The 144,179-nt window shown below is 44.4% G+C and overlaps 2 protein-coding genes and 2 long non-coding RNA genes across 13 annotated transcripts; 3 read left to right on the top strand and 1 right to left on the bottom strand.

Moving 5' to 3' along the window:
• Window positions 1-7,411: 7,411 nt before the first annotated feature.
• On the top strand, window positions 7,412-14,813 carry MRPL44 (mitochondrial ribosomal protein L44). Its single transcript, NM_001243405.1, is given in 4 exon segments — window positions 7,412-7,608; window positions 9,115-9,583; window positions 12,996-13,174; window positions 14,287-14,813. Coding segments are annotated over 4 exon segments (999 nt in total). The 5' UTR covers window positions 7,412-7,429; the 3' UTR covers window positions 14,459-14,813.
• A 4,655-nt stretch (window positions 14,814-19,468) lies between these two features.
• LOC146396163 (uncharacterized) lies at window positions 19,469-21,423 on the top strand. The gene is made up of 2 exons (XR_014829306.1): window positions 19,469-19,589; window positions 19,715-21,423. It is a non-coding gene; the product is annotated as an uncharacterized LOC146396163 (long non-coding RNA).
• A 1,760-nt stretch (window positions 21,424-23,183) lies between these two features.
• Window positions 23,184-92,633, bottom strand: SERPINE2 (serpin family E member 2). 9 transcript variants are annotated; one of them, XM_084998331.1, is made up of 10 exons: window positions 81,579-83,254; window positions 79,410-79,496; window positions 52,071-52,351; window positions 48,475-48,702; window positions 41,962-42,159; window positions 32,975-33,173; window positions 29,809-29,909; window positions 27,547-27,633; window positions 25,581-25,664; window positions 23,184-23,949 (listed from the first exon to the last, which is right to left on the bottom strand). In XM_084998331.1, coding segments are annotated over exons 2-10 (1,218 nt in total). In that variant the 5' UTR covers window positions 79,412-79,496; window positions 81,579-83,254; the 3' UTR covers window positions 23,184-23,911.
• Window positions 89,997-95,755, top strand: LOC146396164 (uncharacterized). 2 transcript variants are annotated; one of them, XR_014829308.1, is made up of 3 exons: window positions 89,997-90,191; window positions 91,195-93,001; window positions 93,938-95,755. It is a non-coding gene; the product is annotated as an uncharacterized LOC146396164 (long non-coding RNA). The 2 variants fall into 2 exon arrangements; XR_014829307.1 differs by having other exon boundaries at window positions 89,997-90,143.
• Window positions 95,756-144,179: the final 48,424 nt, after the last annotated feature.

Here is a 144,179-nt window from a genome sequence, read left to right on the forward strand (position 1 = left end):
AGGCAACTTACATGAGAAAATTAAAAGTTGAGTTCACCTTCATGTCACATTTTGTAAAATCAGTGTTTAGACACAAAATGACTCTTTAAAAAAGATCAAAAGCAAGAGTTCCTGTTGTGGCACAGGGGAAACAAATCTGACTAGTATCCACGAGGATGTGGATTCGATCCCCGGCCTTGCTTCGTGGGTCAGGGATCCAGCATTGCCATGAGCTGTAGTGTAGGTTGTAGGCTTGACTCAGATCCCTCATTGCTGTGGCTGTGGTGTAGGCTGATACAGTTCTGATTTGACCCCTGGCCTAGGAACTTCCATATGCCTCGGGTGTGGTCCTGAAAAGCAAACAAACAAACAAACAAACAAAAACAGATCAAAAGCATATAGACAGCAATTAAATACTGTAAATAAATGACAGTATTTAATGACGAGGGACAAAGACTGAGTCCTTGGAAACATCAACATTGAGAGGCATGCAAGAGAGGGAGGAGCCAGAAAGGAGACTGAGAAGGAGCTATTGGGAAAAGGCGGACCCCTCCAGATTGGTAGATGGCAGTTTTAATAAGCAAGGGATCTTACACATCAGCCTTGTCTTGGATGACCGCAGGAAGAGCAGATCTCTTCACCTGCCCCCTGTACTGTCTAGATGCTCTCAACAATGCATTTCTCAATGCGGAGTCGCTGAAATGGCTCTTAGTGTGGCAGCAGTGGGTAGCACATACATTCCAAGGATAGGGAAGGGGGCCAGTAGCTTCAGGTTACCTGGGTCCACAGTAGTCCTGCCCTCTTGATACCCTTTTCCAACCCGAGCCACTATAAGCCAGGAAGAAATGGAATCAGTGTGTGCTGTCACGAGGCCAAAGAAGAAAGGTGTTTTCTAAGGCCGAAGGAGGGGGTCCTTTAGATTAGTCAATCAAATAACTGGAAGTTTCCATAGAACTGCAGGGGCAAATCCTGATGGGAGTGGGTTCAAGTGGTAATAATAAAAGATCTCTTGTGGAGCAAGGGGTTAAGGATCCGGTGTTTTCACTTCAGTGGCTTGACTGGCTGCTCTGATAGGGGTTCGATCCCTGCCAGGGAACGTTCCCACACCGCAGGCATGGCCAGAAAAAAAAAAAAAATTATTAACACTGTTCCTCAGAACTGATGGACTCTAGGTCCACAGAGAATTGATTTCTGAGCTGTCCTGCCTAGTCAGAAGGCAGGGTCTATTGATACTAATACTGTTCTGCTGTTGACAGCTACAAGCCACATAACCCTAACAATGAACGAATGTGGCCTTTAGAGTCAGAGAACTTCATTGTTTACCAGCAGACAGATCTTTGACAAGCTAGTTAGCGTTTTTACCAATTTTGCATCTCCAAAGTCCGAAACATAATTCCTTTTATTGGTGATGTATAGAAAGCAGAGATTATATATGTACCTATTATTGCTAACTCAGTTTCTTATTTCTTTTTTGTCTTTTTGTCTTTTGAGGGCCGCACCCGCGGTACATGAAGGTTCCCAGGTTAGGGGTGTAATTGGAGCTGTTGCTGCCGGCCTACAGGGCCAGAGCCACAGCAACACCAGATCCGAACCGCATCTGCAACCTATGCCACAGCTTATGGCAACACCAGATCCTTAACCCTCTGGGCGAGGCCAGGGATCGAATCTGCAACCTCATGGTTCCTAGTCAGATTCGTTTCCACTACGCCTTGACGGTAACTCCTTTAACTCGGGTTCTTTACCTTGGACCTGGTAATCTCTTTTTTTTTTTTTTTTTTTCTTTTTAGGGCTGCGCCCGAGGCATATGGAGGTTCCCAGGCTAGGGGTCGAATTGGAGCTACAGTTGCCGGCCTACAACCACAGTCACAGCAAACGCCAGATTGCCAGATCCAAGACAAGTCTTTGACCTACACCACAACTCACTGCAACACTGGATCCTTAACTCACTGAACTAGGCCAGGGATCAAACCCGCAACTGCATTGTTCCTAGTCGGATTCGTTTCCACTCTGCCACAAAGGGAACTCTGACCTGGTCATCTTTAAATGTCTGTCCTGCCATCACCTTCTATTACTATCAGTACCTATATCTTATGCTAAACTTCCTTGACAGGATACCTTATAATTTTATTACAATAATAATAAATAAATATGTATTTCTTTTAACAAAAAGTTTTTACCTTTTCATCAACTAAAGTATGTGTGCTAGAGTTCCCATCATGCCTCAGTGGAAACGAATCTGACCTGTATCCATGAGGACACAGCTTCAATCCCTGGCCTCGCTCAGTGGGTTAAGGATCTGGCATTGCTGTGAGCTGCAGTGTAGGTCGCAGACTTGCAGACTCGGCTTGGATGCCCCCACAGCTACAGCTCCGATTTAACTCCTAGTCTGGGAACTTCCACATGCCAAGGGTGTGGCCCTAAAAAGCCAAAAAAAAAAAAAAAAAGGAACAGTAACCCATTGAGCAAATACACTTTATTTATTTATTTTTGTCTTTATAGGGTTGCACCCAAGGCATGTGGTGGTTCCCAGGCTAGGAGTCAAATCAGACCTGTATCTGCCAACCTATGCACAGTCATAGCAATGCCAGATCCAAGCAGCATCTTCAACGTACACCACAGTTCACTGCAATGCTGGGTCCTTAACCCTCTGAACAAAAACAGGGATCAAACTAGCATCCTTATGGATCCTAGTTGGGTTCATTACCACTGAGCCACTGTGGGAACTCCATGGACTAGTGTTCTAATTTGTCCTTGACTTTTACACTCTTCACGCTCTTGATACTTTAAGTGTAATAACCATGCTAGTCCTTTGCCTGTTTGCTCTTAGATCCACGAGCCCTCTGCCCTGCCACACTCACTCTTTATTGCAGGAAGCTGACTTCTGCAAACTACATTTCCCAGACTCCTTTGCCAACTTGCTACCCCCAAAGCTTGCATGTACTCCTGAGCCAATGGTGGGAGATTAACAAGCAGGAAGAAAGCAGAAAACAGGCTATGTATTTCTCCCTCGATCTCTCTGCTTAGGAGTTGAGTCTCTTCTGTGGTTTCCGTTCCCAGGGATGTAACTTCTCTCTCCTGTCTCAGCTGTCTGCAGGGCAGTCTCTGCGGGGGTTCCAGCCCCATGCTGTGCTCTGGTACCACCTCTTCCTTGTGTCCTGAGGTTGCTAACTCTCCTTTACCCCATGGTCCCTCTTTGGCCTTTTGTTTTTTCTGACATCTTTGTAACTAGTTCTTTGTATTACATTCCCTCCGCTGAACTATCAGGTGTGAGTTCTGTTTTCTTGATTGGACCTTGACTAATACAATTGCTGCAATGCTGATGCTTAATGAATAGCATCGTGAGGAGCATATAGCAGAACTCAACAGAAATATAACATTTTATAAGCAAATTATAAGGAATATTTAGCTAATTAAGTATTACAAATAGATATCAACAGTATGACCAATGTAAGTGATATCGCACAAAGAATAACTTATTCATGTGAAGTAACCAGATTCTTTAATATGCAATTTTTTTTTTTTTTTGTCTTTTTGCCATTTTTTGGGTCGCTCTCGCGGCATATGGGAGGTTCCCAGGCTAGGGGTCTAATTGGAGCTGTAGCCACCGGCCTACGCCAGAGCCACAGCAACGTGGGAATCCGAGCCGCTTCTGCAACCTACACCACAGCTCATGGCAACGCCGGATCATTAACCCACTGAGCAAGGGCAGGGATCGAACCCGCAACCTCATGGTTCCTAGTTGGATTCGTTAACCACTGCGCCACGACGGGAACTCCCTAATATGCAATTTTAATGACCACAATCTAGTTAACTCTAATCAAAAGGAAATACTTTAAGAAATTATCAGCATCTTTCAACAGATGTTATAGGTAACTAATCAGCATTTATCTGTTCAAAACATACCAAATCTGAGGAGTAGACTAAAAAATAGAGTCTACAGTGATTTCTTGTTTGGGGACAAGTTCTATCTCCTTGGGCTTTGCCAAAAAACACTGGAGACATGGTTACATCCCAGAGAGATTTGATGATCCTGTCTAGCAGTTTTTCTCGGGATTCTTTTAAACAGTTCTCTGAGTTTTACCCAAGCTGACAGTGTGGTAAGCTTAATAACCTGATTACAAAAAGTTCAAACCACTTCTATAATACTTGATTTATTTTTTTTAAAGGGGGGGTTTTGAAGTTTAAGGATTCTAACTATAAAGGTTGTATATCTTTTTCTTTCTTTCTCTTTCTTTCTTTCTTTCTTTCTTTCTTTCTTTCTTTCTTTCTTTCTTTCTCTCTTTCTCCCCCCCCCCCTTTTTTAGGGCCACACCTGCGGCATATGGAGATTCCCAGACTAGGGGTTCAATTTGAGCTACAGCTGCTAGCCTACCCACAGCTATAGCCATGCCAGATCCAAGCTGCATCTGTGACCTACACCACCGCTCATGGCAATGCTGGATCCTTGACTCACTGAGTGAGACCAGGGATCGAACGTGCATCCTCCTGGATCCTAGTTGGGTTCATTAATTGCTGAGCCACCATGGGAACTCCCAGAGGTCATATCTTTAAAGGGTTATTTTTTAATATCACCATTCAAAATATTCCCCTTCTTATTATAGGTCTCCTCTCCCACTCAAAGTTCTTTTCCCTCCTTAAAGTTTTCTGGGGCTGAGTCTTGGAGCCAAGTAATCCTTTTAGTATGTGTTTATTGAATAAATGAACAAATGCATGCATGAATAAAAATACTGGTTAATTCCTGAGCTCAGTGGGTTAAAACATTAGTAGAAGAAATTTCTTGAGACTCTGCATTTTTGGTCTAAAGATGATATTCCCATTGTTGTATTGTTGAGAAACTTTCAATACAGAGACACTTCATTTACCATTATTGTGCTCCAACTAGTTTATCGAATTATTTATCTCAATAAATATTGCAGATATAACAGTTCCTTGTGCTTTCTTCCATTCATTTGATTGATATCGCATGAATTTTCAGTACTTCACATGCAGTGTTATACAAAGGCCAATCACAGTCCCATCTCTCCTCTTCTTAGAGCACTTGCTTCACCCAGAAATTTCATCAGCTTGTTTGTGATATGAACCAAATTCCCCTTTTCCTCTCTCCCTTCCCACAGGGAACCCTTTTCCAAGCTGGAATGAACTGTTCAGATTCTTCCCCTTGAAAAGTTAAGCTAAGAGATCTAAACAGAGTTGAATGACCTGTCAAGGAAAAACCACAGTTGGACAGTAGTTAACAACACATTTTATTCAGGAACTATTGCAATGGGGGAAAGAGACCCCAGCATAGAACTGGGCTCAATCCTTCATAAAGCATGGGCAAGCAGGGATCTATAGTCAAGAAGGAGGCTGGGTGGGGGGTGTCAGTGGGTGGAAAAGTACCAAGAGGAAGCATCAGGGGTAATAGGGCATTCTTGCAAGAATAGTTGACAGAATTCTTGCTGAAGGCAGGCTGGGGTGATCAGACATCACTGGGGGATAGTGAGTAGTAATGAATTTGATTAGATATTGGGCTGGGGGATTCTCTCTAAACTGACCTAACAAGATTCTTGCTGACACTGGGTGATGCAGACATGACAAAGACAGACAGACTGAAGCCTAAGGTCAAAGCCTCCTTGAGAAGAGGGCTTGGAGGAGCCTGACAGAAGTTTGATCAGCTGCTAACATTGGAAATTCTTCCTCTTTTTTTTTTTTGCCTTTTTTTAGGGCCATACCCTTGGCATATGGAAGTTCCCAGGCTAGGGGTCAAATCCGAGCTGTGGCTGCCAGCCTACACCACAGTCACAGCAATCCTGGATCTGAGCTGCATCTGCAACCTATGCCATAGCTCATGGCAATGCCAGATCCTTGACCCACTGAGCTAGACCAGGGATTGAACCTGTGTCCTCATGGATACTAGTCTGGTTTATTTCCACTGAGCCACAATGGGAACTCCCAACATTGAAAATCCTTGACCTAAGTAGTAACATGCTTGGGTCTGTGTTTCATCTGGGATATGAATGTAGGTGAGATGTGTCCGAGAAAGAAAGTATGAGACACATTACTTTGGAAGCTAATTACAACAACCTGGGAGGGAGGGAGGCTAGCCATCAGGTAGCTGCTTTGGAAATAAACTGAAAAAGAACTTGACAACTGGACAAAAGATTGGAAATAGGAACCACTGAAGACATAAGAACCCAATCTGGGTGTCTATATCGGGGCAAAGAAAACACAGAAGAGTGTCCTTTTGAATGTCCAGATGTTCAGTAGGCAACTCAAGACTAGGAATTCAGACAAGTCTTCCTTTGTGCATTAACGTTAGGTATTTTTTAAAAATCACAGTATTAGGTTAGTAGGAAAGCAATATAATCATATTGCTATAGAATGAAAGAAAAAAGACCTATAAGTCCACTGTTATTTATTTATTTATTTAATTTATTTATTTATTGGTCTTTTGTCTTTTTAGGGCTACACCCGCAGATATGGAGGTTTCCAGGCTAGGGGTCTAATTGGAATTACAGCCGCCAGCCTACACCACAGCCACAGCAATACTGGGTGCAAGCCTCATCTGTGACCTAAACCACAGCTCACAGCAAGCCAGATCCTTAACCCACTGGGCGAGGCCAGGAATCAAACCCAGAACCTCATGGTTCCTAGTCTGATTCATTTCCGCTGTGCCATGATGGGAACTTCTTTTTTTTTTTTTTAATCCAATGATTTTTTCCCCTCATGATAGCTGGTTTACAGTGTTCTGTCAATTTTCTACTGTACAGCGAGGTGACCCAGTCACACATACACATTCCTTTTTCTCACATTATCATGCTCTATCATAAGTGACTAGATATAGTTCTCAGGGCTATACAGCAGGATCTCATTGCTTATCCATTCCAGAGGCAATAGTTTGCATCTATTAACCCCAAATTTCCAGTCCATCCCACTTCCTTTCTTTGATTAATAAAAACTGGTACTGTTAGATTTTTTTTTTTAAGTAACAATTTTAATTTGGGTAAGTCAGTATCTCTTATTCTAGGTCTCTTGAAAGAAAGGCTTTTGGAGATATGCCAGGTAAATATTTGCACATAAACAGTGTTTAGCTTGATAGTCTGGAACTCTAAATAATATGCTGCTAAGAAGTGTTTCCTCCCTTTTGAGATGTGTTTTCTTTAAACGTGAATCTGTTCTGTTTTACATTAATGAAAGGAAGGAACGAGAGCAACCAACAAAACGAAGCAACTTCGAGAAATTTCTGGATCCAAACGGACCTCAAACCAAGTTCACCAGAGTAAAAACCAGGTGAGCAAACAAACCAACCCCACAGAGTGTGCATGCGCAGTAAAACAGCCTCGGCTGTCTGCTGCCCCGCTCTGGCTCCGCTCCACCTTCGCTTTCCACCACCAGTTCCGGGGGGGACGGTGTTACCGGGGACACTGATCCGGCTCTTTTCCTTCCGCCCTCCATTGCTCTCTCCCCTGCAATGGCATCCGGGCTGGTGAGGCTGCTGCAGTGGGGACCTCGCCGCCTCCTGGCACCGGCCGCCCCGACTCTCGCCCCGCCAGTTCGGGGAGCAAAGAAGGGCTTCCGCGCCGCCTACCGCTTCCAGAAGGAGTTGGAGCGGTGGCGCCTCCTCAGGTGCCCTCCGCCGCCCGTGCGCCGGTAGGAGTCGTCTAGGGAAGGGGTCAGGGTGGCTGTCGAGGACCCGGCGAGGTCTCCTCTGCGGCCTCGGCCGGGCGGCGGCGCGGGTTGCTCGTCGTTAGTGCTCCCCTGGCTGGCGACGAGGAGTTTGTGCGGTGGAGGCACCCGCGGGACGGGCATGTGTGGCCCGAGGCAAGGGAATGGATTTCTGCCGAGGGGTTCCGACACTTCGGAGCTCCCACTTAGAATCCTGTCAAGTGAGAGTTACGAGAAATAAGGCCGGCTGGGTCACCTTCATCTGGGCTTGGGTGCTGTGGCCCCTGTTTTGTCTTGCCTGAGACTTCTTCGGGATTTGGGGCAAGGAAAAAGATTAAGTGTACAGTCACAAGTCCACTGTCCAGAGTAAAAGGAAAACGGTTTGACGTCTGGTTTTTGCCTTGATTAACCTTGCTCCAGTAGTAGAAGTTCTCGTAGAAAGAGATGCAGATCTTTATAGCTACCCCCCCCCGCCCCCCCAAAAGATCCTATTAGACATGAGGTTTTGCATCTTTTTCTCTTTAATAATGTATCTCTGACACGTAGTTGTGGTCGTATAGGTAAATGAACCTCACTCTTTTATGGCTCCATTTATGGGTGTTCGAATTCCATGTTACTGCTGTCACCACTGATGTAACAGTGAATAGCTTTGAAGTTATTACTCCTTTGGAAATTTAGTATGAAATTTTGATAGGTACTTTAATATTGCCCTCCCCTCTAAAAAAAGTTGATCTGGTTTACATACCTAATTTAGGAATATATGTGATCATAGTTCTGTACTCTTTAAAAGTTCTTTCAAAAACAAAATACTAAGTTCTTTTCCTAAAAAGAATAACAAAATAGTGTTTCTTAGTTCGCATTTCTTTGATTATTGTTGAGATTAGGCTTTTGGAGTTGGAAGAAACTTTACAGATTATATACATTTTGATTTATAATCCAGATCTTTATAGTTTGTTGCCATTTTTTACTTAAAAGAGTTTTCTTTAAGACCTTTTAGTCACTCTTGAGAATGATTATGAACTTTTAACATACTTATAATATTGATACTAGTTTATTTAATTGCTCATTTAAATGGATGCTATCAAAACTTAAATCAGTAAAATACTTGGTAAATAAAATGTGCTTACTGTTTATGGCTTGAACCTATGAAATTATACTTTGTATTTCATGTCTAAGTATAAAGTAGGTCTGTGGTTAGAGCAGAAATAAAGAACCCAAAAGTTAGGATAATGTTTTAGTCTTTGATACTGAAAAACCGTTTCGATGTGGCGGTTGATTTAGGGAAAATTAATCCGGCAAAGAACCACAAATAATCTTCGGACTTGAGTTTTAATTTTCAGAAAATCAGAGTCTGGAATTAAAATGAAAGTCAGTCTTTTAAAATTTCCTTTATATAATGAATAAAATTGCATCACAGTGAAAAATGTTTGCGTCATAATAGCATCTTGTTCTCTTTACTTACTTTTTCTGTCTTCTGTTTTACATTTTCAGTTCAGAGAAGCCCAACTGGGATTACCATGCTGAAATACAAGCATTTGGCCATCGGTTACAGGAAACCTTTTCCCTAGATCTTCTCAAAACTGCATTTGTTAATAGCTGCTATATTAAAAGTGAGGAGGCCAAACGCCAAAAACTTGGAATAGACAAAGAAGCTGCTCTTCTGAACCTTAAAGATAATCAAGAACTATCTGAACAAGGGATATCTTTTTCACAAACTTGCCTCACACAATTTTTTGAGGACGCCTTCCCAGACTTGCCCACTGAAGGCGTTACAAGTCTAGTTGACTTTCTCACCAGTGAGGAAGTTGTGTGTCATGTGGCTAGAAACCTGGCTGTGGAGCAGTTAGCGCTGAGTGCAGAGTTTCCTGTTCCCCCGCCTGTGTTAAGGCAGACTTTCTTTGCAGTGATTGGAGCCCTGTTACAGAGCAGTGGACCAGAGAGGACTGCACTTTTCATCAGGGTAAGTGATTGGTGCTGGGACCTCCTAATTGCAGGTGCTGGGATGTGCTTGAGGTGGACAGAAAGAAAAGTTGTCTTTTATCCTGAATTTCTTGGCAGGTTACCTGCGAAATGTTCTCCCTACCCAAACTGAGAAAGACCTAAAGCTTTTTTATTATGGTAGTGTCTTAATTTTTCCAGTTGTCTCTTACTGAGGACAGCATCAGAGGTGAATATTGAATTTTGGGTTGTGAGTTATAAGGACTGCAAGCCATGTCTTTAGTTTTATATCCATGAGTACAAGGGTAGTGCCTACCCGTAGATGCTCAGTAGAAGTCTGATGAATGAGTGAAGGACACTATTGGAGGGCCAAGTGTGGTTAGGGAGCACCATGCTTAAATACTGGCTCTTGTTCTGCTCTTTTAAGTGATAAAATCTTGGATTTCTGATGCCTGTGACATATACCTAGCTTGTTGTTAGCCAGTAGTTTAGCTAATTAAAATATTTAAATAATTAGTATGGCTTAATTCCACTGTTGTTTTAGAATTTGTTAGCTGGAAGATGTTTTATCCTTTGCTTTTGGATGAAAACATGAGTTTTTGAATTCTTACATAATGGATAGTCAGGCAGTCACTTCAGGTCACAAAAACAGTCTTTTTTTTTTTTTTTTGGTTTTTATGGGCCACACCCATGGCATATGGAGGTTCTCAGGCTAGGGGTCCAGTTGGAGCTACAGCTGCCACCCTACACCACAGCAACTCGGGATCCAAGCCACATCTGCAGCCTACACCACAGCTCATGGCAAAGCTGGATCCTTAACCCGTTGAGCGAGGCCAGGACTGGAACCTGCAACCTCATGGTTCCTAGTCTGATTTGTTTCTGCTGCTCCACAACAGGAAATCTACAAAAACAGTCTTGATTCAGACCTTGGAACTCAGGTGTTTTGAACCAACATACCTTACTATCGAAATCTATTTATTTAGTTTTGAAACTGAGTTTGATCATTTTGATTAGGAATACCTGTCTTAACCAGCATTTGGACATCATTCCTAGATAAGTCCTGTCTTCCTCCTTCCCCAGCCAGGGCTGATCATAGGTGAACTACCCGTCTGCCTTTGGAGAGCAGGTATGTTAACTGACCCCTCTGGGGTAGGAGCTCAGGGAAACAGAAGGGGAAAGGAAAGCAGAAGATATTGACTTGATGGCTATAAGTTGGTGTAGGGCTTTCTGAGCCTGGTCAGTATTTAAAACAGACTCTCGTGAGCATTTTGTTCCCTGCTGGAACTTTCTAACCATGTTCCTTGACGTGGGTGTTGGCTCTAAACTTCTGCTTTCTTGGATAGGATTCCTTTCAAAATCGCATCCTTTCAGTGAGTTCCACATCAGGTCTTAAGGGTTTTTATACCTTTGACATCAGGTGCAGACTTCTGTCCTACTGCTGCAGGCAGCTCCTGTCAGCCTGTGGCTTTTAAACAAGGACTGTGTCTTGGCTGCCAGTTAACAGAGCGTCCTTTGCCTCAGATTCAGAGGCTAATGGACCCTTTGAAGCTCTCTAGGCTGAGGTGAGAAGGAAGGCCTTCCCTGTCCCCTCCTCCCCCTGCAGTTAAATAGCAGTTTCTAAAGAAATTCTGACAAAATCCCCTCTTGGTTCTCTTCATCACAGTAGCTTAGAACAGTCTAAATAATTTTGGGGCACTTTTTTTTTTGCTGTTGCTTTTTTAGGTCCCCACTCGAGGCATATGGAGGTTCCCAGGCTTTGTCTGCATCCCATACCACTTCTCACGGCAACACTGGATCTCTGGCCCACTGAGTGAGGCCAGGGATTGAACCCACATCCTCATGGATGCTAGTCAGTTTTGTTTCCCCTGAGCCATGACGGGAAGCCCTGGTCACCTTTTTGCATTTTTCACAGGTAGTCATGAGACTGTTTTAGTGCTTCTGTTGACAGTTCCCTTTGTAAATCCCAGTAGAGATAGATAAGTCAAATATCTTTTTTTTTTTTTTTCTTTTTTTTGGCTGGACCCACATCATGGGGAAGTTCCCCAGTGAAGGATCGACCTCGAGCTACAGCTGTAACTAGAGTCACAGCAGTGACAATACTGGATCCTTAACCTGCTGAGCCACAAGGGAACTCCATAAGTATCTATTTCTAAGTTAAGAGCTTTGGTATCTCCCAGAGAAGAACTGACAGGTTGGAATTTTCTTATTTCATTCATTTGTCCACCTAATATTTATTGTCTGCTGTGTGGCAGGCACTGTGCTGAGCACTGGAGCTTAATAGGATGTGATCCTCGTCTTCAGGGTCCTACTCACAGCTCATTAGGCAAACAGAGTGGAATGTGGCAGGTGCTCTCAGGGGTTACAAAGGTGTGGAGGCCACACTTAACTCTAGCAGGTTAGGGAAGTTTTACAGAAGTGACACTTGCCCCAGGAAGGTCGTTCCAGGAAGAAACCTTGAGGATGAGCTTCTGCTTTGGAAACTGCAAATAACTTTGTGGTCAGATCATTTTGAATCTAGGGAAGTGATGGGAGGTGGGTCTGGACCTGTAAGTGCCAGTATGGGGAAGATCTTTTGAACCCGTGCAGCAGTATTAGCATCACTGCGAAATCAGACTCTCAGTCACCACCTCCCACTGCTGATGAGAAGCCCTGAGAGTGGGACTGGGGATCTGGTTTAACTAGGTCTCCACTTCATATTTAAATACGCCCAAATTTGAGCAGCGCTATTCTTAGCCATGCTAGGGAGTCTGTGTATGATGGTCTGGTAAAGGCTAATGTAGTGACGGCTGGAGGGGCTCTAAGTGGGAGATCTCCATGATGAGCTGCGCATTCATTTACTTACTTCCTTATTGAAGGATGGGTGAGTTATGGTGTTATATTAGTTTCAGGTGGACACTATGGTGAGTCAGTGTTTTTATAGACTATATTCCATTTAAAGCTACTATAAAATATTGGCTACATTCTCTGTGCTGTATAGCATATCCTTATAGCTTATTTATTTTATACATAGTAGTTATACATAGTAATGCCTCTTAATCCCATTAAATTTTTAATTTTTGTTAAAACTGTACTTTTGTGTGTGTGTGTCTTTTCTATAGCTGAACCCAATGCATGTGGAGGTTCCCTGGCTAGCGGTGTAATTGGAACTGTAGCCACCACACCTACGCCAGAGCCACAGCAGCGTGGAATCCAAGCTGTGTCTGACCTACACCACAGCTCTCAGCAACGCCGGATCCTTAACCCACTGAGCAAGGCCAGGGATCGAACCCACAACCTCATGGTTCCTAGTCGGATTCGTTAACCACTGAGCCACGACGGGAACTCCCCTACTTGGATTCTTAACCATGATGGGAACTCCTACAAGTGTACTTTGAATTATGATCCTTATTTTCCTTTTACTAATTTAAATGTATAAATTGTATTTTTATATGCAGGACTTCTTAATTACGCAAATGACTGGAAAAGAACTCTTTGAGATGTGGACGATAACAAATCCCATGGGGTTACTGGTAGAAGAACTGAAGAAAAGGAAGATTTCAGCTCCCGAATCTAGACTTACTAGGCAGTCTGGAAGCACCACAGCTCTCCCTGTATATTTTGTTGGCTTATACTGGTTAGTAAAATTTTAATCTTCATAATATTGATCAGAAACCTTAAAGACAGATTTCTCATGATTCCTTAATATAACCTCTAATTGCATTAAAAGATTTTTTTTTTAAATGTTATATTCCCATTATCATCTAGGCACTACTTCCTTTCCTGCTGGTCATCCTTAGAGGAAGGTAGATAGTCTGTGGTTTGCTAATAGAAGCTTTTGTTAACCAGCTACTCACTGTAGAATTTCAGAGTATCTGCTAATCTAAATATTTTTGTAAAAAATCTTTGACTAGTAAGTATTGCAGATTTAACCCTCATCCACACTTGTAACACCTTCGATTGAGCCTAGAAGTGGAAAAGAAAGGGTTTATTGTCCATCAAAATGTGTAAGCACTTTGACAGAACCTAAAATGCGCACATGGATTTTTTAGGTTTCTTAGTAACAGTTGACTTGCCTCAAACTGATTTCAGGTGGATTGAAGTGTTAATAGTAAACTGAACGTCTAAGATAACTAGAATAAAATTTAGGTAAATATTTTTTCTTTTTTGTCTTTTTAGGGCTGCACTTGCATCATATGGAAGTTCCCAAACTAGGGGTTGAATGGGAGCTGCAGCTTCTGGCCTACACCACAGCCACAGCAACACGGGATCTGAGCCATGTCTGCAACCCACACCACAGCTAACAGCAACGCTGGATCCTTACACCACTGAGCAAGGCCAGGGATCAAACCCACATCCTCATGGATACTAGTCGGATTCGTTTCTGCTGCGCCACAATGGGAACTCCCCCGGTAAACATTTTTCTAATCTTTATATAATGTAAGACTTCATAGGTATAAAAGCAATGGAAGACATCACAAAGGGGAAAATTTATAGTGTTCTAAGAAGTTTCACCTTTAGTTTTAATTGATGTACAAAGCAAAACGAGGTATTCTTGCTCATCAGATTGGCAAGCCTTAAACATCCTTTGTCAGCAGTTCATACACTCTGGTAGAAAGATAAAAATGGCACAATATGTCAGGTACTTCTGGTGAATATTATTGCCAAAATAAGATCATGCATACCAGTCTGTAACTGTGTTTTACGATGTACCATGTAATTTCAGACTATTGTTGGTTTTTTCCCTAGTGATAGAAAGTTGATTGCGGAAGGTCCTGGGGAGACAGTGCTGGTTGCGGAAGAAGAAGCTGCCCGAGTGGCCCTTAGGAAACTCTTTGGGTTCACCGAGAATCGCCGGCCCTGGGACTATTCCAAGCCCAAAGAGCATGTCAGAGCAGAAAAGACCATCACTGCCAGCTAGCCAGCCAAAGAGATGGCAGCCTGAAATTATGAGCAAAACGGTGAGACAGACGTCAGAGATGTTCAAAGTTGGACATTTTTCAAATTGTAAAGAAATGTGTCTCATTCCTCATACTGAGTTCCTAAAATTAAGTATTTATCAGGTCACTTCTTTTTCTTTTTCATTTTTTGTTTTGTCAAAAGTCTTTTTTTGATAGTTTTCAATAAATTTTAACTAAAGTCCTTGATTTTATTATTGAATTTAACTTGTACAGTTAGGTGTATTTTATTCCCTTCTAGCTTTGAGGTATCATAACTTGAATATACGTTTTACGTGAACTTTGCTATATTACCAATAAAAAGTTATTCTTTAAGTATTTCGTTGTAACTTAACTGGATATACCAGATTAGTGACTTCTGCCTCTTTAGTATGGTTTTAGCTAAAATAGTAATGTCAGAACTTTTAACCTTTGGAAATGTAAGGTGCTGATTATAACAATCAGGTGTTTACATGACCTGTAGATTCTTTCTAGGTTTAAAGTTCTGTATACTGATTAATTTCATAGTTATTCAATTTATATAAAACAAATAAATGGCAGGGAATGTACATTTTATGCTTTTAAAATAAAACATGAAAATCAAAAGCAGCTTAAAATGTTGATGCTAATGGAAAAATAAGTGTGTATTTAGCAATTTGTACTCCATAATCGTAATCCTAGTTACCATGTACCAAGTACTATTCTATTTTACCTCAACACATTTAATTCAGTAGAGGACAAGTCTTTTTTTGTAAATTTTTTTATTTTTTGCTTTTTAGGGCCACGCCCACAGCATATGGAGGTTCCCAAGCTAGGGGTTGAATCAGAGCTACCAGCTGCTGGCCTACACCACAGCCACAGCAACGCAGGATCCAAGCTGCGTCTTCGACCTATACCACAGCTCACGGCAATGCCGGATCCTTAAGCCACTGAATGAGGCCAGGGATTGAACCCACATCGTCATGGATACTAGTCAGGTTCAAAACCCGCTGAGCCACAAAGGGGACTCTGAGGACAAGTCTTAAGTGTGTCCTTCTAGCTCTTTAGTCTTTTGTTTTCAATTCAGTAATTTTCCTACTGCAAATTCCCTTTGGTTTATTTCTTTTCAACTTTTTGGCCACCATAACAATTTTTAATTTTAATCTGCTGGTAATCACTCCTGGAGGTTAATCAGAAAAGTGGGACTTGGGAATTGAGAATTAAAAAGTGGTAAAATGTGGAGTTCCCGTCGTGGCTCAGTGGTTAACAAATCTGACTAGGAACCATGAGGTTGCAGGTTTGATCCCTGCCCTTGCTCAGTGGGTTAAGGATCCAGCGTTGCCTGAGCTGTGGTGTAGGTTGCAGATGCGGCTCAGATCCCATGATGCTGTGGCTCTGGCTTAGGCCAGTGGCTACAGCTCCAATTCAACCCCTAGCCTGGGAACCGCCATATGCCGTGGGAGCAGCCCAAGCAATGGCAAAAAGACCAAAAAAAAAAAAAAAAAAAAAAAAAAAAAAGTGGTAAAATGTTTAAACTGACAGCACTTTTGCCATGGAATCTTTTTTTTTTTTTTTTTTTTTTTTTTTTAGCCATGAAATCTTTTTGTAAAGGAAGATGAAGGACCTTTGAGACTTGGATTAGTTAGGAAAGTGGACTTAATGTTATATGTAAGAGGATATGACAGCTAATGCAAAGACTGCTTTCAGAGGGGAAATTGAGAATGACCTAGTTGGCTGAATTGGTAGGTTAAATGTAAACTGTTTCACTTTTCTTTTGAGAGTAACTTCAACTCCTAATAATCAACAGGGAGGCAGAAAACCAGACGCAGTAGTAAAATGCTGCTCTTGTGCAAATCTCCCACAACAAGTCCAACATGATGTGATGAGCATCTCATTGACACCATAGGAGGGAAGATTATAGAAAGTTTCTGAGAAGCAAAAAATGGTACATGTCCTCTCAATACTTTATCAGCATTTGCAAAGTGTCAGATTCTACTTAGAGCACTATTCTAATTTTACGGTAGGAGAATATTTTTTTCAGGTCTCTAGAGAACTTGGTTGCAAACTCAGTAATCCTTTTTTTTACCCCCATGAGCCATGCTGATATTTCTCCTGTTCAGAGCAGTTTACAGGACATTAATCTACAAGGTTGGAGAGGAACTAGCCTCACTCTTAGGTTTTCAAGCTTTTAGATTTATAAAAGGAACCAATCTAACTCGAATTCATAAAAATTACTTTTGCAAGCAAAGAGATCCAAATCTTAGAGTGTGATTTCAACACGTTTCTAAATAAAGTCCTAAATTAAGTTGTACCTCTTAAAAGCATCCATGAAAATTGATAGGCTAGAGTGCAGAAAATATTATACTTTTGCAGTTCCATGTGAAAAAACCTGAAACTTGGAACTATCTTGAACAACTATTTCATTTGCCATCTGAGAATAACTACTGTATAAGTTTGATATGTGGGCAAAAGAAACGTGGGTATGAGGGTGTTGATGAAAAGGGGTGAAAAAAAAAAAAAAGGGGGGTGTATACCCAGGGTCATCTGGTGACCATTTGGAGGACTCCTCCACACAGTGGTCATGACTGTAGGAAGTTGAGATAAAAGCACTGATACTTGACCTTGGCACCAGAGAAGGACATTAAAGTCATATAGTTCCAAATTCCAACACCCTTTCCCACCCTCTGGTTTCCTAAGCCCAAATTATAGCACCAGTGTGCCTTGGTGGTATAGTGGTGAGCATAGCTGCCTTCCAAACTATAGCACCAAAAAAAGTTGGCTTAGACAAAAAAGATTGTTACATAAGCCTTATTCTTTTTAGTTCACACTATGTTTTCATTATATGCATATATAAAATAGGGCATTTTCTCAGTGTTTTATGTGGTCATGAGAGAAAGTAAACTGTTCCTGGAAACTATTAAACTGTCATCCCAAGTAATAGAACAAATGAGGCTCTCTTGTGTCAATATGTTACAGATTTTGGCTACAAGATGGTGCCCTAACCCTACTTGGCAGTGAAATAGCCCGCAAAATGCCTTTATGGGGAGCACTCTTTTCTCCGTCTGCAGGAAAGATTGGTTATATATGATTACAGTGAAACTTGTCTAGCTCCCCCCCCCCATAGCTCTAATCTAGTAGCTCACCTTTTCTTCCTTCAGGATGTTAAGAATTTCTTGTCTGAACACCTTTGATGCCAAAGTATGGATGTTTCCGTTTTTTCCCTTTGGCCCCTTCTCAAGCTATTCTCTTCTCCTACGTTTCTTTTTATGATGGGAGAAAACGCACTGCAGAGGCCAGGGAGTCGCAGTGTCCAGCTTGACACTTCATAAAACCAGACGTGGATGTTCTTCTCACCAGCGGGGGTTCAGCTCACGACCTTCCCCAGCTGAGGGTGGCTGGTTAAAGGATGTCCAGCTGGCAGCATCTGCATCTTTAAGCCTGCTTTTTCTCCACCTTTGTTCCCTAGGCCCTAGAGCTGTGACTTTAGTTGGTTGGCTGTCAGAGCACTTGAAAGCCATGGTTCTCTCTGTAAGAGACCAAGAACAATTGCTAGATGGAAATGCATCTTGCAAATGGAGAACAGTTTTTTCCTTGAGAAAATTCATGAAGTTAAACATCATAATCTCAGGCACACATGGTCCTGAGTAAAAGCAAACTGTTGTGGCGTTAGTAGCTCAGAAGAGATGAGTAACAAGGTCACTGGCAGCTAGAGGACTTTTTTTGCCAAAGGAGGAAGGGTTTACCTGATTTTCTTTTCTTTTTCTTTTTTTTTCTTTTTAGGGCTGCATCCATGGCATATGGAGGTTCCCGGCTAGGGGTCGAATCAGAACTACAGCCACCAACCTATGCCACAGCCACAGCAACACCAGATCCAACCCTCGTTTGTGACCTAAACCACAGCTCACGGCAGTGCCGGATCCTTAACCCACTGAACGAGGCCAGGGATTGAACCTGTGTCTTCAGGGATGCTAGTCAGATTTGTTTCTGCTGAGCCACGATGGGAACTCCTACCTGACTTTCCCATAACGCTTCCTCTGCATAAATGATTGATACCATGTCAGTGTCTCCACAGCAAGACAACATGTCACTAAGGGCAAGAGATATTTATCAGCAGACAACACAGTTAACAAGTCAAATACAGTCAAATATGAGCTGACCATCCTCAGATCAACTTGACAGTGGTGACCGGTCCTGACAACCGGCCACTAGGACTCAGGTTTTGGTCTTGGAATTGATTTTGTCTAGAAAGGACAAGCAAAGTCTTGCTCCCCTTCTCTTTACCTTTGGTGGCTGGGATTATAAACTTCAGATGAAGGAGATACAGTGTAAGAAATTAAAAACATTTCCATTTTGCTACCTCATTCACAATCATTTAATCTGCCAACAATAATGTACCTGGTATCCTGTGGAGCAGTGGTTTCTCATTTAGTAAATTTCTCCTTTAACTCACAGTATCTGGGAGTTCTCTAGTGCCTCAATAGATTAAGGATCCAGGATTGTCACTGGTGTGGCGAGGGTTCGATCCCTGGCCCAGGAAATTCCCCACTCTATGGGCACAGCCAAAAAAAGAAAAGAAAAGAGACACTAAGTCACAACACAACATCTGCTTCTTTTTTTCTTCAAGGTTTGGGAGAGTCAAAGGGGAAGCTTGGGGAAGCTTGTAGGAAATGGGGTTCTAGAGCCAGTGGTTTCTCCCACTCTTTGGCCGCCTGAAATGGACACTTGGTAGGACACAGTGTCTTTCAGCATTCACGGAGGTCAAAGCCAGAGTTGCTCACCAGCTCACCTAAACCTCCTCTCCCGGGCAGTCACCATCACTCTGTTCTTGCTGCGAGCAAATCCCTGTCCTTCCTCCTTCAGTTTCTTACATCCTTAATGTGGAGCTTGTGTGTCATTCAGGTCTTTATTTTCAGAAAAACAGCTGCTGGTACAAAAGTCACTCTTTTGCGTCTTTCTGTAAAGTTTTCTTATGACTGGCGTTTTTTTTTCAGTTGCCTGTCTTCACTTCCTTTTCAGGATAAAGACTCAAAGGCCAACAAGACATAGAGCTTTCAACTTATTTGGGTCAGCGCCTCCCCTTTTTCCACTGTATCTCAGGCAGCACTGAAAGTCCCTCTCTCATCAAGTGTCAAAAGAGTGAGTTTACTGGTTGTTGTCCTCAGTTTCTCCGTAAGTTTAGCATTTTGTTACTTTAGGGAAATTGCAGCCTGTCTCAGTCCAAACTCTGTGACATCTAATCTCGGTGGAAATTGTTTCTTCAGATATCTACAGAGCAAATGAAGATTCAGACACCCAATTCCAGAGTGTGGGTTTTTTCCCCCACACCAGCTGGGTGTCCTGCAGTTCAACTCAATTCGGACATCGTTAACCTGGAGAAAGCATCAGATTCCAAGGGGAAGGGCTCAGGCCCACAAGACTGCCCCCCACTTCGGATGGCACCTGCAAGCCCAGGTTACTCCCCAGGCTTCTTACTGACTTACTGGCTGTAAATCAGAGGTTCCCACAGTCCCCTCCGCAGGTTTGATGACTTTGCTAAAGCGGTTCACAGGATGCAGAAAAACATCTTTTTGTGTGTGTGTGTTGTCTTTTTTGTGTGTCTTTTAGGGCCGCACCCACAGATGTGGAATTCCCAGGCTAGGGGTCCAATTGGAGCTATAGCCGTTGGCCGGGCCAGATCTGGGCCGAGTTTGCAACCTACACCACAGCTCATAGAAACGCTGGATCCTTAACCCACTGAGCGAGGCCAGGGATTGAACCCACGTCCTCATGGATGCTTAGTTGGGTTCGTTAACCGCTGAGTCACAATGGGAATTCCAGAAAAACATCTTATTGACTAGATTCCTGGTTTCTTATAAAAGGGTGTAGCTCGGGAACGGCCAGATGGAAGAGACAATAGGGCAAGGTCTGGGGAAGAGCGAGGGTGAGGGGTCCTTAAGGAGCAGGCCATTTTCCCTGCATCACTGCATGGTCAGCCAGGTCCCCAAGGCAGAAGCTCTGCAAACAGCCGTTTTGTGTTTTCATAAGCATGACTGATTAAATCATTGGCCGTTGGTGACTGACTGGACCTCTGGCCCCCCTCCCCTCCTCAGGAGCAGCAACAGTTACTTCATTAACCTAACAAATGACACTTCTGTGGCTCTCCTCTCTTAGGAGATTCCGTGGGTCTTGGGAGTTCTTTGCCGGAAGTGAGAATGAAGACTATATATATATATATTTATTATATATATTATATATATTTATTATATATATTATATATATTTATTATATATATTTATTATATATTTATTATATATATATTTATTATATATATTATATATATTTATTATATATATTATATATATTATAATATATATATTATATATATATAAAAATTATATATATATAATTTTTAAAAATTATACATCACAGCAGCCCGGCAAACACGATCTTTTACCCCAGGGTCTGTAATTTTTGTGGCAGTCTCCTTATCTTAAATTTATTCCAGTTTCTCTCAATTTTTCATTTTATCATTTTGAAGTACGACGAGGACTTACAGTAGACTCATTAAGTAAATGAAAAGATAGAAGTTGCATTTTAGAAAAAAGATAAGTTGAGAGAAACTTTCCCAAGTCCAGAGATTATAAACAGGGTCTCAGAGTCAGCCAGGGTCAGAATTTGGGTTGTTGACTGAGGAGCAAAAAGAATAAACAAGAACCTCAATTAAATAAAGTCTGGTGACCAGAAGGGGGCGCTCTCACTCCCTGTGAAGACAGCTGAGTCCAACAAGGAAGAGACTTCTTTCCTGGCAAGGACCCAGCCAATGGGAAGCCGCGAACTTGTTTATCAGAGCCTTCCCAACTTCTTTTTCTCCTCTATACAAGCAACTGCCTTCCCTCGCCATGAGGGCGTATTGTAGGTGGTTCCTCATGGCTGTAGACTCTGAACTGTAATTCTCTGCTGATTCCAAATAAACTCATCTTTGCTGGAGAAATCTTGCATTCTACATGTTTTAGGTCAACATGAGGAAGGTCTAAAGAGGAGTTAAGTTGGGAGGATCGAATGAAAAGCAGAATATATAGTCAGAGAACCTTGATATAATGAAGCTTCCACGAGATGTTCCCATTTATATATCAGAAATTTGAAATGTTACAACCTGAAGAGACATTCAGAAATGGGACCAGATGCTTCTCAATTTAATGTGCCCAGTAAAATTTGACTATGTTTACTGGGGAGCAGACTCTGTGCCATGTAAACAGGGCCACTATATTGAAAGGCAAACTCTTCCTGTCCTTTCTGGAATGAGCAGTACTGTCAAGAGCTCAGTCTTCTAGTCATGGCCCTACAGCCACTTTTATAGCCTCTCTCCTGAACTAATGACCACTTGGTCATATTTCTCTATCTTGCAAATATACCTGCAATAGTTAGATAATTTGCTGGGCTAGAATTCTCTCCCTTACTGCCACCATCAAATCACTTAGGGAAAGAACATCTTTATCTTTGTACACTGGTACTTGGTACCCAGGAGGTGTACAGATGAATGAATGAATCAATCAATGAAATGTATAATTCGAGAATAACTACTAACACTATTCTTTTTAAAAACTAGTCAAAATCATATAACTGAATGGGATCAGAAAACTGGAAAACCAGTAAAACTACTTGAAAAAGGATTAGTGACTATTCTAGCATGTTTGCTAGAATACAAGTGGCCAGAGGTAACTCTTCAAAATAATTTTTTGGCATTTACTCATAAGTCAGGAAAACATTTGTCCCCTTTCTCCCTTCTCTCTTGGTTAGCAACCAAGGTATCCATACCTAAACAGCTGGAAACAGCAAGATTCAGCCCATCTGACAAATAAGAATTACCAATGGTAATTTTAAGAGACTTGAACGTGAGGTTTTAATGTATAGAGAGATGGACAGAACTCACAGCTTGCCAAAAAAAAAAAAAAAAAATTAAAATTTTGGTAAGTATTTTAAACTATTTTGATTTTTTTTTTTTTCTGTCTTTTTAGGGCTGCACCTATGTCATATGGAAGTTCCCAGGCTAGGGGGTCGAATCAGATCTGCAGCTGCCGGTCTACACAGCCACAGCGATGATGGATCCTTAACCTATTGAGCCCCACTGAGAAAGGCCAGGGATCGAACCCTCAGCCTCATGGATACCAGTCGGGTTCGTTGCCACTGAGCCACAATAGGGACTCCACAAACTATACTGATTTAGATAAGACTAAATCTTTATGAAATTAGTAAAAAAAAAAAAAAAAGGTAAATCAAAAAATGGTAACTAGAATTGTGATGCGTAAAAACCCCCAAAAAACAAAAACTCACAAAGACTTGTCATTTTGAAAAACAAACACTTCAGCCGATCACCGAAAATGAAACAGCCATTGTTCATCAGGTAACTTCTTTGTGCTCTCGCTACGAAACCCCTACCTTTGCTGAGAAGCTCAAGCCCACACCTGAGGACCTGCAGCTGAGATCAGAGACAGGCTTTTACCTTGATCATGGTTCCCCTGAGTGATCTGTAAACCGAGAAGGGCTGGGGCAGGGAATCCTGTAGAGAGCCAGGTTTGGAGGAGAGAGCAGGGGGGAGGAGGGGAGGGGTGGGGATGGGGCTGCAGGCAAAGGAAGGGACGGCCTGGGGTTTCCTGCTCTTTGCCTAAGTGCAAAGGTTTATTAGATGAGGTGGATGTATTTTTAAAAGGCTCTGTTTCTTTTGTTGTGTTTTCAAAGAGCAGAGAAATGGCCTTTTTTTTTAAACTACTCATAACACTTTATTTTTACTTTGTACAAAATAACAAAAATGCAAATCCAGAGAGTACAGACCAGTAGTGACAGGCACACTGCACAACAGCAAACCTTGTCTAGCAAGACATTAGTTTTTTAAACTTTATTTTAGTGAATACATGCATTATATAAAACAACAACAACAAAAAACACACAAAGAGGCTAGAGATTTTGCTATTTCTACCCCCAAAATAAGGCTTACTATCAAGACTTTGGATGAGACCAAAAAAAAAAAAAAAATTTAAAAGGCCAATAATACCTTTTTCATAAAAAAGTAAACGCTACCATAAAATGTCCTTATTTTTTTCCCCAAATCACACTGATTAAAATTTTTTTTCCTGAAAAGCCACACATAGAAACAAAACAAAACAGAACTCCTGAACTGGACAGGAAATACTCAAGAGGGCTGTTAACCTAGGAAACCACTCAGTAGTTTAAAGAATCTCTTAGACATTTTGAAGCCTTTCTATTCATTCTTCAGTACAGTGTTCTGGCCATCCTGCCCCTTTTCCCCCTTAATACCTCCCAGAATAGAAATGCTGCATCACTCATCTCTGTTCCTAAGACCTAGTTTTGAAAAAGAAAGTAACGTACAAAAATATTGAACAGAACTATGAAAGACGTGGGAAAGAGTCTTTTCTTCTGAGCAAAGGAGTCTTTTCTTTGCATGGTTCCTTTTGCTTTACTCTTCAGGGTTTGTTTATCTGCCCCATGAATAAAACAGCACCTAGGGAATTAAAAGGAAACAATGTATAACTCCATAAAAAATAATTCTTAAAATAAGAGGAAAGGTATATTTAAGGGGAGGGTTCTGGGCTCTGTTTAACCCATTGCTCTTAAGCAGTGCTGCCCAACAGAACTTTCCTCAGTGATAGGAATGGTCTGTATTTTCACTGTCCAATATGGTAGCCATTGGTCACACGTGGCTATTGAGCCCTTGAAATGTGGCTAGTGTGATTAAGAAACTGGATTTTCTTCTTCTTTTTTTTCTTTTCAGGGCCACACCTGCAGCATACAGAAGTTTCCGGGCTAGGGGTCGAACTGGAGCTACAGCTCCCAGCCCATACGACAGCCACAGCGATGCAGGAGCCAAGCCATCTACAACCTATGCTGCAGGTTGCGGCAATGCCAGATCCTTAACCCAGTGAATAAGGCCAGGGATTGAACCCAAATCCTCATGGATACTAGCTAGGTTCTTAACCCACTGAACCCACAATGGGGACTCCAAGAAACTGGATTTTTAATTACATTTTAATTAATTAAAGTTAAAAAGCTTAGTATCCACAGTGGCTGGAAGCTCCTGTACTGGACTGTTTGTCTCTGGAGCAAGCTAATTACAACAATGAAGATGCAATGAGATAGAAGGATAAGGAACTAGCTTATGTTATTGATTAAAAGAAGAGTAAAAGCGGAGTTCGCATTGTGGCTCAGCGATAACGAGCCCGACTAGTATCCATGAAGATCCCTGGCCTTGATCACTGGGTTAAGGATCTACCGTTGCCACGAGCTGTGGTGTAGATCGCAGACACGGCTCAGATCTCACGTAGTTGTGGTGTACACCAGCAGCTGTAGCTCCAATTGGACCCAGGGTCTGAGAACCTCCATATGCCACAGGGGCCACCCTAAAAAGAAAAAAAAGGAGTTCCCATCATGGCTCAGCGGTTAACGAACCCAACTAGCATCCATGAGGACTCAGGTTTTAACCTTGCTCAGTGGGTTAAGGATCTGGCATTGCTGTGGCTGTGGCTGGCGGCTACAGCTCTGAATGGACCCCTAGCCTGGGAACCTCCATATGTCTCTGGTGTGGCCCTAAAAGACTAAAAAAAAAAAGAAAGAAGAACATGCTGGAACCATGTTAATTTCTACTTTGTACCAACACAAAGACAACCTCTCCACAGAGACAATCTTAATTATTTTTCACTGCTGCCCTGGGAGGCAGGAACTACTGTTATCCTAATTTTAAAGATGAAGCCAAAGGATAAAGCCAACTCTGAACCCATGACTCATGAGCAAAGACTGACTGAATTAAAAATTCTCAGGTCCTACCAGCAGGGTGGTCTTGCAAAGGTGGAAGACTTGTAGCTCCTGGCAAAATTTACCTACTGAATTTATTTAAAAAAACCCCAATATCAAAATGCCCCCAAGAGCTGCAGAGCTCTCTAGATGTTAAACAAACCAAACCTAAAATCCTGTCTTTAAAAGATGCCATCACACTATAAAAACAGCCTGATTTTTCTTTCTCTGTGAGTGGTTACATGATTCAAAGTGTTGGCACTTGATGCATGGGGCAAGCGTTCGAAGCAGCACTGCTGGAGTTAACTAAGAGCTGGTGAACAAGGCAGCAGGAGGACCACTTACCTGTAGGATTATGTCGGATGAAAAATAGAAAAGGTCTGTCTACTATAAACCAGGGAGGCGACGACCTTGCAATCAGAATCGCAGCTGCGGGAGGAGAAGGAAGACGCACTGTACACCCAGCCTGCACAAGGCAGCATGTAATTCCAGGCAGGACAGAATTCCTGTCCCACAGGCTGGCCGTGTCATCACAGTTCCAGCGGTGACCACTGACCTCACACCAGCCATGGACCAGGCCTTTTCCATCCTGCCCCCTTTAGTTCGCACAAGCAGCATTTCCTTTAATAAACGTACTTACTCCTTGTAGGGTTTTTATAAGGATTAAATGAAACGTTACAGGTCTTAGAACAGGGTCTGCCACTTAATAAACACCCAATGAATATTCACTGTTTTATGAGCTGTTTTTCATTCCTGCCATCCGGCTAGTGGATAAAAGGGAACCTGGTCTTTTTAGCCTATCCTTTCTCTGGATCAAGGACTGGCTCACGTCTCACCCGTTTTGTCTGTGCCTTCTTTGGGCACGTCATCTAGATCTCTTCACACTGGCAGTGGAGACTGTTCATCTGGGACTTTCCATCTTAAACTGCTGTTCAACTCATCTGGTGCAGACACTGGACTTAGAAAAGCAAACCTATTTAGGCTTATGGTCTTAGGTATGTTTACCTGCCCCACTTACCAACGGGAGCTTTGATTTAATAAGCCTGCGACAAAGTCTCGCGGGAGGGCAGGTGCCCCCATAGGCACCCCACACTTGCGGCCATGACCCAGTCTTCTTCCTCAAACCCCTAGGAAGCATGGATGACCTGAGCTTGATGTAATAAGGGAAACACCTGCAGCTATGCTGGGGTAAATCACTCAACCCAGGGCTCTAAGTTTAACTGAGGTCATGGAGGTAGGGCTCTAATCCAGCAGGACTGGTGTCCTTATAAGAAGATAGGGAGACAATACCAGGTATGTGAGCTCATAGAAGAAAGGCCATGCCAGGACACACTGAGAGGGTGGCCATCTGCAAGCCAAGGAGAGAGGCCTCAGGAGAGACCAACCCTGCCAACACCTTCATCTGGGACGTCTAGCCTCTAGAATGGTGAGAAACTTCTGTGGCTGAAACCTCCTAGTCTGTGGTACCTTGCAGCCTTGCAGACTAATACAGCAGGGCTGGCTTCCAGGACATGTGACCTTGGCTGTCACCGAGAACCCCACATTCACAACAACCTTGCACTTGTATTAGTGCTCTGCTGTTGCCACCTTGAAATTCTTAGTTAACAAGGGGCTTTATATTTTCATTTCTCACAGGGCCCTGCAAATTATGTAGCTGGTCCTGATAGTTACATTAATTGGCAAAACTGGTCAATAACTTTGGCACAATTTAGATGTCACTTTCTGTGTTTTTAAGCATTATTTTAAAAGAGTAAGAATTAAATGTTTATTGGCAAAAGGCACTAAAATGTCTCTTTTGAGTATAAATGGAACCTTTTATGATAAGAAATAGTTGACCCAGTTATAAGTATAGCTAAGATACTCCTTGTATGAGTTCACAGTTTGGCCAACCCATTCATCCCCTCACATGTGGATAATTAGGGGGGTATAAAAACCAACCTAAGAGTGTTCTATTTTCTCCTTCATTATATAAGCCATTGAGGAGAAAGCAAATGTGGACCGTCTAATTATTACAGAAGGCCGAGCAGCAATCCTGCTGTCATTTAACAGTGGGTTGCTCATTCTTCGCTTCATCCTGGACAGACCTGATTGGCTATTTTCCATTAGGAGATGCTATCATTTCAGGTGTCAATATAAAAGGCTCTGAGCTTTGTGGACGCGTAACCTCCTAAATCTATCACGGTCTCCTGAGGGTCAACCCACAGCCCCTGGCTAGAAAGAGGGCTCAGGACATAACACCTATTTGATGAGGGAACCGGGAGCACTGGCCCCCTCACTAGGGCCAAGCGCTGCCTGGTGACCCAGGGCTTACTTGTTGCTGCGGAAGCTTTCGTTCCGTCTTCGCTGACTTCAATTTTCGCTTTTTGCAAGATGTGAGAAACATGAAGGTTTTCTGATCCTGTTTTCAGAAAATACAAAGAAAACCAGCATTTGTTTGATTTGCAGGCTGTTGGGTTGGTGGGGGGGGGGGGAAATAACCTCAAGGCCATGGCCAATTCCAATTCTTAAAAGGTGTCAAAGAAATGACCTCTTACAGTCCCGGTGACCGAAGGCTGTAAGGTTCATCTGCAGTGAATTTCAGGCTCTGCTAAGTGAACTGGGACATCACTTCAGAGGAGGTGAGGGGGTCCTGGACCCCAAAGTGTTAGTGCCTCTATCAATTCAGCTCAGCTCTGATCACTAATAATTTTATGAAAAAATAAAGAGTTGGGAGTTCCCTGGTGGTCTAGTGGTTAGGACTTGGTGCTTTCACCTCGGTGCCCAGCACCGGATCCCTGGTCTAAGAACTGAGATCCCACATCAAGCTGCTTCATGTAGTGGCAAAAAGAAAGAAAGAGAAAGAAACTTGGAAGAAAGAACTTTAAAGGGGGAGCCCAGGTTTCCAGAAGAAGCAAGGCAACAATACTATTTTTCAATTACAGAACGTCAGATCCAGAGAAGATATGGTACGGACTGATGGGCAACTGGGGCCCAGAGTGTTAAGAAATGTCTCCCAATCACACGGCTAATCAGCAGCAGAGTAAGTGCCGTCTCTCCGTCTCTCAAAACAAAAAGTCACTCTTCTTACGGGCACATTAGGGAGAGAGGAATCGGAGCAGAATTTAGACTTCTGGCAAAGGGCAGGCTCAGAAAAGTGTTGGACTTCCTAAGGAATTCATTTTCCTTGTCAGCAAATCTCACCGTTCCAGCAATACTCACTGGGGGTGGCATTCAAGAAGAATGCAAACGGGAATTCATGTGGACCCAGATGGGACACAGGTCAGGTGCCAAGGGGAAAAGGGCTTTTTGTGTTATCTGTTTGTACACTGTCTGCACTAAGCCTGGCTGGAATATGACTGGTCATGAATGAGGCACACTGATTGCACCCACACTCCTGCAAGGTTGAACACACCATCTCAGGAGCATTTCTGACACCCAGTTCCTCCTCTCAACACCTGTGAACTCCCTGAGACTGCTATCTAGTATTGAAGCCACAGAGTATAACTCTGAAGGGGAAGAGCAGATTAAAACTGTGCTCGGAGTTCTCTTGTGGCGCGGCAGGTTAAGAATCCGTGTTGTCACTGCAGCGGCCTGGGTCAATGCTATGGCGTAGGTTTGATCCCTAGCCCGGGCAATTCCACATGCCTGGGGCATGGCCAAATAAAAAAAGGAAAAAGAAAAAAGAAAAAAAAAAGAAAGAAAAAGAAAATAGAAAAAAAAAAAAAAAAAGCCTGTTCTTCTCAAACTTCATTGCGACAAGGAGTCTTGTTAAAGTGAAGCTGCTGATTCTGTAGGTCTGGATCAGACCCAAAACTGCATTTCAAACAAGGTGATGCTAATGCAGCTGGATGAGGGAGCAAGGGACAAAAGCACTTCACAATATCCATGGAGCTGCAATTTCACCAGGCGGGTCATGTTAATCCCCAGGACGGGATGAGTTAATCCGCACTCGCGGGCAACTGAGGTTGGTAATGAACTGTTTTCTTATCACTCAAGGAGAAAAATATAACATGGAGTATAAACAATGACTAAGCCATGTCTTTAGAAGGAGGTGACTCTGCACTAAATTAAAATGACAAAGGACTGACTGTGCAAATATGACTCTAGGAAAAAATGACCCTCCTGGCAAAGGAAGGGATATCATACCAGCTGTGTCCCAGATGGTCTGGCAGAGGAAAGTCCTAATCAGACTCCTTTGAACTTACATTATTTCAGATTAACGGGCATGAAATGTCACAAGACATATCTGAATATAGTGCATGCCTGCTATTGTTTGATGGAGAGTTCAAAAATCTTGATTGTTCAAACACAGGGAAAAAACCTGCGTTTGAAAGAAAAGGAGACATATCTAACTAAGGGCCAAATTTTTAGGTAATAGAGATAACATGTGAAATGCTCCTTAAAAATGAGTGGAGTCACCTGGGCTTCCCATTGAAAGGTACACCTGAAATGCAGGGATGAATGCTTTATGCTGATTGGTAATTAAGGCTCAAAGTGATAGATCAAATTCAACTTTGGAGAGTTCTGAACAAATCAGGGACTCGGTTTGTAACACAGTCTACAAGGTTAAGAGGAAGTTTTAAACTGAACATACTTGTTATTTTTGCAAAATTTGCCTTTGATGGATCAAACATCTCGGTGACGCCAAGAACCTTCAGGGGCTCCTTCAAATCTGTTTGTGCTACAGCTGTGAACCTGGAAGGAAAGCAGAAAGTGGGGGGGATCATTACACTATTAATGTTATAGAATGATAATATCATCAGCGACAGTGGAAAAACATTTACAAACAGATCCTTTTTAAGGACACTCTGAACACCCATATAAATGTATCTTAAATTTTCATTCCAAGACTCAAGTACCAGGTAAGTAGAGAACAACTCATGGCAACCAGTATGTGCCAGTATGGCATGGGAACAGCAACCAGGGGTGTTCTCACCCTTAAATGCAATAAGCTTCTCATTCCAGTTCTAGGAAGGTCTACAGAAACGCTTTCTCTTATGCTGATGGCAAGACTCAGGGTTATTATAGGGAAGAAACTTTCTCTTCTATTGCAAGTTAACCGCTGAAGTTGCCTACAAGCTTAAATTATACATAACGACCCATCTCAGGGAACCCTGACTCCTAGGTAGTGAGCATTAAGCTAGAATACCCTTAACTCACAGGAAATATCCAGACCAGGCCCACCTGTGCATGACTGCAGGAAAGAAGAAATGAACACATCCCCTCTGGAGACTGACCAGAACCAGGAAATGTTGGACTTTATTCTCTCCCTTCTTAGTATAAAAATAGCCTGAATTCTAACTCAGGCAAGATGGCTCTCTGGGGAGTTCCTGTTGTGGCGCAGTGGAATGAATCCAACTGGTATCCATGAGGATGCGGGTTCCATCCCTGGCCTCGCTCAGTGGGTCGGGGATCCAGTGTTGCTGTGAGCTGTGGTGTAGGTCACAGATGCAGCTCAGATCTGGCGTTGCTGTGGCTGTGGCTCCAGCAGGCAGCTGTGGCTCCGATTTGACCCCTAGCCTGGGAACCTCCATATGCTGCAGGTGCGTCCCTAAAAAGCAAAAAAAAAAAAAGACATAGTTCTCTGTGACATGAGTCCACCATCTTCTCGGTTTGCTGGCTTTCCGAATAGGTGCTATTCTACTTGCTTCAACAACTCATCTCCTGATTTGCTGGCCTGTCATGTGGCGAGCAGAACAAGCTTCGACTCAGCAACAGGGTGTTGACAAGTGTCTGGTACTCTGGAATAGTTACAGTTCTTCCCCTTAGGCAACCACAGAGCCATCATTTTGGCTGCTGTTAAGAACCACCGTCCTTACTGAGGTTGGGAATGGTCAAGCCTACAGCCACACCACACTGAAGGCGTCTAATCTCGGAAGCTATACAAGGTGGGGCCTCATCAATACTTGATATGGAGACTGGAGAGGGTCAAAAGAGAAGAGATACATTCTTGCTAGTTTCTGTTGGGATTCTGGAAACATTCTGCCATTAGAACAGGAGCAAACGTTTAGGAATGGTATTACATTTGGGTATAATAGGGATTTCTTGGATATTTGTGGACTTGCTGGCATTATAGTTATACATAGGTAAATGTCAGTTATTAAATCTATCATCAGAGGATGTTCTGCTAAATGTTATCATATCCTGTGGGTGAGCAGCAAAGGTACGTGAGCAGATTCTCATCACAGGTGGGCTATAACGGTAATTTACCATTATAACTATAATTTATGTGCATCATCAGCTTATTCATTTATATCAAGCATTGCCCATGTGAAGGCTTATTTTGCAATAAAATATAGTCTTGGGAGGATTACTAATACTTATTATGAATGTACTTCTCTGATCACTGAACTCAGTGACTGAAGAAGTAAAAGCTACTAAATTGGAAGGTACTGCCACCACCACTGGGCAGTACTAGAAGCATAGGTGGTTAAAAGCCCTAGATACTGTAATGTTGAAAAGTTCATAAAAATGGGACATTTAAGAGTTCCTGCTGTGGTGCAGCAGGTTAGGGATCTGGCAGTGGCTCAGGTCACTGCTGAGGCAGTGGATTAAGGATCCAGTATTGCTGCAGCTGTGGCATAGGTCACAACTGTGGCTTGGACTCAATCCCTGGCCCAGAAACTTCCACATACCATGGGTGTAGCAAACAAACAAACAAACAAACAAAACAAAAAAAACCAAGACATTCATTGCGTTCTTCATAGGTCTGGGCAAAGTATTCCCTGACCCATTAAAAATTGAGGATTCAGAGACAATTTGGGATTACTTTTCCCTCAGTTTCAAGTCATAACAGCTCAAGTTGCATATACTATTTTTTTAGGGTATAACAGAAAAACTTCCCTAGGTACTAACGTAAGAATAAGGCATGGGTAGGTAATGGCAATGTGGGCAAAATATTTCCTTATCACCTAGCTTTTGAATCTCAGTCTTAAGCAGCTTCCAGCTAACACTTAACTAAAACTAAACTCCTTGGAGTTCCCTGGTGGCTTAGTGGGTTCAGGACCTGGCATTACCACTGCTGCTGTGGCTCTGGTTACAGCTGTGATGTGGGTTCCATCCCTGGCTTGGGAACTTCTGGATGCTGCTGGTGTAGCCAAAAAAAAAGGGGGGGGGAGGGGAGAAACTCCTTATCAAAACACAGAGCACTACTAAACTTTCTTTTTCAGCATGCTATCAGATGACACGCATGTGCTTTTCAGTGTTTTGACAAGTTTTCTTTCTTTTTCTTTTTTTTTTTTTTTGTATCTTTTTATTAGGGCTGCACCCATTGGCATAGGGAGGTTCCCAGGCTAGGGGTCAAATCAGAACTGCAGCTGCTGGCCTACGCCACAGTTACAGCAACGCAGGATCCAAGCCGCATCTGTGACCTACACTATAGCTCACGGCAATGCCGGATGCTTAACCCACTGAGCGAGGCCAGGGATATAATCTGAGACCTCGTGGAAACTAGCAGGGTTGAGTACCACTGAGCCACAATGGGAACTCCCAGAATGAGACACATTAAGAGCTCTAGTAGTGGCACCAGAACTTGTGGGCTTGTGGAGGCTTAGAGACCAGGCTGCCTTCTCTCCTCTCCCATCATCACTATCCTGCCTCTACAAGGTGCAAGGATGAAAAACCAACTTTTACAAAAGGCTTGTGTTTCCACCATGCAGTCTCTGCAAAATAAGAGCCTCTTGTTGTCCAGCACACGACACCGTCACTCCCAGGGATCGAGTGCTCCTGCCGTTTCCGCTTTTAGGGAGGGGGCTACTCACTTGGGCAGGATGACCTGCACCCTCTTGGGCACCATGGTGCTCATCCAGCTGTCTATGGTCTTGGTGCTGATGTGAGGGATGATGGCTGAGAGGGGGGTGGAGCTCTCCGTGGGCAGCGCGATCAGCATGCTGATGCTTTCCCCGTGGTAGGGCAGCTCGATGAAGTTGTACCATAAGTCACTGGGGGTGCTCGTAGACCCTAAAGAAATCAGAGGCAGGTTCAGTGCATCCTTGATAACTTCTCAAAGGGGCATGAGTGGCTGCTGATCACCAGGGTAGCTTCAGAGGGAAGACAGCTATTCAGGTTGAGAACTCCCCTTTTCCAAAACTAGCTTCCTTAGAATGTCCAAGTAAGAGCAACTATATCGTCCTTCCCTGGTAAAGCATTGCTGTGCTGGTTAAATCAGAAGACGTATATACATAGGGCTTAGCAGGTGGCTAAGCATGGTGGCTGCCCAGTGAATGCTGGGCCCCTCTTCCCCCTCCTCTAAATCACTCAGAAGGACAACATAGTTAAAGAAGGAGAGAAAGAACACCCGTTTCTCTTATGATTTTCCTTTGGCTTTTCTTTGGGGATGAACTTGGCTAATCACTGCATTTGAGACAACGAACTTGGATAAGCCAGTTCTCCACACATGGGGGTTGGAAGAGAAGAAATGATGGAGAGAAGGAGACATCGAGTTTGTCTTTGTAACATAACAAATACTATTAGCTATAAAATATGATAAATATCCTGACGCGTGGTGTTCCCGTGGTGGTGCAACAGTAATGAACCCGACTAGGACCCATGAGGATGCAGGTTCGATCCCTGGCCTCCCACAGTGGGTTGGGGATCCTGCATTGCCGTGAGCTGTGGTGTAGGTCGTGGAAGTGGCTCGGATTCCGTGTGGCTGTGGCTGTGGCTGTGGCTGGCAGCTGCAGCTCTGATTCGACCCCTAGCCTGGGAACTTCCATATGCTGCAAGTTCAGCCCTAAAAAGTTGAAAACAAAAAACAAAACAAAATTAGAATACATGACACTACAGAAGGATGTTACAGCTTCTTAAGCAAGAAACACACCGTCAGTTCACGGACAACTTGGTGTCCCTGGTTGCCACAGTGCGGCCCTTGCCTGCAGGGCTATTCAAGCCCAGGGGGTGGGCTAGGGTGGGGGGGTTGGAAGAGCAGCCTCCATTCAGGGCACACAGGGACTCACTCCAACCCGGATTCCGTCCCAGGGCTGGGTGAGCATCCCAGGTGGGATCCTTCATCTTTACTTTGACCCCGAGTGAGCAGATGGTCTCAGCAGAAACTAGAAAGTTGGTAGGAAAGTGAGAAGAAAAAAAAATCACTTCTGAATAAGCGCTTTATTTCTCAAAGACAACATGAGATTCTGACTCTGAGAGCGCTAATTTTTAGAAACTGGGAGATGGGAAACAGCTCAAAAATAACTGCTCCAAGGCAGGACATAAGGAGCTGGAGGCATTCACTAACCACTTCTGGAAACATTTATTGCCCTGATACAAAGGATCAAGGTCATGAACAATGAAAAGCTAGGAGCCCGGGTGTCTGCAGTGGGGCAGGAGCTGCCCCTTTTCCCAGGGAGTTCAGCCTCAAGGGAACCCATCACTAACCTATCCGTTAAGGTGAATAACTGGCCATTTTGCATCTAGTCATTCACACCTGCCTGACGATCCCTTCCCCCCCCCCCCCCCCCCCCCCCCCCGCCATCCTCCTTGTGCTTCTGATCACAGGAGGTGATGACACAAGTCAGCTGGGCTGACTCTGTACACACCTTCCATGCTTATTTTTACTCAAGGGGCCAGAAGACAAGCTAGCACCTTTCCTTCTCCACCTGCCTGATCACCGAAGTACTGCTTTCATAGCATAGTTTTACAGAGGACAAAGCTTAAAGACATAAGACCTGGAGTTAGAGGACCTGATTTATTTTTTTTTTAATTTTTTAACTTTATTGTCTTTTTAGGCCTGAACCCACGGCATATGGAAGTTCCCAGGCCAGGGGTCAAATCAGAGCTGTACCTGCCAGCCTACGCCACTGCCACAGCCACACCAGATCCGAGCCACGTCTGTGACCTACACCACAGCTCATGGCAATGCTGGATCCGTAACCCACTGAGCAAGGCCAGAATCGAACCTGTGCCCTCATGGTTTCCAGTCAGATTTGTTTCCGCTGAGCCATGAAGGGAACTCCCTTAATTTTTAAATTTATTTTTTATTTTTAAATTACTTATTTATTTATTTTAGGGCCACATCAGTGGCATATGGAAGGTCCCAGTCCTTAGTTTCTTTCTCTGTAAAATGGGATAACAGCCCCTACCTTACAGAGCTAGTGTGAAAATGAAATGAGATGACAGAGGAACCGAGCTTAGCCCAATGGCTGCAAAAACCCTTCCTCTTTGAGGGTGAGCAGCTTTGTAAGGTACTTCATTTCTCAGTGTCACAACCATCCACTGAGAGAAACCACACGGGCTGCAGCGGAGAAAGCTTGGAGGTTGAAGGAACCAGGCAGGGGCGGGGTATTGGTAACCCTGTGTCAGAGCAGGGAGCCCTGCACTACTCCAGACCCTTAGTTTGTTTGTTTGTTTGTTTTTCCTGCTTTTCAGGGCTGCACCTGTGGCATATGAAGTTCCCAGGCTAGGGGTCGAATTGGAGCTGCAGCTGCTGGCCTACACCACAGCCACACTGATGCCGGATCAGAGCCGCATCTGTGACCTAAGCTGAAGCTCATGGCAAGGCCGGATCCTTAAGCCAGTGAGCAAGGCCAGGGATCAAATCTGCACCCTCACGGATACTAGTCGGGTTCTTAACCTACTGAGCCACGATGGGAACTCTGTGATCAACAAAATCTTTAATGAGAAATAACAAGGAATCAAGTACTGAAACTATGGAGAAGATTTAGAACTTTCTGTGGGTGGGGATGGTCCGGTTTTTCTGGAAAGCCCCCTAAAGTACTGATTCCTACTTTACGTCCTATCAGGAGGAAGGAGCTAGGCTTGCTGAAATGTTAATAAGAACCCTTCTTGGCCTGTAAAATTAGAAGGAATGTTTTCAATATATGTATTTCTTGTCTTTTTAGGGCCGTACCTACAGCATATGGAGGTTCCCAGGCAAGGGGTCGAATTGGAGCCACAGCAACACAGGATCTGAGCCGTGTCTGTGACCTACACCACAGCTCACGGTAACGCCAGATCCGTAACCCACCGAGCGAGGCCAGAATCGAACCTGTGTCCTCATGGATGCTAGTCAGGTTCATTTCTGCTGAGCTGCAATGGGAACTCCTGTTTTCAACATTTAACATCAGGAAAGTCTTGCAGATGAAAGTCCCTCTAACTACCTCTGAGCACAAGCAGCTTTGTGGAGTTCTGAGCTCTTAAGCAACTCTTAAGTCGATACTTAATATAGCCATTAAGTGTAGACTGAAATACACTACTTGAAAAGAAGCCCTCAAGTAGATCCACTGAATTCAGTGGAGTCTACATTCAGGCTGGAGCAGAAAGGGAGTCTGAGGCGAGCTGGTGGGGAAGGTGATGTGGTTTCAAAGTGGGTGAGTATTGGTGTCCTTTGCTGAGGGAAGGAACTCAGGGGGGAAAAACAGATGGGCAGGGCAACCGCATATTGACCTGTGCAACTGGCACTTAATAGACAGCTAAGTAGAGACAAGCTATGGATACAGAAGTACGAGCTAGAAGCTCAGAGGTGACTGGAAGCTGGAACTAGACCATCTATTCAGAGACACACATGTACACATACATACATGTACTTTGAATTCCTTGTGATCTTTTATTTTTAAAAAGTCTCTAAGTCTACATTCATAACCATAAAACCAAAAAAAATGTATAATAACTTTGACTCAGCAGTTCCTATTCAAGGAAATTACCTTTAGAAGTTCTGACATGAGAGAGTTCCCGTCGTGGCACAGCAGAAACAAATCTGACTAGGAACCATGAGGCTGCAGGTTTGATCCCTGGCCTCTCTCAGTGGATTAAGGATCCGGTATTGCCGTGAGCTGCGGTGTAGGTCACAGATGCAGCTTGGATCCTGCATTGCTGTGGCTGTGGTGTAGGCGGGCAGCTAAGGCTCCAATTAGACCCCTAGCCTAGGAACCTCCATATGCTGTGAGTGCGGCCCTAAAAAGACAAAAAAAAAAAAAAAAAAAAAAAGTTCTGACGTGACTATCTAAAGATTTATGTACAGGAATGCCATGGGCACAGAAGAAACTAATCCGACTAGTATCCATGAGGATGCAGGTTCAATCCCTGGCCTCGCTCAGTGGGTTAAAGATCTGGCATTGCTGTGAGCTATGGCATAGGTGGCAGATTTGGCTGGGATTCCGTGTTGCTGCGGCCGCGGCCAGCAGCTGTAGCTCTGATTAGCCCCCCAGCATGGGAACTTCCATATGCCTTGGGTGAGGCCCTAAAAAGCAAAAAAAAAAAAAAAAAAGAAAGAAAAGAAAAAAGAAAGCTCATGGTAGTGTTGTTATAGGGAAAAGTAAATGGCCACCCTTAGGATATTATGATACACTTATAAAAATAAAAGGATCAAGGAGTTCTCTTGTGGCACAGCAGGTTAAGAATCCGGCATTGTCACTGCAGTGGCTTGGGTTGCTGCTATGGTTATAGGTTCAATCCCTGGCCCAGGCACCTCCATATGCCTTGAGGGAGGCCAAAAAATAAAATAAAATAAAGATCAAATAGACCCACGTGAACTGACATAAAAATTTTCCAAGATGGACCATATAATGAATAAAGAGGATTACAGAATAGGAATTATAGTGTAATTCTATATGTGCAAAAAAGTTGCATAGACGTATTTTACGGATCCATAGAAGGGGTCTCCAGTGAAATACCTAGCACTTAATTGGGGTTTTTGTGCTGGGAAGTGGGACCGATCGTAGGGGAACATTTACTTTCTGCCTTCTATATTGCTGTATTTGAGCATTTTGCAATGAGTATGAAATACACTTCTACTAATTTTAAGGCCCTCTTTTTTTTTTTTTTTTTTGCTTTTTAGGGCTGCACTCGCAGCATATGGAGGTTCCCAGGCCAGGCCAGGCATCTAATCAGAGCTACAGCTGTCGGCCTACGCCAGAGCCATAGCAACGCCAGATCCGAGCTGTGTCTGCGACCTACACCACAGCTCGCAGCAGTGCCGGATCCTTAACCCACTGAGCGAGGGCAGGGATCAAACCGTCAACCTCATGGTTCCTGGTCGGATTAGTTTCCGCTGAGCCATGATAGGAACGCCTAAGGCTTTTTTTACTAGAAGAGTTTCTGCCCTTGAAGTGCTTATACTTTATAGGACTTCATTCAGAAGGGGTTTCTCCTCCCATTTTCCACCCTCCCCCTTAATGTAACGAAGTGAATCCTCTCAGAGAACTTGGTAACATCTTGGGCGAAAGTCAGACAATTCAAAAATGGTGAAATGGAACAGCAATGACTGGCCAAGTGACCAGGCATGGCAAGGCTTGGCTGAGGCCCATGAGATGCTGGACAGGTGACTACCAGAGGCTGTGTGATTAAGTTTGGGCATGCTGGCCCATCTCAGCTGGCACCACCTCCTTTCTAGCCCCAGATGGTCAAGCTGGCCAGACTGCGATGAGACAGGCAGCAAACGGGTGGCCAGCTGGGTGATCTGCAGTCAAGATAACCAGTGCCTGCTTGCGGCCACCACAGACTGCTGGGCTTTCTTCACAAGACGAACCTGCTCCATCTTTCCATGAAAAGCTGCTTTGACAGTCAAAGTGGGAAACCCAGGAACAGACGAAGCCATGGGACTCTTGCCCTGCAGCCCTTGGAAGGAGCCGGGTTCCAAGCCTGGGCTACTCAGTAAAAACCGGATGGCAGGCATAGAGAGGAGGGCGGGTAGGGCGGCCCCAGACTGCCCCCAGGGTTTACCTGGGAGTGAAGGGAAGGGCGCAAGGGGACTTTCACGTTTTGTTCTGGATTCAGATCAGTAGAGTCTGAAAGGAAGCGGCCAGGACACCAAACTGGGTCACTTAAGCAGAGTGTAATGAAGGGACCACTGATAAAGCAAAGGAAGAATGTGGAGGCGCCATTAAAGATGGCACCCTGGGCTACAAACAGTGGGGCACCATGACCAGCCTTAGACTGGGAGGGACCGGGGGACAGGTGGTGGCCTTGGTGATGCAGGGAGATGATGCCCACGCTCTCTCCTCCTTTACTCTGTCACCCACTGGTTCCCCCACCCATGCAGCCCACTGGGACTCAAGAGGGTGGAGGAGGGAAGGCATGAATCAGGGAAGGTGGGGGAGGGACCGTGCAGCTGTGGTTCACTGTGCAGCGGAACCTCTGACCAGGAGAACGTATTTGCATCCTGCTTTCTGAAAAGCACACACATATCCAGTTCTTAATTGAAAAGCCACCTGGAGATGTAACTCCCTCTCTGGGAATATCTTATATTCTCAAGAAAAGCATACTCCATCCCTACAAACATTTTAATCTTTCACAGGAATGTCTGTAGCATCCTTGCCTTTTAATTTTTGCTGATTTATTAGGTATTTTTCAGCAACAGAAAGAACACAGTAAATGAGGCCCCCTCATATTTTGTTTTATTAGAATGTGTACAATGATTGGCCTTAAATAAAATAGTTTTGCTTCGGCTATGAGTTAGTGGTCATGTTAGCATTCAGATGGAGTCTGCCTGGGCAACGTAACCTGAGAGTGACTTCTGGGCAGAAAGAATCTTTTATTGTCCTCAGTTGCTTATTAGCATAATATCCATTTGTGGGACTTTTATTTTATTTTTTTGGCAGCAGAGTGCAGCAGCTTGATGTGGGATCTCAGTTTCCAAACCAGGGATCGAACCTGGGCTGCAGCAGTGAAAGTGCTGAGCTCCAACCACTAGACCACAAGGGAACTCCCCCATGGGACTTTTAAATACTTATTATCTTAAAAAAATGTATTGAGTCAATGCCACAATTTTTCTGGGAGGCTTGAGGAATGACAAAGGAGAAGGAGAGTGATGTTTATTGTGTCTCTCCCCATGCATCATTCCTTAGTTTAAAGAATTGAGCAGCTAGTGAAATATTGAGTGGAGCTTGAAGCAAATATACTCTGTATATTCAAAGGGAATACCTGAGGCCCACACATGCACATATAGACTGGAGACACAAAGGATACCTTACAGAGGAAAAGTGTAACTTCACCTGGGCCACAAGTACTTCAATGAAGGCAGATTTAAAACCTGATCACCAGGGAGTTCCCGCTGTGGCACAGCGGGTTAAGAGTCTGACTGCAGCAGTTCAGGTCACTGTAGAGGTGTAGGGTCTAATCCCTGGCTCAGCACAGTGGCATAAAGGACCCGGCATCGCCACAGCTGTGGCCTGGATTCAGTCCCCGGTCTGGGAATTTCCATATGCTGTGGCTGGGGTCATAAAAAAATAAAAACAAACAAACAAAATGATCACCAGCCTTAGTTTTCTATGCGGTATGACAGCAAAGATGGGTCATTTTTTTCTTGACTGTGAATCTGACCCGTGTTCATTTAAAAACATTTCAGGAGTTCCCGTCGTGGCTCAGTGGTTAACAAACCCGTCTAGGAACCACGAGGTTGCGGGTTCGGTCCCTGCCCTTGCTCAGTGGGTTAACGATCCGATGTTGCCGTGAGCTGTAGTGTAGGTTGCAGACGCGGCTCGGATCCCGCGTTGCTGTGGCTCTGGCGTAGGCCGGTGGCTACAGCTCCGATTCAACCCCTAGCCTGGGAACCTCCATATGCCATGAGAGCGGCCCAAGAAAATGGCAAAAAGACAAAAAAAAAAAAAAAAAAAAAAAAAAAAATTTCAAACTCAAATAAAGAAAAACAACCATTTGAAATACTACCACCTAACATTTTATTGAACATCCTCCAGGACACGTCTGCGTAGATGTATGAATATATGGAAAGTATTTTACATAAATGAGATGAAACAGCATCTGTTATTCTGTAACTTGTTTTCTGAAATCAACCACATATTATATAACTTTCTACTTATAGACATCTAATTATCATGCGTGTTCCACTGTAAGTACATATATGGCTTTTATTTATTTGCTAGCGTGTGATTATCTTTAGATTATAAATTCTTTGGCGTGCGACTGCTGGAGCAAGGCTAGAAAGTCCTCCAGACCACGGCTCCTCACCACCGAGAGCACCCAAGGCACCCACTGTGCCCCCTATGCCAGAGCCACGATTGGGCTTTGTCAATCTTCATAATTTTTGCTAATCTGGTTGGTGGGAAAAAAAAAAAATCTAATTTTTACTTTTATTTTTGATTTGGTCCTGTAAGACCGCTCATGATGAGCTGATAACGCATTCATGTTTAATGTTCATTTATACTTATTTTGTGCATTGCCCTTTTGCTTTTATTCATTTTTTTTTGGAAACAATTTTAATCATTGAATAATGTGTTATATAGATGTACCATAATTTATTCAGCTTTTCTCCTACTGTTGACATTTAGCTAGTTTTCAATTTTCACTTCTATATCTAGGTCTCTTTTTTTTTTCCTGTTGGTTTTAAATTTCAACCTAGGGAGCTCATGTGGTGGCTCACCGTGTTAAGGACCTGACATGGTCTTTGTGAGGATGTGGGTTCGATCCTTGGCCTCACAGAGTAGATTAAGGATCTTGTGCTGCCGAAAGCTGTGGCGTAAGTTGCAAACGCAGCTTGGATCCTGTGTTGCTGTGGCTGTGGTGCAGGCCTGCAGCTGCAGCTCCAATTCAAACCCTAGCCTGGGAACTCCCATATGCCACAGGTGAGACTGTAAAAAGAAAAAAAAAAAAAAATTCAACCCAAAGCCCTATGTGCATTATATATTAATACATAACCTTTGTGAACTTACCATGAGCTTTTAAAAACTCCTGCCCTCCCCTCCTGGGCCCTTTATACAAAGTGAAAAGGCAGACTTGCCCTTGGACTAAGAGAAAACACTCAAGGGCCTTTCTGTGGTTGGCACATTCAAGAAGGGAACCTTGCCAAGCGTGAACTTACCACACCGGAACACGGAGAGCTGGGCCAGCATGGGCACTTGGTAGGACTTTCCGTCGGCTGCCACAAACGTGCGCTTCTTTGTGTTCTCTGGCTGAAACCTCGATTTCCACAAACCCTTAAAATACACCGCATTGACCAGAACCAGTCTGGTGAGGACACTGTCGAGAAGATCTGGGGACAGCAGGCTGTCGATCATACCTATGCAGCCAGAAAACAGACAGGGAAGACACTCAGGACCAGCAGTCCCTTTGAGGGCAGAAGGCAGCTGGGGGATGTGGAGGCGGGGGGAATGAAAAAAAAAAAAAAAACAAAGCGATGTAAGAATTCAAAAATTTTAAAAAGAAACTTTTTTACCCTATCTTCTTACTCTAATTTTTTTCTCACTAAAAATTAAAAGTTGAAAACAAGTTAAAAATCAGAGAACCAGAGAGTTCCCACTATGGCTCAGTAGAAACGAACCCAACTAGTATCCATGAGGATGCAGGTTCATGCACTGGCCCTGCTCAGTGGGTTAAGGATCTGGTGTTGCTGTGGCTCTGATTCGACCCCCTAGCCTGGGAACTTCCTTATGCCTCAGGCGCAGCCCTAAAAAGAAAAGAAAAAGAAAAAAAAAAAATCAGAGAATCAAAAAAGACTTGAGAGACCCTCTCTGTAGGGTTATCCAACTTTACATCAAGAAATCCTTTTATGACTAAATCCCCGTAAGTCCCATGTTTTAAGGGTATTTTACTCATCTGCATAAGCTATACTTAATGAACTTCACTGTTTTTGCTATTAACTGACACATATAACTGCCAGGGAGTGCTTGTGGTTGGCACAAGATAAACAGTTGTCCTACTGCTTTGTTTTAACCACTGGGTTGATTTAATTTCAGCCAAAAATAAAGGAGCACGTCAGCCTGTTATCAAAGGCAAATGCCTAATTCCTCTTAAGATTGTAGGAATGTTGAGCATTAGTTGGGAATCCCAGTTATTGCAGAGTTACTCGAAAAAGAGTTGAGACAAAAACTGGTGTCTGTATTTATGGGTCAGAGATCCATTTAGGTTCATGTTTCAGAGATAAATAGAAATGGGTCTGACCTCAAACTAATTCTGTTTTTTATTTATTTTAAATGATTTTTATTTTTTCCACTATAGCTGGTGTATACTGTTCTGTCAATTTTCTACTATACAACAAATTGACCCAGTCACACATTCTTTTTCTCACATTATCCTCCATCCTGCTCCATCATAAGTGACTAGATATAGTTCCCAGGGCTACACAGCAGGATCTCATGGGTTATCCATTCCCCTCAAACTAATTTTGAAGGAAAATGCTCTTCACAGGATATCGGGCTGGTCCAGCTTGTTTGTGCAGTTGTGAAGGAGCAAACACAACTGTTGGTTTCAGGATGCTTGTGAAGTCACCAAGATCCATCCAAGTGCTATCTGTGCTTGAAGCTTTGGTTTTTCATTTAGGTTCCTTTTACTCCATGTTTGAAGATGAAACGCTGTGTGTGTGTGTGTGTTTAAGAGAAATCACTACTACAAAGCTATTAAAAATTAGTTCAAAATCACTCCTACCAAAGCTATTAAAAATTAGTTCAATGCAGCTTTTTGCCCAACTTTTTAAAAAAGCGTGTACTATGGAAGTTCCCGTTGTGGTGCAGTGGAAATGAATCTGACTAGTATCCATGAGGTTGCGGGTTCGATCCCTGGCCTCGCTCACTGGGTTAAGGATCCAGGTTGCCATGAGGTATAGTGTAGATCGCAGAGGCAGACACAGCTCGGATCCTGTGTTGCTATCTATGGCTGTGGTGCAGGCTGGCGGCTGTAGCTGCAATTTGACCCCTAGCCTGGGAACCTCCATATGTTATGGGTTTGGCCCTAAAAAGCAAAAATAAAAAATAAAAAGTGCGTCCTATAATTTCAAGTTGTAATACATAAAATGGTGAGAGTAAAACCAATGGTTTCTAAAGAAGCAAGAATACCTAAGTCAACAGAGAGAGGTTTAAGTCATTTTAAAGGAAGTTCAAGGAGAATTGGATGCACAAGTTACAAATGTTTCGGTAAGTTGTAAGTCACTGTCGAGAAGCAAGCACATGGGGAGGAGTCCCTGACCCACAGGGTGCGCCAGTTAAGTCAATGTCGTCATTGCTCATTGCTTACACAAGGGGGCGCCAACCACCCTTCCATCAGGATGGCTAGACCTAGCCATCATTCAAGGCAAGCCAGCTTCTGTGAACAGACTCTGTCCTGTGGAAAGCAGGGAGAACTCTGTGCTTCAGCCACAGCTAGCTCTTGAGCATTGGCTTCCCGGTAGTGAAGGCTGCGTCTTGCCTTTGCTAGGACCATTACCCAGTCCAACGCCTACTCGCCTTTAAGACAGAGCTCAGTGGTCCCCTCTTCTTATATCCCTTCTCTGACCCTCCTCCCGGTCTCCCAGGGTTTCCATAAAGCCCAATGCTCAGCACCACTGTTCCACTGTAGTGTTTTATTCTAGCCAAATTTAACGTCTGTCTCCCTCGACTAAACCGTGAGCTGGACAAGATTGAGAACTCCGTCCTTCACTTTTTCTTTTTTTTTTTAAGTCATGCCTAGCCCTTTGTTCAGCACTTTGTCAGTGCACACCAAGTCTCTTCAGCCCCATTTTCCCTGAGGTAAATAAAGCCTCTTATTGCCACTGGTAGAACGAAGATATAATGAGGGGGCAGAAAGAAATAAGAACAGATAAAGAGAGACATGTAAGAAAAAGAAAAGAAAAGAAAAATAAGGTTTAGAGGCAAGCAGGCATGGGGGGACCTGCCACCAACAATTGCTATAAACATGGATCCACCATCCGTCCCCCGACCCATCCATCCACCTGTCTACCCACCCGTCCACCTGTCTACTTACCCATCCATCCATCTATCCATCCACTCACCTACCCATCCACCTACCCATCCATCTACTCATGCACACATCCAGTCTTTGATGCCTACCTACTATGCACCAGGAACTTTTAGGTGAGAAAACAACAAAAATAAACCCTGCCCCTCAAGAAGCTATATATTAGAGGGAAATGGAGGCTGGTATAAGTGACTCAGAAAGGCAATTGTAATAAATACCTTGATGTGAAAGTACTTAAGGAGTTCCTGCACTGGTGAAATGGGCTTGGCAGCATCTTGGGATCACTGGGTCACAGATTCGATTCCCGGCCTGGCACAGTGGGTTAAGGATCTGGCGTTGCCACAGTTGTGGCTTAGGTTGAGACAGACGCTTGGAACTGACCCATGGCCCCAGAACTCATATGCTGCCGGGAGGCCAAAAATTAAAAAAAAAAGTACTTAAGGATGTGTGGGCAAAAGACAGGGAAGTCCTATCTGGTCAGTAAGGTCAGGGATGGATGGGTTCCTTGAAAAAGTACTTGAGCCAACAGCTATGAAAACAGCTCACATCTGTCAAACATTTGCAAAATGCAGACCACTTTACCAAATGCTTTCTATGTATTGCTTCTATTCCCATAACAACCTTAATGTTCTTACAATTCTAGTAGGTACCACTGAGGCATCCCCATTTGATAGATGAAGATGCTGAGGCACAGGGAGGTTAAGTACCCTGCCTAATGCTAGACGGCCAGTAGGTGGCAGACCTGAGATTCAAACTGGGCACTTAGGCTCTTAACTATTACACCATCTGTGAGACTGTGAAAGTGAATAGGCAAAGGGCAACTGGAAGGAAAGCATTCCAGACAGCAGCATGCACGTGCGGCATCTGAGGCTGGAGAGAGGCCGGGATGAGGAGGAAGCCCACGTGGCTGGAGCTGAGGCCACAGAGAGGTGGCAGGGCAGCCCCGGCCAGGTCAGCACCATATCCCTGTCTCACTCTCTGCAGGGCAGGATCTGTTGTCTCTTTGCTGTGGTCTTCTGCACATGGACTGTTCCATCTCCAGGGTCTTTCTGAGACCTCGCATGCAGGCAAGCGCCTCTCTGTGGGGTGGTTTGGAAATTTGTGGGAGTGTTTCTGGTTGACTGGCCAGGGGCCAGGGATGCTGCCTGTCCTGCAATGTTCAAAACTGTCCCACACAATGAACTGTCCTGCTTCCTGCAAAACTTTCAAATGCCCCACTGCACAGTCATGTTGGTGAGAAACCTGCTGTCCTGACCATCTGAGCCCAGAGCCCCACTGTTTGTCCCGTGTAAATACTGAGTATCTTTTATTTTGCATACTTTTAATGTAAGCCTTGAAGTTGCCAGCAATGTAATTTGCTCAAAAATTTACCAAGAATTTTGCAGCATTTTAGAAAAAAACTGCATCAACAATGGCAACACCGCCTGTAGTTTTTGTGTTGCCAGCGCTGCAAGCCCTCCTCCGCTTTTGCGGCTGTCAGTTCACCTTCGATGTGCATGTCAATTCACACGTCGATGTCAGTTCTGACTGCAGGAAGAGCTGTACCAAGGGTTTACCTACTGAACTACATATAAATGACTTCTGTTTTTCTCTGCATTCGTTTGGCATTGTATTAATTTAAAAAATTTGTGTACATGTGCGTAAGGTTATGTGAGCTATAAATTTCATTCCAAGATAGTAAAGAGAGAAGGAAAATCCTTGTTTAAAAGTGGGAGTTAGGTCTGCAGGGTTGAAAAGCACTTTTCTAGCCTCACTGCTTTCCCTTCCCTGGATGCTGTGGGCGATTCATTGAGTTGAATGTGCCCAAGTGGTCTGAAACTGTCCGGTGGCAACTTAGGGCCTTACTGCCCCCTTACACAGTAAGGAAGGCTGGGCGCACGCTGGCGTGCCACATCATACAGCTGTGCCACATCTGAGCGCCATCGGCTCCCTACCTCTATTCTTAACCCTAGAGGCTCGGAAACACACGGACCCTCTCCCATTTGCTAGTTTCCTGATCATTTCACGGTTTTTAGGAGGGGAGTCCAGGTTGTTCCATCCAGGACCCCGCTGAGAAGGCATGGCCTGGGTTTACCAAAACCACCCTGGCCCCCTCCACCCTCTAGAGCATTCCACGGCTGTCTCCTCGCGAGTCCCTCACACGGATCGCAGATGTTCACATTCATGAGTCTGGAGGGAGACTGTGGGAGAACCTCCTGCAGTGCAGATCGCTGGGCCCCTGCCCCAGAGATGATGCCTTGATAGGCTGGGGTCCAGGTGGTTCTGATGTGGGCACCACATGAACCAGGCTTTGAGAGATATGAGCCCAAAAGCCAGTTTCCCCATGTTTGGTCTTTGGGCTTATTTTCCTTCTTGAATCTCTTCTGCTTCCTCTCTTGTGACCGCAACCCCCCCCCCCCCAGTGAACAATGGTTCCCAAATCTCTACTTCTAGCCTTAACTTCCCCCTGCCGTCCTGGACCCTCCTCTCCTCCTGAAAGTTTCTAGCCGAACCTGCAATGTATAAATGAGCAGGTGGAAAACACTGACGTTAGACATTTCTTCAGTGTCACGGGAGGAGAGATGCGCGTGAGCAAGGCATCATTCACGTGGTGTGCAAGTGCTCGAAGGACGGGCACGGTAGTTGGTGATCTCGTGCCTGTCCTAATTGGTGGGGGCACCTACTTCCTGGGATGACAGAAGCAAGAGGCAAGGAAGGTGAGGGGAGAGAACCGGGGGTAGGGCAATGTAGAGGTGGGGGAGTTTTGCTTGTTTGTTTCTTTGTTTTGAGCCGTACCCACAGCACTCGGAAGTTCCCAGGCCAGGGATCAAACCCTCGCCACAGCAGTGACAACGCTGGATCCTTAACCTGCTGAGCCACCAGGGAACTCCAAGGTGGAGGATTCCGAGGTGCAAACTATTATGTATAAAATATGCTACAGGATGTCTAGTATGACACAGAGAAGATAGCCAATATTCTGTCTGTTTGTTTGTTTTTTGGCCACATACCCTTGGCATATGGAAGTTTCAGGGCCAGGGATCAAGCCTGCACTGCAGTTGGATCCTTAACCTGCTGCACACAAGGGAACTCCCAGCCAACACGCTGTAACTACAAATGGAGTATAACATTCAGAAACTGTGCACTACATTTCTAATGTAATTCTAAGGTTACTTTATACACCAATAGCTTATATATAGCAACTACACTTCAATGGAAAAAAAAAATTAAAGAGGCAAAGAAGGCGTGGGGGGAGCTCAATCCTGAATCCTGGAGGCTGAGAAGCACATTCTGGGCAAAGGGGATGCAGATGCAGAAGCAGAAAGGAATGAGCAATAAAACCTTTGAAACAGACCAGGCCCTGTGGGCAGTGACTCTGGAGGAGAGACATGCCTAGGAAGGAAGAGTGCCTGCAGGGCTGCGCTTGGCTCTGCTGCCTGAGCAGCGGGGAGAGGAGCACCCAAGGGGCACAGCTGGTGACAGCAGGCAAAGGTGAGGACGGCAGACTGTGTGGGGCTGCCGAGAAAGAATGACCAGAGCAGTCTGTTGGGTCCAGACCTCTCACAACGGATGGGCCGTGGGACTCACAGTCCCTGGTTAGAACCTCAGGTGAGAGCCTGCCCCACGCTCCCACCTCACCAACTGGTTCCCAGGAACTGTGGCCACTCACCCCGGGTTTCGTTTCGAACCCACAGGTTGATGGAGTCACAGGCAGAGGCTGGATCCTCAAAGTCCGCGTTCCGGACCTCACACTGAAACACGTCTTTGTTCCTCGTGACGAAAGGCACTTCCATTTTGAAGCCATTCTTCACAAACACGGCGTTGGCCACCGTCACAATATCTTTATTCTTCTTGGAGACGATGGCCTTGTTGATCTTCTTTAACACTTTACCGACTCCTAAGGAGAAAGGAGGAAATGCAACAGTATTGCCACAGGAATTTAGGAAGGTTCTTTTTTTTTTTTGATTTTTAGGGCTGCACCTGCGGCATATGGAGGTTCCCAGGCTAGGGGTCGAATTGGAGCTTCAGCTGCCGGCCTACACCACAGCCACAGCAACACCAGATCCGAGCCGTGTCTGCAACCTACACCACAGCTCACGGCAACGCTGGACCCCCAACCCACTGAGCGAGGTCGGGGATCAAACCACAACCTCATGGTTCCTAGTCGGATTCATTTCTGCAGTGCCATGATGGGAACTCCCTAGGAAGGTTCTTTTTTAAAAAATACCTTTTAGGGAGTTCCCATCGTAGCTCAGTGGTTAACGAGAACGACCAGGAACCATGAGGTTGCGGGTTCAATACCTGGCCTTGATTGGTGGGTTAAGGATCCAGCGTTGCCGTGAGCTGTGGTGTAGATCTCAGACTCGGCTCGGATCCCGCGTTGCTGTGGCTGTGGTGTAGGCCGGCAGCTCCGATTCGACTCCTAGCCTGGGAACCTCCAATGCTGAGAGTGGCCCTAAAAAGACAAAAAAAAAAAAAAAAAACAACAAAAAAAACTTTTATATCACAGCAAATAAAACAGTATAAACAAGTATGAGGAGCAGAGACCAAGTCTTCTGCTTTCTCAGTGGCCTTCTGTTAAGAAAAGTGTGGGTATCAGAGTTTCCTTGAGGCTCAGTGGGTTAAGGATCCAGCATTGTCACTGAACTGGCTCAGGTCACTGCTGTGGCACAGGTTCAATCCCTGGCCTGGGAACTTCCATGTGCCATGGGCAAGTCCAAAAAAAAAAGAGAAAGAAAGAAAAAAGAAAAAGAAACCGGGGCATATAGCATATAATGAAGTATAACTATTAATAGATCAACTATTAAAGATCAATTGTGCTTCTAGCCTCAGAACAGGCATCTCCAAGGCTGTCTCCACACCTTCCCTGTGTAGTCCTTGCTCTCCTGGAAGACTTTCTTGGCACCAGGTCAACAGGGAGACAGGCAGGCCCTTCAGTTATGTAGCAGTGGGGGAACCAAATCAAAGGACTCTTCCTAACGCGGTCTCTCGTCACAATTTTAAGCACTATTTCCTTCCCTGCAAAGGATTTAACAATGTGATTTCTCTTCTCTGTTTTGGGAAAAAAATGTATAAAGCGTCAGAAAGACCATAAAAAATTGCCATGTGCCACCATCCAAGAATAATGTGGTTTTTACTTGATATCAAAAGTAAGGGGATTAATTTTATGGCAGCGTAAACTTCATCTGACACGAGCCATTCATACATGCTCCATTTCATTTTAGAGTATGGAAAAGAGGGAAATAAGTTACAAGGATGAAATGTGTTCTTACAGAGACCTTGGATTACAGATCCATCTTACCCGCTTGGGGGTCTTTGTAAAATGACACTGTCCTAAACCATCCGCAGAGTCACCCTGCTGTCAAGGTGTCCCTTGGATTCTCAAGGGCAGAGTCACCTTGCCGTCAAGTGGTCCCCCGGAGCCCACTCTCAATAAGGGCAGGTCAGCGCCCCAAGGTTGGGCCCTTTGCGAGGCCTCTGGGGACTGCAACCCTCATAGGTTCTGTGGGCGGGCCCAGCGGGGGGGGGGGGGGGGGAAGAAAGGGTTGGGGGGGCAGGCACATTGTACAACCAAGGGAACAGCGGACTTCAGAGTCCAGCCCTAGCATCTGTCCCTTTCGGTCGCATGGCCTCCTGCCTGGAAAAGATCAGGGCTGATCTTCTGTCCCAGACGGTCCTGCCTCCATCCTCAACCAGAGCACCATGAGCCTGAGTTCTCAGAGGCTGAACCCAAACTAGGGCCTGAAAACCCACTTGGGCCCCCCGGATGCATCTGTCATGAGAACCGAAGTCATTCTACAACGTGACCACTAGCAATTTTGGAGGAAGGAAAGGTTGGGGCCAGGGGAAGTTGCCAAAAGATCAATCTTGTCAAAACCTTAGAAATACCATTTAAAATGAAAGTGGCTCAGTGTGAAAACAGACAACAAAAATCCAGGTGCTGTGCTGGAACAGTATTGGCCAACAGGGTCTGGATGATGCAGGGAGAGGCCAGAAGCCCTACTGGTGATTCACTACCAAGTTATAAATCACCAGGAGTTCTCTGGGCTTCTAAGCAAGGGGTGGCACAGTGTGTTCCAAGTATTCAGTCCATCTGTGCTTCTAATAGGTGAACAAACTGCAAACTCATGCAGCAGTGTAATGCCGGGCAAACAGACCAGGGCAGGGTGGCATCTGGTGCTGGCAGCCCCGGAGGCCACGCTGAGAAGGATCAAACTGGAACGCAGAGCAAGGCACCCAAGTCCACAAATTCCCACCTCTCTCCCCCTCTCCCAGCCAAGGCATCAATGCAGTCAAGATTCTTACAACTTTACCGCCAGTGGGCGTGGAAGAATGTGGGTGGGACACTGCCCTTGTTTCCCAATAAAGCAACTTAAGACCCAGACCTGAGAAGTGACTGGTTCAAGGTGGAGACACATGGTGCCAAAGAAGGGCTCTGAGGCCTGAGCTGCCCCAGAGCTCTGTGGAGGCAGCGATGGAAGGGGACTCAGGTGACAAAACCTGAGTTAAACCTGAGCCACTGCACTAGGAGATAGAAGTTTTTAAGTTTAAACAGGTCATGAAAACGGGGTTTTCTTTTTAAGAAAACGGCACCTTTCTATTGGGCTTTCCTTAAAAAAAAAAAAAAAAAAAACTTTTTTAGCTTTTTACTTTGAAATAATGATAGAGTCACAGTCACAAGAAGCCTGAAAAAAACACACAGGGTGGTTCGATGTGACTTTCACCCGGTAAAATCTTGCATGATTTTATTATAGATGCAACCAAAACACGCCATGGGTGCCATCCCCAGAGCTCCTTTACTTGTTTCACAGGAATACGTGCATGCGCATGCGTTTGCGTGGGCAAGCAGCTCTACGCAGCTTTATGCCCCACGGAGAGGCACGCGTCCACCAGCACAGTCAAGAGGCGTGGCGGAGCGGTTGCATCACCACCAGGCTCCCGGTGCCGCCCTTCCTGCTCACACTTGCACCTCCCCATCTTCCGATGTGGAAAGTGCGTTCACGACGGTCAGGCGTATTGAGCCCTGTACGCCACGGAGGTGGGCAAACGCCACGCAAGTTTTCTTTTTAGAAACGGGAGCACTGAGAGCTTAGGTGAGGGATCTACAGCTCCACTGCTACAGAACAAAGACCAGAGCCCCATTCTCCTGACTCCCAGGTGGCACCAGCCAAAACCCTCCTGCTGCTCTGCGCCTCTGGGCTGGAAGCAGAGGCCAAAGAACCCTCCCGATGCGGGACTCCCGCCAGGTCCCCTGGGCGCACGCACCGTTCACGCCGTATCTCATCACTGTGGTAAGCTGCTTCTTGGTCCTGCCGTCAGCTCCCAGCTGCAGCATCCCCAGCACCGACGCAATCCCGTGGGGGGAAATGACGATGTTGTCATGAGGCCGGGACTTGACAATCTGATTGAAAACCTGGATTCCTGTGTCGGAGCCGAGTTCCTCCAGCGACAGAGGGTTGAACTGGGAGCACACGGAAGGCAGCGTCACGGTGGCCACGAGGAAGAAGGGAAAATGCCAATTCATGGTTCCTTCCGGCAAGGACAACCTGAGAAATGAGATCCAGAAAATATTTACAGCCTACCTAAATGAACACTTTTGGGGTGGGAGCTATTTTGTACTCAGCTAGATATGATTTAATACACTCCGTAACAGAATGTCTTTAATATATTCAAGACAACTGTGTAGATTAAATTGTCTTCCTCTATATTATGTCAGGGGGATAGGGAGAGAGAGGAAGGAAACTTCCACTTGCTGGGTCCCAATTCTGTGCCAGACACTCATCTTTAAATTATTTTATTTAATTTATTTATTTTTGCTTTTTAGGGCTGCACCCATGGCATATGGAGGTTTCCAGGCTAGGGGTCGAATCGGAGCTGCAGCTGCTGGCCTACGCCACAGACACAGCCACGCAAGATCTGAGCCGCATCTGCAACCAACACCACAGCTCACGGCAACGTCAGATCCTTAGCCCACTGACGGAGGCCGGGGATCAAACCTGCAACCTCGTGGTTACTAGTTGGATTCACCACAAGGGGAACTAGTTGCTGCACCACAATGGGAACTCCTCTGCCAGACACTCTTCTAATCGTTATTTCATTCTTGTATCCATCCTTCATTCAGTTACATTAGTATCTACCAAGGGGTTACTGCCCTAAGGACTGGGCACAGAACTGTAAATAAGATGACCAAGACCCTTGCCCTCTTGGAATTGATATTCTAGACGGGAGACAGAAAATAAACCAGGGAGCAATATGGTCATCTCAGAGAGGGGTCAGCATCGATGAGGCACAGAGATGAGAGTAAATGAAGGACCAGGGGTGGCGCACCGCTAGATAGGACAGTCACGGGGCCACCTCTGCAGAGGGACAGGTGTGCTGAGACCTGAGTGATGAGAAAGAGCTGCCGTATCCTGATCAGGAAGAAGGGTGTGCCAAGCAGAGGGGTGGCTGGGCAACGGCCCTGAAGTGGGAACCGAGGTGGACACTCAGAAGTCAATGTAGCTGCAAAGTAAGGGACATGGAGGGGACAGGTGAGAAAGGAGGTGAAGAAGAAGAAGGGACCAGTTCCTGAAGGGCCTGTAAAGCCAGGTGTGGCTTTTGGATTTTATTCTAGGGGTCTTGAGAAACCCACTGGAGGGTGTGAAACAAGGGAAACGAATCCCTTGAGGTGTTATGATTATCTTCCAACTACAGGTACACAACTTTTTTTTTTTACTCTAAGCATATTACTTTCTTAATTAAAGAATTGTTCATAAGAATAAATTTTAGCGACACTCTTAAACCTACAAGAGGGCAGAGCAATTGGCAAGTTCATCAATCGTGGCGACGGCATTGTTTACACTGAAATTCTCAATTATAGTGATTTGTTTGAAATAGGCTTTCTTCCTTGATGACTGCTTACTGGGCTCTCTTTGGCTGTGACAAGTAAGGGGTAGGAAATTTACATGTGTTTGTAGAAAAGCAAATACTTTCATTAAATAAGAACTTAGAAGCGGCAGCTGGTAGAACAAAAGCAGAATTCAAGATGTGGCAATTTGGCTCCTCCCTTATAGACAGGCGCTGCTACTGATCAGCTCAAGCTCCCCCCCTGAAATTTGTCTTCCTGTCCTGTGCGCATTTACATGGGGGAGGCTGGGGGTGTCTGCGGAGGACAAGAAAGAAGGCAGCCTTTTAGGACAGGTGACCTGGAAAGAGGGGGAAACAACCTCCAAGTGCTCCAGGGAAGGAAAGGACACCAGGGCAGAACTGGCACATGGTCATTTTCCCTTGCCTTCCTCTCTACGTACTTGTCCTACTTCCCACCCCAGTAGACGTTCCATGAAACACATGTGGGATTAAACCTGATGGCTTCTATACTTTCTATTTTTGTTGATTATTTTTTATTGCATCATAATCATGTATTTTGTTTGTTTTTTGTGTAGTCTTTTTAGGGCCGGCCACACCCAAGGCATATGGTGTTTCCCAGGCTAGGGGTTGAATCAGAGCTGCAGCTGCCAGCCTACACCACTTCCACAGCAGTGACAGATCTGAGTTGTGTCTGTGACTACACTGCAGCTCATGGCAATGCTGGATCCTTAACCCACTGAGTGAGGTTAGGGATCGAACTTGTGTCCTTGCGGATACTAGTCGGGTTCATTACCCCTGAGCCACAATGGGAGCTCCACAATAATGTTTACTGAGCATGACTAAGGACATGGTTCTGTTCAGTCCTGAGCCTTGCTCACTGTTAGTGCCAAACACTTCCCAAGGAGAGTGAAATGCACTGGGTTTGGGAGAAGGCTGTCTTCAGAGGCTGAGTTTCCCACCTGCTCCCCACCAAAACACTTAAAGATGAACCTCTAAGGCCATCATTCAAGGTGATGTTGCAACTGCCTCATATATTGTGAAACAAGCACAATATAAAAAAGTTAGAACATTCAGAGTTTATCCAGAGATTAACTGTAATACAATTGTGTAAATGCAGCCTGTCTAAATTCAAAGCATGTAAGTGACCTACATAAAGCTCCCAACTTGAGGCTTTCCTATGGCCAATGTGGCCTCTTTTGACTTTGGCACCTTGGACTGGCTCTCATACCACAACAATCTCCTGAGTTTTTTTCAGCCTGTTGGACATTGATGGGCTCCCAAATCCTGACTATGGAAGCTTTACTCATGTCATCTAAAAATTAGACATTGAGTCCGCACCCTCTCCCTCCCCCTTATTTCTTTCTGGAAATACATTTCCTCTTTAAAATCTAATATACTACAGAGCTATCATAGGTATAAAACAGTTTATAGTGTCTTTGTGACAAATGGCCAAGTCTGGTGATGGGCGCCAACTTCGTCAGTCTGAACTGTGGACTCACGTTACAGTGGATTCTAGCATCTGCCTTCAGCATGTCATCATTTATACTCCCCAAGTAATGCTCCTGGATTAGCAAATATTTGAATAAATATTTGCATCTGCATACTCATAAAGGACATCAAATTGGTTTTGCCTCTGATAGTTTAAAAGGTGACTCACCCAAATACTCTTTATGGAACGGCAGGTAGAAAGGGTCGGTGATGCGAGAAAGGTGACAGCTCCGAGGTCTTGGACTCAGCGAAGACTGTCTCCCAAATCAAGAGCCACCTTATTTAGCAGGCTTTTGCTTGGTTGTGAGTTTTTGCTAAAAGAACGGTTTCATTATAAAGTGGAGAAAGGCTTCCATGGGTGTTTTTCTTGGTTCCTTGGATGTGGGATGTTTCTGAGAGATGTCTGTGTGTAGTTTCGTAACAGTGCACTGGGACAGTGTCCGGGCTGTGGAGAACTTGGAATCAGAGCTATTTTTGATTGATGTTCTGGGCATAACTTCTTCTTGGCCTCAAAGTTTCCTCGGCTGAATGCGTAGTCGTCTAAACTCACCTGGCTAAGACTGAGCTTTTACTTCTCGCCAAAGTTCAGTAGCCAGAAGAGTGGGTGTTGATCCCTATGTTACTTTACGCTGATATCACGCTGATGCCGCTAATATTGATACATGTTCATGTCTACATAGTCTTTTAACAGGAAATAACTGTGGGAGTTAAGCTTTGAAATGCTCGCTCTCTAAAAGGAGAGGATACTCGTTACGGGAAGAACGTACTAATCTCCAGATTATTTTTATTTTTTCAGAGAAATCACACTTTCACTGTTCAAATAAGGAATCAAGATGCTGCTCAAAGGCATAGCATCAGTATGGATGATCATAAATCTGTTTAAATGTTTCCATTTCTTAAATAATCTTTTCATAACAGTAAAAAAAAAAAAGTATTTTTGGTCATCATGAGAGGGAGATCATAAACCTATGAGCGAAGCTCTTAGCTGAGGCACATCCTTCCAAACGTGGATTTCTCTTTCCCCATGTGCATCTAATTTCTCTTACTGAAAACCTTCCCTTTCCAGCGTGGGGAAGGTTTTTGAAGTAACTGGGTGCTGCTCTGAGCCTTAAGTGAGATTTAGTGCCATAAATAATAGCTTTGTAGTTTTGCAAATGCCAGCCTCAGAGAGCATCCTTTCATTTATAAAGGGACCACTTGCCAATGGCAGGTACATTATAGAAACACACTCTCTATAGAGCCCGTCACTTCTAGCATCACTTCCAGATAGATGATGTCAAGTCTGCGGCGTGAATCCTAAGCTGAATTTCAGTGCCATATTTTCCACTGTTTTCTGTCTATTTTCTTTTTTGTTTATCTTTTTAGGGTCGCACCCAAAGCATATGAAGGTTCCCAGGCTCGGAGTTGAATTGGAGCTGCAGCTGCTGGCCTACGGCACAGCCACAGCAACACCAGATCTGAGCCGTGCCTGTGACCTACACCAAAGCTCGAGGCAACGCCAGATCCGGAACTCACTGAGCGAGGCCAGGGATCGAACTTGTGTCCTCACGGATACTAGTCAGATTAGTTTCTGCTGAGCCACGATGGGAACTCCATGCCTGTTTTCACCTGCTGGTGTTCAGAACACTATCCTGGCCTGAAAAATCTTCATCAATGGCCTATGGAGTCCTCAAGTCTAAAATCTACCCTCTCCTCTTAGAGGGTTGGCTTTTGGTTTTCTTTGCTTCTCTCCCTTGCCCTCCCCCTCCCCCCAGAACACCAAGGGCTTCCCCCACCTCCTTCCAAGGCCTGTGGGAAGCTCTCCCTAATTGCCCCAGATAGGGCTAGTCACCCCCCCGTATTCCCATAGCATTTCCTATGGACACCTCTCATTTTGTTTTCTGACTATGACTTTTTCTTTTTTTCCCCCCTCCCAACTGGTCTGGATGCTCACTGAAAGCCAGGCCAAGGTGCTTTAGCATCCTGGTGTCCAAAGGCTCTCACTTAGGGCCTTGCCATTGGGTAGACGTGAAACCAGAGGTAGATGCAAAGCCAGAGGTTGACCCAGGGGGCTAATCCAGATGTACATGGGTTCGGTTTGGAGTACAGGGGGTTCTACAACTATTTTAAACAAATGAAGATTAAATGATGTTACATACCATCGAGAGTTCTTCTCAGGAAGAATGCAAATGAGTGTCCTGCTCACACAGGGCCCACATTCTCCCGGCAAACATCCTGCACGGCAACCACCCCAGGGGCTGGGGCCTGCTTTCCGACCTGCCTCAGCTCCTGTGCTCCCACTGCCTCATGCTCCACTGGCTGCCATCACTCACATCACCTCCCCAGGCCGTGAAAGCTCTTGTGGCCGGACTCTGGCACTGAACAGATGCTGATCGGTTAAACAATGGGAGACTAGTAGAGCCGGTCACCACAGATGAAGCTTATTGTCAACCTTATAAATTCTTTTTTTTTTTTTTTTTTTTACAAAACAAAATGTATTTTACATCTAACCCATCAGCAAATGATAAATAATATGATTATCTGTCAGCCCAAATGATATATATCTGTCACGTCTATTTAGAATAATAAGATAGATGTAAATAGTTTTGGGGAGAAAACACTGGAAAGACTCTACTAGCTCCAACTCTTACCCAGAAGATTCACATCTGTTTTAGGAGGACCCAGGAGTGTCCTCCTACATAGAAAATACCACATCCCTTCTTAGTCTCTAAAAAAAAAAAAATGCGTAAAGTGATATATTTTGTGAAACACGTGTATTTTAAAAATCTTTATGTCATAAAAGATTTTTCTTGGAGTTCCCATCCGTGGCGCAGTGGTTAACAAATCCGACTAGGAACCATGAGGTTGCGGGTTCGGTCCCTGCCCTTGCTCAGTGGGTTAAGGATCTGGCGTTGCCGTGAGCTGTGGTGTAGGTTGCAGACGCGGCTCGGATTCCGCGTTGCTGTGGCTCTGGTGTAGGCCGGCGGCTACAGCTCTGATTCGACCCCTAGTCTGGGAACCTCCATATGCCACGGGAGCGGCCCAAGAAATAGCAAAAAACCAAAAAAACCAAAAACCAAAAAAAAAAAAAAAAAAAGGGATTTTTCTTTTTTTTTTTTTTTCCCACATCCTGGGCTAGCCCAGGAGATTGGATAGAGTTCCCTGTGTTACACAGTAGAAGGGTTTCAAATACATGCAAAAACTAATCCTCAACACCCAGCAGCCACATAATTATCAACTCATAGCTTATTTTACTTCTTCTAAAATCAAAGATTATTTTGAAGCAAATTCTAGATAGAATTCAAAATACTTTTAATATTCAGTCTAAACTTAAGGAGTACACACACACATATGATATCCTTATTCCACTCAAAAATTAGTAACTCCGTAATAGGTAAAATATCTAGTCAGTGCTCAAATTTTCCTGGTGGTCCTCTAATTTTTTTACGGTTTATTTTAATCAGGACCTACATAAGCTCCACACATTGCAACTTGGTGACAGGTCTCTTGTCTTTTGAAAAAATCTTTCCCTAGTTGCTTTATTTTTAATTTTTTCCTTGGAACTTTTTAATTGAAGAAACGAGCTTATTTGTCCTGTTGGTGTTTCCCAGTCTAGAGTTTGCTAATTGCACTCACGTGATGCTGTGTAACAAGTTCCTCTCGCTTCCTTACTTCCTGTAAATTGGAAGGAAGACCTAGAACAGGGGTCCACAAACTCCTGGGCCAGATCTGGCCACACGTTGTCTCTGGCTGCATTTGTGCTCCTACGGTGAGGTGAGCAGACTAGACTACCCGGCCCTACTCAGGAAGTTTGCCATCTTCTGCTCTAGTGGCTGATCAGATTCAAGTAATCTTTGCGGGAATTATTTCAGAGAAGTATGGCATGTGGGGGCAGAATCAGGAGATGGGGCTGTCTTTGTGTGTGTGTGATGTTAGTAGTTGCTCACGATCATTGCCTAAGTGCACTGTTTTATTAAGAAATTTCCCACAACCACTTGGTTATCTTGAGGTTAAGTTTGTATAGCAAAGGCCAGATTCTTTCCCTATACCGTTCTCAAAATAATGACTTGGTTACCCAGAATTCTTAGTGTTGACCACGGGGGTTTTGGTTGTTTGTTTGCTTAGTATAATTACAAACTCATGTTTTTTGGACATATTTTTAAAGGTTTTGATCCACTGAAATGTTAATACTTTTATTGATGCTCAGAACAAGCCTCTTCGGGTCGGCTCCTGAACCTTTCATATGACCCTGCAATCCCAATAGCGTCCTTGTTTTTTATTTGGCAACATGTTTCAGGCTCGCTTTGCATACTTCCTGTCCCAGTTGGAATCAGACACTTCTCTAGGGAACTCTGGAGCCTTTAGTGGGAGATGGTATTTAAAGACCACAATCTGAATATCCTGATCAAATAAACCCTAAATTAACTGTGGGGATCCTAGGCAAAGAGCAATGTGGAAAAATCCAAAATCTATTCCCATCCCTCTCTGGATTATAGCCAAATATGGAAATTCAAACAATGGAAGACAGACTGCTTACATGTGAATTGGTTTGCCTCCCAGGGCCTTATAGCCCAAGGGAGGCACACTGGGTGATGAAAAGAGGGGAGAGTGAGCTGGGCATGAGAAGTTAGGCTAGGGGACTTCCCACTGTGGTTCAGAGGGTTAAGAACCCAGCATAGTATCCATGAGGATGTGGGTTGGATCCCTGGCCTCAGTGGGTTAAGGATCTTGAGTTGCTGCAAGCTGTGGCTCAGATCTGGTGTGGCTGTGGCTGTGGCCTAGGCTGGCAGCTGCAGCTCTGATTCAAGCCCTAGCCTGGGAACTTCCATATGCTGCAGGTGTGACCCTAAAAAAAGAAAGAAATTGGGCTAGTATAATCAAAACGGATCACCCTCCTGTGAAAGCACTAGTCTCCTGGATCAATCCCATCCTAAGAGTGGGCCTAACGATGCGAGCTCCAACTGGCACGCAGCATGACAAGGAGAGTCCCCCCCTTGATCTCAGGGGCAAGGTGTGACATCCAGCTCCCGCCCCTCAGTCAAAGCTGACATTTTCTCAAGTGCTAGGATACTGCTGATATCCTTCTGGTCCCTGTGTTCCTAGGATCCTGATCTTGGCAACTAAGACCCTGTATTAATCTACCTCTCCATTAACCAATTCTTCTAGAGGGGCTACAGGAGGTGGAGAAAGAACAGCACCTCAGATCATATTAGAGTCACCTCCTAATAGCTTTCTCGGCAGGGCTTCTCAAGGAAATAAATTGTGAAGGAAAGGCGTTAGGCTGCCAAACTCAGACTTGTAAGTGGCCTTAAGTAAGACTCTGCTGCCCAGCCGTCAGGCCAAATGTTTCTCACCAGTATTTCGCCTACAGACGAAGGCCCAACGGTTAAGGGTGTTTGGCAAGAGGCCTTCTGGAGACCTTCGGAGCTGACCTACACAGATGAAGGCCGTCTCTACAAAGTGGCTGTAGTTGTTCATGCACAAGTAACGGCAGTTAAGCCTCAAGTCTTGCCCGTAACCATTAGGTTAACTTTTTTGTTTTGTTGTGTTTTGAATGGCCGCACATGTGGCATACAGAAGCTCCCAGGCTAAGGGGTGAATCGGAGCTGCAGGCTCACACCACAACCATACCAATGCTGGATCCGAGCTGCATCTGTGACCTATAATGCAGCTTGTGGCAATGCAGGATCCTTAATGCAGTGAGCGAGGCCGGGGATTGAACCTGCATCCTCAAAGACACTATGTCGGGTTCTTAACCCTCTGAACCACAACAGGAACTCCTCTTTGGTTATCTTGAGGTTCAGTTTGTACAGCAAAGGCAAGACTCTTTCCTTCTAGCATTTTCAAAATAATGGAGAGAGTAGACTCTGGTCCCCAGACCTCCACAAACATGACTGAAATATGTCCACCAAAACCTGTGCTTATTTCCAAATATCTGCCTCATTCTCTTAGATAGAAAATTAGAGGCACAAACAAAGCTAGAGGGCATCTTGATAACCTTGGGACGTGTACAGAGTGTTAGAATGAGTTAGCGTTTTTAAGACTTCAGAGGACAAACAGGAAATGCCAACTGATAGTGACAGTAGCTTGAAACTTCTAAAATGTCTTCTTTCAGGTTACCGGAGAGAGGCTTAGAACACCTTTGGATTTTTTTCTTAAATTTTTATCAGACTTCAGAGTGTATGCTTGATCTATGACACGAATTAATTCTGCCAAAAAGGAAGCTAAACATACCCAGGAAAGAAACATTCAGCTACTGAAATGTATGGCAACAATGTCTAAAAGGTCTCTTCAAGGAAGAGACACATGTTAGAAGCGCACTCTGACACCCAAGAGTGGCCTTTCATCCGCCATTCATTCTGAAATCTCTTTTGGGGGTACGAGGGGAAGGCTAGGAGGAAGAAGGCAAATGGGGGTTTTGTTAGTTGTCCATCGTTTTATGGCCTTTTCAAAAAATTAATTTTTTATTGAGAGTTGTCCAGCTTTTAAAATACAAGATTATGGGACATTTATTTTCCTCTAAATGTCAGGGGAAATTCATCTAAGGTTCAAATCCCAATTTTATCATCCACTAACTAAGAGATCCAAGGCAAGTCACAGTTTTTATTAACTGCAGCTTTCTCTTCCATGATACTAGAAATCAAATTTCAAGGGCGTCATGGAAATTCCAAATGTACAAGCAGAGAGACAGACTGGAGCTAGTAACAGTGCCTGGCTCAGAGCAGGTGCTCAGGAAATGTTGCTTCTTGTCTTCCACAGTGCTCAAGACCCTAAATGGTCTCTTTTTATTTAAAAAAATTGAATATTTTATTCAAAAATAGTGATTTTTATTTCAATAGCTATTTAGAAAATCTCAAGAATCAATCCAAGAAAACAGGTCAAACACAATACTTCCACCCAGATACAGCCCTGTCTGTATCTTTTTTTTTTTTTCTTTCTTTTCTTTTAGGGCCACACCTGTGGCATATGGAGGTTCCCAGGAATCAGAACTATAGCTGCTGGCCTACACCACAGCCATAGATAGCAACAAGGGATCCTAGCCGTGTCTGCGACCTACACCACAGCTCACCACAACGCTGGATTCTTAACCCACTGAGCAAGACCAGGGATTGAACCCACAACCTCATTGTTCCTAGTCAGATTTGTTTCCACTGCACCATGATGGGAACTCCCCAGTGTCTGTGTCTTTAGAACTTCTGTAGACAACTTCAGATACAGAACAAGATAATGCTGGTATGTTCCCCTATCTCTGTAAGAGAAAGAAGGGGTTATATTATGATAGGGGTGTAAGTATTTTCCAGAAACCTTTAATGGTTCTGAGAGATCATTTTCAGTCTGCTAGCTAGCTTGGGTCATTACATCTGTTTTACATATGGTGTCCGGTCCTACAGACATGCTTATTGACAAATCTTTAAGACATGATAGTTTACATGGGTGATTTTATAATCAGTAGCCAAGAGATGTCCTAAGATATTACCATGACATTGAGAGGTAGTTCCTAAGCTTTAAAACAAGGCAGCATCTTTTTGAGACCTAAAAAAGTATTACAGATGCTTCATGCTTAATTATATTTTTAGTCCTGGTGAAAATGTACGATAAAATGCTACCATGAATTGATAAACACTATTTAAAGGCAAATTCTTTTTATTTCTACATAACAGCATCTGGGTACATTTCAAAAAAATCATATTTTGAGATATTAATTATTCAGTCTATATTCAAAGCTAGACCAGGAACATGATTTTCTGACCCCAGGGAATAACTGTGATGTTATCTATCTACTGGTCTTCAATTCACAGGTGAGAAATCAATGTTCTCTAAGTCACTGCTAAAAAGAAAAGGGACAGTAAGTGTTAGAAGTGCAAATTGATAAAAAAATCTTCTGAAAGGCAATTTTTGGTATACATACTCTTAAAAATGTGCATACCTCTTAGAACAGTAATATTCTTTCTATCACTCAATCCCAAGGTTATAAATAAAAGATTTGAATCTAAAAATGTTCACTACGGAGCTCTTATTTTTTAAATTAAAAAATTCTTATTAGAGTATACTTTACTTATAATATTGTGCCAACTTCCACTGCACAGCAAAGTGACCTAGTCATACATACATATACATTCCCTTTCTTATATTCTCTTCCATCATGGTCTATCCCAAGAGACTGGATATAGTTCTCTGTGCTATATACAGAAGGACCTCATTGCTTCTTGTGGAGTTATTTCTAGGGGCAAAATCACTGCAATATTCTTTGCAAGAGATCATTGCAATCACAATGACCACTGCAACTGAAATTTCCAGTGGAGGGACACTGTGGGTGACATTTTACGGTCTTTGCAGCTTTGCCTGCTTATCCTCTAGCTCCTGTGTGCTTTGCTACTTATGGTCTGCACCTGTTACTTTCAGAGGCTTGCTTTGGAGAGATGAAGCCCATGATCTTACTGGGCTCTAAGTGGCTGAGGGTTTAGGTACAGCATTCTGCCACCTGGGAGGTCAACGGCCTTGTCAGGACTACAAAAGCCCAGCCGGAGGTGGCACAGACCACCTGAAGATGTGACAGACTCTCTAGAGCTCCCCATGGGATTAGGCTGAGGGTAGGACTTCACCTGAGGTCACCCCTTGATAAGCTGCTGTCCTTCCTAATCCCCCCCTGCCCCATTCCCTTACTATTTCTCCTGGGAGCACTTCCTCAGTGAGTCACTGGCATTTTCTCCTTGACTTTGGGACTGAATCTAGGAGGACATGATCTATGACATCCAACAATAAAGGACTGTGACATCTGTCCAACACAGGATCATTCAGCAGCTAGGAAACTATCTTTGACGAAAATTTAAAGATATGGTAATATATTCCAGATATATGTTAATTGAAAAAAGCAACCTATTTATGGTGTCATTAACCATATAAAAATTCTACACAGGCACAGAAAAAAGATTAGGTAGACAGACATCAAGATAGTGTCTCTATAATTATTTCTGATGATGGGAATATGAGTATAGATTATTATTCTTTACACTGTTCTGTATTTTTCAAATTTTCTGCAATGGATGCATCACTTAAAACTTGCGTTCTGGAGTTCCCATCGTGGCGCAGTGGTTAACAAATCCGACTAGCAACCGAGAGGTTTCGGGTTTGATCCCTGGCCTTGCTCAGTGGGTTAAGGATCTGGAGTTGCCGTGAGCTGTGTGGTGTAGGTTGCAGAGGCGGCTCGGATCCTGCGTTGCTGTGGCTCTGGTATAGGCTGGTGGCTACAGCTCCGATTCGACCCCTAGCCTAGGAAACTGCATATGCCACAGGAGCGGCCCAAGAAATGGCAAAAAGGCAAAAAAAAAAAAAAACAAAAAACAAAAAACAAACCAAAAAAACCCCTGCCTTTTTCTATTTATAAAAACACAGCAGCTGATCAGCTGAAATGCGTACTAAAGGGAAGGAGACAAGGCTCCAGAACATGATTAAATCACAGTGGTTAAATTATAGGATCATAAAAACTTGGAATAAAAAAATGGTACTTACTGGAAAATGAGAGATTTGAGAAATAATACAGAGGGATCCTTTTACCTACACTAAAATGAATGCCATGCTCCATTACACCCATGGACCATTTCACATTGAGCTTTTCCAGCAGGTGAAGGCTTTATTTTGATGAACATGATTTGACCCATTCATGTGGCTCAATCTACACATTAGATATTAATGGCAGGGATTAATTTTTTATTCCCTGTATTTAGCATAATACCTTGGTTATAGTTGGAACGCAATAATGTTTATGAAATAAATGGTAATTCAGTGGAAATTAACTGTTCCCATTACTATTTTTGTTAACTACAGCAACTACTTAGAAAAATTCTAATTTGCTTAAAATTTATAGAATACACATTCTTTTTTTTTTTTTTTTTGGTCTTTTTAGGGCCGCACCAGCAGCATATGGAGGTTCCCAGGCTAAGGGCGGAATCGGAGCTACAGCTGCTGGTCTACACCACAAGCCACAGCAATATAGGATCTGAGCCATGTCTGCAACCTACACCAGAGCTCATGGCAACGCCAGATACTTAACCCACTGTGCAAGGCCAAGGATTGAACCTGTGTCATCATGGATGCTAGTCAGATTCGTTTCCACTGAGCCACGACGGGAACTCCCATTCTTAAGTACTCAAGAATACTAGCCACCATTTATTGAATGCCTACTATATGCCAGACAATGTGTCTCAAGATTTATACAACCCTCAAGTTAAGTAGGCATTAGTACTTATATTTTACAGATGATGAAAACTGAGGCCCAGAAAAATTAAATAACCGGCGTAGATCATACAGATTATACAAGGTGAAGAGATGTCTAAAAAACCAACATACTTAGCCAATCTATCATGCCACTTCTTGGGATGGAGTTAAAGGGTGAACCAAGGAAATGGTGAAGAAACACTACCTTCTTTCTGCCTCTCTGTCTTGTGCTTAATTCATCAAATACTCGGAGTAAACAAGTGACCACAGCTTTACAGGGCACAGGAGTTGAACAGAATGCTTGTTGCTCTAGCGCAGCGGTTCCAACCGAGAGGGAGAGTGACACTGCCCCCAAGGGACATTTGGCAATGTCTAGAGATGGTGTGGATTGTCGTAACTAGGAGGAGGTGCTATGGCTTCTAGTGGGGTGAGGCCAGGAGTGCTGCTAGACACCCTGCATTGCACCAGACGGCTCTCCCACCACAAGGAATTATTCTGTCCCAAGTATTAGCTATGCCAAGGATGCTTGCTCTAGGGCACAAAGAAAGCACACATTTCCATGCTTCTCCAGGAGTCACGTGGTGCTAAGACTCACTTTCCTTAGCTTAAGAACTGAGGCTTCGGTCTGAAGTTACAGACTGTTTCCTGTCAAAGCAACAACTGCACTGACACCAACGGTCACAGTGGCTCTCCCTGAACTATTCTTTCTTGGCCGCCTGTCAGCATTTGGAGTTCCCAGGCCAGGGATCAGATCTGAGCCACAGTTGTGACCAACGCTGGGTCCTTTCACCTACTATACTGGGCTAGGGATCAAACCTGCGTCCTGGTGCTGCAGAGATGCCCCCGATTGTGTGGTGCCATAGCTGGAACTCCTCTCCCTGGAACTTTCGACCCAAGGCTTCACAGGAGAGGATCCAGCAGAGTCCCTTGGGAAGGTCTGTGCGACTGGCCTGTCAGTCCACCTTATCAAATCAGGTCCTTCTACAGCCTGGGGAAGGTCTGTGGCAGGAGAGGGGGGTGCCCGACGACACTGAGCCTCCCTCGAGGAACATTAGGGATGGCGTTTGCATCAGGCCCAGTTGTTCCTCGCAGAATAGGACCAGCCCCAGCCTCCTTCTGACGCCACTCCTCTGGGCACCCGTGACATCCAGCAGGGAGCCTTGGCTGCCATGACCAGACATGACCTTCCCCACTCACCGCCAGCACCCCCAGCAGTTTTTGTATGTTTGTCTTTTTTTTTTTTTTTTTTTTTTTTTTTTGCTAAACCAAAGCTAGCTCTATCATTCTGGTTCAGGGAACAAAACTGCCAGCTACAGAGAAAAACCTAAAACATTCACACCTACCCTAAATTATCCTTAGGACTACTGTACTTACTCCCTGAGAACTTTCTGAACTAATTATACCCAGTTATGTGCTTGGCTAAGCAAAACAGCACCTAAACCTCTACTTTCCTCCCTTCCCTCATGAAAAGGGAGCAGAGGCCAGCTAGAGAGGGAAGGAGACTCGGCAGAGGAACGCTGAATTGAGTCTCCAGTAGCACCCTGTGCCAAATTACCCGAAAAATGCCACCTGCAGGAGGTTCCCTTTCTGCCTGCGGGGCTGTCCTCTTTTTCTTGGAAGGAAGGCGGATTCAGACCTGGTGGGAGGCCTCCCAAACCTGTGAATTATGGAGGTGCTTGGTGGGGGCTCTCAGGGCCCCTGTTAACAGAGGATGTGGGCTTTAATTGGGTGTCCTTATTCTGGTCAGCAGGAGAGGGAGGCACAGAAGCCATATTGAGCTCTGCAAAGAATTCTAGCTTCTGGCAGCTCGCATTCACAACGAAACCCACCTGTTTGACAGCAGGTCCTGTTTGCACATGTATCAATTTCACAAATATTAATAAAGCATGAGTGTGCCAGGCACTGGGTTGGGGAGACAACGTGGAAAAAAAAGGACTTGACACCTTCTCTCCCAAGCCCTAGAGCTGTGTTTCTCCACCTGGGCCTTGTGTCCCCCAGGGAACATTTGGCAACATCTAGAGACATATTTTCAGTTGTCACAGCTGAGTGTGGGTGGTGGGGGCATGGGGAGGAGGCGGGGTGCTACTAGCATCCAGTGAGCAGAGGCCAGGGATGCTGCTTAACATCCTACAAGGCTCAGGACAGCTGTGCACAACAAGGATTTGTCCATTCCAAACTGTCGACAGGGTTCAGGTTGAGAAACCTTGGTCCAGAGGGAAACAGACTTTGATGAAACCACCATAAATACTGAATGGATATTTGCATTCATTTTTTACATATTTACTTTGCAAGTGCTTTGACAGCAAATGGAAAGGACAACAAAGGAAGCCAAGACACACCTGGGGGAGGCGGGCAGGCAGGGACTGGGGAGGTGCTCTGAGGATGAGCTTGGTATGACAATATGACAAAAGGGGAGGGAGCTGGGAGCAGGGAAGTGCGTTCCAGATAGAAGATCTCATGTGCAAACAGGCCTTCTGTTAGGAGGTACCATGGATGGTTCTGGAAACTGAGACTTTGAAAAAAAAATTTTTTTTCATACCATCATCATTTTACAGTCTTTGTAAGACCAGGTCTACCCGTGCATAACCTTGACCAACAATTCATCTTGACATTCACCAGCGTCTTAGCTAGACAGAGGCTGGAAGAACAACCTTTCACCCTCCAACGTCCACCCTGCCCCACTGGCTTCTTTCTCATGATCAGACACTGCACAATAGAAGAGGCAAGAATCAAAAACCCTATTTTAGGAATTCCCATTGTGGCTCGGCAGAAATGAATCTTGACTAGCATCCATGAGGACGCAGGTTCGATCCCTAGCCTTGCTCAGTGGGTTAAGGATCTAGCATTGCCCTGAGCTGCGCTGTAGGTTACAGATGAGGCTCGGATCCTGGGTTGCTGTGGCTGTGGTGTAGGCCACCAGCTGCAGTTCCAATTCGACCCCTTGCCTTGGAACCTCCATGTGCCTCGGGTGTGGCCCTAAAAAGACAAAAACCAAAAACAAACAAGCAAAAAAACCCCAAACAAAAAAACCCCACACAACCCTATTTTGTCTTAGAGTTGATACCAAAAGTACAACCCAAAAAAGGGAAAAACTGATAACCCAGGCCTCATCAAAATTATTTGCTCTGCAAAGACCCTGCAAAGATGATGAGAAGACAAGCTAGAGATTAAGAAGAAATACTTGCAAACTGCCTATCTGGCAAAAACGAGTACACTATCTAGACTATAGAAAGAACTCTCACAACACAGAAGTACAAAATATTAAACAATCCAATCAGGAAATGGGCCGAAGACAGGAACTGACATTTCATGGAAGAGAACATATCGGAGGCACATAAGCCCATGAAAAGATGTTCAACATCATTAGCCATTAAGGAAATACAATTTTTTTTTTTTTATAATGGCCACACTTGTGGCATATGGAAGTCCCCAGGCCAGGGACTGAATCCAAGCTGTAGTAGCAATGCTGGATCCTCTGACTCACTGCACTGGGCCAGGGATTGAACCCACGCCTCTGCAGTAACTCAAGATGCTGCAGCTGGATTCTTAAACCACTGTGCCCCAGTGATAACTCTAGGGAAATGCAAATTAAAAACACTATGGGCTGTCACTACAAGCCTATCAGCATGGCTAAAGTAAAAACCAGCGGCAATGCCAAATACTGGACAAGATGCAGAGAAACTGGACCATTCACACTGCTGGTGGAAATGTAAAATGGTAGAGCCATTCCGGAGAGCAGTTTGGCAGTTTCTTACATGCATTTAACCATACGATCCAGCAAACTTGGACATTTATCTCAGAGAAATGGAAACTCATTTGCATACAGAAACCTGCACCTGTGTTTTTAGCAGTGTTATTTGTAACAGCCCCCAAACTGGAAACAACCCATACGTCCTTCAGTGAGGGACTGGTCAAATACACCATGTTACAGCCATACCATGGAACGCTAGTCAGCAGTAAGAAGGGGCAAGCTATTTAAATACATGCCAACTGGAATGGGTCTCAAGGGAATTACGCCGACCGAAAAAAGTCAACTACAAAAGGCTCCAGGCTGTATGATTACAAAATCACAAAAATTATACAGATGGAGGACATACTAGTGGTAGCCAGGAATCGGGGAGGCTGGGAGGGAGGTGGGTGGATGTGACCATAAACGGCTGACATGAGGGGTCGTGGTGATGGAATGGTTCTGTGTCCTGACTGTGATGGTGACACAAATCTACGACACGATGAAACTGCATAGAAAGAAGTACACACACACACACACACACACACACACAGAGCATGCGCACGTGTACACACATGAGTAAAACTGCTGAAATCTGAATAAGGTGGATGGATTGTACAATGTCAGTGTCCTGGCTGTGGTTCTTTATTGCTGTGAACTCTGGTTGTGCAAGATGATACCTTTGGGGAAACTGGGTGAAGGGTCTGTGGGATCTCTATTGTGTTTTGTAACTTGCGTGTGAATCTACAACTACCTTAAAATAAAAAACCCCTATTTTAAAATTTTAATCAGCAAACAAATGCACCTTGAGACAGATCTTTTTATTTAATTCTTTTCCTAATATTGCAAGCACACTCGAAATGTCAATATTCTGAAAAAAAGATTAAAAATACATTTTTGCATAATTGTGCCTTTTCGTAATTAATTGTTTCCAGAGGGTACCAGTTGTTAGGATTTTTGGTCTCTGCAGGCTTCCGAGATAAACCACTCCAGTTATAATATAACCAGGTCCCCCAGCAATCACTCTATGACTCTTGACAAGTACTGAACTTCACTGTGCCTAGTTTCTTCATCTGTACAATGAAGAACAGTCATCCCTGCTTATGGGCTGTTGTGAGGAATAAAAAAGGGTGCTACATCTCAAGTTCTTTGGACAGTTCTTGAACACTAAGGGCTCAACCAAGCTGCCATTACTGCCATTATCATGGGGGCCTGGGTGGGGGGGGGTCTTTGGGGGTCTCTCCTCAGCCTCTTAAGGTCTACACGCCAGTCCATCCCAACAGTTCCCCAACTGCAAAATATCCTCAAATTCCAATTTCTGAAAACTAAGGGGAATTTTTAAAGCTGTCTTTTCTCTTTACTCAAGATCTTTCATTCAGTTGTGAGCCATTTCCTTCATTGCTTAGCCACAGGAGGGATGCAACGTTCTGAAACCCTGTGACCTAGGTGGCCTGGTCCTCCTGGGGTCAGCAGCCAGGCCCTGGACAGCCACCTTGAGTGGCCCTGGTGACGGGGTCAGGAAAGGACTGATGGTCATTGAGTGACTTAGAAAACAGGTGCCAGGCTCTGGTGATCTTCCTGGTGCTTCTTCTACAACTGCCAGGCTCATGACCAAGGAAAAGTGCTTCCTACCAGCTGAAAATGAAACAGGACAGGATTTGACTAACATGATTTATTTATTTATATTTATTTATTTTTTGGTCTTTTCTAGGGCCGCACCAGCAGCGTATGGAGGTTCCCAGGTTAGGGGTCTAATCGGAGCTGTAGCTGCCGGCCTATGCCAGAGCCACAGCAATGCGGGATCCAAGCCACATCTGCCACTTACACCACAGCTCATGGCAACGCCGGATCCTTAACCCACTGAGTGAGGCCAGGGATCAAACCCACAACCTCATCGTTCCTAGTCGGATTCATTAACCACGGAGCCACGACGGGAACTCCAGACTAACACAATTTAATAAGAGTGTTAGTACAGCCAGGTCAGGTAAGCCCATCTCAGAAGTCCCTATGGAAGCCGAACCTTGTCACTGGTTTATTTGCTTATGATGGAGGAAACATCTAATCCAGAAAAATGCTTAATGATTGCTCAAGGAGACCATTGAGAAATGATTCTGAGGCACACTGGAAGGCTTATTGACAGGGATGGAGTAGGACAGTTGCACAGGTAGCTGTGGAAGTCCCAATAAGGGACCATAGAGAGGGACTTTGGGAGATCACTGTCCGTTAATAATTGCTCAAGAGGCCATCAGAACAAGGCAGGCTCGCTTGATTAGCGGAGGTACGCCTCAGGTCATTGGGTGGGGGCGGGGTGAGGCCAGTATTCAGGGTCAGATCAAGGGCAGGAATTAAAGGACTGCCCTTCGGCTGATTTGAATAAGCACCATGACAGTCCTAGTTTGACCTTAGAGGGTCAAATACTCTCTTACCAATTACCAAGGTGGAGCCACTACTCCACCTTGAAGAAAGAGGAAGAGGTGGTATTTTCCCACCCTCACTCCCTAGGACTATAAAACTGAAGCTCACCTCATCCTGGGGGCAGAGCCTCCTTTCTGGCCCGCTTGCATCTCTTGCAAGGTCCTATCTTAATAAATCTACTTCTTGCCTATCACTTTGTCTCCTGCTGAATTCCTTCTGCACTGCGACACAAAGAACCTAAACCTCAAGAAGTCCAGACATCAGGTGAATGATTGTAAATTAAAAACCGTGGGTTCGAGTCCCAATCTCGGTTTAGGCTGGGTTTGAGTGCTGGCATGGGGATTCAAGTCCCAATCCCCGTTCTGCTGTCAGTTTCACTCTCACGATGGTAACTGGAAGGAAGACATAGTAATCCAGGAGAAATAGCTGAGATTCTGGCTAACAGAACAGAGTCTAAAGAAACACTGGGTGGAAAGACATAAACAAGTCCCGTTACCCATTTTCTTAGAAATTCTACAATGGGAGGAAAGAGTACTTCTCCTCTCTGAATGTGCTGTTCCCCCAGTTTCTCCATCTGAGTGGGTGCAGCTCCATATCCACCCAAGAATCTCAGCAGTAAGGCTGGGAGTCCTCCTCCACCCTCACCCTGCCCACATTTAACCATCAAGCTCCGTCCTTCTGCTTCCCAGATGGTTCGTGAATGTCTATTCTTTCTGCCTCCTTTGTGCCCACTGAACCACTGGCATTCCTGGAAGAGGACGTGCATTTCCTACACCCAACCCCCTGTGTGCACTGCCCAGTGACCAGGCTGATAGGAGGGGTGGACCCTGACCCTCAGCGCCAAGACCTGCATCCAACCTGCAATGGCTTTTCTGAGCTCTTACCCTCCCACAGCCCACAACCTGATCAGCCCAGTCCCCAGTCTGGATCTGGCTTCCTTCTATAGCTACTTTCCCCCTGGCAGTTCACAGACCCTGCCAGGCTCTTTGCAGCCCTTGGCCTCCATATTCATGCCCCTTCTGATGACATTTGTCACCTCTCTGTCTCTCTGTGCCTTTGGGAAGGGCAGGGACCTTTTCTCCATGCTTCCCCAGCATCCAACATGGCACACAGGACACCAAGGTGCTCTGCATAACCAAGGCATCCATGAAGATGCCAGGGCTTCGGCAGTCACCGGGATTCACCTCACATACTGATGTCCATTATAGAAGGCAGCGTCTTACAAGTGGGCTGTGATCTAAAGAATTTTGGGAAGTCATTTCTTTCTTTTCTTTTCTTTTCTTTTTTTTTAATAGGAAATTCTAGAGCAGGGTCTCACAACTTTGGCACTATGGACATTGGGACTTAATAGTTCTGTGTGGTAGGAGCTGCCTCGTGGATTGTAGGATGCTTAGCAGTACCACTGGCCTCTACCCACCAGATGCCAGTAGCATCACTCACCCAGTTGTGAGAACCAAATGTCTGTAGATGTTGACTAATGTTCTTGGTGGGGGAGGGGGGCTGCCCCTGGTTGACAACCACTGATCCAGAGAAAAATTAAAAGCTGGTGATTAAGACTTTAATTCTGCCCACAAAATGCCTAATTAACCCATGCTCTGGCTGAATCACAGGAGCAAGAATGCATTTTGACACAATGTTATTTGCCTAACCACCGTTGGCAACATCATTTCTGTGGAAACATGCATTCCGAATCCCCAGGAACAATTATGAGCCGATACGGCAGGGCTGGTTGGTCCATCCTAAGAGAGTCGACCAAGCTTTCCGTATCAATGTGATGGCTCATGTGAAACAGGAGGCAAAGAACAGTGGGGAAGCAGAGAGTTGGGGGAAGGATGGGGCCCTGCACCTCTGATTTGGTCTTCCACATGTGTCCGGTACATGAAAACAGGAGAGACAAGAGAACTTTTGGGTCTTTGCTAAGAGCACCGTACCATGGCATCCTCTGGCAGCAGAGTGTTCTCTTTCTTTCCCTGGCAAGGCACAGCTGGGGAATGAAATGTGAAGGAGAGAACCTCAACTCAGTTTTCACTTCCTGTCCACTTCCCTCTACTGAGCTGGGAGTACCTCCTCAGGAATGCAAAATGACTTCCTACTTTTACCTGCCACATTGCAACAATATTTTCAATTATGGGTTAAACTGCAAATGCCCCATGAGTCATTTAAATAAATCTCACCTGTATGAAATAGTCAATTGTGTTCTCAGAGCAATTCCCAGCTGTAAAAACAGACCCACACTCAAATGTACTTTTTTTCTGCAGCTAATTGAAAATACTGCACATATAATGCATGAGTTAAAGCACCCAGGAGGAATTTCAATTTGCATTCCTTGTTTTAAGATGTACAATCAAATGCTCTCTTAAAGTGCTCTACACATTTAAGTCGATATTGCTTGCCTGAAGCCCCAATCACTCCTAAATTTTCACACTAGGAATTGATGACCTGAGGTTTTTAATGCTCCAAGTGACTTTTAAAACAATGGATTTAAAAGAGCTGTGTTTCCACAAGAATACAAACACTTCTAGCCTTGACAGATTCGAACTTCAATGGCCTAGAGAAAATCCTCCAAAAGGCGGCAAGATGAGTTTGTAAACAAATAAAATTCCAAAGGAATAGTCAAGAAGATAACCACTCTATATTTACATGTTTTTTTCCCCCTGGCAAGCAACCATCCAACCAAGCAACCATCCAACCAAGCAACCAAGCAACCATCCAACCAAGCAACCATCCAACCAAGCAACCATCCAACCGAAGTTTGGCAAAGCTTAGAAACCATCAGAAGTGATATGCTTGCATTTCCAGAATAAACTTCACTTGTTTGTAGTGTTTAAAAAAAAAAAAAAGAAGTGATAGAAAGCCCGATTTCAAACATGGCTTTAGTCACCCAGACACCAAGGTTCGTCCTTTAGCCTGACTTAATTTCTCACGTTAAGGTCCCCACTGACGCCTTCTGCAGGGATCCGGTGGGGGGAGGGGAGCTGTTCAGCTACTTTCCAGAAGAAACCTGTGTCCACTTTGACAAGATTATGGAATGAGCCTGTTGTCTAGTCCCAGGCCTGCCTGTATGGGATAAATCACATACCTGCTCTGTGACTCAGCCTTCCTCATCTATAAAATCAGTGATAACCTCCCTCCCCCACTCCTGCAGCACAGGCGGTTTTTTTTGGAGGATCCCATGAGACACTGTCCTGAGAAGTGATATGACAGCTCTTAATCCCACAGAACTTTTCCTCAAAGGACTAGCCTTGATACCTCCCCCCCATCCAAAGCTAAGGTTTTAAAAAAAAAAAGCAAAGAAAAGAAAAAAAAAAAGGAGTGCCCACTGTGGCTCAGTGGGTCAAGCATCCGTGAGAATGCAGGTTCAATCCCTGGCCTCCCTCAGTGGGTTAAAGGATCAGGGGTTGCCAAAAGCTTTGATGTAGGTTGCAGATGAGGCTTGGATCCTGTGTTGCTGTGGCTGTGGTGTAGGCCTCAGGTGCAGCTCTCATTTGACCCCTAGCCCGGCAACTTCCATATGCTGCAGGTGCAGCATGAAAAGAAAACAAAACAAAACAAAAAACCAAAGCTAAGGTAGAACAAGGATTTCTGAAATTAAAAATCACGGAGTTCCCATCATGGTGCAGCAGAAATGAATCCGACTAGGAACCATGAGGTTGCGGGTTCGATCCCTGGCCTCGCTCAGTGGGTTAAGGATCCAGCGTTGCCATGAACTGTGGTGCTGGTCGCAGGTGCGGCTTGGATATGGGGTTGCTGTGGCTCTGATGTAGGCTGGCAGCTACAGCTCCGATTCGACCCCTAGCCTGGGAACCTCCATATGCTGCTGGTGTGGCCCTCAAAACGACGAAAAAAAAAACAAAAAACAAAGACTTTAATGAAGGTTCTTCTCACTTTTGTCTAACTTCTGCTGTAAGATACCGTACTGAGGAAGCCGAGCTTCTTTTTGTCATGAAGTCACCTTTTATGGGGGGGCAAGTGTCACCCCTACTTCTCAGAGTCAGTTATGGAGATAATGTTCACCCACAGTGGAGCTGGTGAGTAGCAGCACGGAGATGGGAGGGCTTTTATAAAGCTCTTCCTGTGTACACAGCCCTTTGCACACACCACCTTACTTGATCTTGCCCTTCGGGACAAGGTTAAGGTCACAGGGATGCAGAGAAGTGGATCATCTACCTCACGTCACACAGCAAGAAAGAGGAGAGAGACCATAAGGATATGCCCACCACCTCGAGATGGACGTTGCCAGAGGTTTCTCCCACAAAGAGAAGAGAATGCTCCCGTCTCCTACCTCCCCCTTGTCCAGTCGCTCTGGGTTCTCTTTTATCCCCTTGGTCAGAGCTCAGGTCTGGCGCTGGACCCATCCCTGAGCTATGCCGCGCCCTCTGCTCCGGGATGCAGATGGGTGCTTCAGCGCATCTGACAACCCTCTCCCACACTGCAAGACGTGCCCCTTCTTCCAGCATAAAAGTCTTTATTTTTTTACCTTCTAAATGCCATGTGTGTTTGAATAAAGGGTGTCTCGCCAAAAAGACAGCCCTCTTTCCCAATAAGAAGATCCCAACACTTCTTCCCCAGCCTGCCCAAATTTTGGTTGACAGGACTATGAAATAAACTTTAGACGAATAAGTGCAATCACATGCATTGGTGATTTAGAAATAGAACCTTTCTTTCCATTTCCACCTTCCGGGAAGCAATTTAATCCAGAGCTTCCCCAGACATTGTCTTCGTGCCTGTTGTCACTTTTTGAGTCGTCTAACAATTTTCCTGAGCACATCACCCACTTTCCTTCCAAGTTGCCTGTGATACCACACTTGCCAAATCTCTGTGTGACACTGTCATGGAAAAATCGATCCTGAGCCATGAGAAGCCCTTCCTAGAGCATCAGAACAGGGGCCCTCAAAGGTAAAAATATATCTGTGATCCTTGTAGCATATTACTGATGGAGTTACTCTTTAAAGTGACCCTTCATGGTCTTGATAAAATTTCACTTGCCAGAGCAGCTACCTCCTCAGTAAACCCACTCCCTCTTCTCCGAACACAGGGCTGGAGCCTGTGCTGTAGGTGGCAGTCAGAATAGGAACTGAAGTGATGCATGCTATGCTCAGCCTGGCCCATCAAGACCCGCCATATGCAATCTGCCATGACCTTTTCTGTTTCCACCAGCTTGATGCTGACAGGCGTTATGCTCTTGGAATCCACCTGCTAACTCAAGTGAAGCCATTCAGTGGAAAGAGGCTGGGGCACTGAATCATCAGGCTGGAAACTGACGCCCCCATTTTGGCCTTTAAGCAAGTAGGGAATAACCTTCCATCATGTTTGAGCCATGGCACATGCTCGAATATGTTTGTTATAGCAACTAGCATGACCTTACCCAATATCACACTCAACATCTGGTGACTGCGAAGTGATGACCTCAAGAATGATGACTAAGTCTGTATTGGATTCCTTTGCCTCCTTGTTAAATCCTGTTTTATCACGCGATCTTTTGCAAGCATTCATAATAAATATTGAAAAGGGGGATTTCAGGCTAATGTGCCTTTTCCACATGTTCTTATGAGGCTTGTCCATCCCGTGCTTCTGGTGAACTCTGACCCATAAACATATCAGGACCTTTGTAAAATGGAAGATTTTGTAAGAACCCTAATATACAGCAACTCCTTCTTTCCCTGAGGGACAATTTCAAGTAAATTTTTCACGTCTTAGTCATGCACACAGTTTTTAAACTATGATACTCTCTTTTTCACAGTGAGAATTCGACATTGTAGTGCCTTTCAGTGACTCATTAAGGCAGCAGGCCTTACTGCAGTTTTGGTCACTCCCATGTTTTGTAGTCCTGAGTATTTAATTAACATTAATAAAAGCTACTGGCACGTAATGTTTCAACCTTTCCAAAGTTGTGCACTAAAACTGTCATCTTTTTTAAGGGTTCTGATCTCTCCCCGCCCGGAGGACTTACCTCCAAGTATTTAGCCAAAGAGAGCCTGTGAGAGACTGAACAGCCAAATCGGTCAACAGCAATTTCACCAAATTTATGGCAAAAAGGGTTTTGTGAAGAATACCATGAAAGGACAAAGAAGCCTTGCATTACCCATGAGGCTGTCTGGATATTTGTGCTTACTGGCTATGAGCCAACACTTCACGTTTGCACAGACTTACATCTCATATGCGTGCACACACGCGCGCGCGCACACACACACACACAGGGTTAATAGTGACTGATGTCTAAGAAAGTCTTAGGCATAAGGGCTTTGGCATCAGCGAGGCTGAGCCTCTCGGGTTCCTGGAAAGCTGGACATCAAAGCCCTCCATTCACATGGGAGAAAACCAAGACCTGGACACAGCCTGTCATGTGCCCACCTTTCCCACCCTCCTGGAGCCTCTGAGTTCCTCATCCGCAGGAGGACCTCTGGCCTGCCAAGTGACCTAAGTCACAGTACTTCCTAGTCCCCTGTCTGGAACACGGGGACCACACGGTCTCTGTGGGAAAAAGAGAGAGAAAGCTGCCCTTCATTCCCTCCCTCTTTAGCTTTGAAAATGGAGCATGCGTGGGGTTGGTGGGGGGGGATGGGGGGAACGCATTTTTTTGTGGCCACAAAACAGTTACTAAGTGCAGAGCAGGCATTTAAACCCAGGTTCACGTGTCTCCCCGATTAGGCTTCCATCTAGCAATGGTCTGTGGGTTCCTGCATTGCTACTCCGCAACCACTGTTTTGCCTCAGTTGTTTGCTGAAAACGATGTTTCAGAATCAAAAGTCTCCACTGTGGGACACCCAGACCTGCAGTGACCATCTGATGGGCGGGGATCTCAGAAGGATGCTCCACTCACCTGAATCTCAGTTTTCGGGACTCAGTTCTACCCTACAAGAGCTGTTTAGGTTCAATAAGATCATGTATCCAATGTGCCTAAGAACATCTGACACACTGATGAGCCAATGATCTTTCACTTTGTTCGCCCCTTTCAAGCATCATTTGGGCTCCCCTGTGTCAGGTATGGTGGGAAGAGCCCAGAAAAATAAGAGACCACAAAATCCTTGAGGTTTTCTAATGAGGCAGAAAAGACACACCTAACTAGAACACAGGCAGAGAGTAAGAGAAAAGCAAAATTTTGCCACTATGTATGTAAAAAAATTCTAGACTAGTAAGTGGTATACATGCATGGGAACAACTCTGTTTTCAGTAATTGCTGAATTAATTCACATCTGTATGATTAGCACCTTGCTGCACAAGAACTGATTCACTAGGACTATGTCGGCATCTCTAGCCAGTCTTCCAAGTTGCTAATTTAATTAACAGGTCATTAAGAAATGAACACAGGATGGGCAAGAGACGATATGAGTCTATTGGCCAAATTAATTTCAAAGAGAAAATCCACACCCTTAAAAAGAAAACTCTTTTTATAATGAAGTCATCGCACAGAATCTCATTGGCATCCCCCATCCCACTGTCCGAGCAACAGCTCAGGTGTGGGCATATACTGGGTGCTGTATAAAATGCCAAATGGCTGTTTGCCAGCAAAATCCTTTAAAAATCATATTAACGGCAGCAGAAAATACATTTCCATTCTAGGAATGTTGGCAGAGGTTAATCCAGCATTCACAGGACTCTTTTGTATATTGAAGGAATGAAGTCATAGTTAAACGGCCACGTGTTTTAAATACGTTCAGCATGTGTTTAAAATGGTTATTTCTGTGTATATGGACCCCACTGGATACAGTAGCATGACTTCTCAGTCAGAAACACAAGAACAAAAAGAGAAGATTCTAGCTGCCACACTTGCAAAGATCTAAATACTAAACCCAATAGATTATCTTTCCTACCGCAAAGGCATTTATTCTTTCTTCATAACTAAGATACAAAACAACAACACAGCAGCACCCAGCCTGACAGAGCTGGCCTGCAATGGGCCCCCAGAAAGACCTCCTGGTCACAGAGCTGCTTACATTTTCTCATACAGCTGGAGGAAAGGGAGTTTATTTCATGCATCAGCCATCCTTTGCTCCATGGACAGTCCTGGAAGAGCTGGAAGCCTGCAGAAAGGACAGACGACCAGCTGATCTCTGGGAATACTGCCCCCTGAAGAGTTTCACAGGAAAGGGGTCTGGGAAGAAAGTGTGCAAACACATACAGCAAGTCACTCATTCACCAAGTCAAAGACACAATGAAAAGACAGGTCCCACCAGAGTTAAATGTTCGCCTGGACTACTGTGACAAATAGAACCCCACTAGCACCACATGCCCTGGCAGTCAGCTCCATTCTGGTCCCTGTGGTAAGCATCTAAAGTACACACTTTTTAAACTTTTTTAATGTTTTACTCTATTTTTTTTATGGCTGCACCTGCAGCTTATAGAAGTTCCCAGGCTAGGGGTCAAATCAGAGCTGCAGCTGCCGGCCCATGCCGCAGCCACAGCAATGCTGGATCTGAGTCACATCTGTGACCTATGCTGCAGATTGCAGCAAGACCAGATCCTTAAGCCACTGAGCCAGGCCAAGGATCAAACCTGCATCCTCACGGACACTACACCAGGTTCTTAACCTGCTGAACCACAATGGGAACTCCAAAAAAGCATACTCTCCCCATCATCTTCACAACACTTAAGATGTGGTTATCTTCATGCCCAACTCACAGATGAAAAAACTGAGGCCTAGAGAAGTTTAGTACATTGGCTTTGGCCTCCTGGCCTCCAGCTAGTAACTGATACAATCTAGATTCAGATCAAAGTCTGTTGGTCTCTATATCCTCTATACTCTTAATTACTACACTATACTAAGGAAAGGGGGAAGGAGGAAGGGGAGGAGGCAGAAGAAGAGGAGGAAGAAAAGGAGGACACTACCATTAGATGTGACAGACCTTAAAATTAAATCTAAAAAGCTCTAAAAGCTATAAAAAGGAAACTTGAAAGGGGATGAAATCAAGGGCTGGGATTGACATATACACACTATTACATATAAAATAGATAGGTAACAAGGACCTACAATATAGTGCTGGAAAATCTACTCAATATTGTATAATCACCTTTATCAGAAAAAAAAAATCTGAAAAGGAATGGATATATGTATAATGATTCACTTTGCTGTATACCTGAAACTAATACAACTCTCCAGTAACGTTTATAAAAATGTTTAAAATTTTTAAAAAACTATAAAAAGTTAATTCTCAATGTTCTAAGTCTCTACACATTTGTGGAGTTCAATCAGCTATCTCTTAAAAATGTTGTTCTTTGGTTGAGATTTATCCAGCTGAGCCTCAGACTCTGTTCCCTTGGACTGTGGGTATATGCACACTACCTTTTCTTTCTTTTTCTCTTCATTTCTTTCTTTCTTTCTTTCCAGTTTCCAAGTTTTAATTTATTTTTTTAATTTTTATCTTTTAGAAAATTTTTTTTAAATTAAAGTATAGTTGATTTACAAGTATGACCATGCCACTCTACCTTTTCAATCCAAAGGTCAGTACTAATTTTAGAGTTCAAGTCCCAGAAAAAACAAAAAACAAAAAACAAGTGTCTAAGGAATAACAAAGCCAAAAAGGCATAAAAACATTACTTCAAATATAACACAAAAATATTAGTCTTTTTCCATCTCCATGTTTTGGTTGTCTTACTGATGGAGGTCATACAGCAAAGTGAGAAGACAGGAGGCATCTATTGAAAGGAGGCGTATTGATTGACAGGAGCTTCTTTTTGAGAGTTTATAAATATTGAAGACTCTGAAATCTTTGATAAATTGATAAATCTTTGAAAGTTCATAGTACCAGCTCATAGCTCACATATTTACAGACCTGGGTTCAGGCTCTGGCACAGACTCACACATGTTTTATGAATAACCATGGACACCTGGGCTGTTCCACACTCTTCTCCACAACTGTCCCAATGGGACACTATTAGTATCAGTCCTAGAAGTAGGCATGAGCCTGGAGGAGATAACGCAGAGCCTCTACAAGTGAAAACAAATACCAATGGCAGTTGGGGTAACTTGCCTGTGCAGCACACCCCTCTCAATTCTCCCTCCTCCCCTGTCGGCAGGCTGGAACATGTGACTCAGACTTTGGCCAATCACAGCATCCCATTCCCCTGACCACAGCATTGGTCCAGGCAAAGGCACATGACCCAACTTGAGCCAATCAGAGTGCCTCCCTAGGATGACCCACTGCAACTGCCAGGAAACTGTCTTTCCTATTTGATCAAGAGGCTGTAGGAAGGGAATCCTGAAGCTACTTGCTGTCATGGTTTAGAGACATGAGACACAGGAGAGGGGAGAGCTCCAAGGCCCTTATTCTCTGGTTCCAGCTGATATAATCCAATAAGTGACCACATCCTCAACAGAAGTAGATTCTTCTTAAGGAGATTCCTTAGTTAAAAAAAGAAAAAAATTGTTTTTTAGTGAAGATGCAAACGCTGCCACTACCTATGAAGATTTTCTCCAAAGAAAAATCTATTTTCACCTGCAATCATCTTCATTTGCCAATGGGATTCTTATTTGGTGTTAACTCTCTCACATACCCACACCAATTTCAAGATTTGGTCCATAAAAACTTAGGCCAAAAACAAGCAGTTAGTTTTGCTATAGTTGCATTAGTGGGCACTAAAGGAGGCGAAGAGAGGGGGTGGGGAGATCACCGATGCTATTTTTAGTGTGTAAGAGAAATTCCCCAGGTTGCCAGAGTTTTCACTGCTGGGAGATGGGTGAAGGCATTACAAAAACAAAACAGAGCACATTTGCCAAGATTTGTCATCACACTATAGGAACTCCTTTCTGTTTTTCCATAGTATTTTTTTTTTCCATTTTACATGAAAACTCCTCCACATTATCTTTCTCCCAAGAATTAACTGATAAAAATAGAAAGGCACAGTGGATTCCAGTTCTTCAATTATCTTCTGAGGCAAAGGGCAAAGTCTGAGGTCAGACTGAAGCAGGGGCATGCAGTGTTCCCGATCCGATCTTGAATTTGGGTGTCCACCCCAACTTTTGGAGGAAATGAAGGATGCAATGGGGATGAAATATTTCTCAAAATGCATGAATGGAATTACAAATAGAGGACTACTTAGACTCAGTGGCCATCCGCATGCACAAAAAGAGTCACAGAAGGAACGCCAACTTCTCTGGACTGGGCTTATATCCAGACCTAGAAATCTAAAAGCAGAATAAGGGGAGAATCATTTACTGTGTAAATAGCCTTGGCCTGTTGGGTGAAAGGTAGCATTTCTCAAAAGAGAAATAAAATTGCCCTAGTCTTTCAGTGTTCTTGGACAAATTGTGAACTTACAGATAAGAAATAACCTGAAGATATAGTTTATTGCATTTGACTCCATGCCACACCTAAGGGTATTTTTTTAAAACCCAGTATTGATTTTCAGAGCAGGGCTGCCATGTACTCATGAGGAAAGATGGTTTTGGGAAGAGAAGACGGGCACATTTATGGATGGAGACAGTGGTCTACGAAGAAGATCCAAGTATAAGGGACCCAGTTTATTTAATGTGTTTATAAATGCCTCTAAGCAGGAATAAAAACTAAATCTTCGTGTTGGACCTCAATGCTATTTCTGAGGCCTAAAGAGCCAAAGTGAATGATTTCTTAGGTTTAAAAGACAGAGAATTTCATGTAGGTAAACAAAACAATCCATTTAAGAACTTTCATCTAGGCTTCATATTTAGAGAAAGCTGGATCAGAAAGAAAAATAAGCCAAGAAGTTAGGGTTTCTTTTTTTTTTTTTTAATAAAACACCTTTGAGATCATTATTTCAACATAGCCATTGACAAGGAAATTAACTTCTAGATGGTCAACTATACAAATTGTTTGCGGCACAGTCACAGACCCTGTCCCAACCCAAGGCTTTTCCCACCAAACCCGGCTTAAGACATTAGCCAAAACACTACCCTAGAAAAATTTTTTCTTTTTTTAAAAAACAGACAAAATGGAGTTCCTGCTGTGCCACAACAGGATCGGGGGCATCTCTGCAGTGCCAGGACGCAGGTTTGATCCCTGGCCTGGCACAGTGGGTTAAAGGATGCGATGTTGTTGCAGCTGCAGCTCAGATCTGACCCTGGCCCCGGAACTCCATATGCCATAGGGCAGCCAAAAGAGAAAGAAAGAAAAAAAGACAAAAAGAAAAAGCAAGGGTCAGCAAGAAGGCATGCATCACCATGACTGGGAAGGTTAATGGAAATAAACCCAAAGGCATTCTCCTACCTTGTACAAACCGTGAAATACAGAGCACAGCCAGTGGACTTCAAGGAAGACGGAAAGAAGCCAAAAAGGGTTCAGATGAGGGTAACTGACGAGAACACAGACACAGAAGCACTTCTGTGTTAAAATTCCACTTTTTTCCTAACCAATGTTCCGTCTTAGAAGACGGGGTTGATCAAAGATTTTTTTTTCAATGTGAAGATATATATTAAATGCTCCTCTCTAAGCCGAAAAGACAAGCACTCTTTCATAAAGCATGTGGCAAACTTACGAAAAATACGAACATGGTTTAGTTTAACATCCATTAAATGCCTCTGGGTCATGCACCACTGCTTGTGCAGATGAAACCAGAATATAGGCACAACCTCACAGCACTTATGAATCTGGTGGGTGGAGCCTGTTGCTCTGACACAATAACTGCCATCAGAGAGGCATCCGCTGGGTGTCTACCACATGTGTGCCATTGAGGATTGGGGGATACTGATCTTCGAGAAAGACATTCTAGAATAGGTGTCTTTCCTAGACTTGAGTCTTGATAATGACTGCGGAAGATGGAGAAAGAGAATTCCAGGCAGAGGTCCAATAGGAGCCAAAGCGAAGGGGCAAAGGCAGCACCATGGTGTGAAAACTCTGCAGGAACATCAGTTTTGCAAGAAAATATGGTTTGGGGAAGGGTACAAGGCAGGGAGGCGGGAAAGGGCTGGAGCAAGTGTGGACTTTGTTGGGTCATTAAAAATGGCCAGCAGCCTGGGGTGTCGCTGGTGAGGAGAGTAGAACACTATGGAAAGTTCCCTTGCTGAGTGCTGAGGAGTCTGGGTCAGGACTGCCCAAGGGCAGCTGAGTGACCCTGGGAACACACTGTATGACTCTGGGCACCATGTGAAGTGGGGTCCACCACATTCTGAGGGCTGGGGTCTCCTGGGTCAGGCCATGCCTGAAGACGTGGAATCCATCCTGCCCCATCTCTGCCCAGAGTGGCTGAGGCTGCAGGAGGGTGGCAAGTTCTTAGGAAATGGTTTATAAACAGCAGAGATCGAATCTCTATACAGATGAGACCACATTAGAATTATGCGTTACCCTCCTTACAGAGGTCCAAAGGCATTTTGAGGAGTTCCCGCTGTGGCACAGGAGGTTAAGGACTAGGTGTTGCCATGGCTGTGGCATAGATCGCAGCTGTAGCTTGAATTTGATCCCTGGCCTGGGAACTTCCATATGCCAAAAAAGAACATTTTGAGAAATGCAGGTACAACATCTTAAAAAGTCAAGAGAAAACTCATCTTTCAATCTGAGATACCTAACTTGTGACAAAAACGCAGCTACTGCTTCAGAGTTGAGATCTGTCCCCAAGTCAAGAGGCAGACACTGAGTTTTTATTAGGAGGGTCACAAGCAGATTTGGGTTTGGGGGGCTTGAGGTAAGTAGCCCCAGCAGCAATGTGGATGATGGTTTGAAAGGGGTGCACACTCATGCAAGAGACCAGGCAGGAGATGGTGCAGTCAGCCACCAAGGAGTCACAGGCTGCTGACAGCCCCCAGCCTATGGTGGCTAGCTCAGAAGACTGTGGCTGCCAGGAAGCCACTGTAAATGAGGAGCACTGGCCCAGGGACCAGAAAGCATGCACTCTCCAACAAAACTGGGCCCTGGTAGCCTTGTGCCCACCAGGTGCTGCCATGTGGGAATGCAGGTCTCCTGTTCCAGGCCTCCTGGTTTTTAAAAGAGGCTCTAAATCCAAGTAGCTTAATGTTCCTAAATATTAAGCTGATTTTTGCATACTTTGTTCAGGCCAACACCACATCTGCCAGCTGACAATGGTGCACCGGCCACCATTTTGTCACCTTCGATCTCTAAAGCAGGGCAGGGCCACTGTGACTAGAGTGGAAGTTTATGGGATTTCACAGCAAGGGGACTTGGTGACGGTGTGGATGTAGGGGTGCTGGAGGAGTCCTGCTTTAGCACCTTGGTGAATGGTGGAGCCACCACCAAAACAGAGGGACAAAGTGTGGCTAAGGATGAAAGAGGCACAGGGTGGATGATAAGAACGACGATCAGTTCTGGATTTATTGGGGGGTTTTCCACCTAAAGGGTGTGGAGCAGCCCACTCAACTGTAAGTCACTAGCTGGGGATACCAATCCGGGACTCGATTTTGTATGGGTGAAAGTGGAAGCTCTGGGAACATGGTAACTCAAACTCTCCATGCAGAGCAGAAAAGGGGTAAGAACAGAGCCCTGGGTCACCCCAGGAGGTAACAGAGATGCCAGGGAGGCAAAAGGAAAACCAGGAGGAGGTGGCAACTAGGAAAGTAGAAAGCATCCATCAGAAAAAGAGGAGTTCCTGTCATGGCTCAGCAGTTAACAAACCTGACTAGCATGCATGAGGATGCGGGTTTGATCCCTGGCCTCGCCCAGTGGGTTAGGGATCTGGGACTGCTGTGAGCTGTGGTGTAGGCCTGCAGCTACAGCTTGGATTTGACCCTTAGCCTGGGACCCTCCATATATATGCCATGGGTGTGGCCCTAAAAAGACAAAAAAATAAACCCAAAACAAAACAGGAGAGTTCCCCTTGTGGTGCAGTGGAAATGGATCCGACTAGTAACCATGAGGTTGCAGGTTCAGTTGCTGGCCTCACTCAGCGGGTTAAGGATCTGACATTGCTGTGGCTGTGGCACAGGCCAACAGTTGTAGCTCCAATTCGACCCCTAGCCTGGGAACCTCCATATGCTGTGGGTACAGCCCTTAAAGAAAAAAAAAGAGGAAAGAGCTGCATCCCATGCTGCAGGGAGGTCCAGAGCACATCCTCAGGACTGCACACTCAGGAATTGTGGGGTCTTCTACTTGGGGGAAGAGTCCGGCCAGCTTGCAAAGAGCTGAGAAGAAAGGGGATTACTGGAGTTCCCGTGGTGGCGCAGTGGTTAACGAATCCGACTAGGAACCATGAGGTGGCGGGTTCGGTCCCTGCCCTTGCTCAGTGGGTTAAGGATCTGGCGTTGCCGTGGAGCTGTGGTGTAGGTTGCAGACGCGGCTCGGATCCCACGTTGCTGTGGCTCTGGCGTAGGCCAGTGGCTACAGCTCCGATTCAACCCCTAGCCCGGGAACCTCCATATGCCGTGGGAGCGGCCCAAAGAAATAGCAAAAAAAATAAAATAAATAAAATAAATTAAAAAAAAAAAAAAAAGAAAGGGGAGCCTGGGGAAGGTTTAACTCATCTAAGAAGCCTGGGAAACAGGTGGTCGAAGGAGGTGAGTTGGGGACGCAGGGACAAGGGAGGGGATAGCATTTAAAAAATACCATTAAAAAAGGAAAGAGTTCATCAGAGACACGAGCCACTGCCATAGGAAGGCTCTCTCTCTAACCTTCTCTATATTCCCTGACCCAATTTAATTTTTCTTCTATTATTCTACCTGATTCCTATTTTATCAGGCATAGTTATGTTTGCTTTTTGTCTGTGTGCTCCCCTAAGAATGACAGTTCTGGAGTTCCTGTCCTGGTGCAGTAGAAACGAATCTGACTAGGAACCATGAGGTTGCAGGTTCAATCCCTGGCCTCACTCAGTGGGTTAAGGGTCCGATATTGCCACGAGCTGTGGTGTAGCTTGCAGATTTGGCTCGGATCTGGCATGGCTGGGGCCCTGGCGTAGGCCGGCAGCTACAGCTCCAATTAGACCCCTAGCCTGGGAACCTCCATATGCTGCGGGTGCGGCCCTCAAAAAGGCAAAAAAAAAAAAAAAAAAGAATGACAGTTCCAAGAGAGCAGGGATCTATATTTACCATACATCAAGTGGCAAAGTGCCTAGTCATAGTAGATGCTTAAGAAAATTTCTTGGTTGTGGCTACATTTGGAAAAGTCTGTAGGAAGGAAATAGGGTAAGACATGGACAGACCACAATCTGGTGACCCCTACTTTTGCCATAGCGTGGGCCATGAGGCCACCTGCCAAACTGACAAGAGGGAAGGGAAGAGGTCTCTTGTGTTGAAGAATTGTGATGGGAGTACCAGCTGGCTGCCTGGAAGGAAGGTGCCTGTGGTGTGGAGATACTGAGATACTGAAGGTCCTGGCTGCATAAGCTGAGCATCTCTGGGTGAGCACAACACTTGGATGCAGAGGATTCAGTAGCTACAGTGCGTGGAGGTCACTGCAGTGTTGGGATGGTCAGGGAACTAGGAGTGGTGGGCATCCCCCACAAGGACAGTGTAACTAGAGGAGGAGAGAAAGCCCAACAGCCAAAGTCCCTGGTGCTGTGAGAGACTGACAGTGGTAGAGGATGGCCACAGGGAGGTGTAGCTGGGACCTGGCTAGGTCACCCCCTCATTTCCAACTCTGCCACCTCAAATAATCTCTGACTAGTATTTAATCACCCATTTAATCATGTGGAACTGAAAATGTCCTTTGGAGATTGAGTCATTTCTGTCCTTTGAAAATTACACTGATAAGTAAAATTCATGGGAGTAAAAATTTTCTGCACAGCTTTTTTTTTTTTTTTTTTTTGCTTTTTAGAGCTGCACCTGTGGCATATGGAGGTTCCCAGGCTAGGGGTCAAATTGGAGCTGCAGCTGCTGGCCTATACCACAGCAATGCAGGAACTGAGCCACATCTGCAACCCACACCAGAGCTCAACAGCTGCGGTGAATCCTTACCCACTGAGCCAGGTATGAAACCTGCATCCTCATAGATACTTGTCAGGTTCACTTCCCTCGAGCCACGACAGGAACTCTAGATTCATTTTTTTTTTTTAAAGAATAAAAGATAGATGACACCTTGATGACCTTCAGTAATTTCCTTGCACTGTACAATATTTTTGAATATATTTTAATAAAGAATCAAAATTTGGGGTTGAGAGAAACTTTAGATTATTTAGGCTACCACCTTCATTTGCATAGCTGAAGACAATTTTTGCTGAAATACTGCAAACAGCATATAATTACTGATTTAGATATGCAGATAGCATTGAAAGTATCTTCAATTTTTGAAGTGTGCTTTAGATATACAAATTAGCAACGCTTACATTTTTTCCCCCATTTATCTGTGTTCAGCTTTCCATATAAAATCTCCTAAGTATAAAATTATCATGTAAATTCTTCCTGAACAGTTCAGAGGAGTAAACTGCTTCCTGGCTTGAAAGAGGAAGGCAAACCTTCAAACACCTTTTTATGTTGATGCTAAATATAAGAACGTTCTCGGGCGAAATAGTCAAAGCAAGACACAGCAGCATTTGAGATTTCTCAAGAGAGACACGCAAAGATTATTTTTCGCTCATTAAAACACTAAAACCTTCGATAGCATCTTCCATAATACCTGAAGGTGGAGTGCTGTCTTATGTAATAGAAGCCTTCCCTCTGCGCTCAGTTTGTAGGCAAATTAAACAGCTAATTCCGCTCAGAATTTCTGAGTACTTTGACCTTACCTGTAGACACTAATCACCATTGCAATTCCCATTTCTACAAACATTGAAAATAGCAAAGATCTGCTCTATAGGGTTAAACCTATTGCCAGAAGCCAATTTAAAAGCTCGCCCCCAAACCACTAGTTACCCTCACCCTGCTCAGGCAGCAGTAACAAGTAGGAAGTCCGTTTGTCTTTCCCTAACAGGCGGCGCACACGCAAAGTACAGGGTAGAGGACGCCCGCGAGTACCTGGGTACCCCAGATTCAGGGTCACGGGCGCCCGCTAGGATGGAGCGGCAGCAATCACGCCGGCCCCAGGACTCTCGGCCGCGGGCACACCTGGACGCCACCGCCGGCGCGGCCCCTCCGCACCCCGCCGGGTCCTATTCGAGCTCCCAGCGGGCCAAGCACGGGAGCCGGGCGCGCACGCAGCCTTGGCCGAGGCAGCCCGGCTAGAGAAGGCTGAGAAAGTTCCTCCGCTTCGACGCCTGCGCCCCCGGCCCCGCTTGCTCTGCAGCTTCCCGGCCGGGCGCAAGGTCGCAGCGCGGGGCTGGCCGCGCGCGGAGCTCCAGGACCATCCCTGGCGTGGCGGGCAGCGCCGGCCGCGCCCCTCCCGCCCCAGGCGCCCAGGATCGGCCGCGGGGCGCGCAACCCGTACTTACCACCCCTCGCTCGGGATCCCCAGGTGGCGGCCGCGGAGGGCGGTGCGGCTGGAGCCGGAGCCGGGTGTCGGCGGGGCGGGGGAGTCAGAGGCGGGAGAACGGCGGCGGCGGCGGTGGCGGCGAGGAAGGACAGCGGAGGCTAGAGGCGGCGGCGCCTGCACACGCTGCACAGCCCCAGCAGCCCGGCAGCCCTACAGCGCAAGCTGGCCGGCCGTGGCGGCAGGGGCTTTATCGCGGCCAGCGCGGCCCCCGCCCCTTCCTGCCGCCCCCGCCCCCGGCCCGCCCCGCCCCGCCTTCCCGCCGCCTCCTTTGTGTGCCTGCGGGCCGCCGCGTCCCAGTGCCCGCACTCCGGGGCGCCCCCGCTCCCGCCACCGCCCAGCCGAGGCCGCCCCCCACAGGTTCCCGTCGCTGGACTGAGCCCAGAAAGCGCCGGGAGACGCGCAGACCCCGAGGTGCGGCGCCAGCCCGGGCGGAGCTGCACGTGGGTCGCCGGGTTCCGGGTGTGTGTGTGTGTGGGAGGGGGAGGGACCCAAGGGCTTGCGGCGCGTCCCTGGGACTCAGGGCGAGTAATCTGGGCTGCCCACCCCCCACCCCTGCCCAGGAGAGACTGGAGGACGCATCGGGACAGTGCCTACCTGTCCGGGTGATGGAGATAAGGGTGCCAGGCTGCGACCAGGGAGAGACAGATCACCCCTTGAGGTGCTAAGCCGGGTGCCCCAGAGCGGACTTCTTCTGGCCTGGGGTACAGAGGAGCAGCTGCTGGTCGCCTTAGGCGAAAGGCAGACAAGGGAATCCAGACAGCTGGATTCCCGGCTGCAGTGACCGAGTGAAGTACCCGCGGAGTCCTGGGAACTCAGTCCTTCCCAACCGGTTACTACAGCTGATGGGACGTTGTGCACCACAGAGGGACACAGACCCCGGAGGCTGGCGACAAATTACCGTCCTGCTCCCAGCTGTATTACCCAGATCTTCCGTGTTCAGCCCTTCTTTGCGTCAACTTAGGTTTGTGGGTACCCAACCTTAATGACATAATTTATGTTGCCCTTACACGGGGCAGAACCCTCACCAGCAGGCCTGTGGCCCCTGCTGTGAGAAAGAAATGTGGTAAATCGCTTGAATTAAGCTTGCATTTACTAATGGGAGCAACTTGCCATCTTGGACGGCTGTTCACAGCCTCTCATATAGGGAAACAAGCAATGAAAGACTTGGCCCGAAAATAAAAAGGAGACACAGTCCACAAAAAGAAAACCCGTTTCATTGCTTTGCACTCACGCCTAATATTCATATTCAACCACACAGCAGGATACAAATCCTTTTCCCTTATTGTTTCCTCTGCCTGAAATGCTTTTTTTCCTCCCCATGATCTAACACTTGTCACCTGCCCTGGAAAACCTTGCCTGGCCACTTGCGATAAAGCCTCTCCCTCCTTTCTCCAACCCATTACTTTCTTCATACCCCTCATCATGATGTGACCTTTTTTTTTTTTTTAAACTTGCTTCTTAGCTCCCAGAAAGCAGGGAAGAGAAACCAGTTGAACATGGTCTCCAATTCACCAGGTTCCTGGTGCCTGGAGCCAATACTCCTGTATAAGAATTGCTCCATGAATATTTGTTGACTGATGGGTAAGCAAATGCCAAGTGACTAGTAACATGGTGTGTATTGCGTTGGGAACACTGCCATGGTTTGGTCTATCTAGGAGGGTGTGCTGGAGCTGGGAAAGAATGAGATGGGGAGTTCCCATCGTGGCGCAGTGGTTAATGAATCCGACTAGGAACCATGAGGTCGCAGGTTCTGTCCCTGCCCTTGCTCAGTGGGTTAACGATCCGGCGTTGCTGTGAGCTGTGGTGTAGGTTGCAGATGCGGCTCGGATCCCACGTTGCTGTGGCTCTGGCGTAGGCCGGTGGCTACAGCTCCGATTCAACCCCTAGCCTGGGAACCTCCATATGCCGCGGAAGCGGCCCAAGAGATAGCAACAACAACAACAACAACAAAAGACAAAAGACAAGAAAAAAAATAAAAAGAATGAGATGGGATGGGAGAAGCTAGAGGCGAAAGCCCAGAGGTGGGATTGAGTTTAGTGTGTTTGAGAAGCTAGGAATAGCATCTTCCTGATGGAAGAGAGTCATTCAGGAGCCTAGTGGAGAAATGAACTAGAACCAAAGAGTGAGTGAAGCCAGGTGATGAAAGCCTGCCTGATTCCCTGTATCCATTTTCTCTCTCCATCACTTTTTTAAATGGCTGCACCTATGGCATATGAAAGTTCTTGGGCTAGGGTTGTTGAGGCCTGTACCACAGCCATAGCAACTCTGGATACAAGCTGCATCTGTGACCTACTCTGCAGCTTGCAGCAACGCCACTAACTCACTGAGCGAGGGCAGGGATTGAATCAGAATCCTCACAAAGTCGGGTCCTTTATCTGCTGACCCACAGCGGAAACTCCCACCATCACTTATTTTTAATTGAATATTGTTATTGAGATAATTGTAGGTTCTTGTGCAGTTGCAGGAAATAACACAGAGAGGTCCCTTGTATGCTTTGTCCACTTTGCCCCAACGGGAGCATCTTGCAAATCTACTGTATGATATCACAGTCAGGATGTCAACATTGATACATTGATTCATGTCTCAAACACTTTGGGTAATTATTTGCAGTTTTAAATTTTTCATAAAATTATTCTAAGATTTTGAAAGTGAACAAATAATATTTTAAAGGGTTTCAGTCTCTTGTTGTAATGGAACCAGTTTTGTTTTTTTTTTTTTAAGGGGGAAAATGTTTTCCTTTCCCAATTAGAGTGTAATGAGGGTCCAGATTCTTCATCTACAAAAGACAGTGAGACGTCTTTAAGACTTACCTCTTTTGTTTACCTTGTAATGGCTGCCATTCACTCCTCTGCTCTACTCAGTCGAAGGAACATTTTGAGCAATGCTGTACATGACTTGTCAATTCCAAAATTAGACAGGATGCAGTGTTAACTAATATGCTAAACTATGCCCAACCACTAATGTGCCTTTCTTTCTCCTTGGACATTGGATGGGACTGCCAATGAGTGTCTCCCGGAGGGAAGTGATTCAAGACAAAGACCCATTCTGCCAGTGAGATATGCTGGGAATACCAACTAACACTTGTTACAGAGTGTGCATGGCGGCTGCTGACAGGCCTTCCCAGTGCCAGCAAGTGGATACAGAAGCAATCTCCCAAGCTTTCCATGACATTCAAGTGACCAGGCACTTGGACACCCATCACTGGGGCTGTGTTCCTACCTTAGCCAGTGCCCACAAGCAGCAGCGGTTCCTCTGGCGTTTTGACCCTGGTGAGATGGATTTCTCATAGATGTGCGTTTTCAGTCAGCTTTTCCCTCCTGCTCAACCTCTGTCTTTTTGGGAAATCCAAATCCTCCCTGCTTCTTTCTTTAATGACTTCACATTCACAGCAGAATTTCATTCTGCCCTTCAATTGTGTGGCTGGCCTTAATCCTCTGATGGAGCTTTGAATGGTTGATTCCTTAAAAAAATTTTTTTTTAAAAAGTGACCTGGAGTTTAGCCAGCTCCAGCCAGTCTCTGAGTTTGGCTTTGTGTCCATAAGCCGCAGTTGGGAGAAACGCAAGAAATGCCCAAACAGGATAAAACAAATGATCTATTTAGTCTCGTTTCCTCTCTTGGAAGAGGTCCAGCGTTGAGTGCTTTGGAAGAAGATGAAACCCCCACCCCCACCCCCATTACTCCCCCATACACCCAAACAGTATGACCTTGTATTTAAGTAAAGACTATCCTTAGCTCCCAATGGGTGATGGTGTTTTGTCTGGAAGAGCTACTGATGTTTCTATAATAAGATAATAATGGTTGCTCCTCTCCTATCTAACCCCTGTTTAAAATACATTTCACCACAAGACGACTTATTACCCAACTTCATGGATGCAAATGCTCTTACATAAGATTGTTTCAACCAGGGGAAAGGAGACCAGTTATAACAGTTCACATATACAATTAGTTTCTGGGACTATTGCATTGGTATGATTTTTTTTTTTTTTTTTTTTTTTAGCTTATAATAGGCATTGGTCTTTTTATTTCCCTTTCAAGCTGGCTTTCAAGTAAACCCAATTTCCTCTTTCTGTAACTTCTGAAACAGATTCAACCATAGCATCAATTCTTATTTTCCCATTGTCATCACTACTTTTCACCAAGAGCTTCAGAGAAAAGACCTCACTGAGTGCTGGGCTGAGGATGATTTTCTCCTTATATCTTGCAGAGAGAAGATGGAAAACCCTAGGTGCTGGGGATCATGGAGATGCTGGCCCCTTCCAACAGCAGCCTCGCTCTTCTTCCTTTTACCACCAAACCTGGATGCCTCTCTTCTTCCACACTCTCTGCCCTGTCTTCTTAGCTGTACTCCTCCTCCTCTCTCTCCCTCCATTCCCCTTCCCTCTCAGAGGTTACCAATAACTTGCAATGTTAATTTCAGTGGTTTTTCACCATTCATTATCTGGTGTTTTGCCCAGGTAATGAATCTCTTTTGCTTATCTTCTCTCTCCTCCAATTCCTTAGCCCTTATCTTTCCTTCATCAAATCCTTCTCCTCCCCCACGTGGGTACTGAATAATTGTCTGCCCTCGGCTCTCTCCTCTCCTTCACACATTGTCACACAACGGAGTGACCTTTGATTGGTTTTGTGACCACCCAGCGTCTATTCCCTGTCTTTTGATTGCCAAATCTGTTTGCTTTGGAGGAATCACCTTTCCTGCTTTATGTGTCACCTTGTCGGGAATGGATGACAAGATGTCTTTACTTCTTCTAGCCAAGGGGTGGGTGTATGACCAAGTTCACTGGATCCCCTCCCAGGACTTTGCATAGTAGAGGGAATGGAGAAAGTAGTTGGAGCTGACTCATCCCTGCTTGATGAGATTGTTTGTGAATTCTTCCCACATGGGTCTCTAGAACTGCCTTAGTTCCTGTCTGTTCTGAATAGAAGTCCGTTGGGCTCTTTTCTACCCAGATTTGGTTTCTGTTGCTTGCAGCTAAGAACCCGTAGCAGGTACATCCTAGATGCACATAACTTTGCCTAGTTCTGGATGATTTCCAAGCCAGTATCTACAGATGGCCTTGACCCTGTCCAGGGTCCTATTCACATATCTCCAAATGGCTGGCAGATACTTCTATTTAATATCCCACCATCATCTCCCACCTGACAGTCCTAAAGCCAAGTTATTTTCTCTCTCCCAAAGCAGTTCTTCCTCTTATACTCCATAAGGGTTTTAGAAGAATGAATGCCATCTCGGTCACTGAAACCAGGAAGATGGGAATGTGTTCTGACAACTCCTTCCTCCCTTTATTTATCCTATATCCAGCATTGCCTGGGTGCTACTAATATTTTCTTCCTCATGTCCTTCTTATTCATTAACCCCCCCTTATTTTGTATTTAGTTCAGACCCTCATCACTTCATACCTGGACCACTCCCATATGCCCTAACTGTTCTTTCATCTTCCAGAGTCTGTCCCACTGCTACCTTCATCTTTCCAAAGTACTGCATCAATTGCATCATCCCACCACTGAAAATAATTTAATATTTATCACTATGTCCAGATTCCTTGGTGTAGGCAATCTTTTGTAGAGATTGGGGTCACACGTTCTGGAGTCAGACTGCCTGTGTTCAAATACACTCATCATTACAGAATTATTTTCAAGCAACTTAATCTCTGAGTCTCAGTTTCCTTATCTGTAAAATGCGGAGAGTAATAGTGTAACCTACACATAGCATTATGTGAGAATTAGTTAATCCATGAAGAGTTTAGCTGAATATTAAATGGTAAGTGCTCAATTAAAAAAATATTGCAATGAAAGCTCTCCACGATCTAACTAACCTACCTTGCTAGCCTTCTCTTCTCATTTTCTCTAATATGTCATAAAGGCTTTACCAATCCGAATTACTCATCTAAATTTATATTGTATTTTTCTACTACTGTGCCATTGTTCAGACTATTTTGTCTACCCCAAACATTCCTTCTCTCATTCCACCTGTATCAATATCTAGTTTTGCATTATAAACTATCCCAGTCTTAATGACTTAAAGTAATTATTTTATTTGTTCATGACTTTATGGGTTGGCTGGGTGGGGGTTCAACTGGGATGGTTCATCTCTGATTTTACCCAGTGTTGCCTGACCTGTGCAGCTGTAGGATTCAAGATGGCACCACTCTCCTGTGTGGACCGTAAAGGGGCATGGCTGGAATACTCCATCTTCTTGCTCCTCCAGTTTTTCATCTTTATGGGGTCTATTCTCCCTTGTCATATTTCAAACCAAAAGACTTCTCTCTACATAGGTTTCCCAGCAGTACTCAGCCTTCTTTACATGATAGCTCAAGACTTGGAGAGAGTGAAACCAGAACGTGTAAGACTCCTTAAGGTCTAGCCTTGGATGTAGCAGTGTCACTTCCGTTGCGTTCAAAACAGGTCACAGAACTGTCTCAAACGAGGGAGGAGAAGTAGGCTCTACTTCTTGATGAGAGAAGTAGTTGTCCCCTAAGACTTCCAGAATAAGATACCATGGACTTAGTGGCTTAAACAACATGCGCCGCTTCTGCCACGGTTCTGAAGGCTAGAAATCCAAGATCAAGGTGCCCTTGGTGTTGGTTTCTGGCAAGACCTTCCTTCCTGTTTTGTGTCCTGATGTGGGCTTTTTATTTTATTTTGTTTTGTTTTATTTTATTTAGTTTTATTATGAATTGCTTTGGGGTTTTTTCCTCATGTGGTCTTACATGTGGAGAGAGAGGAAGGGATAAGAAGAGGGAGAGAGAGAGAGGTATGTGTCTTTGGTGTCTTTTCTTTTTATAAGGACATCTATAAAGTAGAGCACCATACTTCTGTTCTCATTTCCCCTTAATTACTTCCTTGAAACCTTTATCTCCAAATAGAGTCACCTTGGGGGTTGGGGCTTCAAACAGATGAATTTTGGAGGGACACTGTAACAGGACCAGTGGAAAAAATCACATTCCAAAAGGGCCGGCAGGAGGGAACGGATCATTGTACCCATTGTTGGACTTAATTCAACACCCTTCTCTGCCACTGGGATAGTAATTTTCCTGCTTCACAATCTCTCCTGCTCAGCCTAGCCTGAGTTGGTATCTCATCACTCAGCACTCCTGTAGCTCTAAGTATGGCTTGTTTATTTCACATGACCACATCCTGCCTTGGATGTAAGCATTTGGTTTGGGCCCCAACCTCAAGGAAACAGCCTTTTTTTTCCATATCTTTAAGTTTTCATGCAGTGCCTTGCACAGAGGAGGCCATAATCAATGTTTGTCGAGTGAGCGAAAAATGCAATTAATTGTACTGTTCCCCAAGTGATAGCTGCTCACAGACCAAGCGAGGTTTGGACCCAGGCAGTTTGCATGCTTCACTGCTTCTTCTTTGTCCTCAGCCCTCCCCTCCCTTCCAGCTCTTGACCATTGTGTGTGGGAAGAACTAGCAGACCAGACCCTGGGAGCTGGAAGGCTTAGGTTGCTGTCCCCTTCTGCCACCTCTTAATTGTGTTTGTGAACGAGTCATTTAATGTCTCCCTCCAGGCCTCAGTCTGAAAGAAGAATAACGATACATGTTTTCGGGTTGCTGTGAAAAAGATGTGAAGTCCAAAGAGCTTCACAGATAGGATTACCTGTATCCCTTGCATTAGTCTGGGTGGACTGTCATAACAAAAATACCATCGACTGAGTGGCTTAAAAAATAGAAATTAATTTTCCTTCAGTTCTAGAGGCTAGAAATTTATCAAGGTCCAGCATAGTCAGTTCCTGGTGAGACTCTCCTTTAGTTCTGGATGGCCTCCTCAGTGTGTGCTTATATGGCTTCTTCATACCTATGAATGGAAGAGAGAAAAAGAGAACTCTTTAGTGTCTCTTATTATAGGGTCACTAATCTTATTGGATCAGGGCCCCACCCTCATGACTTCATTTAACCTTCATTTCTTCCATAAAGACCCTGTCTCCAAATTCTGTCACCTTGGGGCTTAAGGCTGTAATAGTTGAGTTTGGGGGGCAGGACAAAATTCATTTGATAACATTACTATTGTTAATTCTGGGAGGACAGATACATTCAGCCCATAACACAACTATTGTTAATTCTGAAGCATACACTTGCTCTTCATTGGTCTAGCGTGGTTCCTTGCTGGTTCTGCTCTGTACCAACCTTCCTGGTGTGCCTTCTGTAATGCCTGGCACATCATAGAAATCAATAGATAATAGCATTTATTATTGCTTTCCCAGTCCCTATTGGTAGATTTTGTGGCAAAAGAAAGTAAAGACAAATGTCCTGAGATTTCCAGTTCCAAATAGAAGGAAAGGATTTGTTCTTTTAGTTTCCAACTTCAGGGAGTCTCCACTGTGGTGTGTTGGGTTAAGGATCTGATGTCATTTCTGTGGCAATGAGGGTTCTAACCCTGGCTGGCACAGTAGGTGAAAGCTCTGGTGTTGCTGCAGCCATGGCGTAGGTTGCAGATGAGGCTCAGATTTGATCCCTGGTCCGAGAACTTCCATATGCCATGGGTGCAGCCATAAAGAAGTTTCCAACTTCATACCAGGTTAAAAAGTTGTCTTCAAATGCTCCAGAAGACCCTTCAATTATCAAAGCTTGTTGAAATTGCAGGGCAAGAATAACTAGACACGGACTTCACAAGAATGGCTTCTTTTTGTGTGTGTGTGTCTTTTTGCTATTTCTTTGGGCCGCTTCCACGGCATATGGAGGTTCCCAGGCTAGGGGTCGAATTGGAGCTGTAGCCCCCAGCCTAAGCCAGAGCCACAGCAACACAGGATCCGAGCCATGTCTGCGACCTACACCACAGCTCACGGCAACGCCGGATCGTTAACCCACTGAGCAAGGGCAGGGACCGAACCCGCCACCTCATGGTTCCTAGTCGGATTCGTTAACACTGCGCCACGACGGGAACTCCAAGAATGACTACTGAGTGAAAAAGAAAAAAAAATTGTTTTTAAATCACAGGTTGCTTCATCAGCTTTGCAGCTGGTTACAGGACAGGAGTTGATATGCACAGCATCTCGCCTCACTGTAGAGCAGTTCTTGTTGTTCCAGGCCCCCAGCATCTCCGTTGTGGGGACAAATCCTGTGTTTCACCCCTCTCAGGTTCCCCTCATCCCCTCTCCTTACACATCAGTTTAGATTTAATGAGGATGACCGTGTCCCTTCTTTATAAGACCTCGAGGAAAGACTGATTCTTACTATAGAAAAATCCAACCATTAGGTCATACTAGACATAGAGATCCATAGCCACTTTTAAAGCAATAATGCTATAAAGGACTGCTGATGAATCCTCTTTAAACTTTGCAGTTTATACTTTGTACACCTCTATCCTAAAGGATCTAGAGACAAGTGACTGACCTTCGAGGGAATCTGTAGGTGTGAGTTTGACTAACTATGCCTATTAACACATGCTCTTGATGCCTGAGTCATCTTAACACTAAACATCTCTTCAAAGGTTTCTAGAGTGAGGAAGGGACCGTTTAGATCAGCAGCCTTACATTTCTTAAAGTGCAGCCCAAAGATGGCCTGCAAGATCATCTTTGAGATTCTTGTTAAAAATGCACCTGGATGGGGAGTTCCCTGGTGGTCTAGTGGTTAGGATTCTTCCACTTTCACTGCTGTGGCTTGGGTTCAATCCCTGGTCTGGGAACTGAGACCCATACATCCAGCTGCTGCATGCTGCAGCCAAAATAATAATAATAATGCACTTGGCAATGCATCTCAAGATATAATCATTCAGCATCCATCTCAAATGGAAATTTTTTAAATAAACCTCCCATATGTCACTCTTAAACATCTAAACACTGATGTAGTCCAAGCCCTTACATCTGAAGACACAGTCCTTAGAACTTAGACCTGTAGTATTAACATTGCCCAGGAGCTTGTTAGAGATACAGAATGTCAGGCCTCACTCCTGACTTACTGAATCAGAATCTACATTTTTTTTTTTTTTTTTTTTTTTTTTGTCTTTTTAGGGCCACACTCAAGGCACATGGAAATTCCCAGGCTAAGGATCGAATGGGAGCTGTAGCTGCTGGCCTGCACCACAGCCACAGTAATGCCAGATCCAAGCTGTGTCTGTGACCTACACCACAGCTCAAGGCAACACCGAATATTTAACCCATTGAGTGAGGCCAGGAATCGAACCTGCATCCTCATGGATACTAGTCAGGTTTTTTACCACTGAGCCATGACAGGAACTGCCAGAATCTACATTTTAACAAGATCCCTGCTTGTGTCAGATGAACATTAAACTTTAACAAGACTGCTCAAACCTATTTATATACAAGGCAACTGGGGTCCAAGAATTCGAGGTCACATGGGTAAACCAGGAGGCTGTGTGTGTAACTGGATAAGAGCCCATGCTTCAAGTCCGGTGGACCAGTGTTCAAATCCAGACACCCTGCTTTGCTAGCCTAAAAATCTCAGGCCCCAGAACGAAGCTCTAAGCCTCCAATTATTTGTTGTTAAACAAGTAGCAATACTACCTCACAGGCTAATTATGAAGATAAAATGAAAAGCCTGTACAAAGCACCGAGAAAGCTCTCAATAAACAACTCTTATGATCATTATTCTGACTGGGATTTCCTGATTCTGTGCAGCTTCATAGGCATCCTATGTTGCATGCAAGAAATGGGAAATCATGCTTTAGAGAAATTTGCTCTTTTTGAGACTATTATATCTAATTTAGATTCTGGGGTTTGAAAGAATGAGGACAAGGACGGGGTGGGGGGGCCTCTAAAGCAAAGGAAACAGAATGTGGTACAGCTGGAGATTTCTCAGGCTCCTGCTTCTCTGACTCCTCCCGGCTTGGCTTGTCCGTGACGTCTGGGCAGAGCCAGCCAGCCCCTGCGGAAACGCCCAGGTGGGTGAGGCGGTGGCCCGTACTTTTCCACGACGTTTGGCTGCTTCTCCCTTTCCTCACCCTCCTCTGGTCCCCAGCGTGCTCACAGAGCCTCCTTCTAAAGTGGGAATCCTTCCTCTTCCTGCCACCTGGGAAGGGCCTGATAAACGTGGGGACTTGCCTCCACAGGTCAGAAGTCACTGTCCCTGGGGCTCCTTCCACAGGCCTGACCAGCTAAGGGGATAAATCTAACGCTCAGTTTGCTTCCTTTCAAATAATATTTACATTTGAATGAGCTCTTTTCTTGTCTTAAACACTAAATGGTGAGCAATGGATCACTCGGTGGCACTGGATATTTTTTTTTTTAATATATTTTTTATTTTCCCACTGTACACCAAGGGGGTCAGGTTATCCTTACATGTATACATTACAATTACATTTTCCCCCCAGCCTTTCTTCTCTTGCAACATGAGTATCTAGACAAAGTTCTCAATGCTATTCAGCAGGATCTCCTTGTAAATCTATTCTAAGTTGTGTCTGATAAGCCCAAGCTCCCGATCCCTCCCACTCCCTCCCCCTCCCATCAGGCAGCCACAAGTCTCTTCTCCAAGTCCATGATTTTCTTTTCTGAGGAGATGTTCATTTGTGCTGGATATTAGATTCCAGTTATAAGTGATATCATATGGTATTTGTCTTTGTCTTTCTGACTCATTTCACTCAGTATGAGATTCTCTAGCTCCATCCATGTTGCTGCCAATGGCATTATGTCATCCTTTTTTATGGCTGAGTAGTATTCCATTGTGTATATATACCACGGGGTCTTCCTAATCCAGTCCTCTGTCGATGGACATTTGGGTTGTTTCCATGTCCTGGCTATTGTGAATAGTGCTGCAATGAACATGCGGATGCATGTGTCTCTTTTAAGTAGAGTTTTGTCCGGATAGATGCCCAAGAGTGGGATTGCGGGGTCATATGGAAGTTCTATGTATAGATTTCTAAGGTATCTCCAAACTGTTCTCCATAGTGGCTGTACCAGTTTCCATTCCCACCAACAGTGCAGGAGGGTTCCCTTTTCTCCACAGCCCCTCCAGCACTTGTTATTTGTGGATTTATTAATGATGGCCATTCTGACTGGTGTGAGGTGGTATCTCATGGTAGTTTTGATTTGCATTTCTCTTATAATCAGCGATGTTGAGCATTTTTTCATGTGTTTGTTGGCCATCTGTATATCTTCTTTGGAGAAATGTCTATTCAGGTCTTTTGCCCATTTTTCCATTGAATGATTGGTTTTTTTGCTGTTGAGTTGTATAAGTTGCTTATATATTCTAGAGATTAAGCCCTTGTCAGTTGCATCATTTGAAACTGTTTTCTCCCATTCTGTAAGTTGTCTTTTTGTTTTCTTTTTGGTTTCCTTTGCTGTGCAAAAGCTTTTCAGTTTGATGAGGTCCCATGGGTTTATTTTTGCTCTAATTTCTATTGCTTTGGGAGACTGACCTGAGAAAATATTCATGACGTTGATGTCAGAGAGTGTTTTGCCTATGTTTTCTTCTAGGAGTTTGATGGTGTCCTGTCGTATATTTAAGTCTTTCAGCCATTTGGAGTTTATTTTTGTGCATGGTGTGAGGGTGTGTTCTAGTTTCATTGCTTTGCATGCAGCTGTGGCACTGGATATTTTTGAGTGGAGTGATAAGTGGGTCCTTATGACCCTCCTCAAGTCCTGCCGCGGGAGTGACAGCCAGGGTACCTGTGACTAAACGTCACTAGAGATCCACTTTCTTCTATTCCTCTCTCCTCCCTCTTCCTCTTCCTCTTCCCCATCCGCTCACTTTCTCTCTCTTTTTATGAGCCATTTGGCATTATAAGGTTAAGAACACAGACTTTGGAGTCAGACTTTCTGAGTTCAAATCCACGTTCCGATTCACCCTCTGCTTAACCAACATATGCCTCGATTTCCCTGCTTGTGCAATGGGATTGATAACGGAAGCTACTTTAGCAGGTTGTTAGGACATTTACATGAGTTAATATCTGTAAAGGGTTTGAAGAGTGCCTGGCACAGAGTCAGAACTGTGTGAATTGTTGCTTCTCAGAGCCAGGGCACAGACCTGGGTGCTTTTGGGTCTGTGGATGGAGGGCCCAAGTCTGATGTATGGAGGTTAGAGGGAAGGGCAGATAAAGATGATAACATGAAGCTTGGAGTGAAGATGGTCCACGAGGTACAAGTCTGGAGTCCTCAACTCCTGGAGGTGGGTGACCGACGGGGCTCTAGGCTCCCTAGGCACTGGCGTCTTTAAGGTAAGTCGTCTAGAAGAAACTTGGCTTTCCTTGGTGCAAACTATTACCTTTAGAATGGATAAGCAATGAGGTTCTGTTCTATAGCCCAGGAAACTGTCTCCAGTCGCTTGTGATAGAACATGATAGAAGATAATATCAGAAAAAGAATGTATATGTATATGTATAACTGGGTCACTTTGCTGTACAGCAGAAATTGACAGAACATTGTAAATCAACTACACTTAAATAAAAAATTAAAAAACAAGTATCTCTCATGGATCTTCATGATCATACTATGTCATGTGCCATTTTATAAGTTATAATGTGATATAATCTGTCTTAGTCCATTTGGGTTGTTATAACAAAAATACTACAGATTGGGTAGCTTATAAAAAACAGAAATTCTGGAGACCAGAAATCCAAGATCAGGGTGCCAGTGTGATTGGGCAAAAGCCCTCTTCTGAGTAGCAGATTTCTTCTTCTTCTTCTTCTTCTTTTTTTTTTTTTTTTTTTTTTTGTCTTTTTGCCTTTTCTAGGGCCGCTCCTGTGGCATAAGGAGGTTCCCAGGCTAGGGGTCTAATTGGAGCTGTAGCCACCGGCCTACGCCAGAGCCACAGCAACGTGGGATCTGAGCCGTGTCTGTGACCTACACCACAGCTCACAGTAACGCTGGATCCTTAATCCACTGAACAAGGCCAGGGATCGAACCTGCAACCTCATCGTTCCTAGTCGGGGATATGTTAACCACTGCACCATGACGGGAACTCTCCCTGGGTAGCAGACTTCTTGCAGGTAATAGAGGATAGGGAGCCCTGTGGGTCCTCTTTCCTAAGGGCAGCTTCTACACTTATGACCTAATCGCCTCTAAAGTCCCACCCTATTATTATTATTATTTTTGCTTTTTAGGGCTGTACCTGTGACATATGGAAGTTCCCAGGCTAGGGGTTGAATCAGAGCTACAGCTGCCGGCTGCAACACAGGATCCGAGCCTGAGCCACGTCTGCCACCTACATCACAGCTCATGGCAACGCCAGATTCCCAACCCACTGACTGAGGCTAGGGATCGAACCCTCATCGATCCCTAGCCTCAGTCAGTGGGTAGTTTCCATGACTGAGGATGATGAGAAACTAGTCATCCTCATGGAAACTAGTCGGATTCATTTCTGCTTCACCACAACAAGAACTCCAAGTCCCCACCTTTTAACACTATAGCCTTGATTGTTAGGATTTCAACATATGAATTTTGTGGGACACCAAATTCAGACCACAGCAATATCCTCTGTATAAGTTGATGGAATTATACTAAAGCACCATCGGAAAATGTTGTAATGGAGGGAGTGAAGGCAGGGTAGTGACACCAGGCAATCCGGCTCTTTGATATTGTGGCCTAATCCAAGCATAGATTTTTAGAGCAGTTGTTTTCAATCTACTTTTTAATTAATTATATATATAATCTTTTAATTTTGTAATAATGTTAGGTTTACAGAAAATTGCAGAGCTAATGTGGAGCTTAGTATTTGTGGAAACATAGAAATTAACATTGGCACTATCTGAACTCCAGACTTTACTTGGATTTCACCAGTGTGTACCCCTCACACCTCCTCACTGCCCCCAACATCCTCTTTCTGTACCAGTAGTCCATCCAGAATATCCATTGCATCTAGTTGTCATGTCTCATCTGGTCTGTGACAAATATCAGTTTTTCCTTGCTTGTCATGACCTTGAGAATTTTGAGGCTTCCTGGCCAGGTGCTTTGTAGAATATCCTTCAGTTTGGGTTTGTTTGATGTTTTCCTCATGATTAGACTGGAATCATGGGTTTGGAGGAAAAAGAACACATGGGTGAAATGCCCTTCTCATCGCATAAGAGCTGGGCTGATTCATATCATCAATGAAGCTAACCTTGATTATGTGGTTAAGGTGGTATTTTCCATTTCTCTACTGAAAAGTTACTATTCTCCCCCCTTCCATGTACTATTTTTTTTGGGTGCGATTCACTAAGTCCCCACACTCAAGGAGTTCCAACTCTACCTTCTGGAGGTGTAAATATCTACTTACACTGAATGAGGTTCTTCTTTTGGGAAGATTTATCCTTTCTATCCCATGTATTTAATTCACTTATTTACTTATATCAGTATGCACTTCTGTATGTATATGTTATATTCTGGGTTGAAATACGATACCACACTATTCATCTTGTTGCTCTAGATTTAGCTACTGGGAGCTTTTCTTATATTCCTTTGACATGTCCCCATGTTTTTGTTTTTTGATTATCTCCTTGCTTTCTGGAACTATAAATGCTGTAGGCTCATGTCATATTTTTCCTAACCAGTCCTAGAATCAGTCATTTCTTGAAGGAGCTTGAATTTCTTTTAGTGGAGAAGAGCATTTAGAAGCCAAGATCTGGGCAGTTCCCTGGTGGCACAGCAGGTTAAAATTCAGCATTGTCACAGCTGCAGCATGGGTTCCCTGGCTTGGGAACTTTTGTATGCTGCAGGCAAAAAAAGGAGAGGAAGAAGAAGAAGGAGGGGGGGAGGATAAGGAGGAGGAGGGGGAGAGGGGAAGGGGAAGCCATTTATCCACCTATCTCTGTGGTACCTTTCTTAGGAGTAAATCCTTGCTAATCTTGGCCAATCGTAATAATTTTATACTCTTTGCCAGTGCTTGGTTTAGAGATAGAAATGATCTGTGGGGAAGTCAATTGGCAGGAAACCTTCTCAAGAAGGTAGTTTTGACAATACAAAGAGATTCAAACTGAAAGAAGAGATGACTTCTATTTGTTGCCCAGAACTACAGCGACCACCTTGTGACCATGGGAGGGACTAAATTACTTGCTGAAGATGGAAGAGACAAAATACGGAAAGAACCTGGGTCTTTGATGAAGTCCTTGATCTGTTGAATTAACCAACTTAGGAGGTCCCCTACCTAGGAACCCATTGTTACATAAGATAATTAATATCCCTTATTGTCTTGGGAATTTTGAGTTGTTATTTCATTTACTTGCAGCCAAATGTATCACAATAAACACATCCTGCTTTAGAATGTTTTATTTTCATTTTATTACTATTATTATTTTGGATGTGCACATGGCATGAAAAACTTCCCAGATCAAGGATCAAACACATGCCACAGTGATGACCGGAGCCACAGCAGTGACAATGCTGAATCCTTACCCCACTGAGCACCAGGGAATTTCTAGAATATTTTAAAGCAATTAACTTTTGTTGTTGTTGTTGTTGTTGGAATCCAAGGCCTTTATCAGAATTCACCCATTCATTCATTCATGTACTGAGAAATGGCAGTAAAAAAGAGAGATTGATCAAATAATCACAGGCACAAAAAAATGACAAACTATAAGTAATAAGAAGGAAGAGTATGAGACTGTGAGAATACAGTATAGACTGGTAAAGAGTGGCAGTAAATTTAAGACTTCACTAGGGGAAGTTCCAATTGTGGCCTAGTAGAAACTGACTAGTATCCATGAGGATACGGGTTCGATCCCTGGCCTTGCCCGGTGGATTAAGGATCTATCCAGCATTGCCACAAGCTGCAGGTGTGGCTCAGATCCACTGTTGCTATGGCTGTAGTGTAGAAACTCCAGTTCCACCCCTAGCCTGGGATCCTTCATATGCCTCTCGTGCAGTCTTAAACAAAATAAAATAAAAAAAGACTTCACTTAGTGAGCAATGTGTGTGAACTGAGATCTGAAAGCAGACATAGGAGGAAAAATGTATAGGAACAGGGATACCATGAGTGCACAGCAGTAGCATGAGGCCCTAGTGGAAAGTGAAGAAGATCTATGGGATGGGGAGAGAGACAGGGAGAGAGTGGCCCATCTAAGACGGAAGGGGTTGGGAGGGTCCAGATGACATAGGAGAAATATTGGAGACCATAATGATTTTTCTCTTTCTCCTAAGAGAAAAAGAAATAAAATCAAGAGCTCTAATATGGGAATGATGTGATGATATAACTTGACCAGTTCCTTCTGGGCATCCAGTCTTGCCATAAAAGTACTTCATTTAAATACAAAACACTATCCGTGGAATGCAACGAAAGATCCTTCTCATTTGTATGTGCCTTGAAAGGGTATCTTTGGCAGAGTATTAGAGCTCATCTGCTATCTATATGCTCTTCTGCCTTTTCCAGCTTTCCTTGAAGCTTGGTTGGGACCGTGAGACTGGGTGTGGCAGTAATGATGGAAGTCACTTTCAAGTCTGGTCTCAAACACGCTTTGTGTGATTTTTCGGTCCTCACTTTACCTGCAACAGTGATCTTGGATGTCATCTTTCTTGATGGCAACATGTAAAGAGGGTTGGTGACCTGTATCAGCCTTTGGATGAGTGAGAAATAATGCCCCCCTACCCCTTAAGGCCCTGAAATTTCAGGGTTTGTTGATTGCTGCAATGTAACACAGCTGTATTAGCTTCCCAGAGCTGCTGTAACAAAGTATCACGAACTGAGTGGCTGCAGAAATTTATCCTCTGGGTTTTGGAGCCTGGAAGACTGAAATCAAGGTGTCAGCTAGGCCGAGTTCCCTTTGAAGGTTCTCGGGAAGAATTCTCTCTTGCTTCTTCCTAGCTTCTGGTAGTTAGTGGCAATCCTTGGGGTTCCTTGGCCTGTAGCTGCGTTACTCCAATTTCTGCCTCCATCATCACATGGGTTTTTTTCTCTGTGTGTGTCTATGTCTGTCTGTATCTCCATATGGTCTTCTTATAAGGCTACCAAGGGGATGGTTTTCATAATGATTTTTTTTTTCCCTTATGGCATTCTTATAAGGATACCACACGAATCCAGCATGACCTCATCTTAACTAATCAGATCTGCAAAAACCCTATTTCCAAATAAGGTCACCTGAAGTTCTGGGTGAACATGCATTTTGGGGGGAGGGGGCACTATTCAACCCACCACCATGACTAATACACGATGTAATTTATAATGCATATTAGCACTTCCTGAAACCACCATCTCTATCCTCCCCGATTGCAGGGCAGCTCTGGAACCTCTCCCCTCTTCATTCCCCATCCCTCTTTCACCCTTAATCTGTCCCAGCTTTCAGCCTGCAGGGCCATTGCTTTATCATGACCTCACCTTTTTCTCCCACCTCTCTGGGTACCATCTCTCCAATTAGTCATCCTGGTTCAGGCTCACCATAATCATGGGAACTGGGCTGGTGAAAGAAGAACATCCATAAAGGGTAGAGCAGAGAGGAAGAAATAAAGCAGCAAAAGCAGAATATTTTAGTGCATTATCGGGAGTGGAAGGGTGGAGCCGTCTAAGTTGACAGGCTGTCCTGATCAACTCTGCATTTGAAAAGATCATTCTGGCCCCGGTTGATGGTTGGGAGTGGGCAAGAGGGTAGGTCAGGAGGCCACTGGGAGGCGATTGCAGGAGTTCTGACAGCTTGGGTGAGGGTGATGGTGGCAGAATGAAGGTGTAGATAGAGTCCAGGGACAATATCGATAGAACGGAGGAGGTGGGGTGAGGGAGAGAATCTGATCAAAGCTGTGGGCCCCACTTTCAGGAAAATGCACATTCACAACGTTTTATACAAATGCGGCTCCTATTGCAGATTCCTGAAACCACTCTCATTCCTGAGGTTAACGGTCCTGGCTCAAGGGGAAGAGAGGCAAACCTTTGGAAAAATGTCTTTCTTCATTCCAGCTTCTGAGAGCTATTGAGCAATGGCCAGGCTGACGTTATTCTTCGTTGTGAGGGCTGCCTGGAGTAGTTCTGTGTTGCCTGACATGAGTAAAGCCATCAGTTTTTTAATTTTAATTTTATTTATTTATTTATTTATTTATTTATTTATTTATTTATTTATTTTAGGGCTGTACCCATGGCATATGAACATTTCCAGGCCAGAGGTTGACTTGGAGCTGCAGCTTCCATGGCCTACGCCACAGCCACAGCAAGGTGTGAACTGAGCTGTGCCTGTGACCTATGCTGCAGCTTGCAGCAATGTTGGATCCTTTACCCACTGAGTGGGGGCAGGAATTGAACTCACATCCTCATGGACGCTATGCTGGGTTTTTAACCCATTGAGCCACAAGGGGAACTCTGAAGCCATCCGTTTTAACACCTGGTGCCTGAAGGACCAGGGCCCCACCTGGGTGAAGACAGGCCAAGGGGATGACTGAAGAAAGGATTTTCATAACGATTTTTTTTTTTTTTTTTCCCAGAAACAATGAGCAGAGAAGAGATGCTGTTTCAAAATGGGAAAAGCCAGTGGGTATCTAGGGGAATTCCGGGCAGAGGTAAGAGGAGGCAGGTCCCCATACTAGAACATTCAGTATGATGCCGGGAAGTGGGAGGGCGTGCAAGAGGGAGTGAGGTCACGTCAGGGCCCATGATTCCCACAGCAGCCCTGGCCCTGGTGACTTGGTACCACAGAAGAATGCTGCCGGTCCCACAGCGCGTAGGAATGGTCCATAGACCTCGGTTTCTGTGTTGCAACCTGGGTTGTGATGACGTGTTCAAGCTTTGTCCCCAAGCATGTGAGGACCCCATTCCACAGGCTGCTGGGGATGGGGAGTAAGCAGAGTCAGCATGGGCTAGGGCCATAGGGACTGGTATGACTGGGAATGACTCTTTGGGAGATCCTGCCCAAGGAAGAGACCCAGCCATCCTAACTCCCAGGTAAGACTGGCTTTCATTGGCCTGGCACCAGCAGCCAGCTCATCCACTTTGAGGACTGAGGCTACAGTAATGATATCTCTGAGTGATGGTGATAGCCAGCATCCATGGTTAGTAGCCTTTTGAATCCAGGGTGGATATATTTGGAATGAAACAGTGTTACCAACTAATGATTGCTAGGTTGAGGGACAGGTTTCATCCCACTGGAGAGAGAAGGGGACAGGAAGGGGCTGAGCAGGTTTTTAGGGTCCTGGTCCAGCAGGGAATGGATGGAAGCCAGCAGGGATATAGTGAAAGAATACACACAGGACTGGCTGTGAGTGGGGCTGGAGGGAGTACATCGGTTCTGGTTCTCGTCTCTTGGGGGACTTTATCCAGGTGCCAGGCCAGACACTGAGTCTGGCGCTAGTGGTTCAGCCACTGTTGATATATTGCGAAGCTGGTCTCTCATTGGCTCGTGAGCTCAGCCTAAACAACACCCATCAGGTAACAGGTCTCTCTTCATCTTGGGCTTTTCTGATGCAGTCAGACACTGACGTTGCTTTGCATATGGGGTTTTGCTGAGACTTAAGACGAGGATGTCTACCCATTTGACCTCTCCCCTCCCCATCAGGATTTCTGACATCCCTGCCCAGTCCTTGTCAAATCCTTCTCTGGGGGGCTGGCCTTCCACCACCTTCCCCAGAACCCTCAGGCAGCTGACCAGACCAGGTACCCCATCTCCACCTCCAGCTTTGGGTATCACCCTTGGAAGGATAGCCATTTCTAGTCTGGGTCCTGGAGCCAGATTACTTGATCTGAATTCCAGCTCTGATACTTCCTACAAAGTGTAATCTTTTTTTTTTTATTATTGTTATTATTTTTCTTTTCAGGGCTGTGCCTGCAGCACATGGACGTTTCCAGGCTAAGGGTCAAATTGGAGCTGCAGCTACCAGCCCACCCAGCCTATACCACAGCATCACCATATCTGATCTGCTTCTGTGACTTAGGCCGCAGCTCACAGCCTCACCAGATCCTTAGCCTGCTGAGTAGAGTCGGGGATCGAACCTGCATCCTCATGGATACTATTTGGATTCCTAACCTGCTGGGCCACAACGGGAACTCCTACAAAGTGTAATCATGAATACATTTCTTCACCCTCTGAGCCTTAGTTTCCTTATCTGTAGGTGAGAAAAATAATTCTAAATACAAGGGTAGGTAGGAGAATTAAATAAGACCATGCATGGAAAGCATGTGACCTAAGGTCCAGCACATGTGAATACTACCTGATATTATCATTATATTTCCTGATTGGTTGATTGGTTGGGGACTGGTCTTAAAACTGGGGCTAATTGCTGCCTTTTCCCTAGTTCTTTCTTATTATAGCTTCTTCCCTTTCTGTGCCAATCTAGGATGCTGAGATGCTAACATAACTCAGGTTGAGATGCCTTAATGTGCTCTAAGGAAACTGCCCATTACATTTGAGTGAGAGGATGTTTGCATGCATATATTTTAAAGGAAGCTTGGGGATCCAACCCCATCAGTTCAGTACGAGTCTTCCTTTTTTTTTTAAAAAAAAAATCATTTCCACTCTGAGTGGAGAATAGATAGGCCTCTGCCCCTTCTGAGAACACAGTGAAGGTGACATCCATTCTTTCAAAAACACTTGTTAAGGACCGTGTACATAGGACTGATGGGAGAAGGTCATTTGATCACTCAGCTTGGTTCATAGCAGGACAGGGATTGATTTAAGAACGGAAAGGATATGAGAGGATATTTATAGGAAAGGTAATGACATGTATTCTCCACCATCACTAATAATAGTGCAAGATTAAATTAAATTAATTATAAGAGGAAAGAGTCCGGTTAGGTACAAAGAAAAGAGGACAGAGATGGTTCTAGTAGAATCAGTTTAGAAAATACAAAACTTGGAATTGTTTTAGGTGTCCTTGAAGTGACATTTAAGACACGGAATGCAGCAGTGGTAACACAGGCAAGCATCCCTTCTGGATCTGTTTAGTCCATGTGGTTTCATAGGGAAGTAGTCATTATCATGGTATATTTTCCCTCATGGGTTTATTCCTTCCACTTCATTTTTAAAAATTAGGGAGTTCCCGTCGTGGCGCAGTGGTTAACGAATCTGACTAGGAACCGTGAGGTTGCAGGTTCGGTCCCTGCCCTTGCTCAGTGGGTTAACGATCCGGCGTTGCCATGAGCTGTGGTGTAGGTTGCAGACGCGGCTCAGATCCCATGTTGCTGTGGCTCTGGCGTAGACCGGTGGCTACAGCTCCGATTCGATCCCTAGCCTGGGAACCTCGGAGCGGCCCAAGAAATAGCAAAAAGACAAAAAAAAAAAAAAAAAAAAAAAAATTAAATGGTCCTTGTTTTTTATTTTTATTTTATTTTTTTAATGGTTGCACCCAGGGCATATGGAAGTTCCTGGGACCCCGCTTGAATCTAGGCCACAGCTGGGGCAATGCTGGATCCCTTAACCTACTGCGCTGGGCCCGCGATCAAACCCGTGCCTCCTCAGTGATCTGAGCTGCTGCAGTTGGATTCTTGACCCACTGTGCCACAGTAGGAACTCCTGTCATTATTTTTAAAAGTTAAAGCATAGTTGCTCTACAATATTATACAAGTTACAGGTGTATGATATAATGAGTCTCAAGTTTTAAAGGTCACACTCCATTTATAATTTTTGCAAAATATTGCCTATCTTCCCCATGTTGTACACTATATCCTTGCAGCTTATTTTATACCTTAGAGTTTGTACCTCTTAATCCCCTACCCCAGTATTGCCTCTCCCTCTTCCCTTGTCCCCACTGGTAACTACTATTTTGTTCTCCGTATCTGTGAGTCAGCCTCTTCTTTTTTTTCCTGTCTCCTTCACTGTTAATGTGTTTTTACTTTTCTACATTCTCCACTCCCTTTTTCCACTTTGCCTCAGTGGCTATAGCAAGATTTTTCTGTGCCCAATTCAGTGAACAGTTAATAACCTCTCTCCTTTCAGATCCTGCTCAGTAGCATTGAGAACTTTGTCTAGATACTCATGTTGCAACAGAACAAAGGGTGGGGGAAAAAATGTAATTGTAATGTATACATGTAAGGATAACCTGACCCCCTTGCTGTACAGTGGGAAAATAATAAAAAAAATAATAATAACCTCTCTCCTTTCAAATTGCCCTTAAAATATTTTATCTCCCTACAGCAGACATTGGCACAATATTGTAAATCAACTATACGTTAATAAAAAATGCATCAAAAGAAAATTTTATCTCCCATCTTCACCCCAGACCTTGTCCCTGGTGTGTTTTTGAACAATATTTCCAAATCTCTACATAGAGGTGAAGATGACAGAGCAATAGGGAGGGATCTTAATTTTATGTTTTATTCGGCTGCCCCAAGTCTTTTGAGCATGGAAAGATTCTAAAGATAGAATTCTCAAGCACAGTCTCTTTAGAATTTTGTTGTTTGATTTCCCGGTACCCATCCTTCATTCTTCGGATTATGGAATCCTGAGGATGTTTTGGGGAACTACTTCCTTTCCCTCCGCACATACTCTGCCCCCTTGGAGGAAGTCCTGGTCAGACTATCATTTGTGGTGGCCTAGCCTTCCCTTGGGCAAGATTGAGCAGGTGACATAAGTGAGGCCACGTAGATGCTCTCTTCCTGAAATTGGAATCATGAGCAAAATGGCACACAAAGAGGGAAAGGAGCTGGAGGTTATTTGTCATGACAGTGGCAGGTTGAAGAGGTGGCCCATTAAGTAGTTCCAGATGTGATAAGGAAGAACAAATCTGACTCCATATTGGATCAGGTTTTCGTTTTTTTTTTTACTTTAACTTTTATATTCTATTGCTTTTGCTGCGAGGTCGTCACTAAAGGGACACTGCCTACAGCTTAAAGTGCACATAATGGCCCATCTCCTGGAACCCTGCCTCCCATGCCTGATCATTTAGCTAAAATACTTTTGTTTAAATTCACAGAAAACATCCTGACCAGGCCCTCCTATGAACAGCCGTAGGAAGGGAGAAATTAAAACTTCCCCTCAGGTGTCTGGCCAGAACCAGGAAATATTTGCAACAACTTATCAGCTTTTTCACTTTACCTCCTCACCTCACCTTTTTTTGTGCTAAAAAAGAAACTGGCCTCCAAACCCTGGGAGAGATTGTTCTTTGAGCCTCTTGTCCACCATCTTCTTGGTCTGCTGGCTTTCCAAATTCCTTGCCCTGACAACTCACCTCCATTGATTTTCCTGTTGTGCAGTGAGCAGTACAAGTTTGAACTCAGTAACACTGACCCCTCATAACTGGAGCCTACCCTGTTCCCTGTCCTTTCCGAATTCTGGGGTGTTTTTGTGTGTTTGCCTTAGCTTTTCTTTTGATTATGAGAGTCATTCCATACCCCTCCTTTTTGCTTAATTTAGTTACAGTTGCTTTCTGTGTTGTAGGCAAAGAACCTCAGAAGATACCCTGATACATTGTTCTTTAAGAGACTATCAAATACTATAAAACAATGCCCATATGTCCTTTTAAAAATCATCTTTTCTTGCTTTAAGGCATTAATAAAATGTTGATTTTTGGCATACAGATAGTTGTAACATTTTGGGGAAGTCACCAGATGGTGACATTACATATTATTTCCTGATCCAATTTATCTTGAAATGTGTGTGTTTGTTAAATCTTGAGGAAATGCCTTGTCATCGTTATTATGCTATAGCTCTGCTTTTTAAAAAAACAAGCTATGGAATATCTTGTGGGGATAGAACTTAGATGTGATGAAAGAAGTTCTTTGGCAATATCTCAGAGGTATGTACACTAACTTCAAAAAAATTTATGTCCAAAATGTCTAAAAGTAAACAAATATCCTCTGAAGTGGAATATTTCCTAAGTGGATGCAGCCAATATGTAGATTTTATTACAGCTCTGTCAGGAACCAATGACTTACACATTGCTATTGCTCACACATAAGCCTTTCACAGATTATGATAAATGATTCTTTGATAAGCAGGCTTTGCTCTCAGCAAAACCCTCAAGCAGTGGACTCTGACCAGAAGTCATGTACATGGTAAAAAAAGTCCTTTGCTTTGGATTATAAGGAAGATTGCCTATTAAATTGTTATGATCAAGCACAGGCTAGGAAAGATTTTTACATTTGTAATAGGAAGTGCATGGATAGTTTGAAAAACATTTTTTAAAAATTTTGACCAGAGTTATTTTGGTAGATCAGACCAAAAGAAGAAGGAGATGACAACACTGAACCCAATGTTGCTGCCTGTTAGAAACTCTCACTGATAAATATCAGCTTCTACCAAAGGGGAATAAAATTTATTTACGAGTGTTTTCTATTTCTCTTTTGCTTTCAGCTTTTATTTCTCTCTTTCACTAATGTATCAGTTAGCTAGTGCTGTGTAACAAGCCACCCTTAAAGGCAGTGGCTTAAAACAGCAAACATTGATTGACTCATGAATCGGCACATTGGCCGGATGGTTCTTCTGGTCTTGGTAGGTCTTGCTCATGCATCTTTGATAGATTGGCAGGCTGGCTGCTGTCTGGCTTTGCTGATATTGCCTATATTCTCACATGTTTGGTAGTCGATTTACTGTATGCTTGTCTAGAATGTTCTCAGCTGGAACAGCTAGGCTATTCTGTACTCGTCTTTCAGCAGGCTAGCCTATGCTTGTGCACATAGCCACGGTGGATGGGGGGAGATGGAAGGCAAAGTACTTTTTGAAGTCTAAACTCAGAATTGGCACACAGTTACTTTTATTTCAACAAGAAGAGCTACAACATCATATTGTGAAAGGTATAGAGATAGAGATCCATGAAAAGCTCTGGCCATTTTAAATTTCCCACACTTAGGAAGGAACGTTTCAACTCCGCTAGTCTGGTGTGTGTGTGTGTGTGTGTGTGTGTGTGTGTGTGTGTGTGTGTGTGTTGGCAAGTGAGAAGAATGGGTGGAGATGGCTAGAGGGATAGTGGACCACAGAGGAGGATGGAAGGGAAGGAAGTTTCATGTGGGTTGAAGGTCAGAAAGAATTTTGGGGATTTGGTAAATGAGAGATTTCCAAAGAGTTTCAGTATAGAAGAGGAATAGGTATAAAAGGAAGTAGGGTTTGGATATGTGTCCCCAGGGTTTAGGAATTTGATCTCTTTTGATATTCTATAAGAAATACAAGTGAAGAATGAAATTTCCATTAAGTTATTTTTTTGGCTGTTGAGCCACATATTTTTTTTTTTTAAATGCAACCCTGTAAGATGAACCTCTGTGAGGTCCCAGGACTTATTTGGATTAAGTATTTAGACTTCAAAAGGAAGACCTTAAAAAATTCCATCAAACTAGAGGAAAAGTAAAACATTGATTCCCTGCCTCTCCCAGCTCCAGGGAGGACAATCAATCATATTTAGATATTTAATATTTGCTAAGCATTCTCAAGTACAGCAAGCCAAAATTTTGAGCAAATGTGGTATTCTCCGAAGACTTTGTGATTTGCTTTTTTGTCAAATATCAATGAGAATGTAAAGCAATAATGCACTGATTCCCAGGTGTACCATGCTGTCAGTTTATGTGAACCTTTGACAGTTATCTCCTCTGAGCACACACTCTGTTGTTCACCCATTTCTTTAATAATGGTGTTGGTGCCTACAATCTGTAACACCTACAGAATGAATGGGAGATGCCTTGAAAGTTAGCCCAGGCTGTAATTCAAATCCTGGCTGACTACGTGCACTTGGGCACATGTCTTACCCGACTAGCTTTTCTAAACTCTTAATATGAGAATAATAATCCTTCTGCATAAGTTTGTTGTGAGGATTAAAGATAAGGTATAACCAGTGTTAAGCACATAAATGTTTATTTTGACTCCTCAAAAAAGAGGCTACAAATCAGTCCTTATTGAGTCTGTATCAAGGTACTGTAGATTTCCCAAATTTGGTCAAATGAGCTTGTCTAAAGTCCAATGTCAGGAAGCCTTTGCACCAATAAAGACTGCTCTTCTTCTAGTTGCTTATAAGAGAGGTCACTTAGGAATGTTCCAGCTCTGTTGCTCTGGGCGTGTTGGGGGTGTGTGTGTGTATTGGCAAATGAGAAGAATAAGTGGAGAAGGATAGTGAACCAGAGGGGAGGGTGGAAGGGAAAGAGAGTTCATGTGGGTTGAAGGTGAGAATTTTGGAAATTTGGTAAATGAAATGTTTCAAAACAGCTTCCATATGGAAAAGAAATAGGTATAAGGGGATCTAGGCTTTGTATACATGTTCTGACATCAACTTAGTTGTTGGTGTTAGATGTTAGGTGCTATGCCACTGGGACCGTTTGAAAATAAGTCGATCATCAGGTATAGTTTCTATTCCAGCTCTCAAGGCTCTTACAATTTAGTTGAGAAAGAAAGCAATAGAAAACTTTAAAATGCAGTAAATATATGATGAAATGCTAAATTTGGAGTTTGGGGGCCTTCAAAGAGGGGTCGATAAAGGCTGACGTGTATCTTGAAGGTGAGGCAAGTTTTAGGGTACGAACATGGCAAAGAGAGCATCTGAAAGAATGCCTGGAGGTGGGTGTAGACTAGAAAGGAAGGTAGAAATTAGAGAGGTGGGTGGGTAGAGGCTGAGATGTAGGAAAAAGTATATGATAGAGGATGCTGAAAGCTAGGCAGAAGGACCTTGTTGGGGCAGAAGCTAAATTATCACTAACATTTCTGAACAAGTGAAAGAAACCATGACGATTAGTTCCTGGCAGAGACCTCCAGATTCCTGAGGCAGAGCCCGGAATCAGTTGTGGGCTGGCAGAGAGTCAGGGACATGGTGATGGAACCCTGCATAACATGGTGGTGGAAGGGGAAGAGAAAGTTACAAAGACTCCTCACTCTTGGTGTTTGGAGAGCTGCAGCTTCTTCTGCGCCCCATTCAGTCCACAGCTCAGTGCTATCCTGGCTCAAACATCTGCTTTGGGTAAAGATTCTGTAGGTAAAGTCTCTCCTGCACCAGCTGAGTCAGCTCTGATTCCACTTCCTTGTCAACTCTGCAGAACCCAGGGCACCTGCATATTATGTGTTTCCAAACAAGGCTTCATCCTTCAAGTGCTAGACAAGTAGGAATGAGAACAGTAGGCCTCTCCTGGCAGCTGGTAGCACAGCTACAATTTTCTTTCTACCTGAGCTCGGTAATAAAACAGAGGGCAATTTCCCTCTCTAGCCAGGGACAACTAGAAAAGGGAAACACGGCATGAAATTATATGGGTCATCCCTTCAACTACTAACGTTCATTTTTGCCTTGTCCATTACAGATAAATTGGCCCACATGACATCTCAGCGAAAACTCAAGGTCAAATGAGTCCTTTAATTCAAGCATCAGTGGGACTGCGAAGGCTATGTACATGTCTGCCAACTAAAGGATGAACACTTATATGTTTATCTGTGACTTCTAAGTAAAGAATTCTACTTTGTCCATTCATCTATGGATGGACAAGTAGGTTGCTTCTATATCTTGTCTATTGTAAATAATGCTGTCATGAACATATATCTTTTCTAATTAGTATTTTTGTTTCCTTTGGGTAAATACCCAGAAGAATTGCTGAGTTGTATGGTGATTCTATTTTTAATTCATTGAGGAACCTCCATACTGTTTTCCATGACGATCGTACCAATTTACACCCCCACCGACATTGCACATGCTTCCCTCTCCTCCACATCTTTGCCAACCCTGGTTATTTGTTGTCTTTTTGATGACAGTCATCCTGACAGATGTGAGGTAGCATCTCATTGTGGTTTTGATTTGCATGTCCCTGAGGATGAGTAATATTGAGTGTCTTTTCATATGTCTGTTGGCCTCTGTATGTCTTCTTTGGAAAAATTTATGTTTGGGCCCTCTGCCCATTTTTTTTTTCCCTTTTTATGGCCACACCCGAGGCACATGGAAATTCCTGAGCTAGGGTTGAATTGGAGATGCAGCTGTGAGCCTACTCCACAGCCACATCAGCACTGAATCTGAGCCGCATCTGTGACCTACCCTGCAGCTTGTAGCAACACTGGAACCTTAACCCACTGAGTGAGGCCAGGGATTGAACCCGCATCCTTACAGAGACAGCATTGAGTCCTTAATCTGCTGAGCCACAACTGGAACTCTTTCTTAACCCATTTTTTAATAGGGTTTTTATATTGAGTTTTATGACCTCTTTGTATATTCTGGATATTAACACATTATGGGATATATCTTTTGCAAATATCTCCCTCCATTTTGTTAATAGTTCCCTTTGCCATGTAAAAGCTTTGTGTATACACACACAAACGCATACACACATACACACACACACACACACACACACACACACACACACACACATGCACAGTGGAATATTACTTAGCCATAAAAATTGAAATCTTGCCATTGGGGAAAACATGGATGGGTCCAGACGGTATTATGCTAAATGAAATAAGTCAGACCAAGAGAGACAAATACCATACAGTCTCACCTATATGAAGAATCTAAAAAACACAACAGACAAAATGAAATAAAAATGGATTCATACAGATGAGAACAAATGAATGGTTGCCAGACGGGAAGGGTGAGGGTGAGCAACATAAGTGAAGATGATGAAGAGATACAAACCTCCAGTTATAAAATAAGTAAGCCACAGGGATCTAATATACAGAGTGAAGAATATGGTCAGTAATGTTGCAATAACTTTGTATGGGGGCAGGTGGCTCCTAGATTATCATGGTAATCATTTCATAATGCATGCAAATGTCAGATCACTAAGTAGTACGCCTGAAACTAACATAATATTATATACCAGCTGTATTGTGTGTGTGTGTGTGTGTCTTTTGTCTTTATAGGGCCGCACCCATGGCACATGGAGGTTCCCAGGCTAGGGGTCTAATCGGAGCTATTGCTGCTGGCCTACACATGAGCCACAGCAATGCCAGATCCGAGCCACGTCTGTGACCTACCGCACAGTTCATGGCAACATCGGATCCTTAACCCACTGAGTGAGGCCAGGGATCGAACCCACAACCTCATGTTTCCTAGTTGGATTTGTTTCCACTGCATCATGATGGGAACTCCAGCTTTATTTTTTAAAAATACTTGTATGTCTCTAAGCTGACATTCAGCATGGAACAAAGAAGGGAAAAGTTTCAACTGAAGAAGACCAGGAGTCAAGGTAACTTGCTTGAGATGTGCTTTTATTGAGAGGGTCTGTCATGATGGTCGAAGGGGAGGATGAGAGTGAGTATTATTCTTTATTTTTATTTTTTTTGGTCTTTTTGCCTTTTCTAGGGCCACTTCCTGTGGCATTTGGAGGTTCCCAGGCTAGGAGTCGAATGGGAGCTGTAGCCGCCCCCGGCCTACGCCAGAGCCACAGCAACGCAGGATCCAAGCTGCATCTGCAACCTACACCACAGCTCACGGCAACGCCGGATCCTTAACCCACTGAGCAAGGCCAGGGATTGAACCCACAACCTCGTGGTTCTTGGTCGGATTCATTAACCACTGCACCACTCCGGGAACTTCTTTTTGTTGTTGTTGTTTGTTTTTTGTTTTTTAGACAAGAAATAGGTTAATTAAGACAGGATGCTTGTGAGAGATGCAAGTGGGCAGGCATGGAGGCTCTGCGAGAGTATTATTCTTGAAGGAGAACAATATTAAAATTTAAATCTTCAATATTTACCTGCAAATCTTCTCTATAGAAATCAACAATTTGAAGCACATTGTAAGCCATTTGAATTTATTTATTTGACGAGTACTTACTGTCCTAGACTCTTCTCAGCAATGAGAAAAATGTCAGCAAATCAAATGAGTCCCTCCTCACACGGGGTTGATGAGCCAGTGGGGAAGGTGGACAAAAGCCTCTAACAATATTCTCTGTCTGAGAGTTCCCCTTGTGGCACAGCAGAAACAAAAATCATACTAGCATCCATGAGGATGAGGGTTCAATCCCTGGCCTTGCTCATTGGGTTGGGGATCCCATGTTGCTCTGGCTGTGGTGTAGGCTGGAAGCTGTGGCTCCAGTTTGACCCCCTAGCCTGGGTACTTCCCCACACCACTAATGCGGCCCTAAAAAGCAAAAAACCAAAACAAAAAACTCATGAAATTCTCTGTCAGAGTTCCCTGGTGGCACAGTGGGTTAAGGGCTCCATGTGGTCACCGCTGTGGCTCAGGTTACTGCTGTGGCATGAGTTTGATCCCTGGCCCCAGAAATTCTTCATGCTGTGGGCCCAGACACACACACAAAAACAAATATTTTCTCTGTCAGGTTATCTCAAGTACTAAGAATTTACTGGGGGAGTTCCCGTCGTGGCTCAGTGGTTGACAAATCCGACTAGGAACCATAATATGAGGTTGTGGATTCGGTCCCTGGCCTCATTCAGTGGGTCAAGGATCTGGCATTGCTGTGAGCTGTGGTGTAGGTTGCAGACATGGCTCGGATCTGGCGTTGCTGTGGCTGTGGCATAGGCCAGTGGCTACAGCTCTGATTACACCCCTAGCCTGGGAACCTCCATTTGCTGTGGAAGCGGCTCTAGAAAAGGCAAAAAAAGACAGCAACAACAAAAAATTTACTGGGAATGAGGATCCAGAGGGATGGAGCTGATGATGGTGGCATGCTCTTTTAGGCAGAGCACTAAGGGCAGGCCTCGCTGATGGGGTGAAAGCTGCGGGAAGTGAGGGACCGAGCCGTCTAGATGCCTGGGGAAAGGATGGTTCAAGCAGAGCAACCAGCACACAGCGCGATCAGATAAAACACAGGATGCCCAGTACAAGCTGAACTTCAGATAAAAATCAAATATGTTTTAGTATAAGTATGTTTCAAATATCGCATGGGACATATTATTATTATTTTTTTTTATGGCTATACCTGTGGAGTATGGAGGTTCTTGGGCTAGGGATCAAATCCACCTGTACCCTCACCAAGACAACAGCAGGTCCTTAACCTGCTGAGACACAATGGGAAGTCTATGGCATGAGACATACTTTTTTTTTTTTTCTTTTCCCACTGTACAGCAAGGGGGTCAGGTTATCCTTACATGTATACATTACAATTACAGTTTTTCCCCCACCCTTTCTTCTGTTGCAACATAAGTATCTAGACATAGTTCTCAATGCTATTCAGCAGGAGAGACATACTTTTAAAATGTATCTAAAATTCAGCATGAACTGGCCATGCTGAATTTTTTTTTAACTTTAAACATTTATGTACCTAATAAAATATCCTCATATGAAGTGAAATGTGATACAATTTGGGGGAGTTTCTGTTGTGACTCAGAGGTAATGAACCCAATTAGTATCCATGAGGATGCAGGTTCAATCCCTGGCCTGGCTCAGTGGTTAAGGATCCAGCATTGCCATGAGCTGTGGTGTAGGTCTCAGATGTGGCTTGGATCTGGTATTGCTGTGGCTGTGGCATAGGCCGGCAGCTGCAGCTCGGATTCAACCCCTAGCCTGGAAACTTCCACACACCATCAATGTGGCCCTAAAAAGCAAAAAAAAAGAAGAAAAAGAAAGGAAAAGAAAGTGATACAACTTGGGCATGCCAAATTTTCATTAGCTGAATCTGGAAAGACTTGGCAGGTCTTTGGGAAAGAGTTTGTTTGGCGTACTCAAGGAACAACAAGAAGGCCAGAGATGTGAGCAAGGGGAAGACTGATAAGAAATGAGGTCCTGTAGGTGGCAGGTGGCTGGGTCGCATAGGGCCTTTGGGCCGCTGTAATGACTTTGGCTTTGGGCTTTGAGTCTGACAGGAAACCAGTGGGAGACTTTGAGCAGAGAAATGTTAAGATTTCATTCATTTCTCCCAACTGTTTAATGAATTTCATCCAATACTCATTCAAACAAATTATTGAACGTCTATTAGAGTTACTGAACTAGAACGTTAGAATCCTGTCCCCACTTTCCACTTAACAAAGCAAGTAAGTAACAATATAGATGTTTGGGAAGGCATGGATGGTTTGGCTCAGAGTACCGTAGGGAGTTGGATTACTTGGGCCTGAGAAGTCTGGGATGCGTTTTGGAGGAGGTTGGACTAAATGGTCCAGGAAGGATGGTTGAGAAGGACTATACTTTCCTCCTGATTCAAGTTTGTAGATGCTGACCTCTAAAATGTGAAAGGAGATCTGGGGTGGGGGGGGCGGATATTGCAGCCTCTGTGTCCAGTGTCCCCTAGGGAAAATCTCCCCCACTACATCATGCCAGGACCACACACTAAGAACCAAATAGATTGCTGGAGGAGCACTGGTCCCCAAGTTAAGGGGTCAGAGGGCCAGAACTCTGAACAGAGTCAATGGGTCCTTGCCACACGCTGACTCACCACATGCACAGAGCTTGTCTGGAGTAGGAAAATAGACCTCAATAAATGTGCTCTCTGTAAAACAACCATTACTTTTCCTTAAGGATTTCTGCCTCAGTTAGCATGCAGAAAAATTCCTGGCACACCAGAGAAGCCGATCAACATTTGTGGAATAAATATCCAACTTGGGCATCAATTTGCAGAATGCATTTTGAAGTGCTTCTAATAGAGCAATCAGCTTTCTTAGTTAGCTTTAATTGAACTCATTTTTTTTCCCAGACTGCCTAAGTGAGTACAGAAGAGATCTCATGTCCTGTGGGTCCTTTGAAATGGCCAGAGAAGTTCAAAGGAGGGTTATGCTTGTAGTCTGCAGCCGGTGGACCAGAGAGGACCAGAGCTGAGGGTCTGGGAAATATGGTCAGTGGGGGTCCTCCAGGTGAGAGCCTGGTTAGGACCGGAGGACTGGGCTGGGTGCAAGCCTCTCTCTTTTACTAATTTAGCTTTAGTAAAAAGCTAAATTAGGGCAATGGCTGCTGACACTCTCTGAAGAATGGTGAAGACATTCAGAAGCAAATTTTTGGAGGCTCCCTGCTTTCATTTCCTAAGCCTAATGACAAATTGCCACAAACTGGGAGGACTAAAACATCAGAAACTGATTCTTTGCACAATTCTGGAGGCCAGAAGCCCCAAATTAAGGTGTCTTCAGGGCCATGGCCCCTTGAGTCTTTAGGCAGAATCCTTCTCTGCCTTGCCTGTCTCGCCTGTCTTCTGGTGGCTGCAGGTGTCCCTTGGTTGTGGCAGCACCATGACAATCTCTGGCCCCATGGTCACACTGCCTGTTCCTCCTCTGTTCCCAGACTCTGCCTCTCTCTTATGAGGACACGTGTCATTGGATTTACCGCCCACTCGGATGATCCATATCTCAAGATCTTTAATTTACTCACATCTATAAAGAACTTTTCTCGGAGTTCCCGTCGTGGCGCAGTGGTTAACGAATCCGACTAGGAACCATGAGGTTGAGGGTTCGGTCCCTGCCCTTGCTCAGTGGGTTAATGATCCGGCGTTGCCATGAGCTGTGGTGTAGGTTGCAGACGCGGCTCGGATCCCGTGTTGCTGTGGCTCTGGCGTAGGCCGGTGGCTGCAGCTCCGATTAGGCCCCTAGCCTGGGAACCTCCATATGCCATGGGAGCGGCCCAAGAAATAGCAAAAAGGCAAAAAAAAAAAAAAAAAAAAAAAAGAACTTTTCTCTAAATAAGTTCAATTCACAGATACAAGGGTTATGATGTGGACATATCTTTTGGGAGGACACCATTCAACACATTAACCTCTCCAAAATATAAAACAGTGAGGGGATGAAGAGAAAATAAAAAAAAAAAAAGAAAAAAATTTAAAAAAAAGCAAATGAAAGTAAGAATAAAGTGAAAATGTGTAGGAAGATTGCCTGATACCTGCCAACACAGAGGTCAGCAAATGTCCTTGCTCCTCCATCCCCACACACCAATGGCTTCCACCTGCAGGTACCTCTAACACTCTGCTAAGAGTTTTCTCTTATGGCTGCATTGTGTTTGCCCCATTGCAGGTAAGGCAGACTAAAAGTACTAAGGAACGAATGCTCTGGGGAAAAGCATTCACCAGACGCTGGATGGGAGTTGGGGGTATGTATATACTCCAGCTTCCTCATCCATTTTGAGGAAATCAAGCTCTACCCCATCTTTCAGACGTCCCTGGTGGGACAGGGTCTTAATTGCACACATCATTAACTTTTTTCATGAACATACCCAGTTTTGACTTCCTTCTTTTCTCCCTCTCACTTGCTTTTTCCCCTGTGAGGGCTGCCTGTGCATCACCTCCCCAGTAAACTCCCTGCATGCAGATATGAGGCTCAGGGCCTGGCTTAGAGGAACTCAGCAGAAGACACACTTAAGTATAAGTGCTTTCATTTGTGGGCTTGTGCCCAACACCGTGCTAAGAACTTTATCATATCTAACTCACTCATCTACAACAGCCACTTGATATCATGTTACTATTACCATTTTACAGATGCAGAAACCAAAGCTCAAAAGAATGTAAGCATCTTGCTTTACGAGTTCACAGGTGGTAGAATATAGAAAGCTGGGATTGGAACTAGCTCTATGGAACTTCAAAATCCATACCCTCTTTAAACCCGATGTGATACCTTCTTCCTGTAATCAAGCTCCTGTCTTAGGTTCCACAGGGAATGGACTCAGAGTTGGAGACTGGTTTGTAGAAAGTTCACTGGGGAGTGCGGCCAGTATCGGTGCTTATGGGCGATTGACAAAGGCAGGGTTGGTCAGAGGGAGAAGCTGCACTGTAGTGCAGTCGCAAAGACCTCATCCTATTTTACAGGGGGCTTCAGAGTAGACCTGCCTTGAGGCAAAGGGCATTATTTACCCCCATCCCCCATCAGGACTGTCAAGTCACTGGATGTGGGCTGCCAGTGAGAAGGTGGCTCTACTTAACATAGGGCAGGAGTTCCTCTTGTGGCTCAGTGACTAGCATCCTCAGGACTCAGGTTGGATCCCTGGCCTTGCTCAGTAGGTTAAGGATCTGGCATTGATCTGAGCTATGGTATTGATCACAGTCACAGCTTGGATCCCGTGTTGCCATGGGTGTGGTGTAGGCCAGCAGATGCAGCTCCAGTTGGACCCTTAGCCTTCTATATGCCAAGGATGCAAACCAAAAAAAAAAAAAAAAAAAAAAAAATAGGGCCCCTTCTGGAGGACACCTCATCTGAAAGTCTTCTGCTGTCAACACTCCCAGCACCTGGGAGAAAGGGTACCGGGATCTTGAGAGGGAGGATGGGGCGCTGCCTTAAATCATGCATAGCTGTTTACCCTTCAGGCTGCTTGGATCCAGTTTTTATATATAATACATTCTGAGATCAATTCTCCCAGGATTCTCCTTTTTTCTTTTTCTTTTTTGGGGCTGCACCCATGGCAAATGGAAGTTCCCAGGCCAGAGGTCTAATTGGAGCTGTAACTGCTGGCCTACAGCATAGCAACTTGGGATGCAAGCCATGTCTGTGAACTACACCAGGGCTCATGGCAACACCAGATCCTTAACCCAGTGGGCAAGGCCAGGGATCAAATCCACATCCTCATGGATGCTAGTCAGGTTCATTTCTGCTGGGCCACAAAGGGAACTCCCTCTCCTAGAATTCCAATTGATCTCTTAGAGATTCTTGTAAGAAAATGGTTAGTCGACGAACTGCAGGCCCTATTCCTGTAGCTTGTCTCAAAGCTGCCAATCATCCATCTGTTCTAGAGTTCTTTCACCCCCGGCTGTCACTTCTACTGGCTCATTGGAAGGGGTAACCCAGACTTCAGCCATGGTAGGTCTAAATATCGGTCAATGTACCTTTCTTTGGCTGTAGCTGCTGCATTTATCCATTTACCATCAGAACTGGGCAGGGGAGGAGCTCACTTGTGGCTCAGTGGGCTAAGGATCTGGTGGTGTTTCTGCTGTGGTTTCGGTTACAGCTGTGACTGGGGTTCAATCCCTGCCCTGGGAACTTCTGCATACCTTGGGCAGGGCCAAAACAACAACAACAAAAAACTGGGCAGGGGAGGACCAAGAGAGGCTCACGTGGGTCACCAGGGTGAGTCTTCCCTGACCAATCATGTGGGTCAATCTTCCCTCTCTATGGTGTATAACAGCAGCCTGACCTCTGAGGATCAGAGTAAATCACTCCCGCTGCGGTGGAGACAACTTGCTTTACCTTATTATTTCTTGGCACAAGAAGACTTAAGTATCTGAGTGCAGCCCAGTAACTTAAAATGTAAGGAGACTCTTGCTTTGTCCCTTGGTGCAAATGTTTCCACTCTGGGCACTGGGGTCTTTAAATCCACAGGAAGTAAGAGTTATGAAGACCAAGAGATTACCAGGCATGAAGGCGGATGGGACCTGCCCCTGCCCCGCTTCCACCCACTGGTTCTGGATACTTGCATTCTACCTTCTGTGGACCAACACCATGTAATGTGGCTGGTTTAGAGTGTATGCTGAATCCTGGGGAGCTGGGGTGGAGGGAAGGCAGCACTCTTGCTGGTATCATCTTCAAGCTGGCACCCTAATTATATCTTTGAAAGTCCATGCTATTGCTCTATGAGGCCAGCAGCTTCTGAGTGGTATAGTAAGTAAAGGGACCAGCAGATCCCATGGTCATGTGACCACATGACACTGCTTTGCTTTAAAGTGGGTTCTCTGGTCCAGTGTGATGTTGCGTAGGATCCACGTCAATGGCTCAGAGGCTCAGACAGTGCTGCTGGCTGAGGTCCTGTGGGAAGAAAAGGCAAACCCACAGCCCACAAAGTATGTTTATACGTCTGTCAGAATCAATCCCTGTCCCTTCTGTGGTGAAGAGTCCAATGCAATTCTCATTAGACATGGTGTCATATCACGGCCTTTGAAACAAAGGTCTTCTGTCAATCTTTCAGGGAGCTTGGGAAAAGGATGGCCCCTTAGGGTTGCCCTAATTTAAGGCAAGAGGGCTGAAACTTCATACTCACTGCCCAGCCAACCAGTCAGGGATGCTGGCTGTCCCCAGAAAGGTAAAAACTTTGGGAGAGACAGCTGCTTTCAGCTGACATGGGTTCCCAAAGAGCCATCCAGCTGAAAGCCTTCAGCCCCCAACCTCCCTGGCAGCCGGGGAAGGTTCTGGCAGCTCAACATTCATGAGGGCTCATTTATCTTCCACAAGTGAGACTCTGTTTGCCACTGTTTTTCCTCCCTGGAGGAACAGATTGGCTCTGGATGGTCCTTCCTCAGAGCAGTTAGCAGATTGTTGGTGGTTTTAGCGGGAATTATTTCAACGGAGTGTTGGGAGGAGGAAGGAATCCAGACATTTAAAAGTAATGGTGAAAAAAAAGGAGGCTGAGATAATGTGTCTAAACATCTCTTGGAAGAAATGTCATCGAGAAGAAGAGTGAGTCTGTGGATTTGGGGAGAGGGAGCGCACTTCCAAAATAGATGGTTGGGGTTACGAGGGGAGCTTGGAAGATTTTTTTTTTTCTCTGTGTGAAACTAATTAGTCCTCAGGGGAACTGAAATCTGAAGCTCTGGCTTTATTACCACCATTCCAGCTGAACTGACTGGCTGGAGAGAAACCAAGCTTCAGGCAAGCCATAGCAGTCAAATCCAAGATTATCTGAGAGGTCAAGTTATTGACTAAGTCAGACAGACAGGGTGGGTTTATGCTCACGTTATCTACAAAATGTTTGTATCATAGTGTGTGAGGTCAGATGCTCTGGAGTCTTGTGGGTGTTGGCTGAAACTTTGAGGAAGTATTCCTATTTTTGCCCAAAAGGGAGAATAGATTTTTTTTTTTTAAAGATGAACAAAAGTGGCTTGGGGCTATTTTAATTAGACACATTTGAAGAAGGTCCATGGATTCAAATGCAATCAGAAATTTCCATGTTATCAAATGAGCAAGTCCAATGCAGCTGTACTTTCTGAGCATGATTTTTCTGTTATACATCTGTTTACCATATAAAATATGTAGAACCAAGCTCATTATGCTATAAATATAACTGTTGGGTCTCACTCTGTAGGCCTGTAAGCCTTGCAGTTGTCCAGCCTTGAGACTGAAGAAAGCCTGGAGACAGCGATGGAGACATCAGTGATTTAGATTGGGGTGGGGTGGAGGGGGTCTTAAGATATGAAGCAAGGCCCTGGAGCAACACCCCACTTCGTGCAGTAGACAGCTGGCAGGACACAGCAGGAGACTTCGATACCCGGGGTGAGGGGAGGTGGCAGAGAAGGAGGCTAACATTTGTGGGAGGGATTGACATCGGTTTGGCTCACCAGCTACCAGGTAAACTAGCAGCTGCGGCATGTCCCTCACAGCCCCTCAAGTTGATGATCAATGTGAGGGCATGGAGTTCCTGTCATGGCGCAGTGGTTAACGAATCTGACTAGGAACCATGAGGTTGCGGGTTCGATCCCTGGCCTTGCTCAGTGGGTTAAGGATCTGGCGTTGCTGTGAGCTGTGGTGTAGGTCACAGATGTGGCTCAGATCCCGAGTTGCTATGGCTGTGGTGTAGGCCGGCATCTACAGCTCTGATTCGACCCCTAGCCTGGGAAACTGCATATGCCTCAGGAGTGGCCCTAGAAAAGGCAAAAAGACAAAAAAAAAAAAAAAAAAGTGAGGGCAGATGCTTCCCTTTAAAAAACTAGCAGGCCGAGGTATTCTGGCCTAAGGGACAAGGGGCAAGCACAGTTCATGCAGGCAGGGCATAGGTGAAGCAACGACTGGTCTAGCAGGGATGTGCAAAGAGCAAGAGAACAGCCACCTTGAGTGGCCTGACCATACAATAAGTTCTGAGGGCAGGTGGAGTTCTTATCCACTCATGAATTATTTGAACAATTTCCCAAGTCCTGTATTTGATTTTTTTTTCCCCCTGCCAGGAAGACCTCCTCTCAGTCTAATCCTCAAGCGGAGCCTTGAGGAGAGCGAGGAGTAGGACATTGAGCAAGCTTAGCCTCTTTCCTCCTGTTGTTTATGGCAGATGGATGGGATGGGGAAGCAGATGGAGAAGAGTATGGGTCTTATTCTAAAGAACAAGAGGAGCCCCTTTCTTATGAATCCAAGAAGCATTGTCTTGCGTTGAATGAAGAGTTCAACTGAGTATATCTATGGGGGTCAGGCATGGTTCATCCTTGGACATCATAAATGTATCCTTTATCAAGAACAGTCTAGGCTGGCCTCATGCTCAGCAACAGTGAAAGCACCTCTGTGCTCCTCTAAACCCTTCTCATAACTATCTCCTTCATTCCTCAGATCTCTGAGCTTAAATGCCTCTTCTGCCCAAAGATGGGAACTATGACTTGGTAAGTAACTAGTGTATCTAACATGGGTACTTCCTTCTTATTCTCTTTCAGCCCTTTGATTATTTTCTTTAGAGCTCCTGTCCTAATTTGTAAGCATCTTATTTATTTGTTCATCTATTTCACCGTCTTGAATGTAGGTTCCATGATGGCAGTAACCAACTCCCCATTATTTCAGTCATATCCTAGCGCCTGATACCTTGTGATCAATCAATGAACATACGTTGATTGACCAAATCGTTACAAAGAGATTTACTTTGGAAAGGATCATCCAGCCAGGGCAGTGCTTCATTTTGATGTCAAGGTGTAGAGTCGGTCTCAGCTCTGCCATGAACCAGCTCCCTGACTTTGGACACAACTTTCGATCTCCCTGAGCCTCATCTGAAAATGAAACGTTGAGCGAGGTGCATTCTGACTCCAGAGTTATAAGTGACTAGAACTGAAATGGGTTGTATACATTCTGGAAGTTTATGAGAGTGTTAGTTTACACTGCAGCCTCACTTCAGGAGTTTCTCTTTCTAACTGGTTCATATATCTTCTTCCTCATAGAACAGCTTGTTTTGACCCAAGGCGTATCTATGGCCAAAACTGAACAAGCCCTTATTGGAAAAATATGTCTGTGTAATTAAATTCCAGGATTCACGATTTCCAAAACCACTTTACACGGAGACTATGGGTCAGTCAGTGTAGAAATCCCCCATACAAATTGAATTAAGCAGTAGGGCCCATTCAAAATGGGTACAAATAATATACAGGAAACTTCAAAGTTTTGTGGTCTGTTCAAAACATTTCAAATGCTTGAAACCATGGCAGTATTATTAAAGTATCAACAGATTGTTCTTTCATGTTGAGAACAGAGGTACTGAGTTGAGAAATTCCCTTACTAGGCTTGCTGGTGAGGGCAAAGACACAAAATTACCCATATATTTATTCTTTGACCACGGAGAAATGGCCATCAGGGTTCATGGGACTGCATACCCCAGATGTGAGTTGCCAGCTGAGCCTTCGGCTCAGGTCCCTTTGTACAGGTCAATGTCATTTTCATCGGTACCACAAGTACAAGGAAGTTGTGTCTGATTTTCTTGGCCTCTGTGGTATCAGCAAATCTTTTCTGGTATCGAGATGTCTGCTGGTACCCAGCTGTTCATCTTATCTCCCTTAAAACTCTAGTGATGGCTTCCAGAAAGAAAAAATGAAAAGCAAGACCCAGCATCTATACTTGTTAGCAGCATTATTTGCCTGAGTAAGTTGGAATCAAGCATTCAGTCAGCTTAGTGGCATGAGTATTGCACAGAATACTGAACTTCTGAGTCAGAGAGGTAGGTAATAGGGTAGAAGTGAGCTCAGATGCAAGGAATCAGGAGACCACATCAGCTGAGAGCCCCTATACCCATGGCCATGCTACTGTGTAAAGATTCTCCCACGTGAACATGGATGAGCTAGTGCCTTTATTAATAGTGCACTAGGATAGGGCCTTCAGCATCGACTCGCACCCAGAGAGAGATTAAATATATTTCTGCGTTTTTAAGAGAGATTAAAGAAAAACCCTATAAACCATCAGGGTGTGTCCCAGAAGGAGCAGACTTCTTTAGAAACTTGAATTCCATTGATATTGGCTAGACACTTCTTTGAGCCAGTGGTTAAGGAGGGATTTATTCAGACATCAGCTTCAAGTCTCAATAAGAATAAAGAGAAAAAAAAAAATGTTCCAACATGTAAGTAAGCACACTTTAAACCCTGGTTAATCTGCTTCAGGCAAAAATATTTCCTTCCATCCTTACCCTTAGAACGCATCAGGATTAAGAGGTCTTTGTCCTCCTCCTCTGCTCTTTCCTCTTTGTCTTGTGTTTTCCTATTTTGCTCTCTCCCTTATCCCTTAGCCTTTTATGAAAATTTCTCTGGGGGGCTAGACTGTTTGCCTCGCCCCTTCTTTACTTTCAGTAAAGAAGAATCTATTTTCTCTCAGCCTCAGGACCTTCTAAAAGTGTGAATTTTTTTTTGTCTTCTTAGGGCCGCACCCATGGCATATGGTGGTTCCCAGGCTAGGGGTCGAATTGGAGCTGTAGCTGCTAGTCTATGCCATAGTCACAGCAATGTGGGATCCGAGTCACATCTGAGACCTACACCATAGCTCATGGCAACGCCAGATCCTAAACCCAGTGAGCAAGGCCAGGGATCGAACCTGTGTCCTCGTATGTGCTAATCAGATTCGTTTCCACTGAGCCATGACTGGAAGTCCTAAAAGTATGAGTTTTAAAGAACCCCTTCCTTCATATACATACTATAGGAAATAGGTACCTAGATAGGAAACATACGAAGTCCATTCAGTATAGAAACATAGATAATATTATGTTATCTCTTTATAAATTGAGGGGCTTGTAGAGAATATTTTGCATATTTTACTTTTTTTTTTCCAGATTCTAAGGATACCCCATACATTGCTTATCCTCCCCAGCCTCTATGGCTGAAATCTATAGATAAGAGTTGGAAGCTTTAGTTTGTATTAAAAAGTTATCACGTTAAGCTGTTCTTAGTCACATACAAGGCTAAGAAGCTTATTTGCTCCATTCCTAAGAGCAAGTTTTGCAGGGGTGAAATGTGGAGAATAGATCCTGAAACTGGAACCAGAAGGTGGGACGAATCATAGGTGATGGATAAGGCAGAAGCTCCAGTTTCCTTCCTTCCCTCATCTCATCACCTTCCCAATATCTGCCAGAAAGAAATGCTCAGTGCTTAGTAGGTTAGCCACCTCCTACTTTTCTCAGCCTGGCCAACAACAAGGAGTCCTAAGTTACTTCTTTCTTCTGGTTTACCTTATTCAGTCATTTTTCATTCTCTACAATGTGCCAGGCATGAGGTTTGCTGTGGGATGGATGTTAACAAATAAAGCTAACTTTCTGTGACTCTACCTTCATGGGTCTTCCAATCTAGGAGCAACAGGAAACAGGCAAATAAATAAACCTCTAATCAAGTGCGATTGGCTCCATGAGGAGAACAAATGAAGAGAATAACAGATAAGTGATCTATTACTGTAGATCAGGCAGAAGACCTGCTCTGTGGGGGTGAAAAGAAAGGAGAGAAGGGGCCAGCCATGTGCGCACAGGGAGATGGATGTGCCAGGGAGGGAAATAGGAAGTGTGAAAACCATGACTCAGAGGGCAAGCTGGAATTTTAAGAAGAATTTTAAATCATGAGTCATTGATCCTAAGTCTTCAGCAAATGTTTTCCAGCACTGAGAGGGCACTCACATAGTTCTCATATCAGTTGACTAGCTTCTGGACTGGGGGACCTTTGAGTAGGATAGGAGGGTAGTATTTTTAAAATGTTTTCTTTTACCTATTTTAAGCAATTGAAACTAGAGGGCAGGGGGGAAGTAAGGAAATTTCTGAAGTCTAAATGAAACATACATTTTCAATAATTTTAAAAATGTTTTCTTTGGGAGTTCCCCTTGTGGCACAGTGGAAATGAATCTGACTAATATCCATGAGGATGTGGGTTCCATCCCTGGCTTTGCTTAGTGGTCAGGGATCTGGCATTGCCATGAGATGTGGTGTAGATTGCAGACGTGGCTTGGACCTGGCATTGCTGTGGCTGTGGGTGTAGGCTGGCATCTGCAGCTCAGATTGGATCCCTAGCCTGGGAACTTCCACATTCCATGGGTACAGCTCTAAAAATCACCCCCTCCCCCCAAAAAAGGTTTGCTTTGAATTCTAAGCACTTTGTCTCACTAAACCTCTTTTAATTCTTACTACATTTTTGATGCCTCCTATCAGCAGGCATCTCAGAGAGGGAGGCTAGTTGGGGAAGATGTTTTACAAACGTGCTGTGGATTATCACAACTGCTACGTATCCTCAGCAGTGTCTTGCGTAGGATGAGGAGGCTAGCTAGAACCTGAAATTCCCTTTAGCTCTCCAGTTTTAGCTCTCCAGATTTTCATGAAGCCAGTGTCTTTTGTACTAGCCATCCCTTGTGTGTGCCTGCCTTCTTTAGGAAAAAGGTCCCTCCCGCCATGGTGATAGGATATCAGTCCTGTTTGTCTTGACTCCAAGGTGGGCATATGACCTATGACTGGCCAATCTAGGTAGCCCCTTACTCTGGTTATGGTGACTGGTTCGGCCATGAGCACATAACTCAAGCAAGGCCCACCAGAGCTCTTCCAGGAAATTTGACCCTGGGAAACCCAGAAGAGAGTTTCTTTCTTCTTCCAGAATCAGGAGATATAAGGGCAAAATGTGCTTGGGGCTATGATCAGGTGTCTTGTGGTCAGATGGAGAAAGAGCCTGAGATTAAAACCCAACCAAGATGAGAGATGAAGGTGGAGAGAGTTCAGGCATCACAGACTGAACCCTAGATCTCATTATACTCAAGGCAAAATGCACAGCTCAAATTTCCAAGCCAATGCATTGTATTTTTGGCTGAAGAGCTAGTTTGAGTTGGATCACTATCTCTTGAAGCAGATAGGGATTAATACAACTTCCAAATTTTTTTCCCAATTTCACCAAACCTTGATGGAAAAATTATGCATAAATTCATGTATATGTTCTATTCATCAAACATTGGCAATTTCTTATGTAGGACAGTTAGTTTTCCTCAACTCACTTAAATTCGTAAAAGGAGACTTTCAATTCTTCAAGTACAGATTATCATCCAGAAAGAAAAAAAAAATCAAAGCATATGTTTGCATCTGTGATAAGAACAAACAGTGCTAAAGATGAATTGCTTAATGGGAATTAATTTTCCTTTCGAATGTACTTTGTTACAACTTTATTACTTAATTATAACTATTATTTTCAGACAAATCTCTTGTTCTCATCCATAACCAGAAAAACCTATTTTTTTCTTAGGTTGAGAAACAAGCAGGCATATTTGTTTCTATTTCTTGGATTTAGAAAGGAGAATATAGGAGTTCCTGTCTTAGCACGGTGGAAACGAATCCAACTAGGAACCATGAGGTTGTGGGTTCGATCTCTGGCCTCGCTCAGTGGGTTAAGGATCTGGTGTTGCCGTGAGCTGTGGTGTAGGTTGCAGATGTAGTTCAGATCTGGTGTTGCCGTGGCTCTGGCGTAGGCCGGCGGTAACAGCTCTGATTAGGCCCCCTAGCATGGGAACCTCCATATGCCGCAGGCCCTAAAAAGACAAAAAGACAAAATAAATAAATAAGTAAATAAACAAAAAGAAAGGAGCATATAAACGGGAGATGCTGGTGGCCTGTGTTTGTGGCTCACGCAAACTGCTTCTGTTTCTGCCTGAACCATCAGAAGACAAATCAGTGTTGAAAAGAGCAGGATCATTGCCAGGCCACTTAAGCCAATCCTGAAGATGAATCATTAGATTTAAACCCCAGGAAGTGAAGACTCAGAGGGGGAAAAGATGGGCCCATGACCTCCTCTTCCATCCTTGTTCACGGTAGTAAAAAAAGAAAACTCAATTCATAGATAAACTAGAAACACTGGAGGGGTCCTAATTTCAGACTTACTTCTATCAAGTTAAAAAAATTGAATAATAAATTCCTTTAGCCTCTCCCAGTTTCCTTACCCAAATGAGTGATAATTTCTTCAAAAAATCTTGAATTGATGAAGCAGCTGTCATAGACATTTGTAGTGATCTCAACACTCAAAGCCTTGACATGCCACTTGCAGAACCATGCAGTGAGTCTCTGGGAACATACCAACTGCTTAGTCTTGGAATCCTAACTGTATTTCTGCGGAGTCAGGGAGGCCAGGCAAGTCCTGGACCTCCTCTGTTTATAGAATAGTGTTCTTTTTTTTCATCCCCTTTAGTCATTTAGTGACAATGACCAAAGGCAATAACCTAAAGCTCTGGGGCAAAGCAGAAACTATTCAAGCTGGAAGAGGACTTAACCTATTCACTTTCCAGATGAAGAAAGAGTGACTCACAGGAGTTTTGAGACTTGCTCAAGGTCTCATAAAGCCCTTCGAGCTCTTAGGGGTGGCTCAACTACCAGGATGATGCTGAAGTATTAAGTATTTGTTACACATTCTGTCCATCAGCCTGCCTTGGCGTTCTTCAAAGTATGTGCCTTGCAATACTAGTGAACAGATGTTCTGTGCATAGATTTTGCTGGACAAATTAATTAAGAAATAACATGTACTATAGCTTTCCTGGGAACCTATTAACAACAGAGATTCTACAGTGTAAGAAATTATTGGCCTATATTTATCAGAGGCTTTGCCCAATATATTTGACTAAAGAAACCTTGTTTTGTGGAAGACCTACCAACTTGAGATCAAGTTCCTCATGTGGGAAAGACCGAGCTACCTGATGTTAGCTCTGCCCTTTAACTCAAGCTCCTGGGTGCATTTCTCACTTTGTCCTGGGAATTGTTGAGCTTGCTTAGATTTTGTTTAAAATGTGAAATTAAAAGATAAATATTCTACCAAAGAAAAATTTCAAGCATATTGTTTCTGTTTTTTTTTTTTTTTTTTTTTTTTTTTTTACAGCACAACTTAGGAAATACCAAAGCACCATAACGCAATGAAATTTAACATGTGGTTCTTAGAGTCAAACAATCTGACAATTAACTGTCTGAGTAAACTTAAACCATGAATCCATGAGTCAGGATGACCAAGCCAGCTCTGCATGGGTGTGCCTAGCACACTAGGAGTCATTAATAATCCCAAGTGGCTCTATTAGCCAATACTATTGAACATCATCCAGTGAAATTGCTACATCTCTCCAGGGTTCACCAATTGAGATGCCTCCAGGCAGTGGCATAAATGAGTAAAAATGCAAAGGAAAGTGGTAGCAACCATGTTGAACTGGGGAGCACTTGACCCTTTAGAAGCAAAAAAAGGTTTTAGTATGTCTTCCAAACAAACTTGGGGGCTGCATTAGTCACACGAGGTATGGGTGGGCAGCTCCTGCCTTGACCTTAAACTGGGAGGCAAGCTTTAAGTAATGGCAGCTAGAATGATCCTAGAAAATAGTGGCATTCAGCTATCTAGTAGGACTAGGGAACAGAGCAATCAACTTCATGATTTATGACTCATGGTTACAATTCTCGAGCTTTATCTTACAAACAATATGCAGATTTGCCATTTCCACGAAATTGGCAGAGGGGGAAATGTATTTAGCATCCAAACTTGACTGATCATTATTGATTCTTCTAATGATTCAGAGGACACTGGAGGAGCTGCCAATGCTTCTGGGGCATCACTTTGACCACTGTACCAGGGAAACTCAGGGTTCACTGTACCAGGGAAACTCAAGGGGGGAGTTTGTTACCATCTCACTTGTTAGTACAAGTGCTAACAGGGGATGGTCTGTGATTAGGTAAGACGTTTAGAATTTGCTGGCTGAATCAGAACACCACAACTTAGAACAAGAGAAGATTGCTGAAAAGTGACTAAATGGTTGAAAATTAGTAACCACATGTAAAATTAGGAGGAGACAGGCTTATTTAGTTTGTAAGAATTGCCAAGAAGCTGCTACCGAGAGGAGGTTTTCAGGTGAGAAAAATTTGTATTCGAAAGGTACTTTCTTTTTTCTTTTTCTTTTTTCTTTTTGGTCTTTTTAGGCCTATAGAGGTTCCCAGGCTAGGGGTCAAATCGGAGCTGTAGCCACTGGCCTACACCACAGCCACAGCAGCACCAGATCTGGGCCGTGTCTGCAACCTACACCACAGCTTACAGTAACGCTGGATCCTTAATCCACTGAGCAAGGCCAGGCATAGAACCTGTGTCCTCATGCATACTAGTCAGACTAGTTTCTGCTGAGCCATGACAGGAACTCCCTCGAAAGGTAATCTCTTTTGAGAAGAGCTTTGAAATTAGGATAACTACGTATCATCAGTAATGATGAAAAATACATGCCTTCCTAGACACAGAAAGAGCCATGATCCATGCAGACTGCGTGTTGATTCAAGAGCATGGCCAAACCTTCCTCTAAGAATTTCAGAACATGGAACAATCTATTTGTTAGTTTTTTAAGGGCAATGGTTGTTTCTTCTCTGGCCTCAGAAAAACTTCCACAAAGACTGTTACTGCGCCTGCCTAGAGGAGGCACTCAATATTACAGAAGCGAAACGTGTTCCCTGGAAGAAGAGCCATACTGGCTAACATTGACTGAGTCCTTACTATATATAAGCGAGGCATAGAGCTGGTTGCTTTATATACAATGTCAATAATTCTTCTGGTGACCCCTATTTTACAGATAAGGATACCTCACCCATGGTGACATGACAAAGCTACAAGCTCCGGCTCATATACTTTTCAACCTACTCTATAACCAGATATGAATTTGTAGAAGTAGAGATGTCTGGGTATGGGGGAGGGAATGGCTGGAATCTATAGCAATGATCGGAATTTGGTTAGGAAGATATAAAGAAGAAGCGATTTGAAGAAAGAATGAAATAGGGCTTCAGAGGGTGGAGGGGCATTGCAGATTAAAAACAGCTCCATGTTGTCCATCCTGTCTGTGCTTTGAAACCAAGCAATGCCAATATCTGCGGCTATGTGACTGGGCGCCTACTGAGAACTTGGGTTAAGAGTGTGTTGTGCATTGAATCTGTCCAAGTCCTAACCCCTGAAACCTCGGAATGCGAAGTTAGTTGGAATAAAGGTCTTTGCACATGTAATTAAGGCAGGGCTCTCCAGATAAGATTATTGAACCTGATGATGGGTGTCTATAAGAGAGAAATAAGAAGACACAGAGGGGAAAGCCATATGCAGAGAGAGGTAGGTATTGGAGTGAGCTGTCCATAAACCAAAGAATATCAAGGATTCCCAGAGCCACTGGAAGCCAAGAGAGAGGTGGAGAATGGACCCTCCCTGAGACCTACCTTACTGATTTCAGACTTCTGGCCTCCAGAACAATGAAAGAATAACTTTCTGCATTTGGAGAGTCAAGTTCGTGGTAATTTGCAATGACAGCCCTAGGAAGCTAAGACAGAGTACCTGCCAAAGAGCAGGTTTCTATGGACCTGCTTCCTAGAGTTCTCAGGTTTCTCTCAGGGCTTCATGGTCCCTCTTCAGAGAAATGACTTAATGATGGAGAAATTGAACTGGGTAGTCTGGTTCAGAAGCTAGAAATAGGTTCCTTTATGTGACCTCTTAGGTAGTAACTTTTATCTTCTTGCTGTGAAATTGTCTGAAATTGGAAGAAACAGACCATTTGTTTGATTTTTTTTTTTTGCCTCCTCACCTTGCTTGCTCTTTAATTCTTTCTGTGACCTGACATTACAGAATTTATTCAATATCAGTTTCCTGGTTGGTAAGCCAGGGCTGCATCATCAGCTGCCTTATTCAACCATTGGCCACAAAGATGGAGTAGTCTGAATTTAAGGAATGTCACAGCCGTGAGAGATGTCACTGCTGCCTCCCAGCTCACGGAACAGATGTCACTGCTGCCTCCCAGCTCTCCTGTCCCAGAAGCTATTGCAGACTTAGCCACTGGTGTTAATGAGTTAGTGATGATCCCCCACAAAGGGTTAATACTCTGGCATCAAAATATTCCAGCACAGACTCATGATGCAATGTCTCAGTGGGCACCATCCGCAAGCCTGCTATGGAAACAATGGCCCAGAGCACTTAAATCATGCTCTGAGATATACCTTTAGCGCAGATTCAAAACACACACCATGGGTCTGTAATGAGTGGAACCACTTTTTCCCAGTGGGCAAGTCTATCTAACCTATGCTACACTAACAGGTTCCTGTGGGTGAGAGGCACTCAATACGCTGCATAGAGATGAACAGGTATGAAAAAGAGTTATGCCCACCGTGTTCGAGATTCTAGGCTGTGCGGTGTCCAAAGTCATCCACCATCACACTATTTGGTTTCCTGTTCCACTTTGTTCTCATAAGGCTTAGACAAGGTGTTGTCCTGGCAGCATTTCATCTGTGCCAACTTTTGAAAACATCTGTCTTTTTTAGTCAAGGGGTGGGGGTAAATGCTATGCTTTCAGATGGTGAAGAAATAATGCTGTTTATACCTTTATCACTGCTAAAAAAAAGTCCCAAAGGGGGCCTGCTGTATAGCACAGAGAACTCTACCCAATATTCTCTGATAATCTATGTGGGAAAAGCATCTGAAAGAGAATGGATCTGTGTACATGTGTAACTGAATCACTTTGTTTACAGCAGAAATGATCCCAATCAACTATACTTCAATAAAACTTTTAAAAATGAAGAAAAATCCCTCTTGACTGTTTCATTCAAATTTTTCAGCAAATATATATCAACATCGTCTTGGTGCAGCCCAACTTTAGGTATAAGAGAGAGGGTGGTGATTACAACAAGTTTCTCCTCATGGACCATATATTCTGGAGGGGAGAGCCTGACAACACCCAAATCACAACTACAGGTACCATTTCCAAGTGATGATAAAAGGCTACAAGGAAAAACTAGGCAGTCTGGGTGGTCAGAGTGTGTTGGGTCGGTATCTTTTTCAGTTTGAGTTGCCTTAGAAAATACCATAGGCTGAGTGGCTTAAACAACAGACATTTATTTCTCGTAGTTCTGGAGGTTGGGAAGTCCAAGTTCAAGGCACTGGCTGATTCAGTTCCTGGTGAGGGCTCCCTTCCTGGCTTATAGCCAGCCACCTTCTTTGTGTGTCCTCACGTGGCAGAGAAAGGGAGAGTGTTTATAAGGACACAAATCAGATTGTCTCTGTCCTTATGACCTCATTTAAAATAATTTCCTTTTCCGGAACCCTCCTGCACTGTTGGTGGGAATGTAAACTGGTACAGCCACTGTGGAGAACAGTTTGGAGATACCTTAGAAATCTATACATAGAACTTCCATATGACCCTGCAATCCCACTCTTGGGCATCTATCCGGACAAAACTCTACTTAAAAGAGACACGTGCATCCGCATGTTCATTGCAGCACTATTCACAATAGCCAGGACATGGAAACAACCCAAATATCCATCGACAGAGGATTGGATTCGGAAGAGGTGGTATATATACACAATGGAATACTACTCAGCCATAAAAAAGAATGACATAATGCCATTTGCAGCAACATGGATGGAGCTAGAGAATCTCATCCTGAGTGAAATGAGTCAGAAAGACAAAGACATATACTGTATGATATCACTTATAACTGGAATCTAATATCCAGCACAAATGAACATCTCCTCAGAAAAGAAAATCCTGGACTTGGAGAAGAGACTTGTGGCTGCCTGATGGGAGGGGGAGGGAGTGGGAGGGATCGGGAGCTTGGGCTTATCAGACACAACTTAGAATAGATTTACAAGGAGATCCTGCTGAATAGCATTGAGAACTTTGTCTAGATACTCATGTTGCAACAGAAGAAAGGCTGGGGGAAAAAATGTAATTGTAATGTATACATGTAAGGATAACCTGACCCCCTTGCTGTACAGTGGGAAAAAAAAATAATTTCCTTTTCCCAGTGTAGTCATATTTGGGGTTAGGGCTTCAACATATGAATACTGACACATGATTCAGTCATACTAGTGGGAAGATGGAGGTTGCTCTTTTATGTAGGGTGGTTGGGACAAGCTTCCCTGATGTATGATCTGAGAGATAAAGGAAGTAAGGGAAGAGAGTTCCTGATGTGGCACAGTGGGTTTAGGATCTGGCATTGCTGCAGCTGTGGCGTAGGTCACAGCTCTGGCTTGGATTAGATTGCTGGCCCAGGGAATTCCATATGCAGCAGATGTGGTCAAAAAAAGAAAAAAGAGGTGAAGGAAGGAAACTTGTGGATAACTAGAGAATGCTTTTCAGACAGACCAAGAGCAAAAGCAATGTCTCCAAGGTAAGAATGTGCTCGGGAAGTTTGAGAACCATCTGGGAGGCCAGTGTGTCTGGAATGCAGTGAGCAGGGAGAGAGTAAAAGAAGCTGGATTCAGAAGAAGCTTAAGGGTTGGAGGAGGTCGTGTATCGTCTTGGAGATGATTGCAAGACCCCGAGTGGGAGAGCCATGGGAGCTGACCTGAGTTTTAGAAAGATCTCTGTGTTGGTGGTGGTTGTGCTCTCTCTCTCTCTTTCCTGCGGTCGTGAGTCTCCAAAGGTGGCTCACAAGCATCCTTCCCCCATCTGTACATGTTCATCTGTTCTCATATCAAGAAGTAGAGTTCCCATCGTGGCTCAGCGGTAACGAACCAGACTAATATCCATGAGGACGAGGGTTCAATCTCTCGCCTTGCTCAGTGGGTTAAGGATCCGACATTGCCGTGAGCTGTGGTGTAGGTTGTAGATACTGCTCGGATCCTGGGTTGCTGTGGCTGTGGCACAGGCCAGTGGCTACAGGTCTGATTTTACCCCTAGCCTGGGAACTTCTATATACTGCAAGTACAGTCCTAAAAAGACAGAAAAAAAAAAAAAAAGAGTAGAATCTATTTCCTCTCGTCTTGAATCTGAACTGTTCTTAGGATCAACTCTCATAAGAATGCAGGGGACTGCTGCCCCCAGACCTAAAATAGATGGACCCTTTCTGCTCTCAGCCTCTTGAAAGCTAGCAGCCATGCTGTGAGGAGCCCAAGGCACATGGAGATGGCACATGGAGGAGAAGCCTGAGGCTGTGGTCTGCAGCCCCAGCCGAGCTCCCAGACAGAAGTTGGCCTGGTGACAGGCCAGCGCCATCTTGGTCTTTCCAGCCTAGCTAAGTCCCCAGATGCCTGCAGCTCTAGCTGATATCATATGGAGCCAAAGAGCCACCAACCAGATACAGTCCATCCATAGAATCATGAGATAATGGAAGAGCTGTTGTTTTAAGCCGCAAGTTTTAGAGTCACTTGTTATGTAGCTATGGATAATCAGAGCAGTCCCACTCTCATTCCTTCCTCCCTTCCTTCCTTTTTTCTTCTTTCTTCCTTCCATTCCTTTTTCCTTCTTTCTTTTTTTTTGCTCCTCTCTTATCTTTCTTTCCTTTTCACCAACATCCATTCGTTCAGTCCTCCTATGCTGAGCCCACATAGAAGGAATATAGGCTAATTTTTTTTTTTTTACCCCAGCCCTACCTGAGGCATATGGAAGTTCCCAGGCAACGGGTTAAATCTGAGCTGCAGCTGCTGGCCTATGCCACAGCCACCATAACACTGGATCCAAGATGCATCTTCGACCTACACCACAGCCTGTGGCAATGTTGGGTCATTAACCCACTGAGCAAGGCATCGGATCAAACTCTCATCCTCACAGAAACAAAGTCGGGTCCTTAAGTCACTGAGTCACAATGGGAACTCCTACAGGCTAAATTCTTATGTCTACAGAAATAGTTAATGATTGAGGGAAATAGTCTAATTAGACCATGAGAGAGATACCGACCTACATATCAGAGAATGGAAGGAGAAAGATTTGGGGAAAATATAAACATTTAAATCATGCATTTTTTTCTTTCTTAAAAAACTGAGATATAATTGACATACAACAGCACCCATTTACCAGCCCATTGTGTTATAGGTCAGAAGGTACAAGGTGGCTGGTTTGCCTGCCAAGTGTCTCAAGGCTGAAATCAATGCGTAGGTCAGGCTGAGCTCTTATCTGTGGGCTCTAGGGAAGAATCCACTTCCAAGCCCATTTAGATTCTTGGCAGAATTCCTACAACTGTGTGATAGAGGTCTCCATTTTCTTGCTGGCTTTTTCAGCTCAAGCCTACAACGAGCGGCCCGCATTCTTGCTTCATGACTTCCTCCACCTTGCTGTCGGCAAGGCTGCATGGAATCCTCTCCCAGCTCTCAGTCTCTCACTGTCTCTTCTGTGATGAGCTAGGAGACTCTCTGCTTTCAAAGGGCTCATGTGATTAGGTCAGGCCCACCCAGAAAATCTCCCTCCTTTAAGGCCAGCGATGCCAGGTAACATTACCTAATCATGAAAATTAAATCCAGGAATTATGTAAGGAGATTATACAGGGTTTGGGGGAGAGGGTGTTGGGGGCGCTTTCAGAATTCTGGTAGACAGTACCACAACTTGATAATTGCTAGGTTTTAAAAGGCTTGGCTCTTCGTGGAGACATAAAGCCAGACAACGAAGCAGGTCTGCGTGGACTGTGCTTGAGAGCCACTTGACCACAAGCTGATGTGCACAGAGACTTGCTCTTTGACTGAAGGGAGAAACAGGGGAGCTTTGGTTTGGTTTGGTTTTGTCAGTGGGTGTCCAAGAGGAGCCGAAGAGACTAAAAGAACACCTCAGCCTGCACAGCTTACCACGACTGTGCATTGACGGAAGCTTGGTCATTGCTCTGCATTTAGGGGATAAGTTGGAGTGGCTTTTGAAAAATATTTTTTAATACAAATTTTATTTTTAAAGAAATATCAGTGCCATTTTATAAGGCTGGCTAGGAATGGGAGTCATGAAATTAATTTCTATTTTACCACCTCTGACTCCTGGAAATATTTTTATCATTTCCTGCCATAGAAGTTGCAGTGAAATGATCACAAGCTTCTTTTGCTTTGTTGCTGATAACAACACATTTCTTTGTCATGTTCCATCCAGTGGTTTAAAGCCATCCTGATTATAACTCTCAGGGTTGTAGACTGCTGCCTCCTGGGTATCAGGGACCGTTGGGAAGACTTTAATTCGTTCCTTTATTTTAAAGGAAGTCCAGACATAGACAGAGGAGAATTGCCCTACTGTAGTCTTTCCAGTAGTGTGATATATTGCAGAGGGCTCGGTGGGTTAAGGACCTGACTAGCATCCATGA

The sequence above is a fragment of the Sus scrofa genome, chromosome 15, assembly GCF_054392235.1.
Source record: "Sus scrofa isolate SSC_HxYL_T2T_F1_AM1 chromosome 15, Sscrofa_HxYL_maternal_Yorkshire_Landrace_v2.0, whole genome shotgun sequence".
NCBI lineage: Eukaryota > Metazoa > Chordata > Mammalia > Artiodactyla > Suidae > Sus > Sus scrofa.

Coding starts and splice junctions, on each gene's coding strand:
- SERPINE2 (XM_084998331.1), bottom strand. Junction 42,160..48,474: donor GGTTCGAAACGAAACCCGGG/GTGAGTGGCCAC, acceptor CTGGCTGCATAG/GTATGATCGACAGCCTGCTG. Junction 25,665..27,546: donor GAAAGCTTCCGCAGCAACAA/GTAAGCCCTGGG, acceptor CTCCTCCCGCAG/CTGCGATTCTGATTGCAAGG.